Raw genomic sequence first — 144,179 nt, 5'->3', positions numbered from 1 at the left:
CTTCATACTAAGACTGGGATGCCATTAAAGTTCATGTGTGTGTAAAGGCAGGTGTTCCAATACATTTGACAATATAGTGTAAGTAAAAACCAAACCAACCTTTTTTTCTTTTTTTCAATAGATTTTTAATTGGGTTACAATCAAATTAGTCACCGTATGTAAACATGAGTTACAATAAGCAGGAAAGTCAGCATACCAATTGCCTGACTCAGCAAAGGTGCCAACCAGTAGCCGACTAGTAGGATGTGCAGTCAGTACGGTCAGGACACATGGTAGGTGACGGTACAATGGGGTCACTATAAGATATGCAGAGGCCCAGGGTGGGGAGTGGTAAGGGTAAGGTGGTACTGGCCAGGGTCTAACTATTTACATATTGCAGGGGGGACAAAGGGAATGACTTGAGTGTGGGAGTGGATAGTACAGGAAAGGGAAAACGGGGGGGGGGGGGGGAAGAAGCAAGAAGGTGGAGGGCCTCCCTCCATGGTGCAACAAGGGGGATTAAGAATGAAAACGGTTAACAGTGTCATGACATTTCTTTGAAAGGTTGGCAGAAAGCAGTAAACCAGAACTTTGTAACCCTTCCCATGGATTTTATAACAACACAGACTAGTCTATCATTGGAGTAAAACTCCAAAGTCACAAATTAGAGAATTAGCACCTAACAATCAGAACTCAGGGCTGGTTTACACTAGATGCAGTCCAGTGCCTTTTTAATCTGCATCAAAAATACATGCACAGTGTTTTCCATGTATTCTAATGGCCCTAGTTCACGCCAGTGCAGTCGGCTTCAGTGCAGTCAACAAAAGCAGAACTTGCTGCATTTTTTTTCTGTATGGAATGCATCTGAAAAACAGCAAAACGCATGTAAGCTCACTGGAACGCATCTAATCACACCAAAAAAGCAGAATGCGCATTGTCCTGAGATTTTTCAGGTGTCAAAATAAAAGAAAGAGGGAAAAAACACACTGCAATGCATTGATAATGCACCAAAATGCATATAAAATGCATGTAAAGGCATATGCAAAAAAATAAAAAACATTTGGAACACAGAAGTTTTGGCGTGAACCAGCCCTGAAACAAGGTGATTAAAGTCTGAATGGGAACTTTTATGCTATTACAAATACACCCATATGTACAGAAATTTCTGTTTATTTGGGTTTGTTTGTGAATTAATGCAAAAAGATTTTTGTAAGAGCATTAAAGGGTCACTTGTGAGCTCCAGTATGCAGATGTATGGCGCGCCTGCTGCTGATGCAGTAACAAGATTCATGAACTATTGCTCCTTGGCTAATGACAGCTTAAGCTGTCACACAGCAAACATGGCGGCTGTGGGGGAAACGTGTTTGCTAAGCCAAGTCGGGATGGAGAAGGGATAATGCTGATATTTGCAATCTTGAATTTCTGAATTTAGTTTGAGTGTTTTTAAAAGAAATTGGCTGATTGTGCTTTAACCTACTGATGTATAGTGACAGTGTCATGATGATGTGTTGTGACATTGCTGAGTTAGGCCAGGGTGAAATATTCAATTTTCCGTCATTTTCACAGTTCAGTGATCGGACATGCTTTTGCTAATACCTATCATCTCTCCTTAGCTTTGCGCTGTCTAATCTGAGTGTTAGTTTTCTCTTATGCAATCCCTTACAGGGCTGTATTCTCTATAATGACACTTGTAAACTAGTGCTTAGGGCAGCAGGGTTAGAGGGGGCATCACCAAGCCTTCAAATTTACAAATTGTTATTGTTTTTTTTTATATTGTGTTTCTTCTATTGGCCACCTCTGGAAATTTGTGGTTAAATGCAACAAGAAAACAATAGAAGAATAGGGGTATACAGGGGATATTGAGAAGAGTCACAAGACTCTTAAAAGTTCAAAAAAATTATAATATGAAATCATCTTTCCTTTCTCTTGTTTGCAGCTCTGCACAGATGAAAAGTAGCTCTGCCTATAAAGCAGACTGTGTGATGTTTCCAATAGCGCATACTAGTATAGCCACCCTGTCCTAAACGGGTGACTATTAAAATTAAAAAAAAAAAAAAGTGAGCTCTGTGTATTTGTTTAGCAGCTGGCACACAAAAGGTGAACATACAACCTTCAAATGATCATAAAAGAATAAAAGACGTGCAGTGCTTCCTGTGATATTGTAAATTAATAAATCAATAAATAACTATCATATAATGTAAATAAAGTCCTGATATATGAATTCGTTACTTCACCAAATCTTCAGTGTAATTCGAAATAATTCCAACGATGAGCTTGATAAGTCTAACCACTCACCAGAAGGTGGAAAAAAATCCAGCATAAGATAAACATCATCATTGTGCCTGGGAACTATTTGTTACACATGTGCACCTCCACCAATCTGTACACTCACCAGATAATAAATGATAATGCACCTTAGGTTAGTACTCTGAAGCGTAGAGACATCTCGCCCTGGTTTATTGGTAGGGCGGTGGTTCCTGATAGGATTAGGCATTGGCCTCTTGTAGGGTCGAGACCATCAACCAGCAGTTGTTCCAAAAAAATTAAAGCAGGCTGGGGCTTCTGGTGGTGTACTTCTGCACTCTCCAGGTGCCCCCTTTATGGCCAATGAGGTAGGAGTGTGTTTAGTGTGGAAGCGTTCATTGGCCATAAAGAGGGCATCTGGGGAGTGCAGAAATACAACACCAGAAGCCCCAGCCTGCTTACATTTTTTTTTGGAACAACTGCTAGTTAATGGTCTCCACCCTACAAGAGGCCAATGCCTAATCCCACCAGGTGCCCCCTTTATGGCCAATGAGGTAGGAGTGTGTGTAGTGTGGAAGCGTTCATTGGCCACAAAGGGGGCACCTGGGGAGTGCAGAAATAAAACACAAGAAGCCCCAGCCTGCTTACATTTTTTTGGAACAACTGCTGTTGATGGTCTCCACCCTACGAGAGGCCAATGCCTAATCCTATCGGGGAACCCCATCCTACCAATATACCAGGGCGAGATGTCTCTCCGCTTCAGATTAATAACCTAAGTTGCATTATCATTTATTATCTGGTGAGTGTACAGATTGGTGGAGGTGCACGTGTGTGACGAATAGTTCCCAGGCACATTAGGTAATGTTTATCTTATGCTGGATTTTTTCCACTTTCTAGTGAGTGGTTAGATTTATCAAGCTCATCGTTGGAATTATTTTGTGTTACACTGAAGATTTGGTGAAGTCAAGTGATGGATTCATATATCAGGATTCTAAATAAAATTTAGTCCAAGCTGATTTGTAGCTTATTGGTTCACTTGGTTTTCCACTAGCTTAGTATTGCCAGTAGGTGTCTCTAGTACCTCTGGTAACAGAGCGAGATGCCACAGTGATGCTGAGTTATGAATGTAACAAGGCATGCTGTCATTGAGCCATGCAGGACATCCATAGATTATAATGTAATAGTATTTGTTATGCAATTTTTCCTTTTGGCCACAAGATGGAGATATGGAGATGCTGACCTTTCCGTCCTAAACATGCAGAGACACAGATCACACTGAGAAGTGAAGTTTTCAGGAAGTTCTACCCGGTGTCTTGCCGAGAAAGTTCCCTCGGCGGATAAGTTCCCCCCCTGTACTGCGCAGGCGCAGCGCCTGCGCAGTACCAGCTACTAGCAGCCGCCGGAGATAGCCGAATGACAAAATCCACAATCAGCTGTACATGGCGCCTGCGCTCTGGGTCCAGGTTCCTTCCCCACCATCCAAGTGGACCTAGAGGGGGAATCTAAAAGAGCCGAGCGAAGCGAGGACGTGCCCGAAGGCGCCGTGTACAGCTGATTTTCAGCTATTCCGCTTCGGCTATTTCCGCCGGATCCTGCCTGCGCAGTAGAGGGGGTAACTTAGCTGCCGAGCGGAACTTTCTCGGCAGAACACCGGGACACAGAGGAGAGAGGGTGGGCTATGGAGGACAGTGTGGTAAGAGGACTGTGCTGGAGGACGCGATCCATGAGGGACAACCATGCTGCCCAGCACCATCCCAGAGGGAGAGGCAGGCTGCTATGGTGTGAGAGCCTGCTCTGAGGGAAGGAGACCTTGCAGTCAAAAGCCACCAGAGAGAGAGAGTGAGAGCCACTGCCAGGATACAGACAAGCTACATCGTAGACTGGAGTTGCCTGGGGTAACCGAGAGTGAGTGATCGTTAATGCCGGAGGTATCACTGCTGCAGTTTCACTGGGTCTGGTGAGGGGGTCTTCCGGCTATTATCCACTACTGCTCCCAGGGAGCCATTAGGAACTGCCCACCCTGTTATTCTTTAGTCCTAACACTGCCTGCAGGCCTTATTCACGATCGCACCGAGCTCCAACGATTAGCCAGTGAAGATCTAGGTGTAAGGGCTAGGCTCAGCCCTTCCTTCTCTGAGCTGGCCGCTCAGTTGTCGGCTAATTGCCAGCTCCTATCTCTCCACAGTGACTCACCTGTTGATGATATCCTGCTCGTCAGTCCTGCCTACTTAAGCTTTCCAGTCCAGATGGTCTCTGCCTTTGCCTTGGTCACATCTCTAGAGATGCTCTCCTGTGTTCCTGTTAAAGACTTGCTTGGCAGACATTCATTCTGGCTCCAAATCCTGCTTGCTGTTCTACTACACTGTTCTCTGGCTCCCTGACGATTTGGCTTGTCTGACTATCTTTTCCGGTTCCTGAACTCTGGCTATGTTTTGACTACGTTTACTCTGTTTACCTTTTTTTATTACTATTAAACAAGTGTCATTTAACTGTACTTCTGTTTCAGTCTGATTCATGGTTTCTGACAGTAGGCGAAGGCCATAAATTCAGAAGAAGCAGTCAATACACTTGTTTATAATATTTTTTCCAGATTGGATGAGCAGGATCACCACATGGATCAGTTTGCCTTGGCGTTACGCTTCTGAGTCACACGGCTTACCTGGAATCTCCCACTGTGACTGCTCCGGTACAACATGGAGGAGCTGCAGAGTTCCACAGCTCAGGTGGGAGAATCTGTCCACAGGACAACTAATAGTCGTGCACTCCACAAATTTGGCCTTTATGGAAGAGTGACAAGAAGAAAGACATTGTTGTAAGAAGTCCCGTTGGCAGTTTGTGAGAAGCCATGTGGGGGACACAGCAAACATATGGAGAAAGGTGCTCTGGTCAGATGAGACCAAAACTGAACTTTTTGGCCTAACAGCAAAACGCTATGTGTGGCAGAAAACTAACACTGCACATTACTCTAATGCCATGTACACACGATCGGAATACTCCTCGGAAAAAGCTATGATGGTTTTCCAATGGAATTCCGCTCAAGCTTGTCTTGCGTCACGCCAAAGTCCGACTGTCCAGAACGTGGTGATGTACAACACGTACAACGGGGCTAGAAAAGGGAAGTTCAATAACCAGCGCGCCACCCTTTGGGCTCATTCTGCTAATCTTGTGTTTATGTTGTGTTAGTAGAAGTTTGGTGAGAGACGATTCGCGCTTTTCAAACTCCTGCTTTTTTAGACCGTTTACTGCTGTTCAGTTTGTGCTTGTGGGTTTGTATCCGCTTTTCAGTGTGTGAAGTCAGTTCGTATTTGTTTTTCAGTGCGTTCTTGTGCGCTCAATACTAATTTTCAGCTCGCTCTTCACAGGCCATGCTGTTCTTCAGTGCGTTCTGTTTAGTTCGTTCTGACCAGCCGACCGTTTTGAAGCCATGTTGCGAGTACGTACTCGTCGTAGAGTTCGTGCTGTGCGGGGGCTTGGTGTAATAATCCTAATTATGTTGCCTCAGTTGGGCCTGAGGCCGGACTTTCAGAAACTGCAATGACGGCCCTGGAAGCTGGCCATCCTGGCTTGCTCCCCCAAAGCGCCTGTGAAGCGCGAGAAAAATATGTAGAATATTTTACGGGTAGGGGGGCCATTGCTATGCCAGCACATTTTGAATACATTTTCTCTTTTATCAGATCAAATCTTGATTTTCATTTACTGCTTGGGTTTTTTTTAGCTGTCTCCTAGGTTCTCTTAGTGCACTTGTAGTGCCAAGTGGTTTTTCCATTATTAAATAACACCCATTATCACTGTAAACACCAACTTAACACAAAAAATGGTATTGATCATTGAAAGAAGAAGCCACACATTGTTGAGTATAAAACCTTTTACTCAGTGCACATTCACCAGTGCGTTTTATAAAACATTTGGCGTAAAAAACCCACATCTTTTTTTTCAAAGTTTTACCTTGAAATATCTGAAAAAAAATACAGAAACAGGCATGTTTCCAAACATAACATACACAACTCTGGAACTTACAAAGTTCAACATTGCAAAAAAGAAGGCAATATCAGACATTTTATAGTGTGAAAAAGGTCTTGATATTGCCTTCATCAGATGGAGTAAAGTCACCCCTGTAAAAGCAAAATTTAGAAGATGCACACAAATTGTGAGTCAAAATGGGGATTTCCTTTCTGATACCATACCTAATGTCAACATGTGCTATCTCCCATCATGTGGGATCAATGGACGTGTTTTGGGGGTGCAACCACTTCCTCTCACCTACTAGAGTTGGGAGGAAGGGGTTGCACCCACAAAACGCGTACATTGAAATCCCCTAAAGGCAGATAGCACATGTTGACACACTGTGTGCATCTTCCAAATTTGGCTTTTAAACTGTATTAAAACTTTGGATAAAATTTTTGTAAAAAAAAAAAATTCCAGGAATCTTTTTAGGAATTAAATTCTCTCTAGTATGTTTTTCAGTCTTTGTTCAGTCTCCTTGGTTTTTCTTTGATAATGTCCAAATCCTGACTGCAAAACATGATTTTCTGGATCATCCGTTGGGCACTGTCACTGGTGAAATCACTGGATTTTGGTACCACAACCTGAACATCACCGAAAATAAAAATACACAACATTAAAAATATGCAGGCATACATCTATTACCTGAATCTGTGGTGTCTGACACTCTCCACCACCTCTCCTTCCTCCACATCCTTAGGTTGTGACCTCTGTTCCCCTTCTTCAGGAGGTGGGGGGGGGGGGGGGTTCCTGGTGTCCTCATATTTTCTAAGTCTTTGCTCCCCTATGAGAATGAAACAAAATAAATGGATATTTTTTTTCAGAAATACTTGCCTATGTGTTTTACTTCAAAAAGGACAGTTTTTTTTGGAGTAGGCAGGTACATTTAAAAAAATACAATGTCAAATTAACAAGGGACACCAACCAACCTCCTTGAGATTTACAAAGACAGGATAATAATGGTGTTGTGGAAACGTGACATACAAAAAAAAAAAAAATGGGGATCACTATAAAATAATTATAAAAAATAAAAAAATAAATGGAGATCACTATAAAATAATTAAAAAAAAAAAACAACAGGAGATCTTGATGCCTGAAAAAATAAAAAATGACTATAAAAATGAATTATAAACATTATTATGGAGATCTGGCTTTGAAAACCAAAAAGATTATTCAGGAGATCACGAAAAATAATAAAGAAATAAGTTTGTGAGAAGTTTGTGTGAATATGGGCAGCAAAACAACTTCATTCTTCTAGCATTAAAAAGAAGAAGAGAATCCGCTGCATTGAAAGATTTAAAAATTTGCAGTGTGACGAATGTGCCATTTCCATTACGAACGGTCGTTTTACCAGACTGAGTGGCTCTGTCTCGTACTTGATTCTGAGCATGCGTGTTTTTTTGCGCGTCGGCATTGCATACACACGAACAGAATTTCAAAACTTTTTCCGTTAGGAAAATTGAGAACGTGCTCGCAATCTTTTGCTGGCGGAAATTCGGCCAGCAAAAGTCCGATGGAGCATACACACAGTCGCATTTTCCGACCAAAAGCTCTCATCGGTCTTTTGCTGGCCGAATTTCCAATCGTGTGTACGCGGCATAACACACCATCTCCACCATGAAACATGGTGGTGGCAGCATCATGTTGTGGGGATGCTTTTCTTCAGCAGGGACAGGGAAGCTGGTTGGAGTTGATGGGAAGATGGATGGAGCCAAATACAGTGAAAACTTAGAAGAAAACCTGTTAGAGTCTGCAAAAGACTTGAGACTGGGGCGGAGGTTCATCTTCCAGCAATGACCCTAAACATACAGCCAGAGTTACAATGGAATGGTTTAGATCAAAGCATATTCATGTGTTAGAATGGCCCAAAGTCCAGACCTAAATCCAATTGATAATCTGTGGCAAGACTTAAAAATTGCTGTTCACAGACACTCTCCATCCAATCTGACAGAGCTTTTGTTATTTTGCAAAGAAGAATGGGCAAAGATGTCACTCTCTAGATGTGCAAAGCTGGTAGAGACATCCCCAAAAAGACTTGCAGCTGTAATTGCAGAGAAAGGTGGTTCTACAAAGTATTGACTCAGGGGGGCTGAATACAAACGCACTCCACACTTTTCACATATTTATTTGTAAAAAAAATTGAAAACCATTTATCATTTTCCTTCCACTTCACAATTATGTGCCACTTTGTGTTGGTCTATCAAATAAAATCCGAATAAAGTACATTTACGTTTGACATATGACCAAAATGTGGACAATTTCAAGGGGTATGAATACTTCTTCAAGGCACTGTATATCCACATGTGTGACTTTATAGTGCTGCTCAGATGTAATAGGGAGGAAATGGACAGCACAGAAACTCACTGAAAACTGAGCATGTGTAGAGCTGCCAACACTGCTCTGCAAAATCTCGAGCTGAATTGGGGACTTGGACAGAAGGGGGAGATAGAAAACAGCAGGATCAAGCAGGTTTTTTGCAGAATGCAGAACACTAATCTCATAGTGACCGAGTGAGTATGAATAGCATGTAATACACCATTTATCAATAGTTTTTTATGATGGGGGTTTAGTGAGTGACGCTTTAATCTGAAAAATAATGCAGGCACCACATGTCCTTTAGATAGCCTTTTAGTGGTTCTCCGACACTAGCTAAGCAGCTAGACAACTACCCTTTTACCCATGAAAACTGGCCAGTTAGCAGAACATATAGCCGCTCAAAAAAACATTAGAAGAAAAAAAAGACAAAGCAAATTTTCTAAAAATAGTGTTCAATATTTTCTGCAGCATCTTCATATTTTATCAGTGGTCTTCCTTGTGTTGCTCTCTTCCTCTTGGTCGTCTAAGATAAGAAGGGTTATCAGGGAAGCAGGTCAGCAAGAAAGCAGTGGTGGATAAGACAGACAAAAGTAATGCACATTGTACAGAACATTTCTATGTGTGTGGATTGTGAGTGATGTCTCAACACACAAACATCCAGAACACACTCAGCAGTTTTTGTGAACACACGGGGACACTTGGATGGATTTTCAAACAAGCTGTGTCTTGCGTTTAATTTACCAGGAAACAAACAAAGCTGTAACTTCTGAGTATATTCCAGAGGTTCCATGTAAGGAAAACAAGACAAATCCCATTCTCCTCTGGGGGGTCTACGCTTGGCTTTAGCTATGCTTTCTCTGGATCCAGCATTCCGTACTCATCCCTACCAGTAATAAAATACATCGAAAGCACATCACCGACACAGATTTTGCTGCATACAGCTTGCTCGGTTCCTTGATGCCTCCTCTAGAATCCTCCTGTAGTAAAACATTTATTTCCAATTCAATTCAATTCTAAAACATATCAGCTCACCCAAAGATTATTTATTTAACTACTTAAGAACCAGAAGATTTTCCCCCTTAATGACCAGGCCATTTTTTGCGACACAGCACTGCGTACGCTTTAACTGACAATTGCGCAGTCATGCGACGACTTATCCAAACAAAATTGATGTCCTTTCTTTCCCCCACAAATAGAGCTTTCTTTTGGTGGTATTTGATCACCTCTGCAGTTTTTATTTTTTTTGCGCTATAAACAAAAAAAGAGCGACAATTTAAAAAAAAAAAAAAAACAATATTTTTTACTTTTTGCTATAATAAATATAAAAAAAAAAATATGTAAAAAAACTAATTTCTTCATCAGTTTAGGCCAATATGTATTCTTCTACATATTTTTTGTAAAAAAAAATCGCAATAAGCGTATATCGATTGGTATGCGCAAAAGTTATAGCACTTACAAAATAGAGGATAGATTTATGACATTTTAATTTTTTTTTACTTTTAATGGCGGTGATTTTTAATGGGACTGTGACATTGCGGCAGACAGATCGGACACCTAACTGACATTTTTGACACTTTTTTGGGAACCAGTGACATTACTACAGTAATCAGTGCTAATAAAAATATGCACTGTTATGCCCTGTACACACAGTCGGATTTTCCGACGGAAAAAGTGCGATCGGATTGTGTTGTCGGAAATTCCGATCGTGCGTGGGCTCCATCGGACTTTTTCTGTCGGAATTTCCGACACACAATGTTTGAGAGCAGGATATAAAATTTTCCGACAACAGAATCCGATCGTTTAAATTCCGATCATGTGTACACAAATCCGACGCACAAAGTGCCACGCATGCTCAGAATAAATTAAGAGACGAAAGCTATTGGCTACTGCCCCATTTATAGTCCCAATGTACGTGTTTTACGTCACCGCGTTCAGAACGATCGGATTTTCAGACAACTTTGTGCGACCGTGTGTATGCAAGGCAAGTTTGGCACAAAATCCGTCGGAAAAAATCAGACGGACTTTGTGGTCGGAATGTCCGATCAATGTCCGATCGTGTGTACTGGGCATTATTGTACTATTGACACTGGCAGGGAAGGGGTTAACACTAGGGGCGATCAAGGGGGTAAATGTTCCCTCAGTGTGTTTACTAACTGTATAGGGGACTGTGTGACTGGAGGAATACACAGATACGTCTTCCTGCATAGCAGAATGACAGGATCTGTGTGATCTCTCCTGTCAGAACAGAGATTTGCCTTGTTTACGCGGGAAGATCCCCGCTCTGTCACTGCTGGGAACGATCGCGGGTGGCCGGTGAACATCGAGCCCGCCCCACCAGCTGATTGGCTCACCCACTGGTCAGTGGGCACGTGCGCCCACAAATCGCCATGTACAAGCCGACGTACAATGGCGGTGATTCGCGGGAACCAGCCACATTGCCACAGTGCAACTGCAGTGGCTGGTCCTTAAGAGGTTAATTATTACCTGTATCTATAAGGTACATTCACTGGGCTGCACAGGGACAGCTGCCGGTGGGAATCAGTAGATTCATTCTGTATACGAACAATTGCAACTGTCAGTGGCGGCTGTCAGATTTGTATTCTGTTCAAATCAATGGCTGTCGCCACCACTGTTTGCATAAAACCATCCATCTGAGCAGTTACATGCGAACAGAGCCTCTGGCCGAACCCGGACATAAGACAGTATACATCTAGGGTCAGCGTTTCTGTGGAGTTCTAGCTGCACACAGACTGGTCTCAGATAATCAGTCAGTTTGTATGTGGCCATAGGACAGTGTTGCTGCATTCAGAGGTGGTTTTTAGTCACCTCTGAACACAGCAAACTACTACACTATATTACCAAAAGTATTGGGACATCTGCCTTTACACACACATGAGCTTTAATTGCATCCCCGTCTTAGTCTGTAGGGTTCAATATTGAGTTGGCCCACCTTTTGCAGCTATAACAGCTTCAACTCTTCTGGGAAGGCTGTCCATAAGGTTTAGAAGTGTGTCTATGGGAATGTTTGACCATTCTTCAATGCAAGGTCCATAAAGACATGGATAAGTGAGTTTGGGGTGGAGGAACTTGACTGGCCTGTACAGAGTCCTGACCTCAACCCAATAGAACACCTTTGGGATGAATTACAGCGGAGACTGCGGGCCAACACCAGTGCCTGACCTCACAAATGCACCTCTGGAAGAATGGTCAAACATTCCCATAGACACACTCCTAAACCTTGTGGACAGCCTTCCCAGAAGAGTTGAAGTTGTTATAGCTGCAAACGGTGGGCCAACCCAATATTGAACCCACGGGCACAGACTAAGACTGGCATTCCAATAAAGTTCATGAGCGTGTAAAGGCAGGCGTCCCAAAACTTATGGTAATGTAGTGTATGTGCTTCTGGTCACCTGTGTGAATATAGCCTAAAGCGTTGACAATTTACACAGCACTTTGCATACAGTACATTCTCATCAGTTCCTGCGTTCAAGGAGCTTACAATCTAAGATATGAGCATCAACTATGATTTTCATCCTCCCAGCAGATCAACCTGTTCATAAGGATGTGTTTCCATTGATTAGATAGGATTTGCTTGCCAGTCCTTCCTGGAAGCCTGGCTGAAAAACTCCAGTCCTGTATTGTTGCTAGGACATGAAAGCACTGGAAGCTCACTGCCAGCATTATAGGAGTGACAACCAACAATTTTTGTGTCTCAAGGTGACCCAGTAATTGGGATACATTCTCCAAGGGAAGTGCCCCTGGGGAGTTCTGTGGTCTGTATGCTCATGTTATATTGCTATTAAAAAAAGTGCCTTGTTGACAGATAATACCTTTCTGCTTGAAGAAATGTGTAACCCACAACATATGTGGTACCATTTCTGTAAACTACATTATTTCTGTAAATGATCAATTTCTACATTATAAAGTAAAGGAAGTCTATGGTCACAGCATACTTTTGCTGATCTCCATTCTGACAGGGGGGAATGGATGGATTTTGTGTCCCTGCAAAGCAGGTGAAAAATTCCATCTTTTCCACTAGTAAAGGCAGCACATATAGTACAGTAAAACACTGGTTAGGCACACAGTTAACTCCTTGATTGCCCTAGATGTTTAATCCCTTCTCAGCCAGTGTCATTAGTACAGTGACAGTGCATATTTTTAGCACCGATCACTGTATTAGTGTCACCGGTTCCCAAAAATTGTCAATTAGTGTCAGAATGTTCGCCGCAATATCACAGTCCCGCTATAGGTCGCTGATCACCACCATTACTAGCAAAAAATAAATAAATCAGAATTCGAGTATATCCCATAGTTTGTACAGGCTATAACTCTTGCGCAAACCAATCGCTATACGCATATTTTTATTTTTTTTTTACCAAAAATATGTAGCAGAATACATACTAGCCTACATTTATGCAGAAATTAGATTTTTTAAAATTATTTTATTGAGTATGTTTTATAGCAGAAAGTAAAATTTTATATATATATATATATATATATATATATATATATATATATATACCGTATATATATATATATATTTTTTTTTTTTAATAGTCTGAATTTTTTTGTTTATAGCGCAAAAAAAAAAAAAAAAAAAAAGAAAAAACTCAAATACCACCAAAAGAAAGCTCTGTTTGTGGGAAAAAAGGACATTCATTTTATTTGGGTACAGCGTTGCATGACAGCGCAACTGTCAGTTAAAGTAACGCACTGCTATATCGCAAAAAATTCCCTGGTCATGAAGGGGGGTAAATCTTCCAGAGGTCAAGTGGTTAAAGCCCCTTTCACACTTGAACGACCTAAAAGTTGTGCGATTTTTCCACGACTTTGCTTCGCCACTTTGATGCGACTTGAAGCAATGCCTGTGTATGAACCTCAAGTCCCATCAAAGTCAGACCAAAGAAGTGCAGGGACTACTTTGAAGTCGCATAGATATGAACGGTACTCATTGGAAATCATGGGGTACAACTTGTCCTGCGACTTTGCAGTCCCAAGTCGCAGGACAAGTCACACAACTGTGAAAGGGACCTAAATGTGGAAATTAATGTATATTACATTTTTACGATAGGTGTGTTGACTCCTCCCAATGTGTATTGACTCCTCCCACTTTTTTAGGCATACTGGTTAAGCCTTGCCCAGATACTTACACACAGAAGCATGCCAACCTGAAACAGAGCACAGGGAATCCTGAAGCAAACTGGAAGCAAGAAATTTTCCAAAAACAACAGCAGTGGAATCCTGTCCGAAATTGCAAACCACAAAACAATTTGAGTAGTGGTAAGATTTTCTGTGGCCACAAGTTATTATTATCAGCACAACAAGAACCTTGGCAACCCATAAAAGTGTTTTGTGAAAACAAATAGGTGTTATTACTGTAATATTCAGAAAAGATCTACAGAATGTAATGTGGATCTAATGTTTTTTTTGTAGTCATGACATGTATTTGAGATTCACAACATAATCTTGATCACCACAATCTTGTTTTAATAAATGGCATTTGTACCAAAAAATGTCCAGTTTACAAACAGCATCCCATACTGTGAATCAGTGCTTGCCCTATAAAGTATTCCTTTACTGAACCCCACACTGAGCTCAGCTGTTATACATTATCTTCATGGTATGGAACATGGGAACACATTGTAATATGCAGACGATTGAGGGGCCATTCACACTGTGTTATTTATTGTGAATGGCATACCCAAAGCATTGTCCAGTAGAGTACAACACATCGCATGCATGCACATCCATACACCGTGTATTGTGGTGGGCTGCTTAAAAAAAGGGATCGTGAAATGTTCACTTCATGTAAAGGGGTCCTGATGTCACCCGCTCTGTGTCAGAAACCATGAAATCATACCGAGACAGAAGTACAGTTAAATCACACTTGTTTAATAATAAAAGTAAAAAGAACAAACGTAGTCAAAACATAGCCAAAGTTCAGTAACCGGAACAGATAGTCAGAAGTCAGGGATCAAAGTAGTGGAACAGCAAGCAGGATCTGAAGCCAGAAGGGATGTCAGCAAAGCCAGTCTTTAAACAGGAACTCAGGAGATAGTTTCTTGTGATGTGACCAAGGCGAAGGCAGAGCTCCTCTGGACTGGACGGCTTAAGTAGGCAGGACTGACGAGCAGGATCATCAACAGCTGAATAACTGTGGAGAGAGATGGGAGCTGGCAATTAGCTGACATCTGAGCGGTCAGCTCAGAGAAGGAAGGGCTGAACGCAGCCCTGACACTCTACCCCTTACGTGGCTTCCTGCAAGTTCTGGTTCAGTTATGTTGTGCAATAGGCATCCCACCACAGGGGTCACTGTGGCTGAATTTGCATGCTCTAGACTTGCAGAGCTCTTGCTGTAGACTCACCACTGCAACTTTGCTCTTGCTGGAGACTTGCCATGCAAATTTGCTACAAATTGGAAAAGTGTCAACTTGTGCTTTAAGTGCTCTGCAACTTGCTAGTGAAAATGTGCAGCAAGTTAACAGACTTACAATTCAACACTGCCACAAATTTGTGGCATGTTATCCTTGCTATCTGGGCATAAGAGTTCTGCTGTATGGGAGAGCTGCCTGATGTTTTTTTATTTGCAGTGTCTGAGATAGACTCTGCTGTCACATCTACAAGGAGATCACAGCTGTGATAAATTGCCACTGCCAGGTCCTGAGCCGCTGTTGACATCACCAGTTCTTTGAGAGATCGTCATTTCTGGGTCTGATATCATCGATTTCCTGAGAGATCACCATTGCCAGGTTTCTGCAGTCGCCTCCAGTTTCAGAGACTAGAGAGTGGGTGGAGGAATAATCACAGACTGCTCTGCTTGGTGGTGACAGGCCGCTGGCCAAAACTTTCTTGCCCGTTTCATAAAGGGACAGTGTAACCTTACCTTAGGATTCTATTTGGGTACTTATACCCTGTACTGTGTTATCCCCTTTAAACTAGAATGCTCCAACTCAGGAACTTTGGGCCCTAATGATTGAACTACAGTGGGAAGGTTTTAGAGGAGCCAAAAGGCTTCCAGTATGGCTCCTTTAGTTAGGACCTCCCTAGCTTCAGGGTTCAGGTGCAGAGACCCTTGGTCCTCCCATTATTTGTGGTGAAAACTTGATATCTGTTATTGCTTATTTCTATTACTGTTCTGTAGTGTTGCCTTGTTGGGATCATTTCACAAATAAATCCTGGAACCAGAGGTGAGGGAATGTCCCCATAAAGACCTAAACCATAACCCTGAGATATTAACCCTTTCCCACTGTTGTAATGGTTATACGTTGGTGACATTACATAGTTACATAGTTACATAGTAGGTGAGGTTGAAAAAAGACACAAGTCCATCAAGTCCAACCTATGTGTGTGATTATGTGTCAGTATTACATTACATATCCCTGTATATTGCGGTCATTCAGGTGATTATCTAATAGTCTCTTGAAGCTATCAATGCTCCCCGCTGAGACCACCGCCTGTGGAAGGGAATTCCACATCCTTGCCGCTCTTACAGTAAAGAACCCTCTACGTAGTTTAAGGTTAAACCTCTTTTCTTCTAATTGTAATGAGTGGCCACGAGTCTTATTAAACTCTCTTCTGCGAAAAAGTTTTATCCCTATTGTGGGGTCACCAGTACAGTATTTGTAAATTGAAATCATATCCCCTCTCAAGCGTCTCTTCTCCAGAGAAAATAAGTTCAGTGCTCGCAACCTTTCCTCATAACTATGATCCTCCAGACCCTTTATTAGCTTTGTTGCCCTTCTTTGTACTCGCTCCATTTCCAGTACGTCCCTCCTGAGGACTGGTGCCCAGAACTGGACAGCATACTCCAGGTGCGGCCGGACCAGAGTCTTGTAGAGCGGGAGAATTATCGTTTTATCTCTGCAGTTGATCCCCCTTTTAATGCATGCCAATATTCTGTTTGCTTTATTAGCAGCAGCTTGGCATTGCATGCCGTTGCTGAGCCTATCATCCACTAGGACCCCCAAGTCTTTTTCCATCCTAGATTCCCCCAGAGGTTCTCCCCCCAGTGTATAGATTGCATTCATATTTTTGGCACCCAAATGCATTATTTTACATTTTTCTACATTGAACCTCATTTGCCATGTAGTCGCCCACCCCATTAATTTGTTCAGGTCTTTTTGCAAGATTTCCACATCCTGCGGAGAAGTTATTGCCCTGCTTAGCTTAGTATCGTCTGCAAATACAGAGATGGAACTGTTTATCCCATCCTCCAGGTCATTTATGAACAAATTAAATAGGATTGGTCCCAGCACAGAACCCTGGGGGACCCCACTACCCACCCCTGACCATTCTGAGTACTCCCCATTTATCACCACCCTCTGAACACGCCCTTGTAGCCAGTTTTCAATCCATGTACTCACCCTATGGTCCATGCCAACAGACCTTATTTTGTACAGTAAACGTTTATGGGGAACTGTGTCAAATGCTTTTGCAAAATCCAGATACACCACGTCTACGGGCCTTCCTTTATCTAGATGGCAACTCACCTCCTCATAGAAGGTTAATAGATTGGTTTGGCAAGAACGATTCTTCATGAATCGATGCTGATTACTGCTAATGATATCATTCTTATTACTAAAATCTTGTATATAGTCCCTTATCATCCCCTCCAAGAGTTTACATACTATTGATGTTAGGCTAACTGGTCTGTAATTCCCAGGGATGTTTTTTGGGCCCTTTTTAAATATTGGTGCTACATTGGCTTTTCTCCAATCAGCTGGTACCATTCCAGTCAATAGACTGTCTGTAAATATTAGGAACAACGGTCTGGCAATCACCTGACTGAGTTCCCTAAGTACCCTCGGATGCAAGCCATCTGGTCCCAGTGATTTATTAATGTTAAGTTTCTCAAGTCTAATTTTAATTCCGTCCTCTGTTAACCATGTAGGTGCTTCCTGTGTTGTGTCATGAGGATAAACACTGCAGTTTTGGTTACTGAAGCCCCCCGATTCACTCGTGAAGACTGAGGAGAAGAATAAATTCAATACCTTCGCCATCTCCCCATCCTTTGTAACCAGATGTCCTTCCTCATTCTTTATGGGGCCAATATGGTCTGTCCTCCCTTTTTTACTGTTTACATACTTAAAGAATTTCTTGGGATTTTTTTTGCTCTCCTCCGCTATGTGTCTTTCATGTTCTATCTTAGCCATCCTAATTGCACCCTTACATTTCTTATTGCATTCTTTATAAATTCTGAATGCTGTGGATGATCCCTCAACCTTGTATTTTTTGAAGGCCTTCTCCTTTGCTTTTATATGCATTTTTACATTAAAAGTTTTGTCAGTTTTATTTACATTTTAATTCTTTTATTTGCTCCCTTTAGGTCTATTTAATACACCATTAGAAGCATTTTGTTATATCTGTTTGATAAGTGCAAACATTTTTCTGTATTATCTCAATGAGCCCTCCTAGTTCTTATCTTGGACTACAGAATAATTAGCCTTTCTTTTAAAATAGATCCAAGACTAGGAATGGTTCAGTAGTTCAGTAAAATATACTGGGAGGGCTGACAACACTCAGTCCACAATTTAAAAAAAATGTTTTTTCCAAAGTTGAGTTACTTTTCCTACCTGCTAGTTGTAAAGGTCACAAAAGCCCATTGCTACCACATGGCATGGTACAGCCAGGGCCGGATTTGCCACAAGGCCACCGAGGCCAGGGCTCGGGGCGGCAGTGGTGTAGGGGCGGCGCCGTTCCTGCGGCGACTTCGCAGCCGCCCTCCCCCTTTCGAGCTGCCCGTTAATGTTCATTAGGGGCACTGGTGCCCGTAGAAAAGATGGCCGTGAGCCACTACTGCGCATGCGCCGTTCTGAAGCCGGTGTCTTGCCGAGAAAGTCCCCCCGGCGGATAAGGACCCCCCCCGTACTGCGCAGCGCTTGCGCAGTACAAACTACTAGGAGCCGCCGAAGATAGCCGAAGATGAAAATCTTCAATCAGCTGTACACGGCACCTGCGCCCTAGGTCCAGGTTCAAGCCCCACCATCCAAGTGGACCTAGAGGGAGAATAAAAAAGTGCTGAGCGAAGCGAGGCTGTGCCCAAAGCGTGGCGAGGGGCCCTCCTACAGGCGCCGTGTACAGCTGATTTCCAACTATTCGCCTTTGGCTATTTCCGCCAGCTCCTACTGCGCAGGTGCAGCGCCTGCGCAGTAGAGGGGGGTCCTTATCCGCTGAGGGGAACTTTCTCGGCAGAACACCGGCCGGGCTCAAGAAAGCTCGTACGTGCTCGGCCGGGCGGCGCATGCGCAGTAGCGTGATTCCGCCGCCCGGCACCATTTTTGAAAAGAAATGTCTCCAACCTGTGTGTCGCGGTGCCTCTGCTGCCGGGCCGCGGAGGAGACAAGTAATGTCAGCAGGGCGGCGGCGGGGGAGAGAGATGACATCTCTCATTGCCCGCACCGCTGTTCCGCCCTCCTCCATCTGGTGGTAGCCAGGCAGCTTGGCAAGTGACATCCCCATCTGGTGGCAGCGTGGCTAGTGACATCTCTATCTGGTGGTAGCTTGGCAAGTGACATCCTCATCTGGTGGCAGCGTGGCAAGTGACATCTCTATCTGGTGGCAGCTTGGCAAGTGACATCCCCATCTGGTGGCAGCCAGGCAGCGTGACAAGTGACATCCCCATCTGGTGGCAGCGTGGCAAGTGACATCTCTATCTGGTGGCAGGCAGCGTGGCAAGTGACATCCCCATCTGGTGGCAGGCAGCGTGGCAAGTGACATCCCCATCTGGTGGCAGGCAGTGTGGCAAGTGACATCCCCATCTGGTGGCAGGCAGCGTGGCAAGTGACATCCCCATCTGGTGGCAGGCAGCGTGGCAAGTGACATCCCCATCTGGTGGCAGGCAGTGTGGCAAGTGACATCCCCATCTGGTGGCAGACAGCGTGGCAAGTGACATCCCCATCTGGTGGCAGGCAGCGTGGCAAGTGACATCTCCATCTGGTGGCAGGCAGCGTGGCAAGTGACATCCCCATCTGGTGGCAGGCAGCGTGGCAAGTGACATCCCCATCTGGTGGCAGGCAGCGTGGCAAGTGACATCCCCATCTGGTGGCAGGCAGCGTGGCAAGTGACATCCCCATCTGGTGGCAGACAGCGTGGCAAGTGACATCCCCATCTGGTGGCAGGCAGCGTGGCAAGTGACATCTCCATCTGATGGCAGGCATAGTGGCAAGTGACACGCTCAGGGCTCCCAATGATTCTGCATTATGGTGAGTTGAACTATTTCATTTTATATTACAATGTAATGATAGAAATAATGCGTTTTAATCATCCTGACACCATACAAACCATGGTGCCGGGGATGATTGAAGCACTAACGCCAGCCATTGCCCTAAAAAATTGCCCGCGAAAAATCCTTAGCCCTCGTGGGGGGCGGCTTTGAAGGACCCGGCCTTGGGGCGGCAAAGGGAGTAAATCCGGGCCTGCGTGCAGCCTGCAGCAACAGGTTAAAATGACCACAAAACTAAATCAGTTAATCTGTTGTGATCCAGTCTCATCAAAAATCGAAGGGTCCCAAAAAATAGCTTTTATAAAGGAGAGCGATGTGTTTTATAATTGTGTATTGTGCTCTGCTGATTTCAGGTGCTTCACTAAGTAATGAAGCTAAGGTTTAGATGATGACCTGCAAAACAAGTTAACAATGGGCATTCTCAAAATTGTATTCTCATTAAATCTGTTAATTAGAAATAATTGTTCCATAGACCATGTTATAAAATAAAATTCAAACTGATGATTGAAAGTAAACTTGTATGTATTTCATTAAATCTCAGCAATCCTTAAGATTTATAATAAGCAGGCAGTGCTTGTACCTGAAGCCTGTAAAGCGCAATACACAATTATAAAACACATCGCTCTCCTTTATAAATACATGGAAGCTATTTTTTGAGACCCTTCGATTTTTAATGTACCATGTACAAAGCACTAGGCCGAGTCAAACGTTAAACCAGCTTCCTTTCACTACAGTTGCTGATACTTCAAATGATGTGGACACACAGGTCCTTCCCCTCTCTATCTGAGTTTTTTCCAGGATCTCATAACACCGAATAATGATGATTTCTCCACCCCCAAGCTGACTCAACAGAAAAATGAGATGGTGGGACCTATATCAGATTTATCATTTATTTCATTGTTATTTATTAGTGTAGTAGCACTTCCATAGACAACGGTATGATATTAATTAAGGTCTAGAGCAGTGGTTCCAAACCTTATTGAGACCAGGGCCTGGTAAATTCTTCTGAAACCTTCCATGCCCCAATAGTTATTAATTTATATAGGTTATTTATATAATTAGGTTTCTGGAAAGAGCTGGGTGAAACTGTGGGGATGGGTTCACTCTAGGAGGCTGGGGGCTTTGCATGGGGCACTGTGGGGTAGTGTAGGGCCCTCAGGGGGCTTAAGGAAGACTGTTGGAAGTTGGGCTCACCATGAGGCAGCTAGAGGTGCTGCAGTAAGCTAGAGGCGGAGCAGGGTGCTGGGTAGCACTGTGGGAGGTTGGTGGACCCTGTGGGTGCTGATGGCCTGATGGCTCTCAGGGGGTGAGGGGCACGGCCACTATAAAAAGTTGGGGGGCACTATGGGAGCCACTGTGGAAAGTTAGTAGATCTGCAGCTTGCTGGAATCCTGGAAGGGGGAAGGCCGTGGCTCAGCCATGGGCAATGACTTGGTGGTTGAGAACCACTGGTCTAGAAGGTATATATAGGCCAGTAGAGACTTCAGATGACAAAAAGAATAATGAGTAATCTATTCAACAAAAGGGCAATAAGCCACTTTCTCTTGCCTCCCTGACTGCAACGTGTCCCAATTCAAGGCTTTTTTTTACGACGACAGGCTTAAATTCCTCTCTTCAGAGTTGGCCAGGCTTGTTTAGTGATCCCACATCAACTTGTAGAAGGCCATTTCTTCGGTCACAGAGTACAACCCTATACTGATCTACAAGGGCTCACTGCTGAAGTTCAGCACAGAATTTTGGCCCCGAGAACGTAAAAAAGCCACATTTAAGAGCAGACCACAGCTATGTTCCTTAGGCAAGCAAGCAACTGGAATGAGGAGGCTTCAAGTCTTTTTTTAACTGCGGAGGGCTAGCAATGGTGCATTAGTGTACCTTTAATCCCTCATCTGAAGGGCATGGCAAAATTGGGATCAGGGTAACAAATTGCCTACTAAAGTAGTTGTAAACCCTTACCTATACCCAGTGAAATGACTAGCTTCAGGTGATACACAGAGATGAAATAAATTCTCCTACATAGGTTGTACCTGTTTATCTGCAGCCACCTGTCCTGTTAATCCATTCAAAGTGCAGAATTTGCACAAAAAAGCATTTGGGCGGAGAACTGATGTTACATACTGCAGAGCTCACTGACTCTGGCAGCTGATTGGAGGGAAGGGATACACCCATACAGCACACAGGAACTGAGCTAAGGCTGTGAATCACAGGCTGTGTGCTGGAGATCCCTCCTCTGTCACCTTTTAACCTCTTGGTGTCATGAAAACTTGTCCGAAGTGACTCATGCAGATAGCAGAAGAATGGACAGAAATGACACTTAGTGCTCTGGATTGAGACAACTACACTATAGAGGGATATTCTTTGTTCATATTTCATGTCGGTGGTTTACAACCACTTTCAGTAAGGTGTGCTCTCATTTTATGTGCTGTAGTTGTGCAATAATAAATCGCATATCTAAAAAGAAAAGTAAAAAAGCCTCATAGATAATTAAAATATAGTGGCGATACGGACCACTCGCATTTCATATTTCAATGCCTGGGTGTACAGATACCGCAATGAAAGTTTTGGAGACATGCAGAGAAACTTAAGAACAAAATGGGCCTTTGGGGGCCCATTAACGCAGCCCAGTGAAGGATCCACTTCTTATTTAAGTGGCCATCCTAACTCCTGTTGATGAATGTCTCACGGCTTCTAAACATTTTCTTGTAAAATAACAATCTTGTTTCTTAGCGTGTTGAGCTATAAATAAAGCAAGACATGAGGAATGTAAGAACATAAAGAATGTATTGTATAATGGTAAGGAATGTAAATGAGGGACCCTGATGGGCTGGATGGATGTGCTCTGCATGCTGCCATGTTGTTTTCTCTGCGGGCTCCCGCTCTGCTCCAGCAGCATTCTTCAACATCAGTTCTGACTTCTCCTGACAGGGACCATTGGAAAGCAGCTTGTTTATAAGGCTACCAGTGTTCCATCCAGAAATGAATGATGAACAGGGCCGTCAGGGATTTTTATGTGTGGATTTTCAGTAGTATTTTTTTCTCTTCCACTCTCATTCCTAAGTTCTTTCTATCCATTATTCGCCAAATATTCAGTTGCTGCTTGACATTTTCAAATAAACTTTTTGGACCGCACGTTGTATATTGAGCTGTCTTAAAAGACAAATGTACTTTTTAAAGCACATTCGCTGTTTTAATACATTCAGGGATATCAAGTACCCTTTCAGAGATAAAAGTCTTACATCTGCTTTTTTCCATATACTATTATAAATGTCATTAGAGGCCGAGGTCAATGAAAACATTGCATTGTTTACATTCAACGTGTCTGCAGTCTGTCAGATACAAATTGTGAACAATGAAGACATCTTCTGTATACATGTCCAAGTCAATCTTTGGATTTCAAAAATGTCATGACAACACTTTTCTGGTGGTAGGTCCCTTTAGAACTGGGGGTATCTTGTGCTGGGATGGTGTCATGTACACTATATTACCAAAAGTATTGGGACACCCGCCTTTACACACACATGAACTTTAATGGCAACCCAGTCTTAGTCTGTAGGGTTCAATATTGAGTTGGCCCACCCTTTGCAGCTATAACAGCTTCAACTCTTTTAGGAAGGCTGTCCACAAGGTTTATGAATATGTCTATGGGAATGTTTGACCATTCTTCCAGAAGTGCATTTGTTAGGTCAGGCACTGATGTGGACAAGAAGGCCTGGCTCACAGTCTCTGCTCTAATTCATCCCAAAGGTGTTCTATCGGGTTGCGGTCAGGCCAGTCAAGTTCCTTCACCACAAATTCTCTCATCCATGTCTTTATGGACCTTGCTTTGTGCACTGGTCAGAATCATTTGGTGGAGGGGGGATTATGAAATGGGATTGTTTTTCAGGGGTTGTACTTGGCCCCTTAGTTCCAGTGAAGGGAACTCTTAAGGCGTCAGCATACCAAGACATTTTGAACAATTTCATGCTCCCAACTTTGTGGGACCAATTTGGGGATGACCCCTTCCTGTTCCAACATGATTGCGTACCAGTGCACCAACAAGGTCCATAAAGACATGGATGAGTGAGTTTGCGGTGGAGGAACTTGACTGACCTGCACAGAGTCCTGACCTCAACCTTATAGAACACTTAGACCTAAGAGCAGAGACTGCGAGCCAGGCCTTCTCATCCACATGGTCAAACATCCCCATAGACACAATCCTAAACCTTGTGGACAGCCTTTCCAGAAGAGTTGAAGCTGTTATAGCTGCAAAGGGTGGGCCAACTCAATATTAAACCCTACTGGCTAAGACTGGGATGCCATTAAAGTTCATGTGCTTGTAAAGGCAGGTGTACCAATACTTTTGGTAATATAGTGTATGTGACAACTTCCCGCACAGGGCTCTATTCATCCGTCTGTGGGAAGATTCACCAAATGAATCTAAAGTTGCTAGTGGATTGAATAGAGGCTATGGATCTGCCCACTGTTGTGTGTTATTCATCAACAGTAAGGCAGACCTGATGGGAAAGTAGTCTCTCAGTTCCCTATTAGGCTCTGCTCACCCCCACTACAAAATTCCTTAGGAATATATGTGCCTGTGTGACGGGCACAGTGTCTGGGGAGGGGGTGCACTGAGGAAGGAGTGTCCACTATCAATCCAACCTCAGTGCTGGGCAATGACAAATGAATGTACCGGTCTCTGACAGGTACATGAATCGGGCACAAACACCAACAATTTCAGTGTGGTGGCCCAACAGAATTCTAAAAGGTGTCGATACCCTTTATGAATTTCCCCAAACGTCTTTGGTGCGAGGAGAAATAAATTATGATTTCTATACTGCTTTGTACTACTGTAAACACTGGAGAAAAAGATCTCAAACTGCTGGAAGAAAGCCTTCATAGGTTCAGTTAAAGTATAGGAAAGACCAGGACGACTTCCTCTAAAATCTGCATCCAAGAAAAGGTTGATGGCGCTATCAATATGTGGTTTTAGGGGAGTACCCCCATTGCATGTGGGGATTTATAGCGGGCATATTTGAATGAGTTTTGTATTTTAGGATACCTTTATTATTTTGGTATAATAAAGCTGTTATTTTAAAGGGATATAGCTTGTGTGGTTTTACTTTTTCACAAATTGTTGGATAAATTACTGTTTTCAGCATGGAAAATGTTTTTTTTTTTTGATTGGTTGGGTTTCATTGTACAGTATAGAAACGATCATTTATGACTCTGCACTAAAGACATTGAATCAGACAAGTATGTAGAGCAGATGCCATTCTTATGACTTTAAAGTGTTAATAAACCCTGGTCCCTGCATTCACTTTATCTGCTCTCTCACAGTACACAGAACATGGGAATGCAATAGTTTTAATAAATATAAACTGCTAATTACCTTTTCTCATCAGCAGTTAGAGCAGTCTTGTGACTTCTACCAGTGTCTGGTTAAGGCCCTTTTCACACGACCATGACTTCAAAGTCACGCGATTTTACGGCCACGATTTTGCCACGATTTCAGGGAATGGCTGTGTAAACTTGAGATCTATGGACCTCAACTCACATCAAACAAAGTCGAACCAAAGTAGTACAGGGACTACTTAAAGTTGCACAGATATGAATGGTACTCATTGGAAATCATGGGGTACCATTTGTCATGTGACTTTGCAGTCCCAAGTCGCAGGACAAGTAGCACAAGTGTGAAAGGGGCCTAAAGCTTGTAGGAGGAGTTTTTATTCTGCTCTGACTGTCCTATCAGGCTTTGTATGTAATTTTTCACCTCATTGATATTTGTGGTTTTGTTGCAGCTGCAGTTATATTAATTTTTTGCTTGATAGCGCAGGTTTTCTCTTTCTTTTTTTTTGTCCTATCAGGCTGCATGACCCTTGACCCTCTGTCTGGACAGTACTGAATGGCCCTCTGCTGATTACATTCACTCTCTCAAGAAAAAAAAACTCTCTAGCAAGACACACCAAAATGAACATGTGCAGAGTGCACACAAGGCTCTGTTCTATCAACAGATAGACTAGGGACTGTGGAAGAAGGGAGAACAGAGAAGACAGGATCAAACAGTCTTTTTACACAATGCTGAGGAATAACCCCTTAGGTTCCACAGTGAGTATAACAAGCATGCTTTACTTCATATACAGACTCATTTTACTGTTGTGGGTTTAGTAACACTTTAAGTCCTGCTCTGCAGTTATTATACAGACTGCAGACAAGCCAAATGTAAATAATGCAATGCTTACATTGTCCTAGACTTCTGATTACAGTTCTTAAAGAACACTGAAGGAAAAACACGAAAAGAAAGGGAGAGAGGCTTTATAGTTTTAAAAAAATGTTTGATATGCTTGAGTTTATTAATAGATATAATATTTTTTTAAAGTACAGATAACCATTAAAGTAATTGTGAAGGCTTCTATTTTTTCATAATAAACATGTCATACTTACCTGCACTGTACAATGGTATTGAAAAGAGCAGCTCCGATCCTCCTCTTCTGGGGTCCCCCGCTAAAGCTCTAGACTCCTTCTCTTCTTGGTGTGCCACCATAGAAGCCACTTCCTATATGGGTGCACTTACGGGCTTCCTCCCAAGCCAGGATGTGTGTGTCTATTGACACACACAGCCCGGCTCCGCCCCACTAGCTCTTCACAGGAGGCAATGGCAACAGTGCTGGACTGACATAGGACTCAGGTAAGTATATAGCAAGGTGAGAGGGTGATACACATATTGAGACATTTTTTTGTCTTCATGTAGGCAATGCATGAAGGTAACACATGTCTTGTCATTAGAACCACCTTAAAAAAAGCACAGAGGACTTTCACTAAGCACTGAAGCTCATAGTAACACATCAGAAACCACATCTCATTAATTATACTCCAGTAATTCTAAATCTGATTGGTTGTTAGTCAAATCATAACACAATTAATCCCACAAATTTCATGTTTTTTCAAGAATAATGGAAATCTCCTATGTTAATCTGTGTAGTAACACGGAGATCATTCAGCCTCCCACAATACCTGTGCCTCTGTTTCTTAAATTACTTAGCAAACTGGACTAGTGGCATGTTGTGGTTCTCATATTAAGTTATGTATTTTATGACTGTGTTGTGATGCCAGATGTTATCACCGGATGGTGTAAGATTTCTTTTCAGGGTAGTCAGGGCTTTAATAATGAAAGTAGTCCTAAAAATCAGTGGTTGTGGTTTAGATCAGTGGTTTTCAACCCTGTCCTCAAGTGCCCCCAACAGGCCATGTTTGCAGGTTTTCCTTTATCTTGCACAGGTGCTTTAAATCAGAGTCAATGGCTTGGTATTTTGGACAGCTATTTTATCTAAGAGAAATTCCCAAAACATTGCCTGTTGGGGGTACTAGAGGACAGGGTTGAGAACCACTTGTTTAGATAAGTGGTTCAAGGCTGTGGACTGCTGTTGGACCATGATCTTCCTCTTCCTGGGCCTTTAGCGAGCTGCAGATCACCTAAGCTTCCACAGTGCCACCTAACCATCCAAAATGGCCCTCAACCTCACTCAGTACCTCCAAGATCTTTGAGAGCCCTCAGCCTTCATAGTACCCCCAATCTCCCAAAGTACCCCCATGCCCTCTGAGAGCCCTCAGCCTTCACAGTGCCCTGCAATCTCCCACAATGCCATCCAGCCCTCTGTAGTGCCCCCTAACTTGCTGTAGAGCCTCCAGGCCCCATACTAGCCCCAACCTCCAACATTCTCTCACAGTACCCCCCATACCACCTGCAAAGTCCCCCAGTCTCCCACAGTGTCCTTGCAAAGCCCATAGCTTCCTGAAGAGACCCCCAGTCCCCTTCAAAGATCCTAGCCCCCACAGTTGCCTCAGCTTTTTCGAGAAACCTCACCCCCTACAAAGCAACCAGGTCTTCTGCAGAGTCCCCCAACCTCCTCCAGAAACCCCATTCCCCCGCACTGACACCCAGCCCTATCCAGAGATTTCCAGTATTTTAATACATATTATGTATTCCCATACTTTTATTGTGTGGGTATAACCTTATTGTTGGCGAGAAGAAGGTTTTATGAAGACTTTATGGAACCCTGATCTCGATAAGGTTGAGAACCCTTGGTTAGGTAGGTCCTCATATTAAAAAATTTTGGCAGACATAATGGAGGTTGTACAAGGATCGTACATCAAAATGTTCATCATTTGCACAATATTTATAGGGAATTGGGCACTGGGCTTCACGTGAGCTGATTTAATCATACATACACACCATAGACTAGACTACTAAAAGATAAAGCTCTTTAATGCCCTGTTTACCAAGTTTATTTGGGCCCATAAATGACCCAGGCTTTGTAAACGCCTACTAACATTAACTAAACAACATGGCAGGGTAGCAGCACCGGACGCACTTAAATATTACTGGGCCGCCCACTTGGGAAATGTGATCAACTGGTGCAGACATGGAGATCTTAAGCTCTAGATGTCCATTGAGCAGCAGTATAGTGCCATTCACCTTCAAAGTGCACTGTGGTGCTATGCAGCCTTGCTTGCAACTCCTAAAACACATCCAACCATCCAAAATCCAAAAATTTCCTCTAGCCAGTCTCTGTTATTTTTCATCTTGGGAAACCCAGGCTTTCCCCGTTTCTCCGTTTCGAGGGCTTCTGTAGAGCGGTTTGCTCCAAGCTTCCTATTTTCTGGCCTCAGATGCTTGGCCTTCGATCTCCATGTTGATGCAGCCGAACTGACATTACGAGTTCATTTTTTGGCACGCACTACAGCCTTATCATTTTCTTTGTACCTTAGGACCTCTTGCAGGGTTTCGACATCCGTTGACGATGTTCGAATCTTACTGCATGGACAGTGGTCCCCTATCTTGTACTTCTCTAAGATGTACTTGTAATCGCTACTAATCTCCCCCCTGGAAGACTTTATTCTGCCCGGCCTCCATAAATGGGAACTAGACCTTAATAGGACCTTTACACCCAATCAGCGACGGAATATCATACACTTTGCTCTAAAATCCTCCATATGCACTCGTATTCAGGAAACTAACTACAAGTTGCTCACGCGCTGGTATCGCACCCCGACAATTCTGCATAATTTACTGGGACCTTGGATCGGTGCTGGAGATGTCGAGAGGAACGGGGGTTGTTACTGCAGGTATTTTGGTCTTGCCCGAAACTAGACCCTGACTGGACAGAGGTACGAATACTCAGAAATTCACAGACTTTCCGGTCCTGGGTGATCCTGCATTCTTCCTGCTCCATTGCTCACAAATCCCTGTCAAGACCTATAAGAAACCATTCTTTCGTCACATGCTTAATGCTGCCAAGGCCTGTATCACTTTATGTTGGAAGGATTCAAACCCTCCTTCCATCTCGATGTGGCTCAACAAGGTTGAGAGCATCATTGTGCTAGATAATTTAGTACTTACTGCCCAAAACAGGCATGAACAATACACAAAAACATGGTCATATTGCAAAATGTTTGTCTACTCTGAAGAGGGCAATGCCCTGCTGGAAAAATGTTTTGGGGATTGACGTCTTTCTGACCTTCAAACTAACACAAGCACATCAGCATAGCATCTTCACCCACCCTTACCCCCCCCCCCCTTTTTCCTCCTTCCTCTCCTCTTCTTTTCTACCCCACACTCACCTTTCTTGTGCTTTCCATACCGCCCTCTGCTCCCCCTTATTCATTCATAAAAAAAATTTAATATCCGACTAGGCAAGTACTGTGGCCGGTCATATCGTCTTGAGTTGTCTCCTTGACCTTAAAGAGATGTTTAAATTTACTTGGCCTATGCAGCTTTTAACTGTTTTTTTTTTTGTTTTTTGGGTTTTTTTTTTTAGGAAATTCTCCATTCCCCTAAGATTACTATCAACACTAGTTGGGCCTCCTCACATTTAACGAGACCTCTTTTACTTACTTTACATGTTTGTAGCTGTTATTCGTTTGACATTTCTGGTAGTATATGTCTATTATACATGCCCTAACAACTACTTCTTGCATGTTTTGAACCTATTGTGAGACACTGCTGTTTTGTATTGCACTGCTTTGTTGGATGCTTCAGTTCTATAAATAAAGAATTTGAAATATAAATCTCCTGATCAACCCAATATCCTGTTTTTCCATTAGCCTGGATTTTATTTCTTGGCTCTATTATGATGTCCTTGCTTCCATGTCCTCTTCATTTCAGAAGCTGGTGATTATAATGAAGTGTTTCCTTCTCAGAACTTTCTATCAGAAGCGCCTGTGGTGATAATCACTCCTCATTATGTACATCACAACGGTAAATTAAACACTGGATGCTAGCGAGCCACATTCTTATGTGGGTAGTGATGAGCTCATTGTTTATTTGGTTCTAGGTGGTAAAATCCTCGGGGATGCAACATGCAGTATCCAGGCCTGGGAAATATCCACAGAGCAAGCATTAGAAAGACAGCAAATCAATACACAGGAGTCTAATTGACTTCCACTGTGCAAACAAATCTGATGTTCAGTTACCCAAAGCTAGACAATTTTTTATGGTTTATATATTTTGAACAGTCTATCTTTAAAAAAAGAAAAAGTTCCCTTTCCCCCAAACAATGAACTGACCCATCACATGCATAGGCTAGTATCACCAAACAAGGGGTCCTTTGTGGACCCCTGTTTCCAAATAGTAGTTTGTTTACCCACCGACATCAGGCTGGTATTCAACAAATGAAGATAGTTTTACCGCTTCAGGATCGCCCACCGCACAGAGCGGCCTTGCGGTAGAGCGGCCCTGCAGCGCTGAATCACGTACATGTATGTGATTTTGTAGTTCCGGGTAGGGGGTGCACGTGCGCGTGTGTATGCCTGCCACCCTGGCTGTGCAGTACTTCGCTACAGTACAAGCCGATCAGCGGGTCCCGGCCAATGATTTATGCCCAGAACGTCATGCGAGTTGGATGCGGGAAAGCCTGCACCCAATTTTCACATATTTGAACCCAGCCTAAGCGGGTCTTTATGCCAGGGGGGGTGGGGTGTAGTTACTGATCACGTGATCACTGTGAGAAATTTTTGTATTAACCACTTAAGGACCAGCCGCCGCAGTTACACTGCGGCAGGTTGGCCCCCCTGGGCAAATCGATGTAACTGTACGTTGGCCGCTTTAAGAGCTCTAAGGGCCCTTTCACACTGGGGCAGTTTGCAGGCACTATTGCGCTAATAATAGCGCCTGCAAACCGACCCGAAAGTGCCGCTGCTTTCATTCCAGTGTGAAAGCCTCGAGGGCTTTCACACTGGAGCGATGCGCTGGCAGGACGGTAAAAAAAGTCCTGCTAGCAGCATCTTCGGAGCGGTGAAGGAGCAGATTGTATACCGCTCCTTCACCGCTCCTGCCCATTGAAATCAATGGGACGGCGCGGCTATACCGCTGGCAAAGCGCCTCTGCAGAGGCGCTTTGCGGTGGTTTTTAACCATTTCTTGGCCGCTAGCGGGGGGTAAAACGGCCCCGCTAGCGGCTGCATACCGACGGTAAAGCGCCGCTTACAATAGCGGCGCTTTACCGCCGATGCCCGCCCCAGTGTGAAAGGGCCCTAAGGGGAGCGCGTGGGCCACCAGAGGCGCACGCCCGCAGCGCCACGCCGGAGCCAATGCGCGTGGCCAGTGGGCGCGATAGACAGATCTCCGTTCTGTCAGAGGAGGAAAGATAGATCTGCTGTTCCTACTGATTAGGAACAGCAATCGGTCTCCTCCTCCTGGCAGTCTCATCCCCCCCCACAGTTAGAAACACACCCTAGGTAACACATTTAACCCCTTGATCGCCCCCTTAGTGTTAACTCCTTCCCTGCCAGTGACATTTATACAGTAATCAGTGGCTATTTTTAGCTCTGATCGCTGTATAAATGTCAATGGTCCCAAAAAAGTGTCAAAAGTGTCCGATCTGTCCGCCGCAATGTCGCAGTCCCCGGTAAAAATGGTTGATCACCGCCATTACTAGTAAAAAAAAAAGAATTAATAATAAAAATGCCGTAAATCTATCCCCTATTTTGTAGATGCAATAAATTTTGCGCAAACCAATCAATATACACCTAATGCTATTTTTTTACATTTTTTTTTTACCAAAAATATGTAGAAGAATACATATTAGCCTAAACTGATGAAAAAAATTTGTTTAAAAAAAAAATGTGGATATGTATTATAGCAAAAATGTAAACAGGTATGAACTATTGGCTTTTTCAACAGACTGAATATACAATACAGTCAGGCCTTTTTAGTTAAATAGCAAATAAAATGCAGCACCTTCAAGCATTCACAGTTTCTTGAAGGGACTTTGTCATGAAAAAAAAAAAATCTATGTGATTAGGCATTGATGGAAGCAGCCGATCTTCTGTTCATGTTGTGTTTTCTAGTTGTAGGCAGTGATGAGTGAGATCCTTCCATGAAAACCAACATAGAAAGTTGAGTACTGTCCGTGAACCTTTTTTATTTGCACTAACAAACAATTTTTCAGGACAAGCTTTTGGGGTATGTCCCCTTCTTCTTGGACCTTGAAGAAGGGGACATACCCCGAAAGCTTGTCCTGAAAAATTGTATGTTAGTGCAAAAAAAAAAAAAAAGTATCACGGACAGTACTCAATTTTCTATGTCACAATTGCACTAATACGGCTACAATCAAATCAAGTATGAAACCCAACACAAATGCTTCAGTCTGTGCAACTGGTATATTGTTGCTACAGGGTCTCTTTAAGAAATAATTAAGACAAATCATTGTCATCTATCACCATCTAGTGGACATTTATTGGTATTTCAAGTGACAGAATAAGCTATCAATGTATAATGCAGGGTTTTCTTAGCCAGGGTTCCGCGGATCGCAGGCAGGTGATGGGAAGATTGTTTTCCCACCTAGCTGACACTCTATCATGAAATGTTCCTTCCCCACAAGCAGAAGGGCGCAGGAAAGCAACATCCTTGTAGCTCCATTCACGCTTAAAGTGTTACTAAACCCATTACCCTGCATTCACTATATCTGGTCACCCACAGTACACAGAACATGGAAATGCATTTGTCTTAGTAAATATAAACTGCTAAATACCTTTTTTCATCAGCAGTTATAGCTGTGTTGTGACTTCTATCAGTGTCTGGTTAAAGCTTGTAGGAGGAGTTTTCATTACTGTCCTATATGGCTGCAGGACCCCTGACCCTCTGTCTGGACAGTGCTGATTGTCCCTGTGGTGATCATATGAACCCTCCCAAGAAAAAATAAAACTCTCTAGCAATACATACCAAACTGAGCATGTGCATCTTGTCCACTAGCCTCTGTTCTATCCAGAGATGGATTGGGGAGTGTGGAAGAAGTTGAGGATCAGAGAAGACAGGATCAAACAGCTGTAGGGAAGTGTTCTTTTGTACACTGTCTGTGAGGCTATTTACATTTATGCCTGGTAACTACCATAGAGTGCTTGTTACAAACAGATTCTTCCTGTTAAGTGGTTGTTTCCTGTCCCCGCTTAAGGGTCAGGAAACCCCTCAAGGCTATATATATGGATGTCTTACAGGAAGTGACTGAGAGTGTGGCCAGCTACATGCTGTGCATGCCAGAGGTGCTGGAGGCTGATTTTGTGTTATATCCATCCAGGCTAAAAAGGGACAATAGGCAAGTGTTACTGCACTGTGTAGCTCCCTGTTTGTTATATTTCTGTTACTCCTGTGTGATAATCGGAGATACCTGTTAGAGGCTTCTCTGATTCACTGAAACCTTCTATTTGCATACTGCAATATACTTGGGCTATTCTCAAGTGCATGAGAGCAAAGCTCGTTTGATTATAACCTATTAAGTGACTGGTTAGCGTTGAAGTGTATATCTGCCACTTCATTATTTAAAGCAACAGTGTCACTTTTTGGTTTGGGGGGTTCCTAGCTAGTATTAACCAAGGGAACGGTAAACAGCTCAGGGTAGTGACAGGATATGCAATACAGTATACAGTTTTTATAGTCCGTCTAACATATAGTGTAGGTATGAACAATTACCTCTTACTATCTCGAGGGCCAATTATCAATGGTTCTATTATCAACATTGCCTTATTTGCGTGGTTTACATTGATTTATAACAGACTATATGGTGAATCCTCCACCTTATGCTGTGTACACACGACCAGACTTTTTGACTAGACTGGTCTGACGGAACGGATCCGCCAGACAATCCGACCATGTGTGGGCTTCATCGAACCTGCAGCGGACTTTTTCTGACGAAAATCAAACGGACTTTAGATTTGGAACATGTTTTAAATCTTTCCGACGGACTTGAGTCCAGTCGAAAAATCCGTTGGTCTGTAAGCTAGTCCAACGGACAAAAGGGCAGCTATTGGCTACTGGCTATGAACTTCCTTATTCTAGTCCCTTTGTATGTCATCACGTTCAAACCAATGGACTTTCGAACGACTTTAGTCCGTTCGTGTGTGGGCAAGTCCGGTCGTTCGAAAGTCCATCGGAAAGACCGTCGGACCTTTAATGCTGAAAAGTCCGCTTGTGTGTACGCGGTATTACTCATTAGACCATACTCTGTATCCTTACATCAATTTCTCATGATAGGGCTCAGAGTGCGTCCTCCCCTTCAGGAGACACCCGCCTCCCAACTAACTTCGGGAGGCTGTCCCCCCATATCATGGAGAGGCGCAACGCCGACCCCTATACCAGGGACTCAAATGTGGATCTATCACCAATTTATTCTTCAAGGTGTCTTCTTTCAGCATATAAATAATATAATTATAAATAGCATATAAATAAGATTAATTAATCTTCAGGCCAAAATGATTTTTAAACACGGGTGCAAAAAATGCAAAAACGGCTTCGGCAGTAAAAGTGTTAAAAGCACCATGTGAATGTGAACATGTAAATGAGTCCATTTCTTCTCTGACTACATGAATTATATAGTGACATCATGATTACAGGACTCTCAGTGACTGGCTTTGTTCTTTCATTGTATACTTGATAAATGATGTAGGATGTAGCTGAAGCCTGCCTGTATTCAGCCAAATACTTATAGCTGTGATATCAGAGAGAATTCCCGCAATAAATGGATTGTACTTTTTTTAATGGGCACATTAACAGAGTGTGTGGATGGCAGAAATACATGATAACAGACACATAGCAGGGTGGATTTACCATAACTAGAGGTCAAATAACCTAAAGCCTGGGCATTGGGTCCCATGACTGGCTGCTGTTACCTTCGGGGCAGTGGTCTCACTAGGGTTGGTGTCACCTGGTGCGGTAAAACATGGTATCACCCCCCAGGCTTGGCATAGAATGTACGATGTTAGTATGTGTTGGTTGGGGGGGCGGAGATTGGGGTTAATGTACGGAATGTAATATGTCAGTATGTTTGAGGGGGGGGGGGGGGGTTGATGAAATATACCATGTCAGTATGAAGGAATGGTTGTACCATGTTAATATTTGGGGGTTGATGGAATTTACCATATCACTGTGTATGGGGCGCAGTAGAGGAGCCCTGGAATGCCCCATGTCTCAGTGATTTCAGAGGAGGGTGGGACAGGGGCCAGTCTCCCCCTGGTGGTAGGGGAGGAAGTAAACAGGACACACACTGACCTGCTGTCTCTCTCTCTCTCTCTCTGGTCTTATCTCTGATCTCCAGCACACAAGCAACGGAAATCTTCATCCCATCCTCTTCACAACCATTTTGACCCCAAGTCTCCGCCTCTTGTGCCTGCTTCATGGGGTACTGCTATTTTTCCAGCTCCCCCTATAGGGATGATTAGGGGTTGGACTCCGGAAACATGGCGGCTCATCCCAGCAAGGAATCCTAGCCTTTTTGGGCCCGAAGCTGAAACTGGAGAGGTATCATCCCTCTGGCAAGTGTAACATGGGTGCGGTCTTCACCCCCCGCACCCCCAGAAGGACAGCAGCAAACAAACACTCTTGCACATTAGTTTGATGTCCAGGTGGTCTATTACTCAAGGGATAGTATTTCTGGCCTTGCTGCCCTCCAGCATAGGGGATATCCTAATAGTCATAGAAAAAATAGAAAAAAGAGGGTGCACCATGCACAGCTCCACCGGATTTTGCACTAGATGGAGAGACCTCAAATTCTGCTTGTAAGAGCCACCTATTTGTGGCAATCAGTCTCTTACAAGCAATATTTCTCTACATGCTTGTGAGTAGTTTTCATCTTGTTTTTATTAATACATTTCCTTGGGATAATGCACGAGTCTGGTGCGGCCTCTTTTTTAAATTTTTTCCACCCCCATAGTGATGCCTCTGCTTCGGGGGATTTTTTTCATTCTCCTTGTATATGAACATTCTGTCAGATTGTTCTTTGTCTGGCCATGTACATGCAGCAGAGCCTGATGTGCATCCAGTCCTGCCCCTCTCTCCCCAACTCTGAGATACTGCTATGCAGAGTGTTACAGAAACCAGATATCAAAAAAGATTAAAGGGTAAGTTCACCTTTTCACAAAAATTTGAACTTCAATATTCTGGCCATCAGTGTTAATTTTTTTTGACAATGGAATTAAAACTATTTTAGTAGACTAAAATACAACTAAAACTAAAACTAAAACAATTCAGAAGACTAAAATACAACTAAAATAAAATGGCATTTTAGTTAAAAGAATATGACTAAAACTAAATCGGAATTTGAGGTCTGTAGTGCATGTTCAAACCCTAACACTATAAATAATAAGGTTATTAGTTTTTAACTCCAGGAGAAATGCTTAAATAATGCATTAGAATTTATCTAAACCCATTAGATTTTAGTCGACTAAAATGTACTGGAGATTTTAGTCGACTAAAAAGTGCTGGAGATTTTAGTCGACTAAAATACAAATAAAACAATTGAGATGACTAAAATATGTCTAAAACTAAAATGGCATTTTAGTCAAAAGACTATGGGGTTGATTTACTAAAACCGGAGAGTGCAAAATCCGGTGCAGCTGTGCATGGTCGCCAATCAGCTTCTAACTTCAACTTGTTCAATTAAGCTTTGACAAAAACCCTGGAAGCTGAATGGTTTCTATGCAGAGCTGAACCAGATTTTGCACTCTCAAGTTTTAGTAAATCCATCTCTATGACTTAAACTAAATTTGACGTAAAAATTAACATTGCTGGCCATCCCTCCAGACCCTGAGGAAGTGGCGTCAGCAGGGGAGGGCTGACGGTGGCTGGAGCCCCGAGTGGGTTCCCAAAAAGCACCGGGTCTCGGGCATGCACGGTTCTATTATTAACCCTGAGCCTGAGAGCCGCCACCGAGTGGGGACCGATCTGACCCGAGTGTGGCCGAGTGACATAGCAGGTCCCGCCTTCTGGAGCCTGCAGCGCCTATGATGGATGTCCCACTGGTCCAATGCGGGGACCGCGGGACGTGTGACATCCATCATAGGTGCTGCAGGCTCCAGAAGGTGGGAATTACAATGCGGCCGTCGCTCCACTGTGAGGAGATCCCCACTCGGTGCTCGGGCGGGTGGCTCTCCTCTCCTCTGGTGTGTCATGGCTCTGGCTGCCTGGAGTGCCTGGCCCTGCTGTCTAATCTACGGGCACGCCGCACACTATGGCTGAGCTGCAAGAGGAGTAGGTCACGTCAAGTCAGGTAGGCCAGTGTATCATGTCAGTGTGGGTCAGTGTATGTCAGTGTGGGTTAGGTAGGTCAGTGTATGTCAGGTAGGTCAGTGTGTGCCAGGTAGGTCAATGTGGGTCAATGTAGGTCAGTGTATGTTAGGTAGGTCAGTGTATGTCAGGTAGGTGAGTGTAATGGTCAGTGTATGTCAGGTAGGTGAGTGTAATGGTCAGTGTATGTTAGGTAGGTCAGTGTATGTCAGGTAGGTGAGTGTAATGGTCAGTGTGGGTCAGTGTATGTCAGATAGGTCAGTGCTCGTCAGGTAGGTAACACACACCACCACCCCCACCCCCCCCCCCCGTGCTGGGCTTGGACTTCGGGCTGAAGCCCCTGTTTTTTTTTCCACCTAGCAACACCCCTGCCCTGCGGGACATAGCGGCCCTGATTCCTGTGCAGCCCTGTCCGTACACCATATACTGCAGTACACAGCCCTGGAGTGATTATCAATTATTGGTCAGCGTGACCATGGTGGGACCATGCTGACCAATAAGAAGTATTTCTTCTGGGACACCTTACCAGACGAAGGAGCCTTATATGTTCTTACCATTAGCCAGCATGGTCATGTGGCTGCATTGACCTAAGAGTGTTTGCCATGATGAGCACTATGATGGATACTTACTCAGGGGCTGTGTATTGGGATGTATGGTCTGCTACACCAGCAGCCTGGGTCATCAGGGCCACTATGTGCAATAGGGGCCAGAGGGGTGGCCAGGACATTGAGAGTTTGCTCACATACTGTTTGTATTTAAAATTGCATATCATTTTTTTATTTATACAACTACTTAGATTGGTGTTTTTATATATCCACCTGGTGTTCAGCTTTAAGAAATTAAACTGAGTTGTCTGGGTTAGTGTGTACACACATTCTCCACCTGTGTAATAAATTAACTACTGCAGTGAATTTCCGGCTCAGTGTAAGTTGCATCCAGTTATCTGACTCTACCATTTTTCTGACAATAGGCAGACACCAGATATCCTTGTGCTTCAGTGTTACCATAGTGAAAAAACTTGAGATCCTCTCTCACAGACTGTATCAGTGATGGGTCTTTGTGTCGGGACTGTCTACCTTTACAGAATCCTCATAAGATGCCAGCTTAAGAAGTATTATAGAATTTTTTTTTTCTTTTAGCTTTTTTTATTATAAACAGTTTCTCATGAAGAATTTTGCATTCACTATAGAAGTCCATGGATTACTAAACCACATTTACAATCATAAGTGCCAGACTTCTTCATACATTGACCAACATTGGCCAATTCTTGCTGAGAAGGGCTCAGTTACTTAAGAAGGCTATACATATGTAATGTGGTCTTTTTTTCTCAGAAATATTCTACTATACAAAGGAAAACATGCTAAAGAAAATCCAATTAGCTTTTCATCCAAACTCCTGCAGTCGTGATCTTGTGGACAGTAACCCATCGGACAATGGCACCCTTTCACCGGTGCGCCTGGTCCGCAGCACTTCCATGTATGTGGTTGGTGGTGGAAAACAGACTTCTAATGAGTCGCTAAAAAAGTACAAAAGTACCACCAATATTGAGGAGACGGGGTGCTGCCATTTCAAAGATGAGGATTCCGCATGGATGTTTGCCAAGACACAAGACTTCTTACAATACCTCCAGGACCTGTTAGCACTTAGAAAAAAATATCTGAGCAGTCTCCATAATTTGAGGTGTATGACAGGTGCCTCGGAATACTCTCCATCCGACAAGCCTCCCATAAAGCCAACCTCCCCTGAGACTGGTAACTGTAAGGTAAGAAGAGAATTATGGGATATGACGGATGCTTCGAAAAATGGGTGTGGTTTTGCATCACAATTATTATAAACTTACTTTATTTCTCAGTAATGGCTTACTGCATGTAATATACAGTGGGGAAAATAATTATTTGATCACCTGCAGATTTTGTAAGTTTGCACACTTACAAAGAGATGAAAGGTCTATAATTTTTATCATAGGTGTATTTTAAATGATAGAGACAGAATATCAACCAAAAATCCAGAAAAAAAAACACATAAAACAAAAGCTATAAATTAACCACTTGCCTACTGGGCACTTAAACCCCCCTCCTGCCCAGACCAATTTTCAGCTTTCGGTGCTCTCACACTTTGAATGACAATTACTCAGTCATGTAATACTGTACCCAAATGAATTTTTTGTCCTTTTTTTCATACAAATAGAGCTCTCTTTTGGTGGTATTTGATCACCTCTGGATTTTTTATTTTTTGCGCTATAAATAAAAAAAGACCGAAAATTTTGAAAAAAAAACGCATTTTTCTTAGTTTCTGTGATAAAATTTTGCAAATTATTAATTTTTCTTCATAAATTTTGGCCACAATTTATACTGCTACATATCTTTGGTAAAAAATAACCCAAATTAGTGGATATTATTTGGTCTTTGTGAAAGTTAGAGAGTCTACAAATTATGGTGCAAATCATAAAAAATTGATCACACCAGATGTACTGACGGCCTGTATCTAATTTCTTGCGACCCGAACAAGTCAGGAAAGTACAAATACCCCCCAAATGACCCCTTTTTGGAAAGTAGACATTCCAAGGTATTTAGTAAGATGCATGGTGAGCTTTTTGATGTTGTCATTTTTTTCCACAATTCTTTGCAAAAGGAAGATTCCCCCCCCCCCCAAAATTGTCATTGTAATAGGTTATTTCTCTCACATGACATGTGTATACCACAAATAACACCCCAAAATACATTCTGCTACTCCTCCTGAGTATTATGATACCACATGTGTGAGACTTTTTCACAGCGTGGCCACATAGAGAGGCCCAACATGCAGGGAGCACCATCAGGTGTTCTAGGAGCATTAATTACATATCTAACTTGTTGACTACCTATTACACTTTTGAAGGCCCTGGAGCACCAGGACAAAGACACGTGACACTGATGACAGATGGCACTGATACGTGGCACTGATGACACTGACATGGCACTGATGACAGATGGCACTGATACGTGCCACTGATGACACTGACGTGGCATTGATGACAGATGGCACTAATATGTGGCACTGATGACACTGATGACAGATGGCACTAATATGTGGCACTGATGACATTTGGCACTAATACGTGCCACTGACAGATGGCACTAATACATGGCACTGATGACACGTGACACTGATGACAGATGGCACTAATATGTGGCACTAATGACACGTGGCAGTGATGACAGATGGCACTGATGACAGATGGCACTAATATGTGGCACTGATGACATGTGGCACTGATGACAGATGGCACTAATACGTGGCACTGATGACAGGTGGCACTAATACGTGGCACTCATGACAGATGGCACTAATACGTGGCACTGATGACACATGACACTGATGACAGATGCCACTGATACGTGGCACTGATGACAGATGGCACTAATATGTGGCACTGATGACAGATGGCACTGGGGACGGATGGCATTGGGGAGGGATGGCACTGGGGACGGATGGCACTGGGGAGGGATGGCACTGGGAAGAGATGGCACTGGGGAGGGATGGCACTGGGGACGGATGGCACTGGGGACGGATGGCACTCGGGAGGGATGGCACTGGGGACGGATGGCACTGGGGACAGATGGCAATGGGGAGGGATGGCACTGGGGACAGATGGCACTGGGGAGGGATGGCACTGGGGACGGATGGCAGTGGGGAGGGATGGCACTAGCGACAGAGGACAGTGGGGAGGGATGACAGTGGGGACAGATGACAGATGACACTGACTTTTTTTTTGTTCTATGCGTGAGGAGGGAGAGCCGGCGATAAGAGATGATCTCATATGTTTACATATGAGATCCTCTCTCATTGGCACTGCCGATCGCACTGTAAACGGCCGCTGTCATTGGCCGTTTACGGCGATCTGTGACTGGCTGTGTCCGAGGGACACGGCCAGCACAGAAATTCCCCGATGCGCGCCCGTGGGAGCGCGCATTGCGTAAGTAAACAGCTGGACGTCCAGGGACGGCCACCCGGCAGGTAGCGTCCGCGCTGCAGCCGTCTTTCGGCTATAGCGCGGGCGCGAAGTGGTTAAGTTGCAGTTCAGTGAGTAAAATAAGTATTTGATCCCCAAACAAAACATGACTTAATACTTGGTGGAGAAACCCTTGCTGGCAAGCACAGAGGTAAGACCTTTCTTGTAGTTGGTGACCAGGTTTTCACACACCTCAGGAGGGATTTTGGTCCACTCTTCTTTACAGATCTTCTCTAAATCCTTAAGGTTTCTTGGCTGTCTCTTGGCAACTCGAAGTTTCAACTCTCTCCATACATTTTCTATAGGATTAAGGTCTGGTGAGTAATTGGGCCACTCCATGACCTTAATGTGCTTCTTCTTGAGCCACTCCTTTGTTGCCTTGGTGGTATGTTTTGGTTCATTGTCATGCTGGAAGACCCATCCACAACCCATCTTCAGTGTTCTGGCTGAGGGAACAAGGTTCTCATCCAGATTTTACAAAACATGGCCCCGTCCATTGGCCCCTCAATGTGGCAAAGTTGGCCTGTACCTTTAGCAGAGAAACAGCCCCAAAGCATCATGTTCCCACCTCTGTGCTTGACTGTAAGGATGGTGTTCCTAGGGTCATAGTCAGCATTTTCCTTCCTCCAAACACGGCCAGTCGAGTTAATGCCAAAGAGCTCAATTTTGGTCTCATCTGACCACAACACTTTCTCCCAATCCTTCTCTGAATCATTTAGATGTTCATTGACATGACGGTACATATGCCTTCTTGAGGAGGTAGACTCACCATGTTTGGACGAATGAAAATGCTGACTATGACTGTAAAAAAACTGTAAAAAAAACTCCCTGAACCTGCCACTTCCTGTATCCCCTCTCTGTACTGACCACGAAAATCAGGGCTGCTGAGCCCTGACCACCGTGGTCAGAGTGCATCCCTCCATCATACGCAGCTGTACTCTATGCTCTACAATGGTCACTGCCAGTCCCTCTATTAGAGCCTGGCATACCACACTATGCAAGTCATTTCTAAAAATGAGCTTTGTAAATACCTATTTAGAGCTGTCTTCAGGCCAGTCAGGTGACTCGTGGCTGCTTTAGAGCTCCAAGACAGGGCTTCTGCGGGAGGCCACATGATCTCCCAGGCTGATATCAGAGAGAGAGATCTCGGCCCCTCCCGCAGCAGCCACGAGTCACGTGACCGGCCTGAAGACAGCTCTAAATAGGCATTTACAATGCTCATTTTTAGAAATGACTTACGTAGTGTGGTTTGCCAGTCTCTAATAGAGGGGCTGGCAGTAACCATGAATTTTGACTTAACCACTTCCGGACCACAGCATGCCAATATACATCCTAACTTTGAAGAGGGATATCTTTGTTATGGCAGCAGCTAGCTGCCATAACCCTGGTATCCTCTTCTTCGGCCGGCGGTCCGGTTTCCGATAATAGTGGTCTCTGCGGCGGATTTGGCGCGAGCACTCTGGTGCGGTCGGGTACTTCTGCTGGCTGGGTATGGAGACGAGTGAGGGGAAGATGGCCCCCACCCGTCTCCATACCATTGCAGGGCGGAAGCGACGTCAAAATGTCACTTCCACCCATAGCTCTTAAAGGGCCATTTGGTTTTTTTTTTCAAATGACAAAATGTATTTATTTATTTTTATTGCATTTTAGTGTAAATATGAGATCTGAGGTCTTTTTGACCCCAGATCTCATATTTAGGAGGTCCTGTCATGCTTTTTTCTATTACAAGGGATGTTTACATTCCAGCACTGCCTTAACCCTCTTGGGCATGGAGTTCACCAGAGCTTCACAGGTTGCCACTGGAGTCCTCTTCCACTCCTCCATGACGACATCACAGAGCTGGTAGATGTTAGAGACCTTGCGCTCCTCCACCTTCCGTTTGAGGATGCCCCACAGATGCTCAATAGGGTTTAGGTCTGGAGACATGCTTGGCCAGTCCATCACCTTTACCCTCAGCTTCTTTAGCAAGGCAGTGGTCGTCTTGGAGGTGTGTTTGGGGTCGTTATAATGTTGGTATACTGCCCTGCGGCCCGGTCTCTGAAAGGAGGGGATTATGCTCTGCTTCAGTATGTCACAGTACATGTTGGCATTCATGGTTCAATTAATGAACCGTAGCTCCCCTGTGCCGGCAGAACTCATGCAGCCCCAGACCATGACACTCCCACCACCATACTTGACTGTAGGCAAGGCACACTTGTCTTTGTACTCCTCACCTGGTTGTCGCCACACACGCTTGACACCATCTGAACCAAATAAGTTTATCTTGGTCTCATCAGACCACAGGACATGGTTCCAGTAATCCATGTCTTTAGTCTGTTTGTTTTTAGCAAACTGTTTGCAGGCTTTTTTGTGCATCATCTTTAGAAGAGGCTTCCTTCTGGGATGACAGCCATGCAGACCAATTTGATGCAGAGTGCAGCATATGGTCTGAGCACTTAGAGGCTGACCACCCACCCCTTCAAGCTCTGCAGCAACGTTGGCAGCACTATATGTCTATTTCCCAAAGACAACCTCTGGATATGACGCTGAGCATGTGCACTCAACTTCTTTGGTTAACCATGGCGAGGCCTGTTCTGAGCTGAACCTGTCCTGTTAAACCGCTGTATGGTCTTGGCCACCATGCTGCAGCTCAGTTTCAGGGGCTAGGCAATCTTCTTATAGCCTAGGCCAGTAATGGCAAACCTTGGCACCCCAGATGTTTTAGAACTACATTTCCCGTGATGCTCAACTACACTGCAGAGTGCATGACCATCATGGGAAATGTAGTTCCAAAACATCTGGGGTGCCAAGGTTCACCATCGCTGGCCTAGGCCATCTTTAAGTAGAGCAACAATTCTTTTTTTCAGATCCTCAGAGAGTTCTTTGACATGAGGTGCCATCTTAATCTTCCAGTGACGAGTATGAGAGAGTGAGAGCGATAACACCAAATTAAACACACCTGCTCTCCATTCACACTTGAGACATTGTCACACTAACGAGTCACATGGCACGGGGGAGGGAAAATGGCTAATTGGGCCCAATTTGGACATTTTCACTTAGGGGTGCACTCACTTTTGTTGCCAGCGGTTTAGACATTAATGGCTGTGTGTTGAGTTATTTTGAGGGGACAGCAAAATTACACTGTTATACAAGCTGTACACTCACTACTTTACATTGTAGCAAAGTGTCATTTCTTCAGTGTTATCACTCGAAAAGATATAATAAAATTTTTACAAAAATGTGAGGGGGTGTACTCACTTTTGTGAGATACTTTATACATATATGTATATATATATATATATATATATATATATATATATATATATATATATATATATATATATATATACTGTATGCATACATAGTGGGTATAGAAAATAATCACCCCCTTTAACATAATCAAATTCAAAAACGAACACTGAGTTGAAAAAATGATCATCACCCCCTTGGGTCAGTATTTTGTTGAACCACCTATTGCTTTAAATACAGTCTTTAGTCTATTGGGATATGTCTCTACTAAATTTTCGCATCTAGACTTTGCAATATTTGCCCACTCTTCTTTGCTCAAATTCAGCTAAAGTTGATGGTGACCGTTTGTGGACTGCAGTCTTCAAGTCATTCCACAGATTTTCAATGTGGTTTAAGTCTGGGCTTTAACTAGGCCATACAAGAACATCCACCTTTTTCTCCTTCAACCACTGTGTGGCCATTTTTACTGTGTTCTTTGGGTCATTGTCATGTTAGAAGGTAAACCTTCTTCCCATCAACAGTTTTCGGGCAGAGGGCAGCATATTTTCCGTAAGAATTTGACAGTATTTTGCCCCATTCATTTTTCCTTCTATCCTGACAAGTGCTCCAGTCCCTGCTGCTAAGAAGCACCCCATAACAGGATATTACCACCTCCATGCTTTACTGTAGGAATAGTGTTATTTGGATGGTGAGCTGTATTGGATTTCGGCCAGACATATTGTTTGGTGTTGAGTCCAAATAATTTTTTTTTTTTTCATCTGACCATAACACCTTTTTCCATGTGGCCTCAGGATCTTCAAGGTGCATTTTGGCAAAACTCTTTCTTGGAGTGTCTTTTTTCTTGCAACCCTCCTATACAAGCCACATTTGTGGAGAATTTGTGATATTGTTGTCACACAATGACCACTCTGCTTCAGAGTTGCTGTATGCCTCTTGGTAGCCTCTCTGACCAGTTTCCTCCTGGCTCTTTCATCCAGTTTAGATCGACCTCCTGATGCAGTACCAAATACCTTCCACTTCCTAATAATAGTCTTCTCTGTACTTCTAATCATAAAGCCTTTGAAATCTTTTGTATCCATCTCCTAAATTGTGCCTGTCCACAACATTTTTTTAACAGAAAAACAAAAATATTATTGATAACAAGCAAGAGGTTACAGCCAAATATATCCTGGATAATACAAAGTACAAGATAATATAGATGGTTACATACAACTGAAATAAGCAAAAAACAAAACAAAAAACAACCCCCTTGTGGCATTTAGAAATCCAAAGAAAAGTGTAAAATAGTAGCAACAACAAAGGCCTGCACAGTAGGGCCAAAGGCTGGCAGCACTACAAGTAGATACATCCCCAAGTAATAAGAGAGAGGTTCCCTCCCTGTCTTAGTAAGGGTATGGAGCATGGACATATCTGTACAACTGTACAGGTCACCATGTATGGGTCTAGATCTTCAGGTCGTTAAGAACAGGTGTCTACGGTTTGCAACCAGGGATCCCAAATTTTGTTATGCCTGTCCACGACTTTATCCCAGAGATCTTTTGACATAGCCTTGCCACCCATAGTTGATTGCTTGCTTCAGTTGCACTACCAGGGACTGAAATGCTCCAGGAAAGCGCTTTACATGCTGAGCTAATCAAAATGATCATAGCTGATCACAGTTAAAAGTTGAATGACTTTGTGTGCCATTGAGAAGGTTATCAGCTACACCTAATTTTAGGAGGGAGGTGATCCTTTTTCCAACTCAGTGATTCTATTTTTGATTTTTTTTCCCCTGACATGTTGGTGTAATTTGCAGTGTGGTTATGTAAAAAAAAACAAAACAAAAAAAAAACATTTTAGGCAGAGTGGGATTGATACTTTTTCTTAGTATTTTTTCCTGTTTGTGACTTCACTGGGGTCCAAGAACTGGACATATGTGGCCAAAGCCAGGACAGGAAGGAAAAGCCTTCCCCACTCTACTAAAAATGTGTTTTTGTCAGCGTCCCCATTACAAAGATTTCTTCTAGCTCCCTGTCCTGACAGAAGTAATGCAAAAAATCTCTCTCTCTCTCAAAAAAAAAAAACAAAACACAGATTACAATGAAAACATGGCAGAGGTACACTCCATTTTCTCAATTCTGGAACTTTTGGCATACTAATGTAGCATTTCATATTTTTATTTTGTTATTCATCCTTTGGTGCTGCCTAATTTTACCATGCAAAAATGTCCAAAATAAAGCTGATCATAAACCAGTATATAGAAAAAAGTTTTTAGCACAATTTTATGATACTCTTTTATGATACTCTTTAAAATATTTTGAGTGCAATTACATTTCATTTACCAACTCACCACATTTAAATAGCAGCTCTGCCGCCTTGTGGGTGCTGCACAGTAAAGTTAAAATCTTTAATGCCAGGCCCACACATGTGCACTGCAAACTCTATTAAAGCTGACGTTTAGCTGAAAAAAATATCTGCATTTGTAGTGAGCTAACTTACCTGTAATGAAGTACAGTGCCTTGAAAAAGTATTCATATCCCTTGAAATTTTCCACATTTTGTCAACCAAAAATGTTAATGTATTTTATTGGGATTTTATGTAATAGACCACAAAGTGGCACATAATTGTGAAGTGGAAGGAAAATGAGAAATAGTTTTCAAAATTTTTTACAAATAAATATCTGAAAAGTATTTACTCTGAATACAATGGCCCCCTTTACTCTGAAACCCCTAACTAAAATCTAGTGGAACCAATTGCCTTCAGAAGTCACCTAATTATTAAATAGAGTCCACCTGTGTGTAATCTAATCTCAGTATAAATACAGCTCTTCTGTGAAGCCCTTATAGGTTTGTTAGAGAACCTTAGCGAACAAACAGCATCGAGAAGCCTAAAGGAACACACCACCTCACTTTCTGTCCCAATGACAATTGGATTTTCTAAAATTTGGGGTTATTAGGGAAACAAGGATTGGTGATAAAGCATCAGTGGAGACACCTTTTTCCCATATTAACTCTTACAGGAGAGAATTTCCCTTCCTAGGGGTAGATTTCCTCTCACTTTCTGTTGTCTCCCTCTGTTTGTAAGTAGGAGTCGTTTGTAAGTTGGATGTTTAAAAGTAGGGGACCGCCTGTATATACTATACGGCCTGCCCTATATACTCTGCAGAAAATTGGGCCTTAGGTGTTGGTGGTACCACAACACTGTAAGCCCTCACAGTTACTCTTGGTGGGCGCAGGAACGGGCCCTGCTGTGAAATATTTGATCAAAAATTGTAATTACACACCCCTGTTAAACAGGGGCAGAAAAATTGGGTCACAACACTGTAACCCTTCACAGATTTTGTTGTTGAGCGCAGGAACGAGCCCTGCTGTGAAATATTAGAGCAAATATTGTAATTACATGCCCCTGTTAAACAGGGGCAGAAAAATTGGGCCTTAGGCACTGGTGGTGGTGGCACAACACTGTAAAGCCTCACAGATACTCTTGTTGAGCGCAGGAACAGACCCTGCTATGAAATATTAGGCACTGGTGGTGGTGCCACAACACTGCAACCCCTCACAGATACTCTTGTTGAGCGCAGGAACGAGCCCTGCTGTGAAATATTACAGCAAAAATTGTAATTACATGTACCTGTTAAACAGGGGCAGAAAAATTGGGCCTTAGGCACTGGCGGTGGTGCCACAACACTGCAACCCCTCACAGATACTCTAGTTAAGCGAAGGAACAAGCCCTGCTGCAAAATATTACAGCAAAAATTATAATTATATGCCCCTGTAAAACAGGGGCAGAAAAATTGGGCCTTAGGCACTGGTGGTGGTGCCCTGAAACAAAAATGTTCTTAGAAGCTATCATTATGAACATTGAAGAGGAAAAGGATAGTCACTCAGCATAACAGGATAGTCACTCAGCATAGGCAGTCTTCAAGGTATCTCACATTCATAGAAAAATTATTTGGTTACATCAGCATCAGGTGCTTGGTAGCTGATGATCCAAGACTGATCCATTTTTATGAAGGTGAGCCAATCAACTGAGTCTGTGGATAGGCACACTCTGTGATCGGTTACAACGCCTCCAGCAGCACTGAATGTGCATTCAGAAAGAATGCTGAATGCAGGACAGGCCAGTAGCTCAATTGCATATTGTGCAAGCTTTGGCCAGTGATCCATCCTCAAGACCAAGTAACCCAGTGGATTTTCGGTTGGAAAGGTCTCCAAGTCTGATCTTTCCCCTAGGTATTCCTGCACCATGTAAATCAGACGCTGGCGATGGTTGCTGGAACTGATCAGACCTTGGGGCTGAGGACTAAAGAATTGTCTGAATGCATCGGTCAGACAGCCACCTTCTCCACCATGGGGTTCTTGGGCAGGTTGCATTGCTTGTGAAGGTCAGCCAGGCGAGCACTGGCATTATATGACCAGCGGAAATGCCCTAAGCAGACCAACTCAAGCACCGCATGGCATCTTTTTGCCTGAGTGCTTGCGTAGCCCCTTGAATGCCTACAGAGCACCGCTGGTTCCGAGGACAAATCTGCAGAGGAAGAGGCCATAGAGGAAAAAGAAGAGGAGGGGGTGGAGGAGATAGGTGTGGCAGAATCACCACAACTAGCATTTTGGAGGCGTGGTGGTGGAACAAGCTCCAACAATACTGCACCCTGTCCTGCATCCTTCCCAGCTGCTAGCAGAGTTACCCAGTGCGCCGTGAAAGAAAGGTAACGTCCCTGTCCATGTCTGCTGGACCATGAGTCAGCGGTAATATGCACCTTACCGCTGACCGCCCTGTCCGAGGCCAAGACATTGCTTCCACATGCCGGTAGAGAGCTGGAATGGCCTTCTGTGAAAAGAAATGGCGTTTGGGAACCTGCCACTGAGGTACCGCACATTCCACAAATTCACGAAAGGGGGCAGAGTCTACCAGTGAAAAGGCAGCAGTTGGAGTGCTAACAATTTAGCCAATTTAGCATTCAGCCGCTGAGCATGTGGATGGCTGGGACCGAATTTCTTTCGACGGTTTAGCAACTGGGGTAGGGAAATTTGCCTGCTACAATCAGATGTTGGTTTAGCGATAGCAGATTGCCCGCAAGTACTTGGCACACCTAATTCTACTCCTTCATTCCTCTCAGTGCAGGTTTCTGAGAGGACTGAAGATATAGTGGGGTTGGAGATCCCAGCTGATGAGGAGCAAGGAGAGGTCCGCCTTGTTCTTTGGTGTGGATCTTTTAAGTACTGTTGCCAAGGGACTGCATGGGAGGTCGACATATGTATGGTCAAGCATGTGGTGCCCAAGCGGCTGCTGTTTTGGCCGCGCTTGATACACTTCAGAAATATGTTGCAAACAGCAACGGTGCGATCTGCTGCACACGTATCAAAAAAGGCCCACACCAAAGAACTTTTCAAAATACGAGGGGAGTCAGCAGCACCCTGCACATGCGGAGTTCTGCGTTATGTGATGTAGTCAGGTGGCTGCCCTTAAGCTATCCACTGGAGGGCATCCTGCCTCGTTGGAGATGTGCCTCCTCCTCCTACTCTCTTCTATCAGGCACCCACGTAGAGTAAGTGACCTCATCATCCCCTCCCTCCTCGTCACTGGAGCAAACCTGGCAGTATGCTACAGCTGGGGAAACATGACTGCCAGCTTCTTGTCCTTCTTGGGCACCCCTCTCTCTGGGCTCACATTACTGCCTTCCTCAACCTGGGTACCATCATCGGAGTCTTCAAAACGCTGTGCATCCTCCTGCAGCATGTACCCAACACTGTGGTCGAACAGTTCGGGGGACTCCTCCGTGCATGATGGTGGGGCTAGGGAAGGAGTGACTGATGACTTTGAGCCGATGGAATAGGCCGCTTTGGCAGCTGCATTGGCAGGCAAACTACTCTGAGCCTGGGTGACAGAGGATGAGGAGAGTGAGGACGGCTTAGTTATCCACTCTACCAACTCTTCTGCATGTTGTGGATCAACGCGGCCAGCTGCTGAAAAAAGGACAAGCGTGCCCCATGGCCACGTGCTGAGGATGCACGGTGTCCACGACCAGCACTGTTGCCTGTAGACACAGAGCCTGTTTGCCCTCTTTTAGTGGCATGTGAGCGTCTGCCTCTCCTTGGTGGCCTTCCAGACATGCTGTAAATCTTTATTAGCAAAACACCACCTGAAGTTTACTAGAAAAAGTACACCAGGAATGGCCTGCAGTCAGATATAGGCTCGGCTAGACTAGAATGCAGTGGATATATATATATGTAGGAGACTGTATATATATTTAATGCACTGCAGATCACTGAATCACCTGCCTGCCTGAAAGTATATTTGAAAACGTACACCAGGAATGGCCTGCAGTCAGATATAGACTTGGCTATACTAGAATGCAGTGGATATATATGTGTAGGAGACTGTATATATATTTAATACACTGCAGATTACTGAATCACCTGCCTGCCTGCCTGAAAGTATATTTGAAAACGTATACCAGGAATGGCCTGCAGTCAGATATAGGCTTGGCTAGACTGGAATGCAGTGCATATATATATGTAGGAGACTTTATATATATTTAATGCACTGCAGATCACTGAATCACCTGCCTGCCTACCTGAAAGTGATTTTGAAAACGTACACCAGGAATGGCATGCAGTCAGATATAGGCTTGGCTAGACTAGAATGCAGTGGATATATATGTAACAGACTGTATATATATATATATATATATATATATATATATATATTATGCACTGCAGATCACTGAATCACCTGCCTGAAAGTATATTTGAAAACGTACACCAGGAATGGCCTGCAGTCAGATATAGGCTTGGCTAGACTAGAATGCAGTGGATATATATGTAGGAGACTGTATATATATTTAATGCACTGCAGGTCACTGAATTGCCTGCCTGCCTGCCTGAAAGTGTATTTGAAAATGTACACCAGGAATGGCCTGCAGTCAGATATAGGCTTGGCTAGACTAGAATGCAGTGGATATATATTTAGGCGACTGTATATATATTTTATGCACTGCAGATCACTGAATCACCTACCTGCCTGAAAGTATATTTGAAAACGTACACCAGGAATGGCCTGCAGTCAGATATAGGCTTGGCTAGACTGGAATGCAGTGGATATATATATATGTAGGAGACTGTATTCTATGCACTGCAGATCACTGAATCACCTGCCTGCCTGCCTGAAAGTGTATTTGAAAACGTACACCAGGAATGGGTTGCAGTCAGATATAGGCTTAGCTAGACTGGAATGCAGTGGATATATATGTAGGAGACTGTATATATATTTTATGCACTGCAGCTCACTGAATCACCTGCCTGCCTGAAACTATATTTGAAAACGTACACCAGGAATGGCCTGCAATCAGATATAGGCTTGGCTAGACTAGAATGCAGTGGATATATATATGTAGGAGACTGTATATATATATTTTATGCACTGTAGCTCACTGAATCACCTGCCTGCCTGAAAGTATATTTGAAAACGTACACCAGGAATGACCTGCAGTCAGATATAGGCTTGGCTAGACTAGAATGCAGTGGATATATATATGTAGGAGACTGTATATATATTTTATGCAGTGCAGCTCACTGAATCACCTGCCTGCCTGACAGTATATTAGAAAAAGTACACCAGGAACAGCCTGCAGTCAGATCTAGCTACACTGGATACAGTGGATGTATATATATATATATATATATATATATATATATATATACGAAACTGTATATATATATTAAATACACTGCAGCTAACTGAATCACCTGCTTGCCTGAAGTATATTAGAAACAGTACACCAGGAACGGACTGCAGTTAGATCTAGCTAAACTGGATACAGTGGATATATATATATATACACAAGTCTGGATGTATATATATACTAAATACACTGCAGCTAACACCTGACTGCTCAATCTAAATGAAATGACACTCTCTCTCAGTCAACGCCAGCAACACACTACACAGGGACGACATGCAGGCGGCCTTATATAGTGTGGGCCGTGGACTTAACCCCCTGAGCCATAATTGGCCAAAGGCACCCTGCCTTTGGCCAATTATGGCTCTCTTTGCTGACGGCGCTGTGATTGGCCAAAGGTCATAGTGCATGCTTGGCCAATCATCAGACAGCAATGCACTGTGATGTTTCAGTGCATTATAGGGCGTGACGCGCCGCTCGAATTTGGCCCGAATGCCCCATAATGTTCGTATTTTGATGAACGATCGAACAGCCAATGTTCGGGTCGAACTCATGTTTGACCCGAACATTAAGCTCATCCCTACTGCAGAGATCCAGAGTGGCAAGAAGAAAGCCATTGTTGAAAGAAAGCCATAAGAAGTCTTGTTTACAGTTTGTGAGAAGCCATTTGGGGGACACAGCAAACATGTGGAAGAAGGTGCTCTGGTCAGATGAGACCAAAATTGAACTTTTTGGCCTAAAAGCAAAATGCTATGTGTGGCGGAAAATTAACACTGCACATCACCCTGAACACACCACCCTCACTGGGAAACATGGCGGTGGCAGCATCATGTTGTGGGAATGCTTTTCTATTCCGCAGGGACAGGCAAGCTGGTCAGAGTTGATGGGAAGATGGATGGAGCCATATACAGGGCAATCTTAGAAGAAAACCTGTTAGAGTCTGCAAAAGACTTGAGACTGGGGTGGAGGTTCACCTTCCAGCAGGATAACGACCCTAAACATACAGCCAGAGCTACAATGGAATGGCTTAGATCAAAGCATATTAATGTATTAGAATGGTTCAGTCAAAGTCCAGACCAAAATCCAATTGAGAATCTGTGGCAAGACTTGAAAATTCCTGCTCACAGATGCTCTTCATCCAATCTGACAGAGCTTGATCTATTTTGCAAAGAAGAATGGGCAAAATTGTCACTCTGTAAATGTGCAAAGCTGGTAGAGACATCCCCCAAAAAAGTACAGCTGTAATTGCAGTGAAAGGTGGTTCTACAAAGTATTGACTCAGGAGGGCTGAATACAAATGCATGCCACACTTTCCAGATATTTATTTGTAAAACATTTTGAAAACCATTTATCATTTTCCTTCCACTTCACAATTATGTGCCACTTTGTGTTGGTCTATCACATAAAATCCCAATAAAATACCTTTACGAGACAAAATTAGGAAAATGTCAAGGGGTATGAATACTTTTTCAAGGCACTGTATGTCCCACGTTGTGCAGGAGGCTGGATTCTGTCAAAATCTTCTGTGCATGGTGACTGACCGGTCCTCTTTCTGCCTCTGAACTTCCAGTGGGGTTAAAAGCTTGAGGTCTTCTGTGAAGCTGCCATGAATGAGGCCCAATGAGGACCTGTCCCTCTGATTAAGCCCCAGTGGGCAGGACGAAATAAATCAGGGTGTGTGGTTTGGTGGAGACATGTAGGCTGAGGCTGCTTTTTATCTTTATTCACCTGGGCTGGTCTGGAGTAGCGGCGATCCTTTGCTCTTTTCGGTTGCTGTATTGCTTGATGTTGCCACTTGGGAGGTCAGCTTCTCATATTATTTGCAATATGACTTTGGTCATACCAGCAAGGAGCTTAGTGTGATTTTTACAATTTGCTGGGTATATTCACCTTATTTGGACTTTGGTGAGAAGTATGTGGACTGGTTTTTGGTGATTGTATTGTTTTGTGTGTGTAATGAAGTTTAGTGTTTCAAATATAGTGGCGTAGACATTTTTGTTGTTAGGGGTTGCTGCAGAGATGTATACTGATAGTTCCCTTTACTTTCTACGCTCAATGGTGCTGGTTCGTTTGGCAGATGTGGTCAGGTTTTTTTGTTATCTGTGTACCCATTGGGGAAATACACTCTCTCTTTTTGTTCTAGTAACCATTTTAGCTGAGACTGAAAGTGAGGGAAAATCCAAAATTTTGTTGTCACTAGAACCGAAATAAAAATAAAAATCTCCCAATGAGGACAGCTGCCTAAGATGGCATTTCCTTCGCTTTGGAGTTATTTCCTCTTGCTACCTTTTGAGCAGTACCCAGGCTTCTTTGTATACAGGCAGTGCAAACAGGTGGTCTACCCCCAAATTACACAGGTTCCAGGGCCCATACAAGGGACCGAACCCTTCCGTCCACCTGACTGAGCTTGTTTAAACCCTTACTCCCAGGAATAATCACCCGCTGAGTAGAGTGCCTGCTTCCAGGACTCCAAAACCAGGTCTGAAAAGATAACAATCCTTCTGCTACACTTCCCAGACATTCGCTGTGGATATACTTCCTATTCACATATTCACACAGAGTCCAGATCTTAATGAAAAATCTAAGGATCCTGTATTCACTATATCTGGTCTCCCACAGTACACGGAAATGCAATTATTTTAGTAAATATAAACCGCTAAATACCCTTTTTCATCAGCGGTATATAGCAATCTTGTGACCTCTATCGGTGTCTGGTTAAAGCTTGTAGGAAGAGTTTTCATTCTCCTCTGACTGCCCTATGAGGCTTCAGGACCCCTGACCCTCTGTCTGGATTGTGCTGATTGGCCCTGTGCTGATCACATGCACCCCCCCCCCCCCCCCCAAAAGAAAAAAAAAACAACTCTAACAATAAACACCAAAATGAGCATGTGCAGAGTGCCCCCAATGCTCTGTACTATCAGGTGATGGATTGGGGACATTGCTTGATGGCTTGAACATTATCCAGCAAATGATGAAACTGATTACAGTTCTCAGTTGATGGTAGTTAATGGAGGGTCTTCATGTGGGAGGCATTTGTACCTTTGTAATGACCAAGTAAGTTAACTCTAACTAGGCCCTCCATGGCTGTACTTCTCTCAATGCTACTCCATACCTTCCGGACCGATAACTATGGGGGACACTGTGGGGGCTCTGCAGCTCCCCCCCCCCTTAGTGGGAGAGCAGGAAAAATCTCAGCAGCCCTCCCCTCTGCTCAGGTCTTCCAAGCAGTCCAGCACACTGAACCGCAACTCCAGCTTATCTAGAGGCTCTCACAATGCTCAACAGAGTAGGAAGAGCATCCCTTAAGGGGGAATTAAACCAACTCCACCTGCCTACAACCTGGTGTTTCTACAGGACAGGAAGTGAAGTATAAATCTCCCCAATGACAGGTTTTAGCCTTTTCCTTCTTTATCCAAAAAAAAAGCTTTGGCTTTAGATTTAATTTAATAAGCATATTTCTCTTGCGTGGGACACACCCATTACTCACAGCGGTGAATGAAATATTCCTATTCTGACAGGAGGAGAAAAATCTCCTTAGTAGGGACACAGACACCAATAATAGGTCTAACCCCCTCTTATGCTATCCAAAACAAAATAAAACATTTTGGTTGAATCTGGCAGAAGAAGCAAAAAAAGTGACCAGGTAGAGAGTTTCAGTGCACTTTCAAGTGCACTTGCAGTGCAAAGTGGATTTGCCTTTAGTAAATAAACCCCAATGTGTGAAAATACTATTTTTATAACAGCTTACCTGTAAAATCCTTTTCTTTTGAAGTACATCACGGGACACAGAGCTATAGTAATTACTATGTGGGTTATAGTCCACCTTCAGGTGCTGGACACTGGCACACCCTAAATAGGAAGTTGCCTCCCTATATAACCCCTCTCATAACGGAAGCATCTCAGTTTTGTAGCAAAGCAATACACGTGTATACTAGAAAGAGGGGCGGGACCTCTGTGTCCCGTGATGTACTTCAAAAGAAAACGATTTTACAGGTAAGCTGTTATAAAAATCTTATTTTCTTTAATCGTACATCACGGGACACAAAGCCATAGTAATTACTATGTGGGATGTCCCAGAGCAATGCCAACTGAGGGGAGGGAGACACAACAAAAGTAGGGCACCATGAGATCAGAGGACTTATACTGCTGCCCGCAGTACACCATGCCTAAAGGCGACATCCTCATGTCTTTTTACATCCACCTGATAGAATCTGGTAAATGTATGGATTGAAGACCAAGTTGCAGCCTTGCAGATTTGAGCCATGGAGGCTTAGTGATGCACTGCCCACGAAGCACTAACAGCCCTAGAGGAGTGTGTTTTGATTTGAGAGGGTAGAAACTACCTCTTTAAACCAAAAGCTAGAATGATTACTTGTTGAGTCCATTTTGAATAATAGATTTCCATGCTGCCTGTCCTCTTTTAGGACCTTCAGGCAATACGAACAAAACATCAGTTTTCCGAATCTGAGCAGTCGTCTTTAAGTAGACTGCTCTCACCACATCAAGAGAATGTAGTGATTTTTCTTCCATAGAACAGGGTCCTGGAAAAAATTAAGATAGAACAATATCCTGGTTTAGATAAAAACTTGATACTACCTTCAGTAAAAAGTTAGGATGAGGACGCCATACTACCTTATCCTTGTGACCAATAATAATATGGCTCTTTACAAGAAAAAGCAGCCAGTTCTGATACCCTTCTTGCAGCAGATATGGTTACCAGAAAAAATAGTTTCCTTGTCAAAAAAGGACCAAGAGAATATGTCGTATCGGTACAAAAAAAAGGCTGTTTTATAATGCCGCCAAAAATTAAATTCAAGTCCCAAGGGTTCAGGGGTGACCTAACTGGGGATTAAGCCATGTTACCCCCTGAATAAAATTACGAACCAAAGAAAGCGAAGCAAGTGGCCATTGAAATAATACCGATAAGGCTGAGACCTGTCATTAGAAAGCACTCAAGGCCAGCTTTATTTCTCACCCCATCTGCAGAAAGTCAAGGATTCTACCTTTGACCTATTTCCTGGGGTGCAACCCTTGATCTCACACCAGGAGACATATGCTTCCCAGGCTCCATAATATATAATTATAGAGGCCGGATCCCTTGCATTAACCAAGATAGAAACCACTGAACCTGACAGCCCACATTTCTTCAGAGTGTGGGTCTCAATAGCCAAACCGTTAAATTTAGCGTTTGTAAAGTAGGATGGAATACCGGACCTTGCGAAAGAAGGTCTGGCCGTGGCGATAGGGTCCATGGGTCCCCTATTGTCATCTTTATGATCCCTGCATACCAAGATTTCCTGGGCCCCACTGGAGGCCACAAGAATCACCGACTTCCCTTCCTGCTTGATCCTACAAAGAAGTCGTGGATGCAGGCAGAATAGGAGGGAATGTATAAATCAGTGAGAACCGATTTCACGGGAATAGCAAGGCATCTGTTCCACATGCTAGCGGATCCTTTGTTTTTGACACAAAGTTGTCAATTTCTTTGTTGAACCTGGACATAAACAGATCAGAGCTGGGATCCCCCATCTTTGACATATTGACAGGGAGATATCGGGGTGAACGAACCATTTTCCCGGGAGCAACTGCTGGCGACTCAAGTAGTCCACCTGCCAATTTTCTATTCCTAGAATGAAGTCCGCCGATAGGCAAAGTACATTTTCTGCCCAAGATAGGATATGATTCACCTTTCTCTGGGCCGCACAACTTCTTGTGCCCCCTTGGTGATTAATATAGGCCATTGCTGTGGCATAGTCGGAATGAATCCTGGCAGGACAATACCGTAAACTGAACGATCAGGCCCTCAGAACCAAGTGCTCTGCCTGAATTTCTAAAATGATAATGGGCAAGGTCATTTCTGATCTGGGCCACTTCCGTGGTAACTGAAGGAAGGATTTTCCCCTTTGCAGATTTTTGGATATTAACCATAAACTGAGGCTCCAGCGTATCCAGCCTACAGTACCTGGTATTTCCAGGTGGTCCATCCAGGTGCTAACCAGGCCCGACCCTGCTTAGCCTCCAAGATCAGACGAGATCGGGCGCTTTCAGGGTGATGTGGCCATAGGCTTTGGAGTCACACACATTGGGAATCTCGAGCTTGAACCCTTTGTTCCAAGCCGATAGGATAATGTTTTGTAGCAGTCTCGAATTAAACTGAGCAAAAGGAACGGCCTTGAATGAAGCCACCATCTTTCCCAACAACCTCATGAAAAGTTGAATAGAAGAATTCATCTTGTTTCGACCACCTAAATCAGTTCCTTTATGGTGCTGATCTTTGCCTGGGGCAAGAATACCCTTTTCTGGGTGTACCTATGATCAGACCCAAGTATCTTAGCCCTTTTCATGGTTTTAAAGAAGATTTCTCCTAGGCTGAGAAACCGACCTAGATAGTCCAGGTAGTTGAATGTGGTGTCCATACTTTGGTCTAAGCGGGCTACCGACTGGACTATCAAGAACAGATCGTCCAGGTAAACCATAATCGTTATACCTTGGGCCCTTAATCTGGCTAGAAGAGGGGCCAGAACCTTTGTAAACACTTAAGGTGCAGTATCTAGACTAGAAAGCAGAGCTACACACTGAAAATGAAGATTTTCCAAGATTTTATAATCGTTATACCTTGGGCCCTTAATCTGGCTAGAAGAGGGGCCAGAACCTTTGTAAACACTTAAGGTGCAGTAGCTAGACTAGAAAGCAGAGCTACACACTGAAAATGAAGATTTTCCACCTTGAAAAGTAGATATTACTAGTGAGTGAGGAAATAGGCATATGGAGGTCTGCATCTTTTGATGTTGATTGACGCCAGAAGTTCTCCTCCTTATAGGATGGAGATAACTGATTGGATTGACTCCATGCAAAAAAAAAGAGTGGTTATATTCAAGAACTGAATTTTGATTTTTCAGATCCAGAATATCCATTTGGATTTAACCAAACCCCAACCTCTGCTCTTACAAGGGGGCCACCATAATCACTTTTTGCCAAAAAATGTCCAATGCTTGAGAGAAAGATTTATCTTTCTTTGGATCCTTAGGAACGTTTGATTTGAGAAAATGAGGAGAACTCTTGGAACTCCAGTTTGTACCTTGGAGCTATTGAGGAAGTCCCCCATTCATCTTGACACTCTTCCTGCCAAATCCTTGAGAACTGCAGAAGAATTCCCCCTATTGAGCGAGCGGGGGCGCCTCCTCATAAGGAGGCTTCAGTAAATTGTAGGTTTCCTCCCCCAAGACCTCTTTTGTCCCTGGGGTTAACCCTGAGGATTACCTTTTGAACCTGACTGCCTGGAGGCTGATGCCCCTGGCACAGAAGAAGGAGCTTTAAAAATGAAAATACATTTACTCCTTTTCTTAAATGAAAAAAGGGGTACTCTTTCCACTAGAATTTACTTTGGATGTATCATCCAAAATATTCCCAAATAGCTGTTTCACCGCAAAAGGAAGACTAGCCAGGAGCTTCTGCATGGTGCTTAGCGAAGGGCGCAAGGCCTGAAGGATAGAATCTCTCATAGCAATTACTGCAAACATAAAGCTGCCAGATCCTGGGCCTGCTGAGCAGGATAACCTTGAACACCTGTTTAGACTGGTCTCTCAACAATTAAGCAATTACTGTCAGCGCAGGCTGAGACATTCAATCTGCCAGAGAAAAAAGTGTTTGGGGGGAAAATAATGCTTATCTGGGTGATCCTCTCAGATACAAAAAAGCTTTTCCAACAATGAATGGACAGGAAAAGGCATGCACAGCTTGAGGAGGCTTTAGCAAACCCAAACACTCAGTTAAGGGTACATAAATGTGGAGTGGACCATTCAGCAAGAAATTGCATCATCAATCTTAAGATTGAAACAGCTGATTCTCCCGCATTTGACACCTCAGAAGAGGAGTCATCAGCCTCACCACAGTCCCCTGAGGGAATGTCTTCTCCCACCCCTAGTTCCTCAGTTTGAGGGTCCTGGGCAATGGAAGAGAACCTGTCGCATTTTGACCCACACTGGGATGCGATTAAAGCCGCTAAACATTTTTTTTTTTTTTTTTTAAACCTATCATGGCTGAGGAAAAAAGATCTTTTTAGTAAAATAAACAGGGGCTGCAGTGTTGAAAACTGTTGCAAACATTTCATGGCCCCGATGCTCACTCTGATCAGCCACCCTCTCTCAGGGGAGGATGCCATTTGTAGAAATGAGTAGGCTTTCCAGAGCTTGAGGGAGACCCTTTTAGCTCTTTTTTGAGGGTGTTTCAACCCCTCTTCTGACCTTAGCCCGATGCACAAAGCAGAGGTACTACCAGAAGAAATCGCAACCACTGCTTGACCAATAGTCAGCCACTGCCGCTGCTATTAATGCTCAGCCTGATGCAAATAGTAAATGTGTCAGATAGGAAATGCCTCTTATTCTCTTATGTCTCTCTGACAATTTTGCAGCCAGCACAAATGGATTTTCTTTTTTTTTTTTAAACACACTCCCACGTTGGAGGACGCCAACGCCGCGCTAAGCCCTGCCCCACCTCGCATCGCGCCCCCTCCTTTCTCTTTAAAAAAAAGAGTTTTCCCACGCAAGCACAGGCCTCCGTTCTGACGGGATTGGCTTGTGAGAGAGGGAGGGATGGCGTGGAGGAGACCTGGAAGCCGCCACCGAGTAGGGGCAGTGAAAGAAAACGGCATTGTTGATCATTTTCAGTTCTCTCTTCGTGTCTGGAGGAAGCAAAACCCCCCAAACTTACTGGAGGTCTGCCTGCTAGCCGGAGGAAAAAAGCCTGCTGCTTCTGTGACACAGCGTGATCTCTGATCTCTGAGAAAGCATGAGAAGGTACGTGCTCCATACAGCCCCCAGTGGTGACACTTAGGCATAACAAAATTTACCTTAAAGGAGCCATTTCATCGGAAAATTTAAAAATTCCTTAGAAAACGCCACTTACCTTTCCCGCCGCAGGGTTTTCTGCGGTAAAAACCAACAGACCCAATCTTCACCCTTCACGGTGGGTTCTGTTGACAAACCTTCAGGAACCGGGGACCCTCGGGGAACCCACAATCCTGGACCTGTAATAGCACCCCGCCAGTAAAACTTTATGGCCTTAATACCAAAAGTACTGGATCCTGGGGTCCAGCTCTCTAAAAAGAGAAGCGTTTACAAGCAAAGATCTCGTTTCTTCAGACACAAGGCCCGGGTACCATTCAATTTGGCCTAAAAGACACTTTGAATGGATCCAGCTGCATAGCTAGCCCCAGCAAGGATTGCTCCAGTGGAGCTCAGCATGGCACATCTTCACTCGTGACCAACACCTTAGACACTGGCGAAAAAAGTGAGATGCTCCCAGTATGGGAGGGGTTATATAGGGAGGCAACTTCCTGTTTAGGGTGTGCCAGTGTCCAGCACCTGAAGGTGGCCTATAACCCACATAGTAATTACTATGGCTCTGTGTCCTATGATGTACGATTAAAGAAAGGCATTTTAAGAGAAGTTGAACATTGCTATGGATGTATACTGTAGATGAAGCAGTTACTTACTTACATATAACATGTGCTTATGACACTATGTTGAACTGATTTTGCCTTGTGTGTGATTAAAGAATGTACAGACTCCGCTAGGAGCCTCCCCCCAGTGTTTTTGTGGGTGTGGTCAAAAGGGAACGACGTATGTACCCAATGGTTTGCTGATTCGGGATCTGCACCTACAGTTTTATCTATTCCTTCGCCGGGACTAAGGCACTCCTCGGACACTCTGTTGGGGGAGCCCCGGGACCCATCCAATGCCTAATAGCTTTCATTTTTACAGCAGCTGGAATAATGATCACAAGATCTTGGAAATTCCCAGTGCTAACTTTTGACCTCTTAAAAAAAACAAATTGTCCTGGATAATGTTAAATGAACGCCTCTCTGCCATTTTGCAGGATAAGCTTCCCCGATTTGAAAAAACCTGGGACCCTTGGATCACCTACCTGATGGGAACAGCCTTGTTCGATTTGAGGCAAGCCTCTTAGTGCCCTAGGGGAGGCTCACTGTTTCTTTTCCTTTTCTTCTTCCTTTACCTATTCCTTCTTTCCTTCCTTGTCCTTTTCTCTTCTTTCCATTTTTTAAACCTTTTGATAGTTTGGGAAGAAACATAGGACCACTGGTCGGCCACCATTGGTCCCACTCCCCATCTGATGACTGTGTATGCAAACACAAATACCAGCTAAGGTGATCAATTTATGGCTGGGATGACCCCTTAGATGAGGTCGATCCCCAGTCATGTAGTTCCTCTTCTGAAGGTGTGTTCTTTGTTATTAGGAAATATAGTCACAGCCCAAAACTATGTTATACCGGTTCCTTTGCGATCAATGGTGTCCCTAATGCTATCATGTAATGGTACTTTTCTTTACTGTATTGTATGGTTTTAGATCTGTATGGTTTACCTTAATAATACAAATGATTGGAAAACAATGTACAGACTTCAGAAAGCCTTCAGATTGGCAGCAAGCAGCAACAATGTCAATTGAAAGAGCTGAAAGTACTGAAAGAGCTGCTTGAACAGGTTATAAAAGAAGACAGGGCCCTTGATGCCAACTGTCCTGGTTTTGCCAGGACAGTCCCTCATCTCTGTATTCAGTCCTGGCGATGCTGTGTCTCGGGTTGTGTCCAGAGATCATAGCATCACCCTTATCTGAGTTACAGAACAAGTGCAGTAGCTTAGAAAGGGTATTAGCTGAGGCGGAACATGGCTGCAAGTGGGTGGTCCCCTATAATCAGGCACAGGACTGCCCAAAAGGTGGACATATCAAGTGTGGAATGTGGGTGGGGGTGTTCTGAAGACTGGGATGAAGATAATTGCAAGGGCAATCCATTAGGGGTCCTCTTGTCCAGTAGTAATGAACTGGGCTGCTACAATAAAACTTACACTGCTGCATTTTGTGTATTTCTGGGAGTATCTTTCATTAGAAATTACACTACAGAAAGAAATTGGGGAATACACCGTTGACTACTATTTTTTTACACAGGTCTCAAAGGGAAATTTGGAGCATCATCTCAACAATGACATCCAAGATGCAATTGCTTATTTTGACTCAGTTATTGCAGAACTGGACACGGAAAGGAAAATAAGGACATTCCCAAGTGATTTCAAGCATGCCGATGTTGACTTTGATGGTTTGTGCTTTTTTCTTAAATCAATATATATATATATATATATAAAGATGGTCTAAAAGTTGCCTACCAAAAGAAAAACGGGACAGAAATTGCTGATCTCCTTCTGAACTGCTGGTTACCTGACCTCAGTATTTTCTGCGTCACTGGCCCCCGAACAAGTATTCATTTCTAGAAAGACTGTGTAGATTATTAAAGTGACAATTTCCTATAGGAGATATGAAGTTGCTTTTGCCGATCTCCTTAAAATTCTAGTTGTCTGGCTTTTATTCCCACTTCAATATATTCTGAGCTACTGATCTGAAACAAGTATAAAATGCAAGAAAATCTGTGAAAAGTCAGAAATCCTTTAATGCTTCTTTGGCCTGATTTAAAGTGTTTGTAAAGATAGAAGGTTTTGTACCTTAATTAATTCAATGCATCAAGGTAAAAAAAACCTTTTAGGAGCAGCTCCCCCCGCAGCCCCCCTAAATACTCATCTGAACCCGATCCTGGTCCAGTGCTGTGCACATCTGAGCCATCTTCTCCCCTCTCACGGCTCTCAGAGGGTTAGTTGACAATAAAACCTGTGAGTAAAGTGGGGGGTAGGGCTGAGCCTATTGCGTCTATTCAGCTCGGGAGCAAGCATGCATGAGTGCCCCCATAGGAAGCAGCTTGCTATGGGGGCATTTAGCGGGGAGGGGGGTGGGGGTCCAGGGGAAGGGACCCGAGAAGAGGAGTATTGGGGCTGCTCTGTGCAAAATCATTGCATAGAGCAGGCAAATATAACATGTTTGTTATTTTAAAGAAAAAATACTGGAATGTTTACAAATACTTTGAAGAGGAACTGCAGTCTGCTCACATAATTTGAAATAAAACAATCTTTGCCATTCAACCACTTTGCATATTATATTATATATACTGTGATTCTGTACTTGCCAAATATGCTGCAGAAATCTCCCTCCACTGAGTCTGGCTGCAGCCATTTTAACTGTGGGCAGCTGAAGCTGCTGCCTGTTCACTTCCTGGATTTACACAGACACACACACACACATATACAGACAGACACACTCACACCTCTGCTTACCTGCACATTTCTCCTCTGTGGATGAATACACATTGATCTCTGCAGTCTCCTATTATCTCCGCCCTCATCCAGCCCCCTCCAGCGCTGCAGTTCTGCAGCTCTGATTGGCCCTTCAATGACTCATCTAAAAGTAAATAGACAAGAAATGTAGTTTTGAACAACATTAGCCAAGTCATTGATGTACTGAGAATTTGTGTATGAATGTTTATATGAATTTTCATGAGAAAGTTTGTTGGAAAATATACTATTGTATGGCCAACTTTAGCAAATCAAAGTACTGCTGTCAAAATGTCAGTAAGACAGCCGGACAACTAGCATTTACAGAAAAGATATCATCAATGGCAGCCTCCATGAAAAGCTTATTTTTAAAGCTCGGTTCACATGTATGTGAATTGCATGCGTTTTTAACCGAATCCAAGTCGCATAACATGTGAATCGAACCGGCTTTCAATAGAGCCAGTTCATACATGTGCGGGGAGGCTGCAGTTCAGTTTTAAAAAGGGTCCTTTGTGATTTTGGGTTCGGTTTAGGTGCGATTTCAGGTAAAAATTTGCACCTAAATCGCACCCAACCCGGTGAACAGAACTGCAGCGGACTGCTGCACTGAAACCGCGGATGCATATGTGTGAACCCAGCATAAGAGATAATCTGCATTCTTGTTCTGGGTTAGTGATTGAAGCAGAAGGGTGAGTATGACTGCCAGGTAGCTAACATTTCTATGATGAGAACCCAGCAATGGCAGCCTATATATTTCTTACAGGAAATATCCAAACACACTGTAACCTGTTTTATTCAACCTGTTCTAGCTCAGTGTTCCCCAAACTGTGGCCTGAGGACTAGATGTGGCCTTTCGCTTGCCTTTATCTGGTCCTTGGAGTACTCTTCCTCCCACTAACACCTACAATGAGACACCATTCTTTTCACTGACACCAAGAATGGGGCATTATTCCTCCCATTGACACCAATAATACAGCACTATTACCCCCACTTATTCAAACAATGAGGCACCATTTCTCCTACTGACATCAATGATGGGGTACTATTCCTTCAACTAATACCAACAATGGGGCACTATTCTTTCCACCGATGCCAACAATGGGGCACCCCACTTATATTAACATAGGGACACTGTTCCTCTCACTAATACCAATGATACCTGTCTTCAAACTGTGGCCTGAGGACTAGATGTGGCCTTTCTCTTGCCTTTATCTGGCCTTTGAAACACTCTTCCTCTGACTTACACCCACAATAAGACACCAAAATTTTTTGCTCACACAAACCATGCGTCACTATTCCTCATCCTACTGAACGCAGGTGTTATGTAATTTTTGTAGTCCTACAGACCCCCAGGCATTGTTTACTCCCACTAATGCTGGAACATTTTCTACTTCCACTGCCCACTGTCTTGCCTCCCTAAAGTCTGAAGGGCATCAACTTTTTTTAATCTACGATGAATATATGCCATTTAGCTCATATTGCTCCCCCCCCCATGTAACGTACCCAATAACAACTTAAGGTACATAAACTATAGACATTAGGTTCACATTACAGTTTGGATCTTAAAAGCTCATCTTCTTTCAGCTGTCAGTTTGTAATGTACAGTAGTGATGGTCATCTTCATCTTGCGGCCGACGTGCACAATATTTAGTTCAACGTAATCCCACGAGAATGTGCACGAGAAACCTCCAGAAAGCTGTGAGGGGAACCTCAAGGTTTTGACTGCCTAGAGGCCTCCCCAGAGTTTAATCCAGTACTGTCCTTTGTCAGGAGATGCTTCTGAATACTCACTCAATGAATAAAGGTTTCTGCACATGCAAGATTGAGGTGTGACTGTCCTTTGTACAGGGCAGAACATGGTGGTGTTTGCCTTTAACCCAAATTATGGTAGCTATAGTAGCTGCACACCTTACACTGGTAGTAGCTACACTGTGAGGGACAAAATGTAGGCTTTATGCAGAGTCACAAAAAAGACGCCACTGCCCCTATCTATAGCTGGCCATCGCAGTAAGCAGCATAGGAAGGCTACATAAGATATAAACAGGGCCACGGATAAATTCAAGGGAAAAAAAACAAACTTACATACCGACCAGCTCGCAGACAACTAATTAAACCTGTCTAACAGTAAGCGTTAAAAGCAGGGGTTTAGTCTGCACACATTTGCAAATGCATGCGTAAGTCACAGAGCCTCACCACGGCACCCTGGTATCTGTTTATGCAGAGTTCACTTTATTTTACTTAAGAGTAGGATTAAGTGACCTCAGAACAAAGACATTATTTGAGCAAGAATATTATCTAATTCAACCTAGTCAGTATTAAGCCTTGTTGACTCCCAGGACATATCCTCTATACCTATTACCTATATTTATGCAATATGGATTTAGTACTGTTTGTTTTCTTTATGCAGTGGCCACCAGTAGCCGGGAACATAGTTTACATTCAAACTGGATTCTGCGTTCACCACGAAGAACCACAGAAGAGATCAATAAAGCATCAGCCTACAGCCAGTCTTGGAGAAGTAGCTTCGGGACCACAAATATGAAGAGGATAGAACGATATCCAATTTATTTGCCGAAAGCTGTGGAAGGCGCCTTTAACACACTGAAATTTAAACCTAAGCCTAAGCGAAAATAAGTGAAGTATAGAATGGTTAAAAGACTATATTAAATTTAACCTAAAATGCTTGTGCATAAGGGCTAGTTGCCATTGTCGCTGATAGGACATATCCTTAGGTGGATATGGAAAATTCAAGTTTGGAAATAACTGAAAGATGAATTAGGGTCAGTTCACCTAAAAAGTCTCTTGTTTTGAGAAGATGGTGATAATCAACAATCAGTTTTATTAGTATCTGCCAGGGGCTCAAGTGGTGTGTTCCCTACACCAGAGAACTCAACTTCTCCACAATGCCACATCCATTAGGAGAAGATCTGAGTTACATTGGTGGATTTTCATGTATACTGAACCAAGGAACCATGGGGAAGTAACATTGCCAATGGAGTCTACGTAACACCAACTATTATTAGATATTCGGGAAATCTTTGATGAAAATATACCTTGGTTTCGATCACTTGCTACCCTGCAACAGACACTCTGCAGCAGACCAGAGGACATCAATGTCTGCTAGTAAGCAGGCAATTACGTTTACAACAGCATCATCAAACGTACTTAGCTAATCGACCAAATACATTATAATCTCACAAAGATTAGACTGTTGTTAAACCTCTATAAAAAAAACACCACAAAAATGGTTATTGATAAAGAGAATGTTATTAATTTAATTCAAGCTCTGCTCTTCAGTTACCTATTTCAAGCTAAAGGACATTTAGAATTAAAGTATTTGTATAGGCATGACCCAAATTCACCCCCAGATCTCCCTCTCAAGCATATCCCAGCATTGTTTTTTCTTTTACACCATTCCTGTAGCAATTATGACAACCCTGTAACGTCTTTAGCAGGCCTATAAAATTTTTGCTGGGGCAGCTGCTGGGAGGAGGGATTACCAGGATGCTCTAAGTCAGTCCCCAGACATACATCTTCCAAGAGCCCTTTCCCTACACACACAACCAATCAGCTTCCAGGTTTTATTGTCAAAGCTTAATTGAACAAGCTGAAGTTAGAAGCTGATTGGCTACCATGCACAGCTACACCAGATTTAGTGCTCTTGAGTTTCTAGCAAATCAACCCCACTAGGTGGGCAGACTCTTGGGAGCTAAGACAGGAAAGTTTCATTGTTTTGATGTGAAAAGATAGTTATACATAAAGAAAGGGGCAGGGAGGGGCAGGGGTAAGTTGATTTCTGTAGCCCAGCAGGGCAAGACTGACAATGCCGCTTGGGATTTCAGTGCAACAGAGGTAACATTGCCAATCAACAGAAAGTTAGGTGCTCATTCATTTTCTGTCAGGATCACCACATTTGTCTGTACTTGCAGTGATTTTATTTCCATCTCAGCTAAAGCTCTCTTCAAAGCAGAACATCAGACAAAGAGCTAACATTCAAAGTGGAAATACGTATGCATGGTTTTTCTTTTTTTTTTTTTTTATATATACTTAGTCTGGTGATCCAAGAACTCCTGTTAGACAGTGCAGCCAGGTTAGTGGCAACACAACTTTCTCATTGACCCTGATAATTAGAGATTGATGAAGCATCAGCATGCCCTGCCCATGGGGTCATCATAGAGCCCTGTCAGCATACCCCTGGTATCAGACTGACAGCACTGGGCAATAATGAGCTTGATTGGCTTAGAGGGCTGTGCTACCCTGTACCAATCCGAGGAGATTGCAAACAGCTAATATGAAGATTAATTTGAATAGTTATATCAGATATATTTAAACATAAATGCAGTGATTTTTAATAAAAAAATATTTACTGGATTAAATAGTGATTTTTAATCACCTGCCGAGTGCTCACAGTTTATATACTGTGAGCGGGCGGCAAGTACAGGCAGAGTTACATACATGTATGTGACCAGCCTTGTTCCATATTTGGGGTGCGTGCACGATTGGACACGGCCCAAGTCTGGAAGCAGATTTAAGCCAATGATTTCAGCTGAAATTTGTTGATCAGCTGTGTCCAATCACACACAGAGTTCTTTGTTTACAAACACTCAGGACTCTGAGTGCACAGGAACAGCGATCTGGCTGTTTCTTCTCCCTGAAAAGCAGAGAGAAAAAACAGCCATATCAGAAAGTAAAAGCAGCACACATTACACATTGTTAGGCATAAAGTTAATCCCCCATTTGCCCTTAGATGTTAACCCTTTCCCAGCCAGTGTGATTAGTACAGTGTCAGTGTACATTATTATCACTGATCACTGTGTCGTGTCACTAGCGACATCAGATAGTGACCCTCCCAGATAGTGTCTTTTAGCTCCACATTGCCGCCACCCTATCAGAGTCCCACTATAGGTTGCTGATCATCGCCATTACAGTATAGCATCTATAGCTGCATACATTCCTGTTAACATACCATATTTTGTAGATGCTATATCTTTAGCACATACCAATCAACATACACTTATTGGGATTTTTTTTTTTTTACCAAAGACATGTAGCAGAATACATTTTAGCCTAAATGTATGGAGAAACTTTATTTTTTTTATTGGGTAGGTTTTATAACAGAAAGTAGAAAATATCAGGGTTTTTTTCCTCTAAATGTATTGTTCTTTTTTTGTTTATATAGTGATGATCATATACCACCAAACGAAAGCTCTATTTGTGTAGTGCTGAATAGCAAACAATGCCTTGGTCATGAAAGGAGTAAAACCTTTTGGAGGTCAAGTGGTTAACAATCTGCCTGGAGTTAAAGTGTTACTAAACCCACAACAATAAGGCTCCTTTCGCACTGAGGCGTGCGGGCGCTGGCCGTACAGAGGCGCTAAATATAGCGCCGCTTTACCATCATTTTAGCGGCGCTAGCGGGGCTGTTTTAACCCCACGCTAGCGGCCGAAAAAGGGTTAAAACCGCTGCAGCGGCACTTTGCGGGTGGGCTTGCAGCGCTGCCCCATTGTTTTCAATGGGAATGGGTGCTTTAGGAGCGGTAAATACACCGCTCCTACAGTGCTCCAAAGATGCGGCTTGCAGGACTTTTTTGACCGCCCTGCAAATGCACCGCTCAGTGTGAAAGCCCTCGGGCTTTCACACTGGAGTGCATTGAGCGGCTCTTTGGGGGCGCTTTGCAGGGGCTATTTTTAGCACTTTAGCGCCTGCAAAGCGCCTCAGTGTGAAAGGAGCCTAAAAATCAGTGCGTATATGCAGTAAAGCATGCTCGTTATATTCAATGTGGAACATAAGGGGTTAATCCTCTGCATTGTAAAAAAAAAAGGCTGTTTGATTCTGTCTCCTCTGATCCTCCCCTTCTTCCACAGTCCCCAATATATCTCCTGATAGTACAGATTCTAGAGGACAAGCTGCACATGCTCAGTTTGATGTATATTGCTAGAGTTTTTTTTTTTCTTGGGAGCATAGGCGTGCGCACAGGGTGTGCCAGGTGTGCCTGGGCACACCCTAATCACCCTGTGTGGTGCAAATTCCCCCTATTTAAACCCTTGATATTTCACCAAAACCCCCCTAGCAGTGCTCCCACAAAAATTGTAAATAAAAAAAACAATAAAAAATGTATGTAAAATATAATTTAAAAAAAAATAATAAAAAAAAAAAAAATTTGAGGTGCACACCCTAATGCAATAGGCTGTGCACGCCTATGCTTGGGAGAGTGCATGTGATCAGCAAAGGGCCAATCAGCACTGTCCAGACAGAGGGTCGGGGGTCCTGCCTCTTTATAGGATCAATCATGGGAGAATGAAAACTCCTCCCACAAGCTTTAACCATACACTGATAGACGTCACAAGACTGCTCTAACTGCTAATGTAAAAAGGTAATTAGCAGTTTATATTTGATAAACCAACTGCATTTCCATGTTCTGTGTACTGTAGGAGAGCAGATATAGTGAATTCAGGGACCTGGGTTTAGTGACACTTTAGGCTTTTAAGCTCACAGTGCTTTGAAAAATCCATTAAACAAAGGAATTGGATTTGGTTATCATCTGTGAAAACAAATGAGCTGAGCTCTACCCCTTAGCTATTATCATCAAGCAGCAGGTCAATACACAATCCGAAGAGCTTATTTATTAAAAATAAAGTAGTCCAGTATACAGCAGAAAACTAACATGTTTCCGCTTACAAAGCCTTACTCATAGCTTTGAGTAAGGCTTTGTAAGCCAAAACGCGTTAGATTTCTGATCTATACTGGACTAATGATTTTTAATGAGTAAACTCTGCAGATTTTGTATGGACTCCAGCTTTGACTTTTTCCAATCACAATGAAAACCTCTGTCCTCCTAAGTTACTTTAAATATGACTAAATACAGAAAGAGAGTTTTGATTAATTCAAGTGACGTTAGTGCCTTTCAATGCCATGCAGCATATGGTTTGTGAATGTAAACGATCAGTTGGAACAGACTGGAAAATGTGTACAGACCTTATTTGGTGGCACTGGAATTTTTTTTTATTTTACCACTGGAATTGTGATCTGTAACTAGTTGGATCCTTGCGTGGTAGTGTATGTGGATATTAGGTGAACAGGCAATTGTATGATAATGTATGGCCAAGTAGAACAACCAATGGCTAATTTTGTTGCTTCTTATATAAACTGAACTGGACAGAATGTAGAACACAAGTATAAAAGTGCCACTTACATTGTTAACAAGTGTTTGCTACAAATATCTCAGCATGTATGATATACAGAATGTCAGTAATTAAAATAGTGGTAATATATGGGACTGGAATTGGCAGGAAATCTCAAGAAAGAAGAACAGCTCCTGTCACTGAATACGATGAATTGTTTGCCATGCGTTTGATTAGTCTTCCAGAAAAGTCAACTCATGAAATTGCATTAAATAAAACATCATCATTTTGTATTAAATCTTTTTTGTGTGTGTGTTTTTAAATGTAATTAAAAGTTCATGTTTTATAGTTTATGCTGATGAACTTCTATGGGTTTTTTTTCAGTAGAGTGCAGTAAATCAAAACAACCAGTCAGATTCCAGATTCCAGTTTATTGAACTCAGACCAGTGAAATATGAGTTCTGATTAGTTGCTATGGACTATCTGCACTTTCTTTTTGCATACAGTGAAGAAAATAATTATTTGATCCCCTGCAGATTTGGAAGTTTGCCCACTTCCAAAGAAATGAAGGGTCTATAATTTTTTTTACCATAGGTGTATTTTAAATGATAGAGACAGAATATCAACCAAAAGTCCAGAAAAAACATGATACAAATGTTATAAATTGAGTTGCAGCTCAGTGAGTAAAATAAGTACTTGATCCCCAAGCAAAACATGACTTAGCACTTGGTGGAGAAATCTGTGTTGGCAAGCACAGAGGTAAGACGTTCCTTGTAGCTGGTTACGAGGTTTGCACACATCTCAGGAGGGATTTTGGTCCACTCTTCTTTACAGATCTTTTCTAAATCCTTAAGGTTTCTTAGCTGAAGCTTGACAACTTGAAGTTTCAGCTCCCTCCATAAATTTTCTATAATATTAAGGTCTGGAGACTGGCTAGGCTACTCCATGACCTTAATGTGCTTCTTTTTTAACAACTTCTTTTTTGCTTTGGCGGTATGTTTTGGGTCACTGTTGTGATGGAAGACCCATCCACGACCCATCTTCAGTGTTCTGGCTGAGGGAAGAAGGTTTTCATCTAAGATTTTACAATACATGGCCTCTCTAATTAGCCCCTCAATGCGGAAAAGTCGTCCTGTACCTTTAACAGAGAAACAGCCCCAAAGCATAATGTTTCCACCTCTGTCTGTAGGGCTGGTGTTCTTAGGTTCATAGACAGCATTTTACAGGTGTGTACATGTGCCTTCTTGAGGAAGGAGACCTTGTGGGCGCAGCAGGATTTCAACCCATGGTGACGTATTGTGTTACTATTGGTTTGCTTGGTGACTGTGGTCCCAACTGCCTTGAGATCATTCACAAGCTCCTCTCGTGTAGTTCTGGGCTAATCCCTCACTTTTCTCATGATCATCCTTACCCCATGAGTAGGGTTGCCACATCATCCCTTTAATCCAGGACACATATGAATTACACAGGTTCTGAGGCTGATTTAATGCAGATAAGGCACCAAGTGAGTTTAATTACCACCTTAATCAGCCACAAAACTTGTGTAATTAATGTGTGTCCTGGATTAAATGGATGATGTGGCAACCCTACCCATGAGGCGAAATCTTCCATGCTCCAGACTGAGGGCGATTGATGGTTATTTTGTATTTCTTCCATTTGCAAATAATCGTCCAACAGTTGTCTCCTTCTCACCAAGTTTTTTGCTGATGGTCTTGTAGCCCATTCCAGCCTTGTGCAGGTCTACAATCTTGTCCCTGACATCCTTTAACAGCTCTTTGGTCTTGCCCATGATGGTGAGGTTTGAACGGAAGAAGGAAATTCTGTGGACAGGTGTCTTTTATTCACATAACGAGTTGTCGTTAGGAGCACCTTCTCAAAATTGACAGGACTAATCTGTGTACCACATGAGCACAAACTGTCTGTGGGAGCAAGAATTATTGTTGGTTGGTAGGGGATCAAATACTTATTTTACTCACTGAACTGCAACTCATTTTATAACATTTGTATCATGTGTTTTTACTGGATTTTAGGTCGATATTCTGTCTCTATCCTTTAAAATACACCTATGATGAAAATTATAGACCCTTCATTTCATTGTAAGTGGGCAAACTTACAAAATCTGCACAGGATCAAATAATTATTTTCACCACTGTAAGACCCCTTTCACACTGAGGCGTTTTTCAGGCACCTGTAAAGCGCCTGAAAAACACCTCCCCTGCAGTCCCGGTGTGAAAGCCTGAGTGCTTTCACACTGGGCCGCTGCGCTGGCAGGACGTTAAAAAATGTCCTGCAAGCAGCATCTTTGGGGCGGTGAAGGAGCGGTGTATACACCGCTCCTCCACCACTCCTGCCCATTGAAATGAATTGATACCGATGCCAAAGCGCCTGCAAAGCGCCTTGGCAGCGCCGCTACACGGACGCATTTACCCCTTTATTCGTCTGCTAGCTGGGGTTAAAAGCGCCCTGCTAGTGGGCGAAGAACCTCCCTAAAATGACGGTAAAGCACCGCTAAAACTAGCGCCGTTTTACTGTCAACGCCTGCCCGCCCCAGCGTGAAAGGGGTCTTAGTGAATAAGCATGTTTTGTTTATCCTCAGTTTTTTTATAAAATGGAAGAGACAGACAGACAGACAATGCATGCAATGTACACTTTTTGGATTCTGAAAATTGTAACATCAAGAGATAATAATTTTCAGTAGCAGTTAATTTATTGTGGCCATTTTAATGCATGCTGCTTGATATGTTATTGCTACATTATTTTACATCCTGAGCACTGGGCTTGGCAACAATGTGACCTAACATATACAATACATTTAGGCTCAGTTTGTACTGCCACGACCTGAAAGTCCCGCGACTTAAGTTGCGACTTTGCCATGCGGCTTCCTGGCGACTTGAATACTACTTTGATAGAAGTATAGAATAAAAATTGGATAGAAGTTGCCTTGAAGTAGTGCAGGAACATTTCAGAGCGACTTCAGTAGTGCTAATTAAGACAGCTCTCATTGACTTGGGATTTTACATGTCACGCAACTTAGGGTCTCACAAGTTGTGGCAGTGTGAACCGAACCTAAAGGCTATTCATAAGAAAATTCACAATGCCTCAAGCATTTGCATAATCACAGTTACATGTCTAATATGTTTTTTTACTTTGATCATTAGCGCCATCCAGTGGCTATAATGCAGTATTTTTCTGATTGAGGTATGGAGAAGCAGCAGGCTGGTATGCTTATCTCTCTGTGACTCTACTCTCTCTTCCTCTTCTTCAGCATGTTCCTTGTTAGCACATGAGCACAGCAGAACAATTGACTGCTGCTTCTCCCTCTCCCAATCTGAGCACTGCTATAAAGGGCCTACAAAAAATACATTTACTGATGTATTAATGAACACAGGGCTGCATGCATTTGTATTTTTCATATCTGTCCGGAGTTTAGCTTTAATATCATTGACAAGATTATTTATGTTTCAGTGAACCTGATGGCCCAAGTCCATAGAGCACCCCTGGGTTCCAAAATCTGTGGTCAATACTAAAGGACACTTTAGTGGGTAAAGTGAGGGTGTAGGTTCAATTTAAGCTGATGGCATTCACATATATTTCCAGAACACTTAACGAATATTATAAATTCCCTTTAACCACTTTAGCCCCGGGAGGTTTTACCCCTTTCATGACCAGGCCATTATTTTGCGATACGGCACTGCGTTACTTAACAATTATGCAGTTGTGCGACGCTGTACCGAAAAATGTCCCTTTTTCCCACAAATAGAGTTTTCTTTTGGTGGTATTGGATCACCTCTGCGGTTTTTGTTTGTTTTTGTGCTATAAACAAAAAAAACCTGAGAATTTTGAAAAAAATATTTTTTACTTTCTACTAAAAAACATATCAAATAAAAAAAAACTGTAAAAAAATCTAATTTCTTCATCAATTTAGGCAAATATGTATTCTGCTACATATTTTGGTAAAAAAAAATAACATATATTGATTGGTTGGCACAAAAGTTATAGGATTTACAAATTATGGGATATTTTTATGAAAATTGTTATTGATTTTTTTATTATTTTTTTACTAGTAATGGCGGTGATCAGAGGCTTATAGCAGGACTACGATATTGCGGCGGATGAATCAGACACTAAGTGACACTTTTTGGGGACCAGTGACACCAATACAGTGATCAGTGCTAAAAAATATGCACTGTCACTGTACTAATGACACTGGCAGGGAAGGGGTAAACATCAGGGGCGATCAAAGGGTTAAATGTTTACCTACAGGGTGCTTTCTAACTGTGGGGGGATGTGCTTTAACTGTTATGCCGCGTACACACGGTCGGACTTTTCGGCTACAAAAGTCTGACAGCCCGTCCGACAGACTTTTGACAGACTTTTGGGGGACTTTATAACGAACAGACTTAACTACATACGATCACACCAAAGTCCGACGGATTCGTACGTGATGACGTACACCGGACTAAAATGAGGAAGTTGATAGCCAGTAGCCAATAGCTGCCCTAGCGTGGGTTTTTGTCCATCGGACTAGCATATAGACAAGCGGATTTCTGGGTCCGGCGGAGTTACGACGTAAAGATTTGAAGCATGTTCCAAATCTAAAGTCCGTCAGATTTGCGACTGGAAAAGTCCGCTGAAGGTCCGGTGAAGCCCACACATGATCGGATTGTCCGCCGGATTCGGTCCGTCGGCGTCCGTCGGACCAGTCCGGTCGAAAAGTCCGACCGTGTGTACGCGGCATAAGAAGACAGAGATCCATGCTCCTGCTTAGCAGAAACACAAGATCTCTGTCTTCTCCTATCACAGAACGGTGATCTGCCTTGTTTACGTTCCTCGGGAACAATCGGTGGGTCCTGGCGGGTCCAATCACAGTGCGCATGGGTCACGGCGGCGCGTGCACGCTCCAGGCCCTGAAGAAAAAAATCATGTACAGGTTTGTGATTTCTCGCTAAAGGGCCACCCTGCCGCAGTATATGTACGTGGGGTGGTCCTTACGCGGTAATGACCAATCAATGCAAATCTATAGAGGGGAAATTGTTGGATAAGGAAGTAAAGAAATGACATGCATGATGATGTCCTCATTTCACTGGTCTGCCCATCTGCAAATACTGGTAATTTCCAGAACCTGTGGACTGATAATTAATTTCCATGGTTGTTGGAGGTTCTTCTGTAACCCCTCAAGGAAGCGATACCTTGTGGTGGGCAATCAAGGTGCAATCTATAGGGATCTGGACATTGCAAATTAGAGAATTGGGGACACTACACTCTACTTCATAGATTCCTGGGTTGTGGATTTCTATTAAGTTACTTTAAAAGTTTTTATGCTGTTAAATATAACATACTATAATCAGTTCAGTTACGTGTTGCTAGTTATCCTAACTTGAAATCCATATTTTTGTTGTTGCCATGCCTCTATTCCCACTGCCCCAAACAGGTTTGCTAAATGAACAGTGGTTGTATGTAATCTGCATAATCTTATTGGCACCGTCAAAACTGCGCAAAAGGGTGACAGAGAAATATATTTCACGAGTCCACTAACAAGTCACCTGGAGACAAGACAGCCACTCTGCTTTTCTCAGCTCAACCATGGTAGGTAAACCATTCATTTGCTTGCCAATCTCATAGGATCAAGCAAATAAGATTTTAAATAAACATTTTATATGAAATCTTATGGGGTGAAGTATAATTCTTTCCTGGTAATTCAAATATTTATGAAATATATTTGTGCCTTTTTTTTAAAATTCAGAATGAAAGGCTAAATTTTTATTTGGTACCTAATTATAATATACATGCATTAAGCAATTTAAATAATTGTTGTTTCTCTACATTTCTAGTATGGATTCATTAATACTTGTTTAAAATCACTAGTAATGGAGAAATTTGGGGATGAAACATGGCAAAAATTAAAGTAAGTAGAAACAGTAATATTTATTTAACATTTTAGCTGTTTTTGTTTATTCTCTTTCTTTTAGTTCTATTTTTTTTTAAAAACCGTTTCTTACATATAATAATAATTAGGAACCATGATACTACTAATACATTAGGTACAAAATTTGTCAAATTCTTAACAAAAACATTTATACGTATTTAAAGAAAAACAGGCAAAGTAAATTATATAATACTTGTTTAAAATTGCTAGAAATGGAACAATTTAGGGATGAAACATGGCAAAAATTAAAGTAAGTAGAAACAATAATATCTATATGACATTTTAGCTGGTGGGTTGTTTGTTATATTCGCTTTCTTTTAGTTCACAGTTTTTTAAAGATAATAATTAATAGAAGCCATGATACTAATAATAGTTCTTAACAAAAACCTTTATATGTATATATAAAAAAAGTAAATGAATTACTGTAATACTTCTTTAAATTCGCTAGTAATGGAAAAATTTGGGAATGAAACAAGGCAAAGAAATAAAGTATGTAGAAACAGTAAAGTCCCATATTTATTTGCCATTTTAGCTGGTGGGTTGTTTTTGTTATATTCTCTTTCTTATAGTTCTATTTTTTTTAAAACTTTTAACAGTTTCTAACAGACAATGAGCCACGATACTACTAATATATTAGATACAAACATTTTTTTGAATAAAAATTTAGGGATGAAACATGGCAAAAATTAAAGTAAGCAGAAACACTAATATGTATTTGATATTTTAGCTGGTGGGTTGTTTGTTATATTCTCTTTCTTTTAGTTCTACTTTTTTAACACAGTTTCCTCTAGATAATAATTCATAGAAGCCATGATACTTCTAATAATAATTCTTAACAAAAACCTTTATATGTATTAAAAAAAGTACATTAATTAATATTTGTTTAAAATTGCTAGTAATGGAAAAAATTGGGAATGAAACATGGCAAAGAAATAAAGTAAGTATAAACAGTAAAGTCACATATTTATTTGCCATTTTAGCTGGTGGGTTGTTTTTGTTATATTCTCTTCCTTTTAGTTCTATTTTTTTTAACTTTTAACAGTTTCTAACAGATAATAAGCCATGATACTGCTAATATATTAGGTACAAAAATGTTTTTGGATAAAAATTCTTAACAAAAACGTTTATATGTAGAAAAACAAACAAAAAAAAAACGGCAAAATAAATTAATCAATACTAAAAAAATTGCTAGTAATGAAAACATTTGGGACCAAAACATGGCAAACATTAAAGTTAGTAGAAACAGTAAAGTCACATATTTATTTGACATTTTAGCTGGTGGGTTGTTTTTGTTATATATTATCTTTCTTTTGGTTGTATTTTTTTTTAAATTGAACACAGTTTCTTACAGATAGCAATTAATAGAAACCATGATACCACTAAAACAGTAGGTATAAAATTGTTTTTGGATAAAAATTCTTAACAAGAACTTTTATATGTATTAAAAAGAAAGAAAACGGGCAAAGTAAATAGTAAAATAAATACATACTTAAATTTATAATGCATACTGTATATGATATGCTATGCTAGTATGTACTGCAATTTACCACGTTTTAAAAAAAAATATTTTGCTCTGTAGAATACAATGGTCAATTGTATACTTGAAGTTTTTTGTTTCAATATGAAAATAATCCTTCCATCCAAGATAGGTTTATTAAACTAGTTATTTCCTTAATTTAATAGGCATTCATATTGTAATGGATTCAAATTATGTGTAAATACAAATTCAAATTATATACAGTATATGAGGGCCCAAACTTATAAGACATAGCCACTAGGATTACTTTTCATTGAAGGGAATTGCCGGCTGAAAAAATGATATCTTGGTCTTCGCTGCGCTTGCGGTGATGACCGAGATAGCGCCCTTCCAATCCAGCGACGTACTGGTCGGTGGATGGGAAGTGGTTAATATTTGTGTAACTAATTTCTTTCTTTATTATGACCAGGACTTCAAAAATTTACATAAAAAAAAAAAAAAAAATTATTATTTTGCCAAAACAATACCACATGCAAAATGCACTCCACTGACTATCTGTAGCAGGTGTCAATAGAAAGTTAACTACACCCCAAACACAGGTCTCAAATGCAGTGTATTTGCCTGCTCCGGATCGCATTAGACAGTGTTTTTTAAAAAGTAGCGCATGCACTACTTTGGTGCAGTGTGATTTTAGCTCTTTCAAAATGAATAGCCTGAAAATGCACCACGCAGGACCACATGTGCTGTGCGTTCCTGTGCGATTCATGTGCAGGCACGGTGTGAACTGGCCCTCAGAGAAGAAACAAGAAGTGTGAGGAGGGAAAGCATCACAGGTGTCACCAGAACTTTGGGCACATTGAAAAATGTGTGCTATATTTATGTTCCAGGGACAATTCAGAATTTTGCATTTTCTCCCATTTTAGCAGTCACCCCTGGGAGAAAAAAAGCGGGTAATTCTGCATGGGGGTGAAAGTGGGGAGAAAACATGATAGGGGTTCTAATCTTTTCCTATTTTGTTCGAAACTAAAAACGTTGCCCTGTTCTTAGGCCTCATGCACAGAGAGCATTTTTACAGCTGCTTTTTCCAGTGTCAGGCATTTTTTTTTTTTGCAGCTTAAAAATGCCTCTCCATGTTCTATGTGTCCATGCACACAGAGGCTTTTAGAAGCTGTAAGTGGCATAGGCATTTTCAAGCTGCAAAAAAAAAACCAGGGCCAGCGTGTTCTGAGGACCAGCGTTACAGCTGTAAAAACGTCTGACGCCAGTATAGACTGGTAAATGTGGCTTCACACTGGATACAGCGGTAAGCCGCGTCAAGCATTTTTTTTTGGCATGTCAAAATCAATGGTTCCCTATGAGAGCCTATTGATTTGAATAGAAATAAATTAAATAAATAAAAACGCGTGGGGTCCCCCCCAAGATCCATACCAGGCCCTTCGATCTGGTATGCATTTTGAGGGGAATCCCCATGCCAAAAATAAAAAAATAAAAAACGGCATGGGGTCCCCCGCAGAATCTATACCAGACCCTTATCTGAGCATGCAGAACAGCAGGTCAGGAAAGGGAGGGGATGAGCGAGAGCCCTCGTTGCTTTGGGGCGGAGGGCAGAGCCTGCCCCAAAGCACCCCCCCATGTTGAGGGCATGTAGCCTGGTATGGTTCGGGGGGGGGGGGGGCTCGCTTATCCCCTCCTTTTCCTGACCTGCCAGGCTGCCTGCTTGGATAAGTGTCTGGTATGGATTTTGAGGGGGACCCTAGGCCAGTTTCAATTTTGGCGTGGGGTTCCCCTCTAAATCCATACAAGACCCAAAGGGTAAGGATTGGGGGGGGGGGGGCACGTTGTTTTTTTCCTGATTTTCTCTTTGCCGACAATTCTTTTTTTTACATTCAGCTGTCAGCGAAAAATCCGTCGACAGGTGATGACTCATTGGTTGTTAAGAAAGCGAGCGTCGGCTTTCCGGCACAATTCTTAGCAATCAGCTATACACAGTGTGTTAAAGTGAAAAAAAAAAAAACACAACAAAAATGCAAAAAGCACCGCAAAACGTGCCGGAAAAACGAATCAAGCGCAGCCGCATAGATGTGAACCTAGACTTAAAGCCATGTTATACAAGCTAAATTTAAAGTGGTATTAAACCCAAAACCAAAAATATAATATATTGCAGCTTACCAATCATTAGATGTGGTGGCTGCATTCGGTTTATTCTTCTAGGCTTTTTTCCCCCTCTGTTTTCACCCAATAATACAACTCCTGTATTAGAGTGCCCCCGTGCTGGATGAAGTAGCACAGGGGCACCTTTGGACAGCAGCATTGTCCATCTGTAGGGAAGAGGAGTATTAGATGTACTAGCAGATTTAGATACACTAACAAATTGAAACCAATTTGCAGTTACAGCAAACAGTATTTTTTTCCTTTTGCAATAAAGATTTGACATAAATAAATAAAGCGGATCATTGTAAGCACCCCTGCCACTGGGAAATGACTTGTCTCAACCCTGTAATCGCTACATCTGCAGGAAAGCTTGTTTTGTTTAAAAACAACACACTTATGTAGGCCATACATAGGTCGAATTCCGAACAAATTTTCTTTAGAAAATCAGAAAATTTGTGCATTTTGTGATCCGAAATTCAACCAACCAAGCCTTTTAATTTCAACTCATTTTGCTGCAGACATTTTTTTTGTGGCCGGGAATCTTCTTTTCTTTCCAGGTCACAGCTCATGCACATTTCTTTTTGGTTTATATTGGTTTATATTTTGGTTTATATTTCTCGCATGTATCTGCCATTATTGATTAGAAATTAGTTTGTTTTTAAAAAAAAATTCCAACATGCCCGATCACTCAAATTTGATGGCCGCACGAAAATCTGCTGTTCCTGCGGCCCACTAATGATGTGAAATTTTGAAAAACTCTTAGCTGCGTTTTTCGAAAGAAGATTCTTTCGGAATTTGACTCATGTATGGCCGGCTTTACCAGCCAGATCTCGAAGTCAAAATAAAAGATAGAAAGGAAGCCTAAAAAAGAAAAAGAATTTAGCCACCACATTGAAAAATTGGTAAGCTACAGTATAATAAATGTTTGCCTTTGGGTCTAATATCACTTTATTCAAATGCAGTGGCGGCAAGTGTTTTTTTATTTGGGGGGGGGGGCAAACAAACACCCCTTCCCAGTCAGCCGGTGGTACACCCCCCCTGTGGTCAGTCGGTCACTCATCCAGCCCCACGCTTACCCCATCTAGGTTGCGGGCGGATGGCGGCTTCTATCGCGTCTCCTCTTTCCGCCGTGTGTCTCCTCCCTTATCCTCCTAGGCGTCCAATAGGATCGCCTGTCCTTTCAGTCAATCGGGTGGCGGGTCTCAGGACCTGCTTCCTGATTGGCCAAGAGGAGGATCAGTGTGGCAATAGCGAATATTAATTCGCTATTGTCACACAACTGGGTGGGCTCTGCGCGCAGTGCTCTGTGCCCCGAGCCCACTTTATTGAAGCCTATTAGCCAAAGCTCCGCTAAGCTACAGCAGGTTACCCATAGATTCATTTTTTTGTTGTTGTTGTTGTTCAGCCAGTGAGCCAAACAAAAAAAAAAGAACAGATTCCACCATATACACAGGGGAAGGTGGATGAAGGCATCCTCCCCAATCTGCCATTGTATTCTAAAAGCGGGGACTACTCCACTGTCAGAATACATTGATCAGCGGCTGCAGCCGATGACCAAAAAAAGATTTCCAACATTCCCATTGGACAGAAGAAGATCGTTAGATTGACTTCTGTTGAGCAAGAAGAGCCACAGATAGATTAACGTTCAGTTGGTCCCTGCTGAACCGGCTGAATTCCAATCCATCTATGGCCAGCTTAAGGCAGACTCTGCCTAAGTAAGGAGCACCCAGTTATGATGAATAGGCAGTGGTGGTGCGTCCATAAGAGTGCACGGGCGCCGCCCCCTCTCTCCTGCCACCCCCTCTAGCACCAATAGATAGATTCATGCATTGCATAAATCTATCTATGGCCGCCGCTGCCACCCCCTATTCAGGCACCCGGCCCCTTTTCGGGCACCGGGCGCTTGAATTACAGGGACGGGGGGGGGTGTTATTAGAGCCATAGGCTCTAATAGGCGTCAAAAAAGGTGACCTGCAAGTGCCATGCTGGGCGCTCGTAGGTCACTCAGCTGTGTTAGAAAAGCCAATGAATATTCGCTTTCCTAACACTAAACCGCCTCTCTGCCAATCAGGTGCTCGGATCTGTTACCCGTCACCTGATTGTCTGAAACAACAGGCGCTGTGATTGGACGCCTATCAGGCATCCAATCATAGCAGAGGATGGGAAGAGAGGACGGGAGAAGACATCGAGGAGCTGTCCCACCGTGACAGGGTAAGTGCAGACGGCGGGCGGGGGGCACACTGGCAGCATTTGATATGGCACACTGGCAGCATTTGATATGGCTCAGTGGGAGCATTTGATGGGGCACAGTTAGAGCATTTGATGGGCACAGTGGCAGCATTTGATGGCACAGTGGGAGCATTTCATATGGCACAGTGGCAGCATTTGATGGCACAGTGGAAGCATTTGATATGGCACAGTGGCTGCGTTTGATGGGAAAGGTGGCGGCAATTGATGGGCACAGTGGCTGCATTTGATGGCACAGTGGTGGCAATTGATGGGCACAGTGGCTGTGTTTGATGGCACAGTGGCTGCGTTTAATGCCATAGTGGCTGCGTTTGATGGCACAGTGGCTGCGTTTAATGCCATAGTGGCTGCGTTTGATGACACAGTGGCGGCGATTGATGGGCACAGTGCCTGCGTTTGATGGCACAGTGAGGCTGCAATTGATGGGGTTTTTTTTCAGAACTTTTCAGTTTGTTTGCGCCCCCTCCAAAAATTTTGAGCACCAGCCGCCACTGTGAATAGGTAATCGAATAGTGTCATTGGTTCAGGCATTAGAAATAATTAGTGGTGTGGTCTATCTACTTTCGAGACAGGAATGATCTTGATTATAACACTGCATTATTCATACATGGCCAGTGCTAAAGCATAATGCATGTATATTTCTTTTGCAGAAGTTTGGCTGGTGTTCAGGATACATTTATGACTTATGAAGTTTATGATGATGTTATTACAATACGAATGGTTAAAGAAGCTTGCACTATGCTTAGTAAGTGATCTATTACTAATAATATTACACAGGCCAACACACATTTTGGTGCCTTGAATATTAGACTTGTTCCTGGGTATAATTGACCAGCTGATTCCAAAAATGGCCCCAATTCCCATATTAGCTCTAGTTTTTGAGATAAAGCATAAATGCCATATACCACTCCTCAATATGGTCGTCCATCAAAAATCAACATATAAATATATCAAAGTACATTGGGATGATTCAGGAAACATCATTGTGAAAAAGTCCTAACCTCTACGGTGCTCGATCTGCAAAAATACGTTCATAACTATAATACAGTTATTAATTACACTTTGGGATCCAATGTTTCTGATGTAAAATTATAGTTGGAAGTACAGAACACTCTCACTATATCTGCTAACTTGTGAACACAAATTAGGTAACAGAAAAACAAGTTGATCATCTTTTCTAAAACAATTATATAAATTGACCATATCTAAGAAACTAGAGCTGATGCAGTCTAGCCAGTTGCCGACCGCCACACGACGATGTACGTCGGCAAAATGGCACGGGCAGGCAAAAGGACTTACAAAGTACGTCCTTGCCTTCCCGCGGGCGGGGGGTCCAATCGGACCCCCCCACCGGTGCCTTTGGCGGTTGGATTCTCGTCAGGGGCGATCAAAGGTGAGGGGGAGGCCACTCATTCGTGGCTCCCCCCTCGCGATCGCTCCTGGCGAATGAAATGCTTCCTCGGCTTCTGTATAGTAAACAGAAGCAGAGGAAGTGATGTCATCGCTCCTCGGCTCGGTATTTTCCGTTCCGGCGCCGAGGACATCCGAGTGAGTGCACAAACACATACACACACAGTAGAACACGCCAGGCATACTGTACACCCCCCGATCACACCCCCCCCCCCGTCACACTGACACCAAGCAGTTTTTTTTTTTCCTGATTACTGCATTGGTGTCAGTTTGTGACAGTTAGTGTGGTAGGGCAGTTAGTGTTAGGCCCCCTTTAGGTCTAGGATACCCCCCTAACCCCCCCTAATAAAGTTTTAACCCCTTGATCACCCCCCGTCGCCAGTGTCACTAAGCGATCAGTTTTCTGAACGCTGTATTAGTGTCACTGGTGACGCTAGTTAGGGAGGTAAATATTTAGGTTCGCCGTCAGTGTTTTATAGCGACAGGGACCCCCATATACTATCTAATAAATGTTTTAACCCCTTGATTGCCCCCTAGTTAACCCTTTCACCAGTGATCACCGTATAACTGTTACGGATGACGCTGGTTAGTTAGTTTATTTTTTATAGTGTCAGGGCACCCGCCGTTTATTACCGAATAAAGGTTTAGCCCCCTGATCGCCCGACGGTGATATAACTTAGGTTTTAGGGTCAGATAGGGTCTGCGTCGCCCCAGGCAGCGTCAGGTTAGAGCCAATACGGCTAATACCCATGCACGCACCGTACACCTCCCTTAGTGGTATAGTATCTGAACGGATCAATATCTGATCCGATCAGATCTATACTAGTGTCCCCAGCAGTTTAGGGTTCCCAAAAACGCAGTGTTAGCGGGATCAGCCCAGATACCTGCTAGCACCTGAGTTTTGCCCCTCCACCCGGCCCAGCCCAGCCCACCCAAGTGCAGTATCGATCGATCACTGTCACTTACAAAACACTAATGGGGCGTACACACGGTCGGACTTTTCAGCTACAAAAGTCCGACAGCCTGTCCGACAGACTTTCGACGGACTTGCGGCGGACTTTCTAACGAACAGACTTGCCTACACACGATCACACAAAAGTCAGTCGAATTCTTACGTGATGACGTACACCGGACTAAAATAAGGAAGTTGATAGCCAGTAGCCAATAGCTGCCCTAGCATGGGTTTTTGTCCGTCAGACTAGCATACAGACGAGCGGATTTTTCGACCGGACTCGAGTCCGTCGGAAAGATTTGAAGCATGTTTCAAATCTAAAGTCCGTCGGATTTGAGGCTGAAAAAGTCCGTTGAAAGTCCGGAGAAGCCCACACACGATCGGATTACCAGCCAGCTTTAGTCCGTCAGCGTCCGTTGGACTTTTGTAGACGAAAAGTCCGACCGTGTGTACGCGGCATAAACGCATAACTGCAGTGTTCGCAGAGTCAGGCCTGATCCCTGCGATTGCTATCAGTTTTTTTGGTAGCGTTTTGGTGAACTGGCAAGCACCAGCGGCCTAGTACACCCCGGTCGTAGTCAAACCAGCACTGCAGTAACACTTGGTGACGTGGCGAGTCCCATAAGTGCAGTTCAAGCTGGTGAGGTGGCAAGCACAAGTAGTGTCCGGCTGCCACCAAGAAGAAGACAAACATAGGCCCGTCGTGCCCATAATGCCCTTCCTGCTGCATTCGCCAATCCTAATTGGAACCCACCACTTCTGCAGCACCCGTACTTCCCCCATTCACATCCCCAACCAAATGCAGTCGGCTGCATTAGAGGCATTTTCTTTATGTTCTCCTGAGTACCCCTACCCAACGAACCCCCCCAAAAAAGATGTGTCTGCAGAAAGCGCGGATATAGGCGTGACACCCGCTATTATTGTCCCTCCTGTCCTGACAATCCTGGTCTTTGCATTGGTGAATGTTTTGAACGCTACCATACACTAGTTGAGTATTAGCGTAGCGTACAGCATTGCACAGACTAGGCACACTTTCACAGGGTCTCCCAAGATGCCATCGCATTTTGAGAGACCCGAACCTGGAACCGTTACAAAAGTTACAGTTACAAAAAAAGGTGTAAAAAACTAAAAAAAACAAAAAATATATAAAATAAAAAAAAAAAAATAGTTGTCGTTTTATTGTTCTCTCTCTCTATTCTCTCTCTATTGTTCTGCTCTTTTTTACTGTATTCTATTCTGCAATGTTTTATTGTTATTATGTTTTATCATGTTTGCTTTTCAGGTACGCAATTTTTTATACTTTACTGTTTACTGTGTTTTATTGTTAACCTTTTTTTTGTCTTCAGGTGCGCCATTCAGCTGCAGCGCGGATTTATTTATCTTGACAGCAACAGCGTTTGCTCCCATGATATATAAAGCCGTCACTCCAGCGGAGATGATATATGCCGAAGCGTAGGGACAGCAGGGGCGGAGGAGCAATTTGCGCCTACCTTTTGCGGGAAGATGCCCCCATGCTTCGGCATATATAAATGGTGCATGTATGCCCATCATTAGAAGTGGGCGGATGAAGGGAGGTATTCTAATAGTGGGCATCCCCACCGATCAATCTCTTTTTTTCGTTCAGCCCACAGGCTGCATGAAAAAAAAAAAGATTACAATATATGCCCAACAAGGACCAGCAAAGTACTGGTATGTTGCTGGACTTTGAGTGGTTATACCAGAATGATGCCTGCAGGTTTAGGTATCATCTTGGTATCATTCTTTTCAGCCAGCTTTCATGTAAAAGCAATCCTAGCGGCTAATTAGCCTCTAGACTGCTTTTACAAGCAGTGGGAGGGAATGCCCCCCCACCGTCTTCTATGTTTTTCTCTGGCTCTCCTGTCCCAACAGGGAACCTGAGAATGCAGCCGGTGATTCAGCCAGCTGACCATAGAGCTTATCAGAGACCAGAATGGCTCCAAACATCTCTATGGCCTAAGAAAACGGAAGCTACGAGCATTTCATGACAGATTTCGCCGGATGTAAACAGCGCCATTGGTAAAGCATTTTATCACACCGATCTTGGTGTGGTCAGATGCTTTGAGGGCAGAGGAGAGATTTAGGGTCTAATAGACCCCAATTTTTTCAAAAAAGAGTACCTGTTACTACCTATTGCTATCATAGGGGATATTTACATTCCCTGAGATAACAATAAAAATGATTTTTTAAAAAAAATGAAAGGAACAGTTTAAAAATAAGATAAAGAAGCAAAAAAATAATAAAAAAAAAAAAAAAAAAAAGCACCCCTGTCCCCCCTACTCTCAAGCAAAGGCGAATGCAAGCGTCGGTCTGGCGTCAAATGTAAACAGCTATTGCACCATGCATGTGAGGTATCACCGCAAAGGTCAGATCCAGGGCAGTAATTTTAGCAGTAGACCTCCTCTGCAAATCTACAGTGGTAACCTGTAAAACTTTTAAAGGCTTTTAAAAATGTATTTAGTTTGTCGCAATTTTAAAGCATGTCATGTTTGGTATCCATGTACTCGGCCTAAGATTGTCTTTTTTATTTCATCAAACATTTGGGCAATATAGTGTGTTTTAGTGCATTAAAATTGAAAAAAGTGTGTTTTTTCCCCCAAAAATGCGTTTGAAAAATCGCTGCGCAAATACTGTGTGAAAAAAAAAAAAATTAAACACCCACCATTTTAATCTGTAGGGCATTTGCTTTAAAAAATATATAATGTTTGGGGGTTCAAAGTAATTTTCTTGCAAAAAAAAAAATGTTTTCATGTAAAGTGTCAGAAAGGGATTTGTCTTCAAGTGGTTAGAAGAGTGGGTGATGTGTGACATAAGCTTCTAAATGTTGTGCATAAAATGCCAGGACAGTTCAACCCCCCCCCCCCCCCCCCCAAATGACCCCATTTTGGAAAGTAGACACCCCAAGCTATTTAAAAGAATAAATCCGCGCTTAGGACAGAGTAAGAGCTGCTGCCTATCTCTAATTAGTACCCCTAAGAGTCTAATTGCATAGTAGATAAGTGAGATGAGACCATAAACGGCGCTGCCCTCTATAATATTAATGGGTACCAGGTAAAAATATCACAAGATCCACACTGAATCCAGATGACTCCGATACATAAAAACTCCACCAATATCAAAACATACTACGGTTTAGGCCAAAAATGAACCATATATTTGGAGGTGAGCAAAATTGCAAAAAACACCAATACTTAAAAATTGCTAAATAGGATGTGTTCCCCCAGTGGGATATAAGTGTCATGCAGAGTGAAATATATAATACCTGAGTGAAAAAATATATAATACCTGAGTGAAGAAAATTTAGGTTGGACAGTGTAAACCAAAGAACAGTGTAAAAAAGGGAACAAGTTAAAAAAACTTTGTTTTAAAAAACTTTTTAACCCCAAAGTTCAAAAGTAATTGGGACAAGATGGCGCCAAAGGAAACCTATTAGGTATTAAAAGGATATATGTGCTTAATATTATCAGTGTGGTGTCTGTGTGTCCCCTTCCATATTTATATGCAAAAAATATTAAGTAGAGTTGTGTTTGACCCCAATGTTCAAAAGTATTGGGACAATATTAGGTATAAATAGGTATTATACGGATATGTGTGCTTAATATTATCAGTGTGGTGTCTGTGTGTCCCCTTCCATATTTATATGCAAAAAATATTAAGTATGGTTGTGTTTGACCCCAATGTTCAAAAGTATTGGGACAATATGGCGCTTAAAAAACGTGAGATGTGAAATATCCTTTTGTGCGAAACGTGAATTGTCCTTCTATGTGATAAGCAAATAATAATAAAACCACTCCCTATATTTAAATTACAGTTAATATATACAATTAATACAAATTTCTTTTGTTTGAAACAAGTAGTATAGTTAATTTCTAAAAAGTTCATATATATAATCCATGCAGAACAAATATTGTTAACCAGGTGGGGAGAACAGAGTTCAGCTGAAAATGCTGTTTATTTCACCCAAGAGGGTACACCGTAGTGACTTCTGTGCGATTTTTTCATAAGGTGACTTGAAGTGCTCGCCCCCCTGTGCTACCCCACTCACCAGAAATAATCACCCCTGCAGGGGTACCAAGCGACAAAGTGGGTGCCTCAGGGCGAATGATGTTCACTTCAAAAATGCTTCCATTCCTCTGCTCTGTGCGATCCTTATGGCTGTTCCAGGTAAAATGTGTGCTCTGACATGACCATGCTACTCCAGCAGTGTACCACCTTAAGCTGTTAAACACTCCAGAAATCCAGAGAAAAGAGAAACACAAGGGGCTGCCTTCGTGAAGTATGTCAAAGTATTTATTCCATAAAAGCAAAGCCAATCCAAAAAATGCAAGCCACAATGTACATAATAGATAGCGCTGTAAGCAAGGAAGGGACCATCAGCGATCTGCGAGCGTGCGTCCCAGCTTGCGTTCCAGCGTCCACTTCCGGGTATGACGTGTGAGCGTGACTACACCTTACGCGTTTCGTCATAGGACGTTTTCAAAGACGTCTTTTTATGGAATAAATACTTTGACATACTTCACGAAGGCAGCCCCTTGTGTTTCTCTTTTCTCTGGATTTCTGGAGTGTTTAACAGCTTAAGGTGGTACACTGCTGGAGTAGCATGGTCATGTCAGAGCACACATTTTACCTGGAACAGCCATAAGGATCGCACAGAGCAGAGGAATGGAAGCATTTTTGAAGTGAACATCATTCGCCCTGAGGCACCCACTTTGTCGCTTGGTACCCCTGCAGGGGTGAATATTTCTGGTGAGTGGGGTAGCACAGGGGGGCGAGCACTTCAAGTCACCTTATGAAAAAATCGCACAGAAGTCACTACGGTGTACCCTCTTGGGTGAAATAAACAGCATTTTCAGCTGAACTCTGTTCTCCCCACCTGGTTAACAATATTTGTTCTGCATGGATTATATATATGAACTTTTTAGAAATTAACTATACTACTTGTTTCAAACAAAAGAAATTTGTATTAATTGTATATATTAACTGTAATTTAAATATAGGGAGTGGTTTTATTATTATTTGCTTATCACATAGAAGGACAATTCACGTTTCGCACAAAAGGATATTTCACATCTCACGTTTTTTAAGCGCCATATTGTCCCAATACTTTTGAACATTGGGGTCAAACACAACCATACTTAATATTTTTTGCATATAAATATGGAAGGGGACACACAGACACCACACTGATAATATTAAGCACACATATCCGTATAATACCTATTTATACCTAATATTGTCCCAATACTTTTGAACATTGGGGTCAAACACAACTCTACTTAATATTTTTTGCATATAAATATGGAAGGGGACACACAGACACCACACTGATAATATTAAGCACATATATCCTTTTAATACCTAATAGGTTTCCTTTGGCGCGATCTTGTCCCAATTACTTTTGAACTTTGGGGTTAAAAAGTTTTTTAAAACAAAGTTTTTTTAACTTGTTCCCTTTTTTACACTGTTCTTTGGTTTACACTGTCCAACCTAAATTTTCTTCACTCAGGTATTATATATTTTTTCACTCAGGTATTATATATTTCACTCTGCATGACACTTATATCCCGCTGGGGGAACACATCCTATTTAGCAATTTTTAAGTATTGGTGTTTTTTGCAATTTTGCTCACCTCCAAATATATGGTTCATTTTTGGCCTAAACCGTAGTATGTTTTGATATTGGTGGAGTTTTTATGTATCGGAGTCATCTGGATTCAGTGTGGATCTTGTGATATTTTTACCTGGTACCCATTAATATTATAGAGGGCAGCGCCGTTTATGGTCTCAACCCCAAGCTATTTGCTGAGAGGCATGTCGAGTCCATGGAATATTTTATATTGTGACATAAGTTGCCGGAAAAAGACAATTTTTTTTTTTTTTTTTGCACAAAGTTGTCACTAAATGATATATTGCTCAAACATGCCATGGGAATATGTGACATTACACCCCAAAATACATTCTGTTGCTTCTCCTGAGCTTCTATTTGCTGAGAGGTATGGTGAGTATTTTGCAGGCCTCACTTTTTGTCACAAAGTTTTGAAAATTGAAAAAAGAAAAAAAATTATTTTTTTCTTGTCTTTCTTCATTTTCAAAAACAAATGAGAGCTGCAAAATACTCACCATGCCTCTCAGCAAATAGCTTGGGGTGTCTACTTTCCAAAATGGGGTCATTTGGGGGGGGTTTGTGCCATCTGGGCATTCCATGGCCTCCAAAACTGTGATAGGCAGTGAAGAGTGAAATCAAAAATTTACGCCCTTAGAAATCCTGAAGGCGGTGATTGGTTTTCGGGGCCCCGTACGCGGCTAGGCTCCCAAAAAGTCCCACACATGTGGTATCCCCGTAATCAGGAAAAGCAGCTGAATGTATTTTGGGGTACAATTCCACATATGCCCATGGCCTGTGTGAGCAATATATCATTTAGTGACAACTTTTTGTAAATTTTTTTTTTTGTCATTATTCAATCACTTGGGGCTCAAAAAATTATTATTCAATGGGCTCAACATGCCTCTCAGCAATTTCCTTGGGGTGTCTACTTTCCAAAATGGGGTCATTTGGGGGGGGGTTTGTACTGCCCTGCCATTTTAGCACCTCAAGAAATGACATAGGCAGTCATGAATTAAAGGCTGTGTAAATTCCAGAAAATGTACCCTAGTTTGTAGGCGCTATAACTTTTGCGCAAACCAATAAATATACACTTATTGACATTTTTTTACCAAAGACATGTGGCCAAATACATTTTGGCCTAAATGTATGAATAAAATTGAGTTTATTGGATTTTATTTATAACAAAAAGTAGAAAATATCATTTTTTTTTCAAAATTTTTGGTCTTTTTCTGTTTATAGCGCAAAAAATAAAAATGGCAGAGGTGATCAAATACCATCAAAAGAAAGCTCTATTTGTGGGAAGAAAAGGACGCAAATTTCGTTTGGGTACAGCATTGCATGACCGCGCAATTAGCAGTTAAAGCGACGCAGTGCCAAATTGTAAAAAGTGTTCTGGTCAGGAAGGGGGTAAATCCTTCCGGGGCTGAAGTGGCTACCCAATGCAACTTCCTGAATCAGTCCCCCAAATAACCCTTAGCTTTGAAAAAAATTCTTTTTATCACCACATATCAATACTAAAGCCCTGATGATCCAAAGTGACTCTTCCTCTTTTAATACTCTTTATCATCTCCTTCTGTCCGCTCTCCGGTGCTCCCTTCCTTTCCTGCACTTTCAGTGTGTACTCCAACCTTTCCAATGTTCCTACTTTCTTGATGCACTCTGATTTTGATATGCTCCCCTATTTTTTTTTTCATTGCTCTATCCCCGAATAATTGGACGTCTTATTCTTTCTGGTATACCCTCCCTTTCCCTGCTCTACCCAGTCCTATTTCCACTTTTGGAGTCCCTACAGACACGATTTCTAGGCTAACTGCCCTGCCTCCAATCACCAGGCACTGAGAGACCATAGAATGGGCATACATTGCTGGTGCCATATAAAAGAAAAATTAAAGTGAATGTAAAGCTTAAAGTGTTGCTAAACCCAGGATCCTGCATTCACTATAATCTGGTCTCCCACAGTACACAGAACATGGAAATGCAATTATTTTAGTAAATATAAACTGCTAAATACCTTTTCTCATCAGCAGTAAATAGCAGTCTTGTGAATTTTATTAGCGTCTGGTTAAAGCTTGTTGGAGGAGTTTTCATTCTCCCCTGAGTGTCCTATAAGGATGCAGGACCCCTGATCCTCTGTCTGGACAGTGCTGATTGGCCTTGTGCTGATCACATGCATCCTCCCAAGCAGAAAAATCTCTCTAGCAATACACACCAAACTGAGCATGTGCAGCTTGTCCCCAAGCTCTGTACTATCAGGAAGTGATTAGGGGACAATGGGAGAAGATGAGGATCAAAGGAGACAGGATCAAACAGCTTTTTTGCACAAAGCAGAGGATTAACCCCTTAGGTTCCACAGAGAGTATAACACGCAAGCTTTACTGCTTATACAGACTGATTTTAACTGTTGTGGGTTTAGTAACACTTTAAACATGTTTTTTTTTTGTTTAGCTTTTGTTTAGTCAGAAAAGCTAAACTGTCTGTGTACCATCAAGGAGATTTCCCTTTATCTCCTGTCCCAGATGCCCAGCAGAAAGTGAGAGGTATCCCCTCCAAAGTAACGAGAAATCTTATCTTGGACTGCTGTCTCTGACATAGGTGTACCTGTTTGCAGATTTTCCCTTTATTCATGTCCCAATAACAACTATAAACTTTTAGGTTTCTCATGATTTTCTGATCCAGTGACAATGGTCACAAGGGCAATAAAAAGGGTGACCGTTCCCAGCAGGGACACAGACAGGAATAAAAACCTTTCATGGGGTTTTGGCTTTAGATACACTTTAATTACTTCAAGACTGCCCGCAGTACCTTTACTGCGGACGGGCGGCACGGGCAGGCTACATGTCACCCAGCCCATTTCAGTTTAGGGACATGCATTGTGCCGCTCCTGTGACAACTGTGCCCATCGGACACAGCGCATTACAATTACTGGTAACCGGGAATAATGTGATCGATATGATTGGTCATGGATTTCCATTCAGGAACAGCTTGCCTACAGTTGTGATTTGCAAATGGCCCACAGCAAAAACATGGTACCTGGCTACCTGTACCATGTGATTAGCTTCAACCAATCACAACCATAAACAAGCTGTTCATAAATATTAACCCATTCATGATAGCTAAAACTATTGCCTATACAGTAATCACCACTGTATAAGCAATAACAGTATTTTTTTTTTAATTATCACCCCCCAGAGTAGTACAGTGTCACTATGGTGACACTGTACTACTTTGATGACAGCATGTAGAAAAAAAAAGTTTAAAAAAAAAGTAAAAAATGTTTAAAAATTCAATTTTTTACATACTGTCACCAGTATCCCTGATCACCACCACACCAGTCATATGATGATGCTGTACTGCACTGGATAAAGTGAAAAAAAAAAAGAGTTGTGAAAAAAAATAAAATTGTATTTAATTTCTTTATTTTCCCAAAATTGTGACAAAAAATTACAACTTCAAAAAACTTGCCATGCCTCAGACTGTCTACTTTTCAGAAAGGGGTAATTTGGGGGATATTTGTACTGTCCTGGCATTTTAAGGGCCTCAAGAAATGAGATCGGCCGTCAGTACATAAGATTGATCGATTTTCAGATATACAGTATATCATAGTTTGTAGACACTACAACTTTAACACAAACCAATTAAAGTGGTTGTTAAGCCACTCTAACCTGTATACGCCATCAGCAGTGCCTCCTATTGTTGTATCCCCCTCCTTGTGTGATTTATTAAAATAAATGATGCAAATACCTCATTCCACTGCCGAGATTGCGATCACATGACTGACCAGCTTTCTCCTTTCCTCCTCTGAGAGATGCAGTGGGTGGGGCTGAGATTCCCCTGCTGATGTCAGTCTGGAGGGGAGAAGGAGGGGAGGAGAGAGCTGGCTGGTCATGTGATCGCAATCTTGGCTCTTAAATGAGGTATTTATATTTATAAATCATTCACAGAGGGGGACACTGCAATAGGAGGCAGTGCTGATGGTGTATACAAGTTAGTGTTATGAGAGTAGCAGGAAGGGGGAGGGGTGGCTCACAGACAGAGAGGGGAGGGGGAGGAGGACACAGTTGCAGAGAGGAAAGCAAATAGCAGGCTTCTGATGACGGAGGCACATAAACTGACCACGGTGTCTGGTCTCAGCAGCCATGATACACTGTGGTCAGCTTACAGAGGGGTGGGGAGAAACTGGCAGGATCAGCCAGGTTTTTTAGGTGTTACAGGGGGCCAAATGACATAGGACAAGCACTGTGTCATATAACATGCTTTAAAGGAGCAGGATACATTTTTTTTTGGGGGGGGGGGGGTTAACAAATAACTAGCTTTAACATACACTAAATAAATAGCTTTAATATACACTTATTGGAATTTTTTTAACCAAAAGCATGTAGCAGAATACATTTTGGCCCAAATTTATGAAGAAATTTGATATTATTGAATATGATTTTTAACAGAAAATAGAACATATAGTTTTTTCGTTTATATCGCAAAAAATAAAAAAACCCAGTGGTGATCAAATACCACCAAAATAAAGCTCTATTTGTGTGAAAAAAATATACAAATTTCATTTGCGTACAGTGTCGCATGGCCGCGCAATCGCCAGTTAAAGTAGCACAGTGCTGAATAGCAAAAAATGGCCTGGTCATGAAGGGGGTAAATCCTGTTGGAGTTCAAGTAGTTAACTCTGTAAACCATACTGGAAAATTCATAACTTTAACAGTATAAATGTATCATTATATTTTCAGATGTATCAGAGGAAGAAGTTTTAAAGCTATTTGGAGAATATTTCTTCTCCTTTTGTAAGCAATCTGGATATGACAGAATGTTAAGAACATTGGGGGGAAATCTAACGGAATTTATTGAGAATCTAGATGCCCTTCACAGTTTTCTGACACTCTCTTACAAGGTAATGCCTAATATAACATTTTTTCCCCCAAAAAAATTCTTATTATTTTCTGGATAAGATTTACAAATAAAAGATTACAAGACATATATACTGTATATCAAACAAAACATATACTGGGTATAAGGGTAAAAACAGTATATAGGAACTATATAATATTAAGTCATACTCTTAACATATTTATTAAGCATAGATGAACGGTTTGAAATTTTGTCTATACCAAAAAAAGGAAGAGAAAGTTAAATAAAGCAAAATAAAATAAATTAGAATTAAAATTAAATTAAGTAAATTTGATCAATAATAAGGAAAAATTGGTGACAGATATTGTTGCACAAATTTGGCGAAATCCTTTCATTCCAAATGCTAATATAACATTTTACATGTTATTTATTGAATTACATAAATAACGTTCTTATCTATTTTTTCAGCACTTTATTCTTATGGTACCCAGCTCTCATAGTGGGTTCCTGTATAGAGAGTCCCAAGGTGTAGCTCAAGGAACATACCGTCACCGATCCTTTCCCTGAAGGTTTAGCCTAATATGGTAGCTCTGACAATAAAGGATGTGGCATGCAGCTCAGTAGATTTTTTTAAAAGAGCCGGATGCATTTTTTCCTTCCTCTAGATAAATTGTAGGTATACGATTGTGTAAATGGTGGTTTTCTGTTTTTTTTTTCTTTTTTGTTGGTTGAACTAGATGGACATTCCATAGAGGGTGGTGACTGTTTTTATTGGTGTAGTATTCATCTGGTCATAACCTGAAAAAGTCTGGTTACTTGGCATGGCAGAAAAAAATGACCCCACCACCACAAACATTTTTTAACACAGCAATAGTTAGTAATATTCTATGTTATATGTCCTTGAAGTAATAAAGATGAAAGTTGCCTAGTAACAAAGAATGCACCAAGCATCAGCATTTCTATGGGAAATCGCATTGAAACCACAGACCTCAGCAAACATGCATAGTGACCTCAGGGAAAATTCTATGAGCAAGGTTAGATTATTTTAGCCTATTATTCCCCAGCAATGAGTGCACACAGACAATGCTCACTTGTTTGATGTTCCTTGTGCCTACTGAGAGCTGGTCAACCATTTCTAAATATATGACAGCCATATAATGCTAATAATCACCTTTATTCCATAGGAAATGAATGCACCATCTTTTCGAGTGGAGAAAAAAAATGATGGATCCATGTTTCTTCATTACTACTCGGACAGAAGTGGATTTTATCATATAGTGCCAGGTGTGGGCAGATCTAGGCTTTCTCCTGTATTTGGTATGGTCAGAAAACATATGTATGTTGTACTAATAGTGGCACTGTGCAGTCCCAGACTAATGGCTAATTAGTAAATACATCACATGCTAGAAGAGATGTACACTACAGTGCTAAAGTTTTAGGCAGCTGAGTAAAGGCTTTAAATTAAAGTGATACTAAACTGTCTTTTTTTTTTTTTTTGGTTAAAAATAACAAACATGTTATACTTACCTGCTCTTTGCAGTGGTTTTGCACAGAGCAGCCTAGATCCTCCTCTTCTCGGGTCCCTCGCTGGCCTCTCCCTGCAGCCAAGTGCCCCTACAGCAGGCAGCTTGCTATAGGGACAACTGAAGCGAGCCGCTGCTCTGTGTGTCCATTCAGACACAGAGCCATGGTTCAACCTGCCCCCTTCTCTCTATTCATTGGCTCACTGACTTTGACAGCAGTGGGAGCCAATGGCCTCAGCTGCTGAGTCTCGGGCAATCAGGAGGGAGAGTCTTGGACAGCCATGTCTCTTGTGCAACATTGCTGGATCTAGATGGGGCTCAGGTAGGTATTAGGGGGCTGAGTGGGGCTGAGAGGGGCTGCTGCACACAGAAGGTTTTTTATCTTGATGCATAGAATCCATTAATATAAAAAAAAACTTCTGACTTTAGAACTTTAAGAATGCTTTCAGATATAGAATAGAAGTGGTAATAGTTTATTTTTACCAATTGACAAAATGAAAATCAAATGAACAGAAGAGAAATCCAAATTAAACCAATATTTGGTGTGAAAAAACAATAATATATTCCAAATAGTGCAGCGCTAAATTAAATCATACAAGTGTATATCACAAATTAACCAAGCAATTAATCATATGGTGGTAGAAAATTATAGTGCAGTAAATTGTAAAAAAAAATTTGGTGCAATAAATTATCTAAAAAAATAAAAAATTATAACAAAGTTTATCACATTAATAAGTTGTTCATTGTGTTCATAAAACATCCTTATAACCTGTCTCTTTAAGTGAAAAAAATCAAAAGTCCACCCATGTGTTTGTGACAAAATAATAACGATAGGACAGTCTCTTTCCGCACATCCACCTCTGTGCCTCTCCTATGATTTCTGTCTTCCCTCCACCAGATGTGCCCTCGCCTTATATCCTAATAAATCGTGCTTTGTGTATTGATAGTCCTCTGGCTCTCTCCTCCTAATGTTTCTCCGTCACTGGGGATGCTGGTTTCAAGCTCCAATCAGAGTGGTAACATGTAAAGCAATCAGAGCCATGCAATAGTGCTTTATACTTTTTTAAAAAGATTTATTTTGACCACTCAACATATATGCACTCACATTTAAAAACAAGATATCAGGCATTAGTGTATCCCATATATAACTTTTGCTGGGACGAGTGTTTCACCTGTCCGCCGGTTCTGCAGTTCCAGCCATCAGTGCAACCTCCGTCCCGGTAACACAGTCTGTTCCTTCCTCGTTCGTCAGCCTCTCAGATCCCTACTACTAGTTTTGTCACTCCTCGTGACTCCCTCAGGGAGATATAATTGGCTGATGAGTTTTCCCCTTACTTATATAGTGGCTTCCACCATTTACTTATAGCCCCTATTGATGTATATCGGCTCCATTTTCCCATAGTCGCATATGTAAACAAATGTCCACCATTTTATTGTAGTTAATCCTAACCTGATTATATCATGGGACGAATTATGGAATAATGTTGGTAACCATCAAGATATCCTAAATACAACTCTAAAATAAAAACTCTAAAATAAAACCAATTTATATTATGTTATATGTGTGGTATGTTCAATCATTTTAGTGTATGTCCAGTTTATATACTAACTAAAATTAATCTATTAAAGTGGAGTTCCACCCACTTTTACAACTCTTCAGCATCCCTCAATAAACTGTGCACTGTAAACGAATTGGATTTTTTAATTTTTTTTTTCTCAGCACCTACTGTATATCTGCTGTATTCATTTTTCACTTCCTCCTCCCTGGCCGTGGCCCATCGCATCATTTACTGTTTGCAATGCCTTCTGGGAAGGGGCAGCAACTTCCTCTGACACTGCCGTTGCTATGGAAACCTGACCTGAAACCTATTACACTGCTTGTGCTGCACTGAGCATGTGCGAGATCTGCAAGGATGAGATCCAGGAAGAAATACAGTCTGGCTTCAGATGCCCACACTTAAGATGGCCACGGCCTGTTGTAAGTTTATAAAATAACAAACTACTGCTATAAACGAACAAAACAGACCTTAGTTTACAGACTAACTTTACTAGAATACATTAAGCTTGTGTATTATAGGGGTATTGTCATTTAAAAAGTATAATTTTCGGCCGGAACACCACTTTAATAAATGTTTATTTATAAAAAAGGGTTGATAGTTAAAGTCTAAAAAAACCTCTTATATTATATTTTTACATTAAAAATGTATTTATTTAATAAAAGAAAAGAATATATTATATATTGATTAAATTAAAAAATTATTTATAAAAACAATTTAGATCAAACTCTTTGTTAGGGCCCCTGGGTGCTAATGATCCTAATTCGTATACCCACCATGACTCTCTTTGACTGAGTGTTCTAATATTTTTCAAGTCCCCAGAATTGCATCCCCTCTAGATTCCTGTTATGATGTCATCTAAAATGCTGGTATAGGTAGTGTGTCAGGTACCTTTTCCGAGGCCAAAATGCTGAGAGAGGCTCCTCTTGCGGCTAAGCGCAGTATACCCCTGAAGGTGGTACAGGAGGTATAGGGCTCAAAGAAGCATAGGTTGCCAGCAGGTTGAGAAGGCTTGAGCTGATGATCACTTGGAGACTTTGCTTGAGAAGATGACAAGGAGTATTCCGGACACTTAGTAAAAGCCTGGCTGAGGGTAGAACACAAGAGAGCAGATTGGAGGCTGTGGTGAGACCAGCTGAGGGTCAAACACAGGTAAGTGATAAGCAAAGTCCGTGAGCCAAGCCAGGGGTCAAACACTGGTAATCAGGCAGGTGCAAGTATAGCAAAGTCCGTGAGCCAGGACGGGGGTCAAATACTGGTAATCAGGCTGGTGCAAGTATAGCAAAGTCTGTGAGCCAAGCCAGGGGTCAAACACTGGTAATCAGGCAGGTGCAAGTATAGCAAAGTCCATGGGCCAAGCCGGGGGTCAAACACTGGAGAGGAGATCAGAGCAGGTCAGGAGGCAAGCCGAGGTCACAACAGGAATCACTTGGAAGTATAACACAGGTTCGGGAACAGGGAAGAGCTGAAGACAATTTAGCAACCTGGATCAGACAGAGGCAGCCTTATATAGGCCAGCAGGGGGAACCATCTATCACATAATGTGCCTATTGCGCCCATTTCTTCTACTGGCAAGATTGCCAGTACTTCCACAGCCTATTCCCCGACACTATGTCTCCGACATAGTGTTCTTTATTGCCCTTTTTTATTTGATATACATGTTCTTTGATTCTTTCATGCATCTTTGTTCTCCCCACATAGATCATACCACACAGGCATTCCAAAGTGTAAACAACTCCCGCTGAGTTACATGATATGAAATCTTGTAAGATATATTCCTTCTCACTATTTCTGTTAACAAATGTATCCCTTTTCCTTGTATTGTGAGCAAGTGCCTTGCAGCTGTAGCATCTGCCACAGGCATAAAAACCTTTACCATCAAAAATAGTCACCTTCTTATGCCGCGTACACAAGACCAGACTTTCCGTCAGAAAAGGTCCGATGGAATAATTCCGTCGGACATTCCGATCGTGTGTGGGCTTCATCAGACTTTTTCTTTCTAAAATTCTGACGGACCTAGAAATAGAACATGTTTCAAATCTTTCCGATGGACTCAAATCCTATTGGGAAAACAGTTCGTCTGCATGCTAGTCCGACGGACCAAAAACGACGCTAGGGCAGCTTTTGGCTACTGGCTATTGAACTTCCTTTTTCTAGTCCTGTCGTACGTCATCGCATTCTAAACGAACGGACTTTGGTGTAATCATGTGTAGGCAAGTCCGTTTCAGCGGAACTCTGTCAGAAAGACCGTCAGAGTCTACTCTGATGGAAAGTCCAGTTGTGTGTATGCGGTATTAGTTATAGGTAGATCCACTACATTTTTGACTAATTTATCTCTTAAGTTGGGAGCCCTTTTATAAATAAATTTTGGTTTCTCTGGGACTATATTTTTTAAGATTTTATCATTCTTTAACACGTCTCAAAATTTATATATTATCCTCTCAACTTGTTTGTGTTGGAGGTTATACTCCATTATCATGACCATGGGTTGTTCCCTACTGTTGTGTACCATTTTATCCTCCAATATTATTTTCTATTTGTTTGTCCCACTTTGATTCTTTTCTCTCTCAATAAACACATGATCATATCCTTTCTGGTCATATCAGTCAGGGGCTTGACCAGAGAGGAAAAGTTACGAATAAACTTAAAATAATAGTTGGCAAAGCCAAGAAAACGCTGCAGAGGGCGTAAACCCATGGGTCGGGGCCACTGTAGGACTGCTGAAAGAGTACCCACCACTCTACACCATTTCTTCCCACAGGTGTCTAACCTCTGTTGGTGCTGTGGCACGGCAGAGGGGACGATGCTACATGTTTTTTGGGCATGTCCTAGACTGACCCCGTTCTGGCTCGAGGTGGCTTGCACAATTAGGCACCTGACCAATGTCTCTCTGGAGGGGAACCCAGCGGCCTGTCTGCTTCACCTATTGGAACGACCCATCAAGAAATACAAGACCTCCCTCACCATTCAGCTACTGAATGCTGCCAAGGCATGTATCCCCCTCTGCTGGAGATCGGAGAACCCACCGGCAAAGTCCCTGTGGTTTTCTAAAGTGAATGAACTAAGATACATGGAGGATCTCACTGCCACCTTGCACAATAGAGAGGAGGCCTTCCGGGAGACCTGCAGACCCTGGCAACATTTTATTTACACAGACGCCTATCTCCAAGAGATGGCACAGACTAACTGACCCAATGAGCCGGTCCCACCCCTAGACAGAGGGCATTACACTACCCTACCCTATCCTACTTTACTCTACTCCTTCTCCATTTCCTGTTTCTAGTTTTCGCCACCCACTTTGCCTCTCCCCACCCTCCCCCCTCGCCTTCCCTCCTTCTCTTCCGGTCCCTATCCCTTTCTCACTTTTGGAGTTATCTGTTTCTCTACCTCTTCTCCTCCCCCCTGATCCACACTCCTTTTTCGTAATTCTTTCCCACTCATGGGTTATCTGATCAGATACTGTGAAAATCTTAAGATGCATTACATTTCCACATGTCTCATGTTTGGGCCCACCAGTTCTTCGGGTTGCTTAATTCCCCAAACAACTTTAAAATATACATAATGTTGTAGTGTTACATAACTTGGTATGTGCTATCACCAGCTCCAGGTCAAGTAAATAACTGTCGGGGTGTCTCCACGGCCTCGTGCACTGTTTGTATTGTTTTACTGGGGTCCTCCCCTCATGTGCCTTACACACGGTGCAAGGTCAGAGAATCTAATTTGTTGACCTCGCCCTGTAATCTTGTCTGAATTTTCTATCTGACACTTTTGTTATGTACCTATGCTGGCTATGTTGATTGTTATACACACTTTCTATGAAAAATAAAGAATTACAAAAAAAAAAAAGGGGGTTGTGCCTCTGTAACCAAGGATAACCAATGGAACCTTAGGTAAGGAAATAACTTGGAACTGGATTATCTCATGGTGAAGAGCCCCTATGGCCATGGACAATGGAACAGTCTCATGAGTCACATGGGCAGGCTGTAGAGGTCTCCCGTCAAGAGCCTCAATGGCAAATGGAGTGTCATGCAGCTGTAGCGGAATCGAGTGCTTCGATACAAAGGCAGCATCAATGAACAGGCCTGCAGCCCCAGAGTCGATTACAGCCTGTATCTCGACAGATGACTCAGTCCAAGAAAGGGTAACCGGAACCAGGGGCTTGGCCTTCTGGATAACTGGGGACGAAATAACACCACCTAAGTCTGTCCGTGATAGGACCTCAAGGTTCTGGCGTTCCCTGGACGGGTAGGACAAGACCTTAAAAAGTGACCTGCCAGTCCACAATAAAGGCACAATCTCTCCCTCCTCCTAAGAGCTCTCTCATATGCAGAGAGACACATGAAGCCCAAGTGCATGGGTTCACCTTCACTGACCGACTTGGTACCAGGAGGCATGGGAGTTAAGGGAGGCAAGGGTGGGACTGCAAAGCTCGGAGACAGATGTACAGGAGGCTTCGGCAAGCGCTCCTTAAAAGAGAGTCTTTCTCTGAATCTGGAGTCAATGAGGATGGCAAACGTGATCAACTTCTCCAGCTCAGTGGGTACAACCCCTGGCAAAAATTATGGAATCACCAGTCCCTGAGGATGTTCCTTCAGTTGTTTATTGTTATAGAAAAAAAGCAGATCACAGACATGGCCAAAAACTAAAGGCATTTCAAATGGCAACTTTCTGGCTTTAAGAAACACTAAAAGAAATCAAGAAAAATCATTGTGGTGGCCAGAAACAGTTAGATTTATAGAACAAGCACAGGGAATAAATTATGGAATCACTCAATTCTGAGGAAAAAATTATGGAATCACCCTGTACATTTCCATTACAAACACTAATGGGGCGTACACACAGTCGGACTTTTCAGCTACAAAAGTCCGACAGCCTGTCCGACAGACTTTCGACGGACTTTCGACGGACTTGCGGCGGACTTGCGGCGGACTTTCTAACGAACAGACTTGCCTACACACGATCACACAAAAGTCCATCGAATTCTTACGTGATGACGTACACCGGACTAAAATAAGGAAGTTGATAGCCAGTAGCCAATAGCTGCCCTAGCGTGGGTTTTTGTCCGTCAGACTAGCATACAGACGAGCGGATTTTTCGACCGGACTCGAGTCCGTCGGAAAGATTTGAAGCATGTTTCAAATCTAAAGTCCGTCGGATTTGAGGCTGAAAAAGTCCGTTGAAAGTCCGGAGAAGCCCACACACGATCGGATTACCAGCCAGCTTTAGTCCGTCAGCGTCTGTTGGACTTTTGTAGACGAAAAGTCCGACCGTGTGTACGCGGCATTACACCTGCATCAGATTAAATCTGCTTGTTAGTATGTAGGTAAAGAGGGTAAATCATCACGCAGTGTTGCACAAGATGTTGGTTGTTCACAGTCGGCTGTGTCTAAAACATGGACCAAATACAAACAACATGGGAAGGTGGTTAAAGGCAAGCATACTGGTAGACCAAGGAAGACATCAAAGCGTCAAGACAGAAAACTTAAAGCAATATGCCTTAAAAACAGAAAATGTACAACAAAACAAATGAGGAACAAATGGGAGGAAACTGGAGTCAACATCTGTGACCGAACTGTAAGAAACCGCCTAAAGGAAATGGGATTTACATACAGAAAAGCTAAAAGAAAGCCATCTCTAACACCTAAACACAAAAAAACAAGGTTACAATGGGCTAAGGAAAGGCAATCGTGGACTGTGGATGATTGGATGAAAGTCATATTCAGTGATGAATCTCGAATCTGCATTGGGCAAGGTGATGATGCTTGAACTTTTGTTTGGTGCCGTTCCAATGAGATTTATGCAGACGACTGTCTGAAGAAAACATGCAAATTTCCACAGTCAATTATGATATGGGGCTGTATGTCAGGTAAAGGCACTGGGGAGATTGCTGTCATTAAATCTTCAATAAATGCACAGGTTTACGTTGAAGTTTTGGACACTTTTCTTATCCCATCTATTGAAAGGATGTTTGGGGATGATGAAATCATTTATCAAGATGATAATGCATCTTGCCATAGAGCAAAAACTGTGAAAAAATTCCTTGAAGAAAGACACAAAAGGTCAATGTCATGGCCTGCAAACAGTCCGGATCTCAATCCAATTGAAAATCTGTAGTGGAAGTTAAAGAAAATGGTCCATGACAAGGCTCCAACCTGCAAAGATGATTTGGCAACAGCAATCAGAGAAGACTGGAGCCAGATTGATGAAGAGTACTGTTTATCACTCATTCAAGTCAATGCCTCAGAGACTGCAAACAGTTATAAAAGCCAGAGGTGGTGCAACAAAGTACTAGTGATGTGTTGGAGTGTTATTTTGTTTGTTTGCTTTTCATGATTCCATAATTTTTTCCTCAGAATTGAGTGATTCCATAATTTATTCCCTGTGCTTGTTCTATAAATCTAACTGTTACTGGCCACCACAATGATTTTTCTTGATTTCTTTTAGTGTTTCTTAAAGCCAGAAAGTTGCCATTTGAAATGCCTTTAGTTTTTGGCCATGTCTGTGATCTGCTTTTTTTCTACAACAATAAACAACTGAAGGTACATCCTCAGGGACTGGTGATTCCATAATTTTTGCCAGGGGTTGTATATCTCGGGCTACTATCTCATTCTTGATGGTATCCGAGAGACCATGAGAAAAAGCAGCCCCAGGGCCTCATTGATCCAAGCAACCTCTGCTGCCAGAGTACGGAATTCAATGGCGTAATCGGCAACAGTTCTCGTACTCTGTTTGATGGACATGAGGCACTTGGCAGCAGAAGCGGAGTATGCGGGAACGTCAAATACCCTTTTCAAAGAAGCCACAAACTCTAGGTAACTCAGGACAATAGGTTTTTGCATCTCCCATAAAGGGTTTGCCCAGGCCAAAGCTCTCTCAGAAAGCAAAGATATCACAAAACCTACTTTGCTTCTGTCCGTGGGAAACGCCTGGGGCAGCATCTCAAAGTATATCTCAACCTTGAGAAACCCTCTGCATTGGACTGGATAACCCCTAAATCGCTGGGGAAGTGGAGCAGAACCAGACATACCTCTTACAGAGGTAATACTCAAGGTGGGTGCCTGCACAGAGACTGGAGCAGCAGCAGGGATGGCCTGCAACACAGGTTGTACCACAGCAGCCACATTGGGAGATTCCAGGTGAGCTGTGCAACTCAGGAGCAATTGTAATGCCGTGGCAAACTGATCCATGCGGTGATCCTGCTCATCCAATCTGGAAAAAATATTACCAACAAGTGGATTGACTGCATCTTCTGAATTCATGGCCTTCGCCTACTATCAGAAACCATGAATCAGACCAAGACAGAAGTAAAGTTAAATCACACTTGTTTAATAATAAAAGTAAATAAAACAAACGTAGTCAAAACATTGCCAAAGTTCAGTAACCGGAATGGATAGTCAGACAAGCCAGAAAGTCAGGAAGCCAGGAAACAGCATAGTGGAACAGCAAGCAGGATCTGGAGCCAGAAGGAATGCCAGACAAGCAAGTCTTTAAAAGGAGCGCAGGAGAAAGTCACTGTGATGTTAACCCAGGTGAAGGCAGAGGTCATCTGGGCTGGACAGCTTAAGTAAGCAAGACTGACGAGCAGGATATCATCAGCAGGTGAGCCGCTGTGGAGAGATAGGAGCTGGCAATTAGCCGACATCTGAACGGCCAGCTCAGAGAAGGCAGGGCTGAGCCCAACCCTGACACACGGTTTGTCGATTACTGTCGTTAGGTGAGCTGGTCACCAGAGAGTGGCTGGAGCCTTAGGTGGTGTCCAAGGTATAAGACAGCAGAGTGAAGCAGGAATGGAGTCAGGAGCCAGGCCAGGAGTCATAAATGGTGGATCAGTCAGTGATTGGTTCGGATAACAGAACTGAAACAAGCCGGGGTCATACACAGTAGATAGGAGATAGCAGAGTTGTGAGCCAAGCTGAGGTAAATCACGAGGTAACAAGCAGGAGCAGAGTCAGGTTGCAGGCCAAGGGTTAAGCCAGGAGATCAGGATAACAACAAGCAGGGTCAGTAGTGGGAGGTCCAAGGATCAGAATACACAGAACACAGGAGATACGAGAAGCTGAATATAATCAAGCAATCTGCATGTGTCGGTGGTAGGTTTAAATAGGCCAGAGGGCGCCAACATCTTTCATGTTGTGCGCGTGCATCTGCATGCACCCGCTCGCGCCGTCGTGCATCTGTGTGCGCCCATGCGTGCGGGAATCCGACTGGCGTGACCATGATGAGTGCTGGCAGGTTTGCCAGTTCTTCAGCAATTTCCCTGAAAGTCTTTCACAACCTCATGTTAGTAGCAGTGGAGTTTGGCTGTTGCTCACCCAGTTTTGGCCTTCTACACAGCTGTTTCTGTTTCAGGTGATGACTGTTTCAACTTACATATGAAATTGATGGTCATTAGAACCTGCTTGGTATAAATGGTCAATCATACACCTGACTCTAATCCTACAAAATCACTGACTTTGTGCAAGTGTACAAAGTGTGCAAGTGTAATAATTGATGTTGGTTTAAAGCCAAAGGGTAGTCAAACCAAATGTTGATTTGATTTCGATTTTTCCTCTGCTCGCTCACTTTGCATTTTGTAAGTTGATAAAAATAAACAATATAAAAATATATTTTCGAAAGCATTCTTACTTTACAGTATTTCTTCACACCTGCCTAAAACGTTTGCACATTACTATATGTCTGAATCTATTAATCTAAGCACACTTTTAAAAAATAGTGTAACAGAGTTTGTGGACCATCTGCACTTGGCCCTTTGATATCATTAGGAGAGGTACCAGCACATCCATTCAACTGTATTTTTCTTTAGCTAGTGCCAACTTCAGGTTTATTCACACATAAAGTGTAAATCCAATTCCTGAATTCACACTCTAGCACTCTAATGCCCTGTACACACGGTTGGATTTTCCGACGGAAAAAGTGCGATCGGATTGTGTTGTCGGAAATTCCGATCGTGTGTGGGCTCCATCGGACTTTTTCTGTCGGAATTTCCGACACACAAAGTTTGAGAGCAGGATATAAAATTTTCCGACAACAAAATCTGATCGTTTAAATTCTGAACGTGTGTACACAAATCGGACGCACAAAGTGCCACGCATGCTCAGAATAAATTAAGAGACGAAAGCTATTGGCTACTGCCCTGTTTATAGTCCCGATGTACGTGTTTTACGTCACCGCGTTCAGAACGATTGGATTTTCTGATAACTTTGTGCGACCGTGTGTATGCAAGACAAGTTTGGCACAAAATCCATCGGAAAAAATCAGACGGATTTTGTGGTCAGAATGTCCGATTGTGTGTACGCGGCATAACAGTTACACAAATGTCCTTGTACAGAAAGAAAGAAGAAAGGGAAATGTAAGACCATTTGTGTTACTGAGCGCTGATTATTGAGTCTTATGCTGGCCATACACTACTAGAAAAAAAAATAAAAAATCAGACTTTAATATCACTTTAATTGGTGACTGTTATGCCATGTACACACGACCGGACTTTATGGCAGACTTTGTCCGGCGGACTTTTCGACGGACTTTCCAAATGAACGGACTTGCCTACACACGATCAACCAAAGTCTGACGGATTTGTACGTGATGACGTACGACCAGACTAAAACAAGGAAGTTCATAGCCAGTAGCCAATAGCTGCCCTAGCGTCGTTTTTTGTTCGTCGGACTAGCATACAGATGAGTGGACTTTTCGACCGGACTCGAGTCCGTCGGACAGATTTGAAACATGTTTCAAATCTAAGTCCGTCAAACTTTTGAGAAAAAAAAAGTCCGCTGGAGCCCACACACGATCGAATTGTCCGATGGACTCCGTTACGCCGGACCAAGTATGCCGGAAAGTCCGCTCGTGTGTACGCGGCATTAGACTGCACGGTATATTAAGGCCCCCTCCAAAGTCCTTTATTAGATAAGTGGAGGTAAGACTATGAAAATGATGGTTTCTAGTACAATATCCATCTGACTGAACAGGGTTTTCTGTCATTTCTGTTGAACTTTAATCCCCTCACTGTTTCAATAACCCTGATTGTTTCACCTGCTCTCACAGGGATAATAGAATCTGTGGCAAAAGATTTCTTTAACAGCGAAATAACCATGAGCATTGTCTATCACACAAAGGAGAAGGATCGCACTGGGAAGCGTGAACATGTTATATTTGAAATTCTCCAGAATACAGAAGGTCAGAAGAAAACAATAAGGCCGAGGCAAAATACAGAGGATAAAAATAGCTTTCTTCAAGATCAGGTACCAATTTTCACCACAGATGTATTAGATTTTATTTAAAAAAACACACATTTTTAAAGTGGTCCTAACAATTGACTAATGCCGCGTACACACGATCGGACATTCCGACAACAAAATCCATGGTTTTTTTCCGACGGATGTTGCCTCAAACTTGTCTTGCATACACACGGTCACACAAATCTTGACGGAAATTCCGAACGTCAAGAACGCAGTGACGTACAACACGTACAATGAGCCGAGAAAAATGAACTTCACTAGCCAACTTCTGCTTGATTCCGAGCATGCGTGGAACTTTGTGTGTCGGAATTGTGTACACACGATCGGAATTTACGACAATGGATTTTGTTGTCGGAAAATTTGAGAACCAGATCTCAAATTTTGTGTGACGGAAATTCCGATGAAAAATGTCCCATGGAGCCTACACACGGTCGGGATTTCTGAAAACAAGCTCACATCGAACATTTTCCATTGCAAAATCCGACCGTGTTTACAGGGCATAACACTTTTTGAGTTGTGGAGTTTTACTATCTAACAGTATATTAATGTAAACCTGTGGTAGGCTTAAATCATACAAACTATGATGTAATTCCAGTAGCTTACAGCAGTGGTCATCAACCCTGTCCTCAGGGCCCACTAACAGGCCAGGTTTTATGTATTACCTTGGGGAGATGCAGACTAGAATACTGCAATCACTGAGCAGCAAATGATATCACCTGTGATGTATTTCAGTTATCTTGCAAACCTGGCCTGTTAGTGGGCCCCAAGGACAGGGTTGATGACCACTGGCTTACAGCATGTCAACTTTTCTTCAGCAATGAGATCCTCCAGTGCCACTGGGAGCCCCTTCAGTGTTTCCATTTTGTGGTATTGCATGTCCAATTAACTCATCCCATAATGCAATGAGTAAAGCCTTGGCACTGCAAAGAGTCATTTTTATGAGATTTTGAAATGGACACAGATACGGAGATGTTTCATTTATGACAATGGATAGGATGGTGAGACATTTGCGATTTCTTGCTCACCATAAGAGCACAGCAACCAGCTGTAGTTTTTTTTCAGTTAATTTGTGTTAGTGGGGTTTTTTTCCCCCTGTGGGTTGAACTGGATGGATTTATGTCTTTTTTCAACCAGATTAACTATGTAACTATGTAATTTGAACACATGGTGCTCCCTTTTTACCTTAGTTAGTACCTTAATTCTAGACCAGTGTTTCTCAACTCCAGTCCTCAAGGTGCACCAACAGGTCATTTTTTCAGGATTTCCCTCAAATGAAACGGCTGTGGTAATTACTAAGGCAGTGAAACTGATCAAATCACCTGTGCAAAACAGTGGAAATCCTGAAAACATGACCTGTTGGTGCGCCTTGAGGACTGGAGTTGAGAAACACTGATCTAGCCAAACATTAGAAAATCTTAGTGTTTTGTAATGAGTCCTTAAAAGACTCATTAATACTCATTGTTGTTCTGAACCCACCAATGTCTAGATAGTTGTCCATCCATTGTGATACTTGATTCAAAGGCATTTCTTGCAAAAACTGGGTCACTCATGGCCATCGTAATTTAGGATTACATTAATGCCAAGGGTCATATTAAGGGAGCTGGCAGTTTTTACAACCTGAATAAAAATAGATCTTGCACAGCACCTTTAGATGCTTTTGGGAGGGTGCACTTCCAACAGTAATACCGTGAAATCCAAGGTACAAAAATGGCCAGCACACCAATGGGTAAAGACCTCAAAATTTTACTGATATCTGTCACTTTAAGAAAGGAGACCACAGCGTCTCCTAAATGTCGGTGGTTTTGATGCTTACCAAGAGCTTAAGATCCTGTTATTGCAAATCAAATTTTGAGGTATGTACTTTTTGATGCTCTGACCATTTTTGCACTTTACTTTTCATAACCGGGCAGCTACTTGAGAAATGTGCTTGATGAACCTTATAGAACATGAGTTTATAGGAAATTACTGTATTTAACCGCTTCAGCCCCGGAAGATTTTACCCCCTTCCTGACCAGAACACTTTTTGCAATTCGGCACTGCGTCGCTTTAACTGACAATTGCACGGTTCTGCGACGTTGCACCCAAACAAAATTGACGTCCTTTTTTTCCCACAAACAGAGCTTTCCTTTGGTGGTATTTGATCACCTGTGCAGTTTTTATTTTTTGCGCTAAAAACAAAAAAAGAGCGACAATTTTGAAAAAAAACGCAATATGTTTTACTTTTTGCTATAATAAATATCCCCCAAAATATATATAAAAAAAACATTTTTTTTCCTCAGTTTAGGCCGATATTTATTCTACATATTTTTGGTAAAAAAAAAAAAAAATCACAAAAGGGTGTATTGATTGGTTTGAGCAAAAGTTATAGCGTCTACAAAATAGGGGATAGTTTTATTGCATTTTTATTATTATTTTTTTTTTACAAGTAACAACGGCAATCTGCGATTTTTATCGGGACTGCGACATTATGGCGGACACATCGGACACTTTTGACACATTTTTGGGACCATTGGCATTATACAGCGATCAGTGCTATAAAAATGCACTGATTACTTTTAAAAATGTCACTGGCAGGGAAGGGGTTAACACTAGGGGGTGATCAAGGGGTTAATTGTGTTCCCTAGTGTGTGTGTGTTCTAAATGAAGGGGGGGGGGTGGTGGACTGTGTAGGGGAGATGACAGATCGCTGTTCATACTCTTCTCCCCTCAGAGAACCGGAAACTGTGTTTACACACACATATCCCGGTTCTCGGTGTGTCAGCAGCGATCGTGGGAGCCCGGCGGTGACCGCTGGGCACTCACATCGGCTCCGGGGGGCGAGCAGCGGCGCACACGGGCCCCTAGTGGCCACAGGGCGAAGCGACGTAACATAACAGTTTCACCCAGCCGTGCCATTTTGCCGCAGTACAACTGCGGCGGCTAGTCAGCAAGTGGTTAATATTTCTAATGTTGGGCAATGTTTTACAATATTACACAGCTGCCTATTCTTTTTTTTTTTACATTAACAGGATCATAAGGATACAGAAACAAGTACGGATGTAAATAAGATATTATCTTGCTGTCCTGTAAAGAAGTCCCATTGGAATATCATAAGGAATGTGGTCATGTTCGGAAGAGGTTGGTGACCTGCAGTTTGTATGATCTCCTACTGCACCCAGCTCACATCTATCAACATTACCTATGAACCTAACACTGATGCTACATAGGAAATACCTCAAGAGATTTAAAAATCTTTAGAAGTATGGCAGTCTTAAATTATATGTACATGTAGTTTCTACTGAAAGCTCAGCGTTTAGATTAGTTGACTCTCCCTTTCATAAGTATACATTTTTTAAATGAAGGTATTTTTTATACATTCTACCCTAGAGGATATCCATGTGACAGACACCAACAACATGGTGCAAATTTGTGGGAGGCCTCTGATGCTTCTGGGGGATAGTAATTAGGTTATAAAATTGCAATGTTTGCTTTTGTTTTTCTCAATAAATTTGCAGCAGCTTCCTGCTCCTGGCTCACTAGTTCTTTGATGACTGTGGGGTCAGCAGAGACCGCATTACAAGCTTATGTAGTACTCTGCAGACAAGTTAACCCAATGATAGTCAGATCATGCAGGCATAAATAATTGTCCCCTTACGTCTACATCTGTAGGCAGCTTAAAGTAAATATTGTATAACAGCTAAGATTAAATTAATAACATGATACATAGCAAGTGTATTTTTCTCTGTCAGGGCAGACAAAAAAAAAAATTATATTAAATTGTAAGATGCAAACACAATGTAGGCTACTAAGGAAGAACATTATACTGATTACATTAACATAAATATCTCATTTAAAAAAAAATTATTTAAAAAATGCAGACTTTTTTTTTTTACAGTAAATATCATTTTTTTATGAATTGTTTCCTTTTTGCTTACTTCTCTTCAGGAAGTTTGCTAGACACTTTCCAACCAGTATATCCAGACAGATTGTGGATGGATGAGAAGGCATTTTGTAATGAATTTCCTTTCCATATTGTGTTTGATAAAGAGGTAAAAGAAAAAAACTATTTTTTATTTATTTAAGTAGACTAGGAGAGCACTGTGCTAATGCACTAATCTGAGCCAACCATGTGCAATTGGAGCTGGTATAGGTTGGGACACAGGCAGCTATTTTTTTTTTACCAGATTTGGAATATGGGATGATTGCCAAGTTTGAGGTGAAGGTTCTAAAATAATCTAAATCTCCCAATAATCAAGACATGTAATCATGTAGCATCACTAGTTATAATTTTCTCTTGCTCATTAACAGTTTAGGTCAGTAAGCACCATTGTGCAACAAATGTACTGGCACTGGTTGAAATATCTTATAACCTAGCCAAACAAACCATTGCCAAAACATGGAAGAAAGAATATGTATACTTCGCATAAGTTAAGCAATGCATAGACAAATTTTTTATAAATGAAAAACTTATGAGCACACTCTTGGATACCCACAAGAAATTCCTCAATGTGTGTTCCCCAAGGAACCATTACACCAATGCCCCACTTCTGATTGACAGTCATACTTCTTTATAAATACTGATGTTAGGAGGTGACACTCAGAAATTCTCAACAACGCCTTAACTAAGTGTGGTGACAAGGACGAGCAAAATACTTTCTTGTAAAATGTATTTTCGTAGAAAGTTTTACCTGTCACCAAACACAAATCCACAAAATAAGGTCTTATTCTTTAGTTAAAGAACAAATACCATTCGGTAAATTGATGTTCATTAGAAAGATTTACCTAGTTTACCTGTTACCAAGCACAAAATCAAATTTAAGGAGCTAAAGCAGCCAATAGATGTTTAACCAGCAGGTTGAACGAAAAAAAATGACCCAATTCCCCCATCCACACATTCGAGGTGGATGGGGGAATCCTACCACTGAGCTACTGTATTCTGACTGTGGGAAAACTTCCCATCCATCAGAATACACTGGTCAGCACTGCCTGCTATAGCTGGTGGTGCTGATCGAGAGGCATTTATCTGACAGGCTGGTTGTACAGAAGTCGATCAACTTCTGTACAATCAGCCTGCCCATGCATGCAATTAGGACCACCAGAATTTCCATCCATGTATGGCCAACTTTATTCTTTATTTTTGGAAATCCTGCAGGCCAATGGAAACTTATGTCTGTGACCAACTATGCAGGCTTGTTATTAGAATGTATGTGCCTTTTGTGCTGGCTTCATCTGTTTTGACATGAAGCTTTTTGCAATGTTCATTCGATTTTGTAAAGGTTAGCAGGGTCAAATTATAGTTTGTTTTTTACAATAGTGATGAGAAAATTTAAAAGACACAGGATGGAAAATTTTTCTCCAATAAACAAAATTCTAACTGTGAATGTGGTTTTTGTTAAGAAAAAAATCATACATATTGTAAGGAAACCTGTTTAATAGGTCTGAGATTTAATTCAAATAGCAGGTCTGGATGAAATTTTAAGGGCTTTGGGGCGAAGTTGACTCAGTGAGGTTGATTTACTAAAGGGAAGTAGACTGTTCACTTTGCAAAGGCAGTTTCACTTTGTGTGGGAATTTACCCCGGAGCTTAGTGAATGAGGTGAAGTGCTGACTTCAATCTAATCACGTTCAAGCAAAAACATAGTTTTTTTTTCCCATATGATTGGATGAATTTTATAAAGTGGCATTTTACCGCATTCACTAAGTTCTGGGGAATATTCCCGTGTAAAGTGCAACTACGTTGCAAAGAGAACAGCCTATTTGCCTTTAATAAATCAAGCCCATTGATGGCAAGAAAGAATGTCCAAAATTAATGATTTTTCAGAAATTCTGTATGGCCAGCTTTATTTCTGTGATGCCTCCCAAGAGCCAATTTACCTCTGAAAAGGAGTAGATTTACCAGTGGTAGACAAAAAAAAGGCAAGTATCAAGAAAAAATTCACTGCAATTAGAAAATGTTGTGGTTTAGTGCTACATCTCTAAGCCAGCATCCCTAAGCCCGAGCCTACAAGTGTTTAATGCACTTTTAGGCATATGTTAAGTGCAGTTTTCAACTTAACTGCTTCTAGTTTATATTGCTTTGCCAAATTTAGCTATCAAAGAAATAAGACACAGAATATAGATTTCTGTATATCAGATCCGAGCCTTAAAGGTCCCGTACTGTCAACTGAACCTGTCGGCTCTTTATTGGGGCTTTTTATAAGGCTTGGTTACACAAGCATCAGTTTGAGCAAATTTCCATATAAGGTAACAAGCAGTATAATTTCAACATACATGACGCTGGACACATCTGGAAAGACTTAAGCTACGTCTTACAACTGACACGCACATATTATACATAAAATGAAAAACAACTTAAGTAGAACTCCAACCTATTATTTCCAACCTTATCAATTTCCCCCTTTGACATCATCCCCTCCACGATTCTGGGTCCTTGCAAACAAGTGAACAGCTGATACTTCAAAGAGTACTATCCCTGACCGCGGGTTGTCAGAGGAGGATAAGTCTTCTTTATTTACCCTCATCCCTCAAATCCATACCAGCATCTTATAAGCAAAGAGAATAGAAAAGGGGTGATGTCAAGTTACCCTTTTTGTCATTGGAGTTCCTAATACCTTTCTCTTTCCATTCTATCTGTTCATACCTTAATCTTCCTATATAATCAACAGTTTATCACAGTAAGCAGTACAAAAACTAAAATTAGATTAAGTATCGGATTGAGCATCCAATTAAAAATTGCCATAGCAGTGGGTGACCATCCAGCAAATACATCATACCAATGATGTGTTGTTTCATCTCTTATTTGTGAGGATAAATGTATTAATTTCCCTTTATCTATAACCGCAGATATTAGATTATTTTGAAGGGTATGTTCTTGTGTCTCTATGTGTTTTCTAAGTATTTCGGACTCATTTAAGATTTGCTGTAAGAGCTCTAATGATATTATAAAAGGAGTAGTATCAGTAAGATTATCTACCGTCCATTCTAGATTAAATATTCTATGTGCATCTGGTTCAAAAAGGAAAGTGTCATTTTGTCATTTAAGCATTTTAACATTCTTTACACATCCTGAAAAAGGGGCCGTTTTATTTAAACTTTCCATAGTTTCCTGATCATTTGTGACTAAACAAATATGTTGTGTTCCTATCTCCATAAATCTGTTTCCTACACCTGCTGGTAATCTCTGAAACTTACATATGTTAGATTGATGTTTCAATAAGCAAAGTTCATAGACTGGAGAACTTCTTCCACAGACTATTCCCTTATTAGTTTTAACACATAAACTTAGATCATGAGTCATGTTTTGTGTATCTACATAGTGTCCATAAATCTCAGAATACCAAAATTCAGGTAGATCCTTTCCTATCAGGAGTGGCATCACTATTAACTTACACATTACCTGGACCTCCTCCACTTTGTATACATCAAACCTTCCAGCACACCATCTTTCCTCACATTCAACTTCTTTTCCTGGTACTTCAAACCATGTACTTTCTAAATTTAAACCCTTGAAATAGTTCATCCAAGTGCGATTTGAATGTGATAAGATAGTGTAGAAAAAGCACATTAAGTAATGTTTATAAACTCCTGATTTTCTTTCCACAACTCCAGACTAGCTAGTGCTGTGTGATTAACCATAATATTGAGATATTTAGTTAATTGTACCTAGCTAATTTGTGTTTCGAATGTTGTAGGTAACCATTTGCTTGTAATTATTAAACTATCAGCTATGTGACTTCCTGCACATTTCCACTTATTTTGTATCATTTCCATCTGTATCCCATTCATTATTCCCATTCCAGTTCCTGCAGCCCCGAGAATTGTATCATACCATTCTCGGCGATACCTACATTCTGGTAGCTGGGGAAAAGTTACATTAAATTTGATTTTTGTTTTCTGTTGTAATACCGAAACATTTATGCAAGATCTAGGAATAGGAGTTAATAGAGAAGATTCGAAGATGGTGGGTAGAGCGTCTTCTATTTTTATATTGAAACCATAATGTTGCCATTGTATATATATCCTCCTGTTGTGCTTCCCATTTCCTTACTAGTACAAAATACCATTCGTAGTAATGATATTGTGTTATACTCTTATCCTGATTTACCCATCTAAGATCAGTACTATTTTCATGAACTGTTACATTGATACCCGGAGTCCATGTATAAACAAACATTTGAAAACATTCAAGCACTATTATCATAGAAGAATCTTCATTCTGTTTCTCTCGGTTCAAGACTCTTTTTGCAGTGTGATGCGTGGATCCAGGCTGCTTTTCCTTCCAATTTCACTGAAGTGGCTGTAGTCAAAAGCACTTGATAAGGACCTTCAAATCTAGGTTCCAATGTCTTTCTGGTGTGTTTCTTAACATATACATAATCTCCTGATAGCAGTGTATGTGTACCTGCTATTGAGTTAGGGTCTGGAAGAGAAGAATACACACTTTTGTGGATCTTAGTTAGACGTTGTTGTAATTGTATCACATATGCAGTCAAACTATCACATTGCAATTGCATACTCTGTAGAAAGTATAGACCTAATCTAGGTGCATTCCCAAAAAGTATTTCATATGGGGACAATCCTGTTTTCCCTGTTGGAGTGTATCTTATAGAGAACAAAGCCAAAGGCAGGCATTCTGGCCATGGCTTGTTTAACTCTTGCATAGCTTTTTGTATTTTCAACTTTATTGTCCCATTTACTTTTTCCACTGATCCTGAACTCTGTGGATGATAAGGGGTGTGGAAACTTTGTTGAACCCCTAACATGGTCATCACATTCTGCATGATTTCTCCTGTAAAGTGTATCCCCCTATCTGATTCTATTGTTTCAGGAAGACCAAACCTAGGTATTAACTCAGTAATCAGTTTCTTGGCTGTGACTTTTGCTGTAGCTGATTTTACTGGATAACTTTCGGGCCAACCTGAGAATAAATCGATACACACGAGGACAAATTCAAAGGGGCCGCTCTTAGGCATTTGTATGTAATCAATTTGCAGTCTCTGGAAGGGGTATTGGGCCCGGACCTGGTGTTTACGTGGGGTTTTTACTCTCTATCCTGGGTTATTCAGGAGACAGATTTGGCAGGCTGCACAGTAGTTTCTTGCAGTACTACTGAATCCAGGGGCGAGCCATCCTTGGTTCACAATCCTATACATGGAATTGGAACTGACGTGTGTGGGTAGGTGAACTGCCGCTGCCATTGCTGGGTACAGAGAGGCAGGCAGGCATACTTTGCCTCCTTCCCTCCATACATTGTCAAGGTGTGGTGCTGCTCCCATCCTGACCCACTTATCTTTCTCGCTCTCCCCTACTTGCTCCTGTAATTTACTCAACTGCTGCCATGTTGGTTCTGGGATACTCACCTCTACCGCTGCTAAGGTTTCAGGGCTTCCTTCCCCTAGAGCTGCCTGTTTTGCAGTCAAATCTGCAAATGCATTTCCTTTTGCCTCAATTGTTTTTGCGCTCGTGTGTGCCGCTATCTTCATAATGGACACTCGTTTAACCTTTTTGAAGATTGTTCAGAACTCTCTTAATCCCTTCTCCATGTTTTACAGGTGTACCTGCTGCTGTCAGATAACCTCTAACCTTCCATATATGGCCATAATCGTGCGCTACGCCATAAACGTAGGCAGAGTCAGTGTAAATATTCCCTTCTCGTCCTTTTAAGTATCCTAGGGCTTGTTCTAAAGCTTTTAATTCTGCTTCTTGTGCTGACATGTGGGCTGGTAAGGGCTGTGCTTCAATCACCTGTGTATCAGTCACTACGGCATACCCTGTGTGATATTTACCCTTGTCATCAGCAAACCTACTACCATCTATGTACAAAGTGTGCTCAGCATTTAAAATTGGTGTATCTGTAACATGTACCTTTAAGAAAAAAAAAAAAAAAAAAAAAAATGTACTCTGTCTTAATTATCACCAGATGTTCCTTCTAACTAGAATGACTCTATTGTAGGGATGTTTAACCCTTTCAACTCTGAAAATACACTATATATGAATGTAAAAAATGATGTGTAAAAAATATCTCATCTTGATATAATAAACATGTCCTGTCACATAAAAATGATATATAAAAACTGCAACATATCTGATGGATAAATTATTTCATCAGTAGTCAAAAAAACTAAAAAGTCCATTGTTTTTAGAATGTCCTCTCTTATCAGAAGTTCTCGAGAATTTTTTTTTTTCTTCCTCTTCTTCTTCCTTATTAGCACTATTATTCCCCCTTGCCAAATCTGGTGACTGAAGAGGCAAAAAGGTAGCCAAATTTAAAGTTGTACAGCGCTGAAAAGTAACATTTGGAGGTAAAAGTAAAGTACACTGTAACCTTAATTGCCTAGCCATTGAAATGTGTTTGGGCTGTACCTGAGACAAGATTGCATGTATCTCATGTGTGGTGTGCACTACAACTGGATTGTCTAGAACAATTTCTGATGACTTATCTAGGATTATCGACACCGCTGCTACCGCCTGTACACAAGACGGTGAACCTCTGGACACTGGATCTAATGCTGCTGAAAATTAAGCAACGGATCTTTGTTTTACATGTGCCTGTGTCAAAACACCTGTGGCGTGTCCAGTGATTTCAGCAATGTACAAATAAAATATCTTGGTGTAATCTGGAATACCAATAGCCAGGGCAGAAATCAACAACCTTTTCAAAGTGACAAACGACTCATAAGCTACTTCTGTAAGCATATACGGTACAATTTTCAAACAATCGTATAATGGCTGCATCAAAGCGCTAGCATGTGGTATCCATTGTCTACAATATGACACAATACCTAAAAACATATGCAATTGTTTGAAATTCCGTGGGGGTAACATTTCCTTTATCACTTGAACCCTCTCCTCAGTGAGATGTCTCGTACCCTGTGATATACAATGTCCCAAAAAGATAACTTTTTCTGACACACTTGCAACTTTTTCTTATTAACCTTGCAACCTTTTTCTGCCAAAAATCGCAACAAATTAAGGGTGGTATGCAGGCTTTCAGTCTTTCACTTATCTGTGGAATTAATCCTTCCATAAACTGTCTATTGAAGGCTCAGATCGTGACTGGCAGAGCCAAATCCAATCCCTCATCTGCCATCATACTTTCCATAGATAAGTAAAATTCTGATACAGTCTGTCCTGGCATTTGTTTCATGAGTGATATTGACCCTCTCTCCTGTTGTTTTGCCTGAGAGAAAGCTTCTAATCTAGCAATAAAAGGGGCCCTTGAGTCTATGTGTCTGACCTCCTGTCTCTAAATTGCCATCCCCCCTCAGCTCGGTCTGCAGGTCGGTCATAAACTAGTTTAAACAGGGTCAGAGTCATTTTATGTCTGCATAAATCCTCCCCATCCTGCCAAGTTGCTTCATGTGTATTCATTAACTGTGTCACAAATCTACAGAAAGCAGCTGGCTTTGCTATACAAAACCCATCCTCTACCCTCAATTTCAGGATATATCTTGTGTAGTTTACGTACTATGTCAGTATATGGGGGTGGGATGGCTGAACTAAGATTATTTAAAATTTCAACATTTTTTTTTTTTTTTTTTTTTATTCTTCTGTCTTTCATATCCCAACCATCACAATCTGAATTATATTTCCACCCCTCTTCTTTTGCTCTATTTGAGACCTTAATTAAGCATTGAACCTGACGCATCCATTGCTTCTCTAACACCTCTCCTTGTCTGTCCCTTTTTATTTCACTCCATACATCCAGGTCTAAACCCGCTGCTCCTTTCACCTTAAATTTACGAAGGACATCCTTTAAGTCCTATGCTTCATCTTTCCCATAGATGTCCTTAATTATCTGTGGCACCGTATAATGCACCACAATTCCCTGACGGGGTTTCGTGTTCTGCTGGCCCATTCTGACAGTCCGTGCCTAGGTAGCGTGTGGGACACTTAGTGTACAGTACTAAATACTAAAAAAGCTACACTAGTTCCTCGTTGCCTTCCTCCTAGGGTGCCAGAATACTAAAAACCTCTCCGGATGAGATTTCTGAAATCGAATTACTTTATATGCTAGCCAACTCACAAATATTATGACCAGACTGACAGCTACACATATACAAGCATTCCTTTAAGTGACCAGGTATCCGACTAGATCTCCGGGCTTATGGAGACCTCATTCCCCCTGTATCTGGGAATCCCTCTCATACACTCTTATCCCTGCTTTATGGAGCAGACAGGGCTTATACTTTCAACCCGTCTATGGTTTATGAATTAAATTGAATATCAAACTTAAGCGGCAGACCCCCAAAGTCCTCTTGCGAGGTTAAGGACGCATTCTACTGCTCATTGGGATGATATTCTTTCAATTCATACCAACCTAGGCAAGGCTCATTCACTTTCTCAACAAGACAGACAGACAACAAACAACAATTAATTCCAGCAATATAAACCACAATATGCAGTAATTCTAGACTCACCACTACAGAGGCTGGTGTTTTAAAACCAGGAGAACCGTAACTGACAGAACGGATAGGCACAAATCAGGGGAGCACAGAATATAAGAAAAATAAAGCTTTTTCTTACCTGCGCAGGTTTTTTGATCTGTGGTTCCCGGAATGCCTGACCTTTTGTTCCGTCAGTCCAATTCATCCACCTCTTGAAGTGTCATCGGTGTGTCCCTACTTCCGGGCGCCAGAAATGTTAAGTGCAGTTTTCAACTTAACTGCTTCTAGTTTATATTGCTTTGCCAAATTTAGCTATCAAAGAAATAAGACACAGAATATAGATTTCTGTATATCAGATCCGAGCCTTAAAGGTCCCGTACTGTCAACTGAACCTGTCGGCTCTTTATTGGGGCTTTTTATAAGGCTTGGTTACACAAGCATCAGTTTGAGCAAATTTCCATATAAGGTAACAAGCAGTATAATTTCAACATACATGACGCTGGACACATCTGGAAAGACTTAAGCTACGTCTTACAACTGACACGCACATATTATACATAAAATGAAAAACAACTTAAGTAGAACTCCAACCTATTATTTCCAACCTTATCACATATAATCCTTCAAGCCATTAGGCAGATCTGCAAATTGATCTCTTTAAATGTTGGGCCTCTGATGACAATGATGCCTTCATCCTTACTAAAACAGTCTATATGGTGTTATCTTTTCATGGTATAGCTAAGGGTAAAACAGGCTGGAGTGAACATACAGAAATATGTCCCTGGAATACAGACAATGGACATCAGGCTCGATGAATATTTCACAATTGTGCATCCACAAGTCACGTTTACCATTGCCAACATTCAGACTTTTACCAACAGTCAGTTTGTGTTGAGAACAAAGCAGGAAATGATGCCAGAATCCTGGAAGAAGCAACCAATGTTAAAACTCAGAGGTATGTACTATTGTGTACTTGTATGTATACAGAGTTGCTTTGTATTTGTAATACTTTATTCAGACACCACTGCTTCTTATACAAATCACATTAAACAAATAAATAGTATATATATATCAAAATATAATTTATGATTATTCAAGTTGGCCAGATTTCAGTAGATATTGCCCCATCCCCTTGAGAAGAACATAGTATATACACTTGTCTTTTGCAAGCATATGGCTCTATAAACTTTACACTAATACTGTTGGTTGAAAATAAAATCTACCTATGCAAGAACCTTTTACCAAAGTTAGGTCTGCTGATAGGACACAGATGTCCATTATTTCCTCAATTTCTGTAGGAGTGGATGACTATCATCTTATATCTGCAAGTAACTTGGGTAGTAAGGCTGCATTGTGTAATTTTTCATACCTGCTTTATAGAACAAGACAACTAGCAAAATCAGTTAACCCTCACTCTTTGCAGCTTACTATAAAACAAAACGGAAGTGTTCCTCCCTGTGGACTAATACATAAGGGATCGGGTCTGAGCATTCCCAGCTTTTCACCAGCATTCAATGCTATTTAGACCCTGAAGATGAGGTAGAATTATTAAATTAACAGACCAGGTATTAGGTAATCTTAAACGGCAAAAACTGAGAACACTTTGAGGTGAAAATCCTCCTCAAGCATTGCAGAGTCTATGCACACAACCTTGGTGCCATTTTTGATCAGTAGGTGTTCATTCACCACACAGGGAAAATGTTTTGCAAAATATTGCTGCAAGCACTGCCTGCACTTGAATTAATGTCAAGCGAAAATCATGAAATGTCCAGGAATTTAGATCAAAGATCCTCAGTATACCGTCACCAATTAGATGTTTATTGACCATTTAACTGCTCTAAACCTTTCAATTTCCAATCTAACATTTTACAAGGGTACATGATTTGGATGGAATCCATACAATGCATGATCTACATGTGTTCTCCAAAGCTACGCAGCCTACAGGAACTAGAAGAGAGAAAAATGCACATTTCTGATATAGCAAAACATGATGTAACCAGGGACTTGATCCTACTGAACCACCAGAGACTGGCTGAGATAGAACTGACCAACCAGCTGGAGAAGAAGAAGGAAGAGTTACGCATCCTGTCTAAAAACCTGGAGATCGAGAAGAAGAAGACAGAGACCTTGCTATATGCCATGCTTCCGCCTCATGTAGCCAATCAGCTAAAGGAAGGCAAGAAAGTCCAAGCAGGTATTTACTTCAATAATTTATCTTTGTCTTGTCTTATCCTCTTTAATATTACAAACAATGCTAACATTTAATTGGAAAAAGTGATTTTGCCACACACAATAGTTAGTCCTGCCTCTACAGAGCAGAAGTTCTCAAATCTTTTCTTAGGGTCTGTTCACACTTGCTTGTTTTCCTTCCGTAAAATGCATTTAAAGCATGCAACTAGTTTAAAACACAGAGCAAGTAGATATCTCCTTTATTACTATGTGCCTAGTTCACATGTGTAAGCTGCAGCTCAGGCTGGTTCATTAAAACTACGACTAACATTTTTGTGTGCCACTGCATGTTAAGCGGGCCGATTTAGATGGCAAATGCAGAAAACTATGTGTATCATGCATTTATGTATAATTTTAGCACGTAAAGCATATAAAATCTATATTTTGAAATGTTGCTCCCTGGGTTTGCATTACCCAGTAACAAAATGAGCATTAACATGCATTTAAAGTGTAGAAGCTGACTTTTAATAAACAGACACTCACCTGTCCCAAGGGCCAGCGATGCAGTCGCCCGAAGCCATGCTTCTCTTCTCCTCTCCGCGGCACTGGCATTGCAAGTGTGGGCACCCGGCTGTAACAGCTTGCTGCTTCACAGCCGGGTGCGCACTGCGCATGTGCGAGTCACGCTGCACGTTCTGAATGGCTGGGCAATCTTCTGGGACCTGTGATGTGTCCCAGAAGATTGCAGGGAGGGAGGGGGGAGAGGAGAACTTCCGCTCTGCGCCGTGGTTTCATGATCGGAAGTGGGAGCTGGGTACCTTTCAAAACTAGGTACCTGCTCCCCCCCAAAAAAAATTACATGCCAAATGTGGCATGTCAGGGGGTCAGGAGTCCTTAAAGTGGAAGTTCCACTTTTGGGTGGAACTCGGCTTTAACAAACACAAATACAGTAAATGCATAAGATATACTTATAGAAATACATTTCAAAATGAGTGTTTCTTCATTTGCATAGGTGAGAAGGGGACCCTAAGACAGTATTGGACATACATGTGTTTTGGAAGTACTCAGCTTAATCAAATATTAGAGATGTACCACAAAACTTGCAGGGTTGAGAATCAATGGTCTCTAGACTATTTGGATCATCAACTACTCACCAACAGGCTTACCTGCCTGCTCTTCATTTCCTTCATTACTCTATCAGGGAAAAAGACCTAGAGCAGCCATTCTCAACCAGGATTTTGTGGAACCCTCACAAATAAACAAGAGATTCCCACAATGCTTACCGACCAGTCTGCACAACATCCAAACTGGCCCCGTCTTTGCCCTTCCATGTGTAACTTTTTTTTTTAAACCTAACATACTTACTAGAGACTCAAACAGAATAGAAATAAAGAACCACATTTATTTTCTAAATCAGTTGTCCATTCATCTAATGAGCACAGGACCAGATTCTCCCTTAGCGCCCCTCTATAGCTACACTATATTACCAAAAGTATTGGGACGCCTGCCTTTACACGCATATGAACTTTAATGGCATCCCAGTCTTCACCCGTAGAGTTCAATATTGAGTTGGCCCACCCTTTCGGCTATAACAGCTTCAACTCTTCTGGGAAGGCTTTCCACAAGGTTTAGGAGTGTGTCTATGGGAATGTTTGACCATTCTTCCAGAAGCGCATTTGTGAGGTCAGGCACTGATGTGGATGAGAACGCCTGGCTCGCAGACTCTGGGTCCACTCATCTCATCTCAAAGGGGTTCTATCGGGTTGAGGTCAGGACTCTGTGCAGGCCAGTCAAGTTCCTCCATCCCAAACGCGCTCATCCATGTCTTTATGGATCTTGTTTCTGCACTGGTGCGCAGTCATGTTGGAACAGGAAGGGGCCATCCCCAAACGGTTCCCACAAAGTTGGGAGCATGAAATTGTCCAAAATATCTTGGTATGCTGATGCCTTTGGAGTTCCCTTCACTGGAACTAAGGGGCCAAGTACAACCCCTGAAAAACAACCTCACATCGTAATCCCCCCTCCACCAAATGATTTGGACCAGTGCACAAAGCAAGGTTCATAAAGACATGGATGAGCGAGTTTGGGGTAGAGGAACTTGACTGGCCTGAGTCCTGACCTCAACCGATAGAACACCTTTGGGAGGAATTACAGTGGAGACTGTGAGCCAGTCCTTCTCATCCAACATCAGTACCTGACCTCACAAATGTGCTTCTGGAAGAATGGTCAAACATTCCCATAGACACACTCCTTAACCCTGTGGACAGCCTTCCAAGAAGAGTTGAAGCTGTTATAGCTGCAAAGGGTGGGCCAACTCAATATTGAACACTAAGGACTAAGACTGGGATGCCATTAAAGTTCATGCGCATGTAATGGAAGGTGTCCTAATACTTTTGGTAATATAGTATATATGTCTTGATGTATACTAACTGATTATTTGTTCCTGCAGGAGAATTTCCAACTTGTACAATACTCTTCAGTGATGTAGTGACATTTACAAACATATGTTCAGCTTGTGAGCCCATCCAAATTGTCAACATGCTCAATGCCATGTACTCAAGGTTTGACCATCTTACAAATGTCCACGATGTATACAAGGTACAACTTCATAATTTAAATGAACCAATTTTAAAAAATAAAATAAAAAAAAGGAAAAAAGAAAGAACCTACCCTTCTGTGCAAAATGCACACATCCTGTCTGATGCCCCACATCCTATTATAGTCCTTGCAAAGATCCTATGATTAATATTTGTAATAACACTCCAATCCACAGATGAACTCTATCTGGCAAACGGCCACTGGGGCACTGAGCACTGCATTATGGGAGGGCAAGAGGACCATGCATGTGTGCCCCAAACACAGAAGCATTGGTTTCCTTTTAAAGATACGGTATCTCACAAAATTGAGTACACTCCTCACATTTTTTGTAAATATTTTATTATATCTTTTCATGTGACAACACTGAAGAAATGACACTTTGCTACAATGTAAAGTAGTGAGTGTACAGCTTGTATAACAGTGTAAATTTGCTGTCCCCTCAGAATAACTCAATACACAGCCATTAATGTCTAAACCGCTGGCAACAAAAGTGAGTACACCCCTAAGTGAAAATGTCCAAATTGGGCCCAATTAGCCATTTTCCCTCCCCGGTGTCATGTCACTCGTTAGTGTTATAAGGTCTGCAGGTGTGAATGGGGAGTAGGTGCGTTAAATTTGGTGTTATCACTCTCACTCTCTCATACTGGTCACTGGAAGTTCAACATGGTACCTCATGGCAAAGACCTCTCTGAGGATCAGAAAAAAGAATTGTTGCTCTACATAAAGATGACCTAGGCTATAAGAAGATTGCCTAGACGCTGAAACTGAGCTGCAGCACGGTGGCCAAGACCATACAGGGGTTTAACAGGACAGGTTCCACTCAGAACAGGCCTCGCCATCGTCCACCAAAGAAGTTGAGTGCATGTACTCAGCGTCATATCCAGAGGTTGTCTTTGGGAAATAGACGTATGAGTGCTGCCAGCATTGACGGGGTGGGAGTCAGCCTGTCAGTGTTTAGACCAAACACCGCACACGGCATCAAATTGGTCTGCATGGCTGTCGTCCCAGAATGAAGCCTCTTCTAAAGATGATGCACAAGAAAGTCTGCAAACTGTTTGCTGAAGACAAGCAGACTAAGGACATGGATTACTGGAACCATGTCCTGTGGTCTGATGAGACCAAGATAAATGTATTTGGTTCAGATGGTGTCAAGCGTGTGTGGCGGCAACCAGGTGGGGAGTACAAAGACAAGTGTGTCTTGCCTATAGTCAAGCATGGTGGTGGGACTGCCATGGTCTGGGGCTGCATGAGTTCTGCCGGCTGTGGGGAGCTACAGTTCATTGAGGGAACCATGAATGCCAACATGTACTGTGAAATACTGAACAAAGCATGATCCCCTCCCTTCGGAGACTGGGCCGCAGGGCAGTAGTCCAACCTGATAACGACCTCAAACACACCTCCAAGACGACCACTGCCTTGCTAAAGAAGCTGAGGGTAAAGGTGATGGGCTGGCCAAGCAAGTCTCCAGACCTAAACCCTATTGAGCATCTGCGGGGCATCCTCAAACGGAAGGTGGAGGAGCGCAAGGTCTCTAACATCCACCAGCTCCGTGATGTCGTCATGGAGGAGTGGAAGAGGACTCCAGTGGCAACCTGTGAAGATCTGGTGAACTCCATGCCCAAGAGGGTTAAGGCAGTGCTGGAAAATAATGGTGGCCACACATAATATTGACACTTTGGGCCCAATTTGGACATTTTCACTTAGGGGTGGACTCACTTTTGTTGCCAGCAGTATAGACATTAATGGCTGTGTGTTGAGTTATTTTGAGGGGATAGCAAATTTACACTGTTATACAAGCTTTACATTCACTACTTTACATTGTAGCAAAGTGTCATTTCTTCAGTGTTGTCAAAAGATATAACAAAATATTTACAAAAATGTGAGGGGTGTACTCACTTTTGTGAGATACTGTATATGAAAGATTATTACGATAAACAGATAAACAAGACACAATAATAATCTAAAAATTGTTAATGTCAAAATAAAGATGTCTTTATGGTTTCTTTTGCGTTATCACAAATAACGTCGATATTAAATACCTTGCACTAAAATGTACATCCTTACAAAAATAGAAATCCCACCAACTTCTTTGTTTGTTGTTTCTTTTACAGGTAGAAACTATAGGTGATGCATATATGGTGGTGGGAGGTGTTCCCATCCCTGTGGAAACTCACGTGGAGAGAGTTGCAAATTTTGCCCTTGGTATGAGAATTGCAGCCAGAGAAGTTATCAATCCCATAACTGGAGATCCTATCCAGGTGACTGAATTTTTGGGGTAGGGAGTTCAGAGGATGGGAGAGGCTCTGGAGAAGTTCTGGAGGTGAGCATGGGAGGAGGTGACAAGGGAGCTAGAGAGCAGGAGGTCTTGGGAAGAACGAAGAGAACGATTTGGTTGGTATTTTGAGACAAGTTTAGTGATGTAGCTGGGGGGGAGAGTTGTGGATGGCTTTGAAAGTTGTTGTTAGAATCTGGAATGTATTCCGTTGGGTGAGCAGAAGCCAGTGGAGGGATTGGCAGAGAGGGGTAGCAGACACTAAATGGTTGGTAAGGTGGAATGCAACAGCATTCATGTAAAGTACGCCAATGAGGGAGTTGCAGTAGCCGAGGTGAGATATGACCAGGGAGTGAATTAGAAGCTTTGTGGTGTCATTGATTAGGAAGGGGCGTATTCTGGAGATGTTGCGGAGGTTAAGGTGGCAAGCTTTGGACAATAATAGGATGTGGGGCCAAAAGGATGGTTTAGAATCCATGATTACACCTAGCATCCCGGCATGGGGGGACGGGTTGATAGTTGAGCCGTTCATTTTGATGGAGAAGTCAGGGGAAGGGGAATGTGGGGGAGGAAATATTATGAGCTCAGTTTTGAACAGGCTGAGTTTGAGGAAGTGGTGTGACATCCAAACTGATATGTAGTATAGTAAATACGTGATGCATGAGGAGACTGATGGAGTTAGCTGAGGGGTAGGGGAGGATCACTAGGTGAAAACAAAGGACCAAAACCTAAAAAAAAAAAAAAAAAAAAAAAAAAACTAATGCAGCCACCACTATCTACTAATCTAATGATTGGTAAGCTGAAATATTTTACATATTTGGATTTGAGTTTAATACCGCTTTAATTCTTAAAAAGTAAATCCACTTTTCTGACCATGTTTCATGTAACACTTATTTTATCAGATATTTAATTATATATCAGATTCATTCAGATTATAAAGATTAATAATTCAGAATGCATATTTCAAAACCCATTAACAAATAGTTTTTATCTACATTGATATAGTGACATTTACAAACATGTTCTGCTTGTGAGCCCATCCAAATCGTCAACATGCTCAATGCAATGTACTCAGGGTTTCACCATTTCAAATGTCCACGGTGTATACAAGGTAAAGCTTTGTAAATTAAATTATCCAATTTTAAAAAAGAAAAAGAAAAGAAAAGAAGGAACCTACCCTTCTATGTAAGGCACTTGTTAGTGTCTGTACATAGCTTCCCTGTTCCTGGCCGGTGTCCCCTTGCAAGGACTCTATGTCAATACAGACCACATCCTATGATAGGTATTTGCATTCTGTAAGACCAACCACTTCAATCCTTAAAGAGGTTGAAAATTCTTTTGAAAAAAAATAAGAAAAAAAACCCTGCAAGACAAAGGCATAATGAGCTAGTATGTACTGCATACCAGCTCATTATGAAATACTTACCTTAGAACAAAGCTCTCTCAGCGGCGCCCACACACAGCTGAGGCAGCTGACATTTTCCCCAGAGTTTTTTCCGGGTTCGTGGGCTCTGGCGCTTTGATTGGCCGGAGCCGTGATGACATTCACGGCACAGGGCTCATAAGGAACGGCAACCGAGGCCATTCCTTCACAGGGCATGCACCAGTGATGTCACTGGATGCATGTAATGTAAATATCTCCTAAACGGTACATGTTTAGGAGATATTTACACTACCTATAGGTAAGCCTTATTATAGGCTTACTTATAGGTAAATGTCTGCAGAGGAAGTTTACTTCCTCTTTAAAAACTAAGTTCACTTTTCTGACTATGTTTCATGTTTATATCATATGTTATATTTGATCAGATATACTGTAGATGTACATTTAGATTGCGAGGATTATAATTCAGAAGACATTTTTCAAAAACCATTACCAACATGTAGATTTCATCCTGTCTATTCAAATGACATAAAAACAAACTTTGCAGCTAAGTACAATGCTGGTTACTTACACTTACAGCATAACCATTGAGCACTTACTTTTTTCATTTCAGATCAGAGTTGGGATTCACACAGGGCCTGTATTAGCAGGAGTTGTTGGTGATAAAATGCCCAGATACTGCCTATTTGGAGACACTGTGAATACAGCTTCCAGGATGGAGAGTCATGGGGTTCCAGATAAAATTCACCTTAGTCCAACAACTTTCCAGTAAGAACGCATAAAAAAATCCAACAATAGAAAAAAAAAAACAGGAATATGACAGGTTATATATAATATATTTTTTGCTGCATATAAGCCAATTTGAGGAGAAACACAATAGCTAAATGCTTAGACCAAAGTTAGGAGTTTCAGTATGCATTGGTTAACTTGACAATAACCCTATGACTAACTTTCCTACTTGAACAACTTTTACCTTTACTTTTAAAGCATATCTAAATCCTACTTTTACATTTGGCGCATTCAATGTGACACAATGTTAAAGTGCCGCATTTTAGAACTACCTGAATTTGGTGCACGAGTCACTGTCATAAAATGCAAATGCTTCATGAATTTGGCGGAATACATCAACAATAGGGATTAATACTAGAAAAGTGTCAATCTAGCTTTATTGAATTCCCCCCAATTCCTGGAATTCATCAAGCCTGGCAAAGACGGATTTTTCGAAAGTGTCTCTCATGTCTTCTTAAAACGGTGTGGCTGCAGCATCGGGTGTGTGATGTCACTGGATATGATGCAATGCGTTTCCGAGAGTGCGCTCTGTCAATGGTGGTGACGTCACCTGCCCACCGCTGCGGTCTACGTGCGTTCTATTCCCTCTTCCTGTTCCTGACTCACTCTACAGGACCCCCTGATGTGCCTTACTTCACTTAACACAATGTATGAAAGCACTTCAATCTTGGTAATAAATGCTTTAAAGTTTTACCTAAGAAGCGCCTCTACTTGTCTTTTACATGTTCCTGGAGTGTGCTTCTACTTCCCTCAAGAGGCTTGCCCTAAGCTCTGAATTGTTACTATCAACGCAGGACTTCTATCTGCTGTTCACTATTAGATACTTGTTCCCCCATCTTATTACATTCCATGGCTAACCTATAGACCACCCACCCCATGATTGATGCCCCATCCCCCCACCATTATCAGTGATTAACAGCTTGCGCCAGTATCATTCCATTGTAAAATCTATCTGTGCCAGCTTATCTATGTATGCCAAAAGAGAGCTGGTCTTAATTAGCTTCACTTTCGGGAATACACAAACTGCCAGTATTTTATTTAGAATTTATTGCATTGAATGTGACACATTTGCTGTCTCTGTCAGAGCCAAAAGTGTTGCATACTCTTCATGAACTTGGGGCAATACCTTAACAAGAGGGATTAACACTAGAAAAAGCGGGGCGGCAGTTTTATTGAATTCCTCCCAACATCTTTAAATCTCTCACTCTATAGCAGACGGCTGAATGACTTTGAAATTAAGTCAATGCTTTGGGACTGGATGCTGAAGATCAGTATTTAAAACATACTAGTTTGAGGATTACACTCTAAGGGAACATTACTTACAGAGACTGTTATTTTCTGAAAACATTTGTAAACGCAGTACCCCAAAAGATAAGAATACTGTAAATTATAAACACATATATACTGCGCTGTCAAAAAACAAATAAACCAAAAAAGTGTGAAAATGTAGCAGCCAGCACAGCAATGGATAAGGTTGCAATAAAGTTGAAAAAATAGGTGAAATGTGCAGCGCTTAAACAATCATATAAACCGTGACAAGCAATATGAATAAAATAAATGAATAATGTGCACTTGTGCACATTATTCATTTATTTTATTCATATTGCTTGTCACAGTTTATATGATTGTTTAAGCGCTGCACATTTCACTTATTTTTTCCCCAAAAGATAAGGACTATTATACTTACCTCCACTAAGATCTGGGTCTCCTATTTTCTGTTTGTTCCAGTGCTGCAGCTGTTGTCATCCTCTTTGGAACTTTGGGAGTCCCGCGCCACACGCTGTAGATCCTTCTGCTGACCCTTATGTCATGACGAGATTCAGCAGTTCCCTAAGGGTCAGAGGATAGAAAACCACAGCACACATTGGGAAACAAAGGCATCCAACACTCCTGGAAGTGCGGAATCCCAAAGTCATTGATGGATGGTACAGAACTGGAACAGGGCAGAGGTAGGAGACAGGGGCCACTGGAGAGGAAAAATATACAGTAAGTCCCCTACTTACGAACGAGTTCTGTTTTGTAAATAAACAAAAACACCAAGCGCAATAATGTTCTAGCGTGACATATACAATCAAATAAGTGTAAATCAAATGTACGTGAATGCACGTGCAATTAAAAAAAAAAAAAAATTTGTTGGATTGACAAGGATATCAAGCTGCTATCAATTATATAGTGGTCAGAATCCCCTAAAAATTAAAGCATATAACATAGATTGATGCGCTCTGATACAAAGTTCAATCAATGTGAGAAAATAATTTTTTGTGCTAAAAAAACCAATGTGAAAAAAATTGCTACCAAATCGCTAAAAAATCGCATATATATTTAAAATCGCAAATATATGAAAAAAATCGCAAATATTTAAAAACCGTGTTCCTCCAGTTATACAAATCCACTGGAAGTGGTGCAATATCTCCAAAGTAAACTAAGCAACAATTGTGTATAAATATACTAAAAATGCGTTTACAAATAGTAATCAATCCAAATTAGTGCCAATAAATAAATAAATTAGATATATTCCCTGTGATAAGTGTTGAATCCTCCGTAATAAAAAATAAATAAATGATAAACTTATAAAGGTGCAATATAAATACAATTGATGAGTATAAATAGATAAATAGTGCCAATAGAATTTGATTAAATATAGATGATTAAATTCATGAGATAGGATAAGTAGCAGGCGACAGTTCAATCCTCAGTAATCTGGGATATCTGGATTTCTGCAGTACTTATTTGTTCACCCTCTGAGCTATTTCTTCCACAGCCACAATGAATGGTAATTTCAAGTGGTTTTATGTAATATAAACAAAGAGAGAAAACATTGCGCAATATTGTTACAATAAAAGTTCACAGGCAAAACAGCACAGGGATACATTCACGTGTGCCTGACTTATTTTAGGCATGCAGATAAGCAGATAGGCAGATCTCAGCTGGCTTGTAAGGACAAGGCTTGCTACGCAAGCTGCTGCTGCTGCTTGATACAATGTATTCAGCAGACTGTGTCCTAGGCTCCTCCCACGCGTTACATCACTGACATGTGACTTTCTCAGCCTTGAGAAAGTCACGTGTCAGTGATGTAACGCGTGGGAGGAGCCTAGGACACAGTCTGCTGAATACATTGTATCAAGCAGCAGCAGCTTGCGTAGCAAGCCTTGTCCTTACAAGCCAGCTGAGATCTGCCTATCTGCATGCCTAAAACAAGTCAGGCACACGTGAGTGTATCCCTGTGCTGTTTTGCCTGTGAACTTTTATTGTAACAATATTGCGCAATGTTTTCTCTCTTTGTTTATATTACATAAAACCACTTGATACTGAGAAAATTACCATTCATTGTGGCTGTGGAAGAAATAGCTCAGAGGGTGAACAAATAAGTACTGCAGAAATCCAGATATCCCAGATTAATGAGGATTGAACTGTCGCCTGCTACTTATCCTATCTCATGAATTTAATCATCTATATTTAATCAGATTCTATTGGCACTATTTATCTATTTATACTCATCAATTGTATTTATATTGCACCTTTATAAGTTTATCATTTATTTATTTTTTATTACGGAGTTCTGTTTTGTATAGTCCAATTTGTTTGTAGGTCCAGCAAAGATCAGCGCTTGCAGACAAAGGCTGGGAGAGCTGATCAGTGTGTTCTGGAGAAGGGAGCCCCCCTGTCTAAACACAAGGGCAAAACATGGGACACTGCTTGTGCTGGTACGGTAATCTGTCAGATTTTTTTCATTTAGCCCGCTGGGTTGAACAAAAAAAAAAGGAGTGTGTACCCAGTTTTACAGGACTGGAAATGCGAACACATGTTCACACCTTTGATAGTTTGCAAGTTGAATGTTCGCATGTAGGGAACTTAGGCCCCTTTCACACGGTGCCTCCGTCTTGTGGATTCTGCTTGCTCAGCTGGGGATTGCTCTGCGGATCCCTGCTGAGCAGGTGGATGACGGGTCCTGACTGCTCCGCTGTGCAGAGCGAACACAGTCCCGCTCTCCTCTATGGGGAAATTGGGGGAAACGGACCGCCTGTCCGTTTTCATCCAATCCAAACCGCCAGACAGATGGAAAATAGAACCACCATACATCTGGATTTTGTGGGCAGGATTGGACTGGATGTCAGCGGGTGTCAGCGGATATCCGCTACTCCAAAGAGGAGACTGGAGGGTCCGATCAGGTCTGCCTGAAAAACTGACACGCGGACCTGATTGGAAAGCCTGTGTGAAAGGACCCTTACTGTATTACCTCTTCACTCGCAGGGTGCTGCCGGTACAATTTTTTTTTAGCCTCTTAAAAATCTTTCAATTAAATCATTATACAGGGCCTTGAAACACAAGGACTTTGACATCATGGAGAGAGGAATTATTGATATAAAAGGGAAAGGGAAAATGAACACATATTTCCTAATTAAGAACTTATTTCTAACTGAAGAGGAAATTATGGGCATGCCAAAATGTGAAGACCCACATGCAGAATGTAATCTGACTAATGGTAAGTGATGGCCTTTGTATTCCACATTAGACATGTGCATTCGTTTTCGTCCGAATGCATTTTCGTCCGAATTTTAGGTATTTTCGTTATCGTTTTAACAAACGATAACGAAAGTGCAGGATCCGAAAAACGAAAGATCCGACATAAACAAATGCTTTATTTTCGTTTTCGTTGCTACAACAGTTCGATATAGATAGGAGATTCGACATGATGATGACAATAACAATCTGTGTCCATCAAACCTGTGGTCGAATGTGCCTAACCTTAACTCTATTAGTCCAAGATTATTCTACATAGAGAGAAAAGATTCGACGTAGGGGAGAAAAGATTAGACGTAGGGGAAAAAAGATTTGACGTAGGGGAAAAAAGATAAATAAAAATAATGATGATGATGAATGTTATTGGCTGATTGTAACCAAAGAGGAGGAGCAGTAAAATAGCTAGAACTAAGTACACAGGTACTTTGGCTTATGGTGTCTGTTGAAAGTTCTGAGAAGACTCGACGGAGCAGGTAAACTATATGGCATCGTACAGTTTAGCTGTTCCGTCGAATCTTCTTTGAACATTCGACAGACACCATAAGCCTTCAATGACAGATTCGACCTTAATTTAGATTTTCGGACGAATGCAATTTTTAACGAAAAACGAAATAAATAAAAACGAATTTCGGGAGTAACTAAATATATTTATTTTTCAGACGAAAACGAAATTCCGAAACGAAATATTTCAGTGTGCACATGTCTATTCCACATTCTGTAAACCTTTTGGCTAAAGCCCATGCAAGCCAATTGATACGTTTTGTTTTACTTTTCCACGTATTGCGGGGACATTCCTTCACTTTTTGTCCCAGTAACAGTCGACTCTGGAACAGGAAGGGTCAGGAAATTTTGTCAACAGGGAAAAACAATAAATAGCAGGCATAGCAATAAAAACATTTTTAGAGTGGGGAAGGGTTAAATCTTCTGAAGGGGGTTTTATTGCTGTCAATTTTTTTCCCTTACTCTCTGTCCTGGTCACAAGTAGTTCTTGGGACATGATGTTAAGGGCAGGAAGTTATAAAAGTAGGAATGGGAACCAAATATAACCAACAGAAAAACATGGACTTTATAGGCACCAATACATACAAATTTACACATTTTTCTGTTGGTTATAGTTGGTTCCCATAAACACTTAGGGACACGGCACAGTAGACTACTTGGTACACTCCCAGTGCCACCTGGGGAGTTACATACTTAACACTCTCCATTTATGCCTTTGTAAAGTAGGTACTGCTGTTTCGAGAATTACCTTCATGTCATTATATTTCACTAGTACAGCTTTAGTAAATAAACCCCATTGTGTACTTAAAAGTGGGGTATGCCTGTATTCAGAACTGGCCAGCTTTATTTTGAAAGAACATCCCATTTTTCTTTTTTTATGCTTTTTTTTTAGGTACATGTATAAATTTGATTACTCTCATGTAAATGATAGTTCTTCATTTGCACATTTACTTTCTCTTTCAAAGCAAACACTATGAAGCAGTATAACTATGTACAGTAGGTTATGGTGAGAAGGTACCAAAGAAATTAAAAATCCCTCCAACCAAATCAGTGCATAGCAACAGTAAAGTCTTTTTAGAACAGAAGATATTTACATGTCTCATTGCATCACATATTACCATAATAATAGAATTATTCATTATTTCAGGACAATGCACGCTGGTCTATCGTGCTAATATAGACTAATATTATAAAGACATTTATTTCAAATTGCATACAGCTGTTTCAGGCTTCTTGTCCATCAACGACAGAGTGTATGGATACCATGGACTGTATGGAGTAGGGTTTGGGACCCCATGGGATCGTACAAACATACACATTATGGTGAGACGGTCTAAAGGAAATCAAAAGCCCTGCAACCCAATCAATGAAGATTAATCCTCTTAGTTTTGGGATATGCGATTTCCTTCTAAGAAGGCTTTACTATGCTACACATTGAATGGGGAGCATTTGTAAGGTCAGTTACTGATGTTGGCCAAGAAGGCCTGGCTTATAATTGGCATTCCAATTCATCCCAAAGGTGTTCAGTGGGGTTGAGGTAGGGGGTCTCTGTAGGGCTCCCAAATGTCTCCAAACCAAACTCTGTACTACACGGACTGTCTTTGTGCACAGAGGCCAGTCATTCTAGTACAAAAATGGGTCTTCCCCCAAACTATTTGGAGGGGCACAATTGTCTAACATAACTTTGTACTGAATGCTGTAGCATCAATAGTACCTTTCACTAGGAAGACATAAATTTAATAATTCTGAGGGGGTGTTCACATAATCCTGCCCATAAAATATACTGATAAAATGAAATTATATTTTTATGTGATATTAGGTTTTCACTTGGGAGGAGGAAATCAAGGATGATTTTTGTGTATTTACAAGAGAAATCTGAGGATGTGTTGCAAGAATACCAACATCTAAGAAGATGTACTAGAATGAAGTTGCTGGCTTAAGTCCCTAATGCCGTGTACACACGAGCGGACTTCTCGTCGCACTGAACTCCGAAGGACTTTTCGACGGAGTTACAACGAAACGGATTTGCCTACACATGATCCCACCAAAGCCCGATCGTTTTGAACGTTATGACGTACGACCGGACTAGAAAAGGAAGTTCAATAGCCAGTAGCCAATAGCTGCCATTGCGTCGTTTTCGTTCCGTCGGACTAGCATACAGACAAACGTTTTTTTTTCTAAAGGAATCGAGTCCGTCGGAAAGATTTGAAACATGCTCTATTTCTAAGGTCAGTCAGATTTTGACAGAAAAGGTCTGATGAAGCCCACACGCGATTGGAATGTCCGACGGATTTGTTCTGTTGGGCTTTTTCTGCCGGAAAGTCCGGTCGTGTGTACGTGGCATAACAGTTTGAGGAGTGTAGCATTGTGTGTAACCTCTTAGACAGGAAGATTTTGAGCTTACAAGGTTGCTCATCTCTATTGTTTCTGCAGTGCAGAGCATCATTTTTAAAATTTCTTTTCATGTGTTTTTGCTCACTTTTTGTTGATGAAATGCTGTTGCCCTTTTTCCCCTATGTTAGAAGTAAGTGATGCATTCCAGTAAATTTCTACCATGACAAAACGATTTTGACAAGCCCATGGATCACTTACTGTTGCTGTAGGTGAAATAAACTATAACAAATGTTCTTTATTGCAGTTTTGGATCAACTAGAAACTATAGAGGATTATGTAATAAATGGAACAGAAGATGAAGTTGCATTAGACCAGAAGACCAGTGATACAAACAATCAGACCTCAACCACTGCTACTTCAAGAACATGCTGTATTCTGTAGACAATTCACAATTATACCAGCATTTGTTTGATAATATACAGTATATTCATGAAACACTTCTCTTCTCAATAAGTGCAATATATTTTTTGACTGAACGTTATTTTAGAAAAACTAGTACAAAAATAATAACTATGTATCTCTACTGGAAGAAAAAATTTCACTATTTTCCAGCTAGTAAACATTTCCCTACATTGTATTTCCTTGAATTTTATACTCTAACCCAGTGGTCTCCAAACTGCAGCCGTGGGCCAAATGTGGCCCTTTGCTTAGCTTTATTAGGGCCTTGGGGCACTATTCCTCTTACTGATGCCAACAAGGGGGCACCATTCCTTCTACTGACACCAACAGTGGGAAACCGTTCCTTACCGGACAGCAATAATGGGGCATTTTTCCTTCCACTGACACCAATAATGGGACACTATTCCTCTCAGACACAATGCAATGGGGCATAATTCCTCTCACAAATATGAACAATTAGGCACTATTTCTCCCATTAATACCAATAATGTGTCACTATCCCTCCTTCTACTGGCTACAGGCACTATGTAGTTTTTTTTTTTTTTTTTTTACTCCCACTGACCCTGGGGCATTTTTTTTTACCAAACAGGATTTATAAGGCAAGCGCAGAATCACAGAGGTAATAAAAGCAGTACTATTCAAGCAGGATCAAAAGAACAAACCATAGCAAACGGACATGGTACAGTGCTATATATACACAATACAGCAACATAGTAGAATCAAGTCTAACAGAACAACCATTGCAGATGAGGGGGCATTTTCTTCTTCCACTGGCCACTCTGGACCCCCTAAAGTCTGAAGGACAGTAAACCAGCCCATTGTTTAAGTTTGGAGACCCCTGCTCTAACAGATAGGCTTCAGAGACATCTGCTCCTCTAGATGTTAATAAGCTGCCCAGTGACATTATATATTATCTGATTATTGTGATTTGCAGCTTTGGACCTGTGTCGGCACTCAAAAAATATAAAACTAGATGATCAGCCAGAATTTCTAAATAATTAGCAGTATTTCTGGCTTTAGTTTTTTATGGATCTTCTGCAGATGTTAGCACTATATGTACTGTCCAATCATATGACAACTTCTAGTTTCAAACTACAATAAAGTCATTTACTGTGTATTTTCAGTCTTTTTTTTTTAGTTTGTCACTTTTTTTTTGTTCTAGACTGAATGGGGAAGGGCCAGACTCTATTAGGGTTGTACTCAACTAAAAGGTTTCTGTTTTTATGCTAACAGACCAGTTAGCCTAACATCAACATTCTAACATCAATTGTATGTAAGCTATTGGAGGGGATGATAAGGAACTATATACAAGATTTTAGTAATGACAACGGTATCATTAGCTGCAATCAGCATGGATTCATAAAGAATCAGTCTTGCCGAACCAATCTATTAACCTTCTATGAAGAGGTGAGTTGCCATCTAGAAAGGAAGGCCTGTAGATGTGGTGTATCTGGACTTGCAAAAGCATTTGATACAGTTCCCCATAAACGTTTACTGTACAAAGTAAGGTACGTTGGCATGGACCATAGGATGAGTACATGGATTGAAAACTGACTACAGGGGCGAGTTCAGAGAGGGTGGTGATAAATGGGGAGTACTCGGAATGGTCCGGGGTGGAAAGTGGGGTCCCTCAGGGTTCTGTCCTGGGACCATTCCTGTTTAATTTATTCATAAACGACCTGGAGGATGGGATAAACAGCTCAATCTCTGTATTTGCAGACGATACTAAGCTATGCAGGGCAATAACTTCTCTGCAGGATGTGGAAACTTTGCAAGAAGATCTGAACAAATGAATGGGTGGGCAACTACATGGCAAATGAGGTTCAATGTAGAAAAATGTAAAATAATGCATTTGGGTGGCAAAAATAGGAATACAATCTACTCACTAGGGGGAGAACCTCTGTGGGAATCTAGGATGGAGAAGGACCTGGGGGTTCTAGTAGATGACAGACTCAGCAATGGCATGCAATGCTAAGCTGAGTGGCAACCTCATTTCCTATCCCACCTTTGTTGCAGCTAACAATGGGCTAAGAGACCACCTACTCAACGCTACACTGCTCATAAACCAGTCACTGTTGCCCGACATGCCGAAGGCCTACTACACCGCCTACAGCAAATTCCTAGCCACATGCCCCGGGACACGGGGTGCCAGGTCATGTCATCAGAAGATTAGGCAGATGGAAGTCAGCCTGCTTTACCCGGGACAAAAAAAAACTGACCACACTAAGCAGGAGAACACATCATGGTCAGTTCTCTAGCTGTGCTGGGAATTCAAGTATGCTCTCCTCCAATGATCAGAATTGTCCTGACATGACTCCGTTGCACAGCCATTACTTGAGAAGCTCAGCATGCTGCTGGTTCTCCTCCCCCCACCTCTTATATAGAGGGAATGTGATCACTTATAAAAAAGGGAAAAAGGGTATTTATATTGTTTTTTTCTATATTTATTCACACATGTTTTGCCTTTCATTTCTATATTAAATTGAATAGGCTGCTTTACAAGGTGATCCTTTACAATCACTTTAAACTGGGGTTCCACCCAAAAAAACAAAAATACATAAAAAATCCTAAAAAAAAACCCCAAAAAAATTTGGATTTTTTTTTTTTTTTTAACTTACCCCTAAATGCCTGTTGCTAGGGGGTCCCTCGTAGTCTGCCCCTTCCAGTGCCTGGGCTGGTGACATCACTTCCCCCTCGACACAGGAAGGGCTCCGCTCTGCTCCCTCCCGTCAATCATCTGGGACCCCAGTACAGGTCCCAGGTGACTGAGTGGCCAATCACGGCGCGCGGCGCCACTTGCGCATGCCCAGTGGGTGCCAGGCTGTGAAGCCACAGCCCGGCGCCCACAGTTGCAATGCCGGCGCCGCTGAACGGAGGGGGAGACGAGCGGGGCTTCGATCCCCCGCATCGCTGGACCCTGGGACAGGTAAGTGTCCAATTAAAAGTCAGCAGCTGCAGTATTTGTAGCTGCTGACTTAATTTTTTTTTTTTCATGGGCCCCCTGGGTGGAACTCCTCTTTAACCTCATTCACTCTAGGGAAAGTTCCCTTGCCTTTAGTAAATCAACACCAATATCTGACCCATCTACTATCCAGTCCCAATCCAGATTAGGTGGGGAAGTTGGCTGGACCTCATTCACATAGCTATAGCCATCAGAAAATCTGAATATATTTAGTTTTTATCTGTGAAACTATAGATTCAGTAAAGGTGTGTTATCTTTGCGTAAGCTTCGTACCTATATTGGTGTATTATCTGTTTATGCATGAACAAATAAGGGGTGTCACGTGATGTTTTCTTTTACCAGCCATTCATTAATGAGTGATTAACTGCACCTGTCACTATGATAACCTTATTAAACTGACCCCATGACAAACATGAAGGCAATATTTAAACACAATCAAGCAAAGCTGAGATCTGGCATTCTGCCTTCCATACCTTCCTGTTGGCTAACCATCATGGACTGTCCAATACGAAACAGTGAATGGGCCAGCTTTCAACACTACTATCTAGTCCCATGAAAAATATGAAAGCACCATGTAGAGTTTTACCATGATCCTAAGTTTTTATCATATGTGTAATTTCTATTTCTCCCGGAGATCAGTTACTGGAACAGGAAGTGTAATATTATCAATGGAAATTGGGCTGCGTGATTCTGTGAGGTTCAGCTTGCGATAACTGTGGTTTTAGGTGAATAAAGGACAAGACTATCATTATACCAAGGCGTGCTGGTGAATATTCCTGTTACTTTCATTATACAAGGTGAACAAGAAAAGCAGAACCAGTGGAGATGAAGATAGAAGTGGTGGGGTGGCCTGAGAGGGACTGAGAACTGTTGGCAAATGGAAAGGAGGAGGATGCAGAGGAGAGATGCTTTAGAACACAATAAGGGTATACACAGATAAGTAAATGGAGAGTAGAGATGATGCATATGGAAAGCAAAAACACAGTCTGCACATGTTTCTTTATGCTGCAGGCAGACTGAATGAAACCTAAGCAGTGTTTATGAATGAGTGGTTAAGCCCAAGCCAATTTAATGACTGAAAACATTGAACTCTTAGGCTAGCCACATAGATCGATTCTTCCATCCACGCCATGCCCAACAGCGAGTGTGTTGTGGGTTTTGCATTTAAACAACCCCAACACCTGTGGCTGCCTGGATACCCAAACAGTGACTGCATCTGATAGGGTTGCAGGCATTATTCGGCTTACATTTCTTCACCGGGCTCAGTGTATTTTTAAATCGACATTTGTTGAGGCAGGTAGAAACCTTTGACTACCCAATGTTGAATGTTGGCCGATTCAGCTGAAATCGGCCAAATTTGAGCAGTGTATGGCCAGCTCAAGGGTTCCATTTAAAAAGCAACTCCTTCAAAGGATTCTCTCTGCTACCTTAAGCAGAGGGATGCCTGTAACACACAGCAGACTTTACATTGTGCCCTGCATTTTATGATTGGGCTTTAAAATGCAGGCCACACGAGTATGTATAAGGATAATCTGCTCTCCATTATTAATGGGGTCCTTAGTGTTTATTAATCAAGGGAAGAACAGGATGCTTTGTATGCTTTGGGTATTGCTGGCAGGTGCACAATTAAAGCTTGTGAATTGTAAAGTATGATCTACTTTAGGACAGGGAAAAATAAGCTTTTGTGTAATTGCAGTGTATAAAATGAGCTTTTTTTCTGCAAAATATTTCAGCAAGGTGGAGTACAATTAAATTATTGGACATGCTCTCTAATGAGCAAACAAGCAATTTATCCCTGAGTGGTCACACCTGTTCCTTCAAGGCAACAGGTGATAATTGCCTATGCGGACACAGGGAATATGGCAATTCCCATGAGCCTCCAAGTTTTACACCTCACTATCAACAGAGCTGAGCCTAAATAAGCCCTAGATGTAAATACTGCTCTGGATAGAAAACATTAACAATTTAATGAAAACCAGATGCAGCACTTCTGGCCTTGGTCACAATTGATCTGTGGTAACCAGTCATTTAGTTGTGGTGGGCTTCTTGTATGGTCTACTGTTTTAATGTCCTCCAGGTGGGTAGTACTTAGATTATGGATTTATATGCTTGACATGGCAATTAGAACAGACAAGGCAGAATCATTGCAGGTTTTAGAAAACATAGTTTTTAGATGTTAATATAGTCTCAGTCTCAATAGGTAAATGTATGCAAAAGTTCACAATGAGATATGTGCCATTATAGTCGAGTTGAGGATGAAAGCAGTTATAGTAGTTGACTATAATGGCACAGGACTAATGAATTTTAGTTGTATTAAAAGCGTGAATAGTTCCAAAAGCTTTCAGTGAACTATGCTATAAGGAAGAAGGATTTTTACATATAGTTTTGCGTTCGTCATGTCCTCTTCTTGGTATCTTGG

The 144,179-nt window shown here is 41.9% G+C and overlaps 2 protein-coding genes and 1 pseudogene across 2 annotated transcripts; 2 read left to right on the top strand and 1 right to left on the bottom strand.

Moving 5' to 3' along the window:
* The first annotated feature begins 38,645 nt into the window (after positions 1-38,645).
* LG02H13orf42 (linkage group 02 C13orf42 homolog) lies at positions 38,646-67,129 on the top strand. Its single transcript, XM_073617862.1, has 3 exons — positions 38,646-39,050; positions 63,130-63,277; positions 66,745-67,129. Exons 1-3 carry the CDS (start codon positions 38,646-38,648, stop codon positions 66,969-66,971), a joined length of 780 nt encoding a protein of 259 aa, XP_073473963.1. The 3' UTR covers positions 66,972-67,129.
* Positions 58,118-58,233, bottom strand: LOC141131078 (5S ribosomal RNA; annotated as a pseudogene).
* A 6,821-nt stretch (positions 67,130-73,950) lies between the features above and the next one.
* On the top strand, positions 73,951-138,780 carry LOC141126545 (guanylate cyclase soluble subunit beta-2-like). The gene is made up of 15 exons (XM_073612475.1): positions 73,951-73,956; positions 77,291-77,364; positions 83,911-84,005; positions 95,978-96,138; positions 97,280-97,379; positions 109,216-109,412; positions 112,457-112,526; positions 113,334-113,437; positions 122,513-122,729; positions 123,648-123,968; positions 126,393-126,541; positions 128,653-128,799; positions 130,808-130,962; positions 135,297-135,466; positions 138,644-138,780. The coding sequence occupies exons 1-15, from the start codon at positions 73,951-73,953 to the stop codon at positions 138,778-138,780; spliced, it is 2,103 nt and encodes a 700-aa protein (XP_073468576.1).
* Positions 138,781-144,179: the final 5,399 nt, after the last annotated feature.

Source organism: Aquarana catesbeiana, linkage group LG02 (genome assembly GCF_042186555.1).
Source record: "Aquarana catesbeiana isolate 2022-GZ linkage group LG02, ASM4218655v1, whole genome shotgun sequence".
Lineage (NCBI taxonomy): Eukaryota > Metazoa > Chordata > Amphibia > Anura > Ranidae > Aquarana > Aquarana catesbeiana.
This window is presented reverse-complemented; position numbering and strand designations above follow the sequence as displayed.

Bases quoted from the DNA above. Each gene is read 5' to 3' on its own strand.
- LG02H13orf42 (XM_073617862.1), top strand. From the start codon at position 38,646: ATGCTAAAGAAAATCCAATTAGCTTTTCATCCAAACTCCTGCAGTCGT. The intron at 39,051-63,129 runs GTAAGAAGAGAA...TTTTTTACACAG, and splicing joins CTGAGACTGGTAACTGTAAG to GTCTCAAAGGGAAATTTGGA. The intron at 63,278-66,744 runs GTTTGTGCTTTT...TTCTTTATGCAG, and splicing joins TGCCGATGTTGACTTTGATG to TGGCCACCAGTAGCCGGGAA.
- LOC141126545 (XM_073612475.1), top strand. The intron at 97,380-109,215 runs GTGTGGGCAGAT...CTGCTCTCACAG, and splicing joins ATTTTATCATATAGTGCCAG to GGATAATAGAATCTGTGGCA. The intron at 130,963-135,296 runs GTAAGAACGCAT...ATCATTATACAG, and splicing joins CTTAGTCCAACAACTTTCCA to GGCCTTGAAACACAAGGACT.